This window comes from Plutella xylostella, chromosome 6 (assembly GCF_932276165.1).
Source record: "Plutella xylostella chromosome 6, ilPluXylo3.1, whole genome shotgun sequence".
Taxonomy (NCBI): Eukaryota; Metazoa; Arthropoda; class Insecta; order Lepidoptera; family Plutellidae; genus Plutella; species Plutella xylostella.
Genome location: NC_063986.1, coordinates 4,517,942 through 4,634,854, shown reverse-complemented (window position 1 = coordinate 4,634,854; position 116,913 = coordinate 4,517,942). Strand labels below are relative to the sequence as shown.

General features: G+C 35.1%; 5 protein-coding genes and 1 long non-coding RNA gene across 7 annotated transcripts; 2 read left to right on the top strand and 4 right to left on the bottom strand.

Annotated features, from left to right (window-relative positions):
• The first annotated feature begins 32,086 nt into the window (after positions 1-32,086).
• LOC105386365 lies at positions 32,087-50,059 on the top strand. 2 transcript variants are annotated; one of them, XM_038119962.2, is made up of 5 exons: positions 32,087-32,359; positions 42,238-42,423; positions 43,783-44,003; positions 44,470-48,505; positions 48,745-50,059. In XM_038119962.2, the coding sequence occupies exons 2-5, from the start codon at positions 42,288-42,290 to the stop codon at positions 49,725-49,727; spliced, it is 5,376 nt and encodes a 1,791-aa protein (XP_037975890.2). In that variant the 5' UTR covers positions 32,087-32,359; positions 42,238-42,287; the 3' UTR covers positions 49,728-50,059. The 2 variants fall into 2 exon arrangements, with proteins under 2 accessions (XP_037975890.2, XP_037975889.2); XM_038119961.2 differs by lacking the exon at positions 32,087-32,359 and adding an exon at positions 40,629-40,751.
• Positions 50,060-50,105: 46 nt separating this feature from the next.
• LOC105391550 (vacuolar protein sorting-associated protein 72 homolog) lies at positions 50,106-53,695 on the bottom strand. Its single transcript, XM_038119963.2, has 8 exons — positions 53,382-53,695; positions 52,928-53,051; positions 52,684-52,819; positions 52,368-52,550; positions 52,001-52,180; positions 51,377-51,557; positions 50,872-51,045; positions 50,106-50,502 (listed from the first exon to the last, which is right to left on the bottom strand). The coding sequence occupies exons 1-8, from the start codon at positions 53,510-53,512 to the stop codon at positions 50,310-50,312; spliced, it is 1,302 nt and encodes a 433-aa protein (XP_037975891.2). The 5' UTR covers positions 53,513-53,695; the 3' UTR covers positions 50,106-50,309.
• A 561-nt stretch (positions 53,696-54,256) lies between these two features.
• Positions 54,257-61,699, top strand: LOC105391552 (trans-Golgi network integral membrane protein 2). The gene is made up of 4 exons (XM_011563041.3): positions 54,257-55,453; positions 55,791-55,949; positions 58,041-58,168; positions 61,164-61,699. Exons 1-4 carry the CDS (start codon positions 54,445-54,447, stop codon positions 61,299-61,301), a joined length of 1,434 nt encoding a protein of 477 aa, XP_011561343.3. The 5' UTR covers positions 54,257-54,444; the 3' UTR covers positions 61,302-61,699.
• A 12,518-nt stretch (positions 61,700-74,217) lies between these two features.
• Positions 74,218-75,941, bottom strand: LOC125488643. Its single transcript, XR_007266375.1, has 3 exons — positions 75,480-75,941; positions 75,151-75,391; positions 74,218-75,048 (listed from the first exon to the last, which is right to left on the bottom strand). It is a non-coding gene; the product is annotated as an uncharacterized LOC125488643 (long non-coding RNA).
• Positions 75,942-78,504: 2,563 nt separating this feature from the next.
• Positions 78,505-84,617, bottom strand: LOC125488665. The gene is made up of 7 exons (XM_048621817.1): positions 84,542-84,617; positions 80,578-84,070; positions 80,162-80,370; positions 79,223-79,834; positions 79,013-79,125; positions 78,684-78,917; positions 78,505-78,592 (listed from the first exon to the last, which is right to left on the bottom strand). Exons 2-7 carry the CDS (start codon positions 83,339-83,341, stop codon positions 78,505-78,507), a joined length of 4,020 nt encoding a protein of 1,339 aa, XP_048477774.1. The 5' UTR covers positions 83,342-84,070; positions 84,542-84,617.
• A 38-nt stretch (positions 84,618-84,655) lies between these two features.
• LOC125488544 lies at positions 84,656-89,182 on the bottom strand. Its single transcript, XM_048621676.1, has 3 exons — positions 88,979-89,182; positions 88,541-88,714; positions 84,656-88,069 (listed from the first exon to the last, which is right to left on the bottom strand). Coding segments are annotated over exons 1-3 (573 nt in total). The 5' UTR covers positions 88,981-89,182; the 3' UTR covers positions 84,656-87,672.
• Positions 89,183-116,913: the final 27,731 nt, after the last annotated feature.

Sequence of the window (116,913 nt, the reverse complement as noted above, 5' to 3'; positions counted from 1 at the left end):
ATATATTGCTCCCTTGCTCTGACAGTATAATATCAGAGCAAGAGATTAGTCCCCGAGTCGATTTTTCTTGATTGTTTTTTATTAGCAACATTTAACAATTGCATTTCATTCTTAGAAAGATTTTCTCATAATATATTATAGAAATTAGCAGTTATATGTAATATGAAACATTCAATCATTAACGTTCAATAATTAAAAATGTTATCAGCATAAAATATTTTGTCAATATTGCTTACGTTTTATAATAACATATATTGTGATTTGTGGATTACTGGGCAAAAATTACAATCAACTATAGAAGATAACTTATCTAAACACTCACTGATACAGTTCGTTGTTCGTTTTTTTTATTAGTACGTTATAACGGTTATATTTGGACAGCATAAATAATATATGAATTTCATTCACTATACTCTGTTCGCATGTGAACTGTCTAAAAATCTATAAGTAGCTCATTATGGTTTTTGAGTAAGTCCTTATACCATTTTCCAGAACCAATGATATGGGGGACGTTTTCATGACGTTTTGAGTTTGGCAGTTTTAGAGATGTCCGAGAGTAAAATTCTATCGACTTGTACCTATCGATATTTGTACGGGTCAATTTGTATGTGTCAGATTAAACACCGACATTGATGATCAGTTCATCTTGCAAACAATCTATCCGAGCCAAATAGTCACAGTCCTGTAATATAATTCTTTTTGTTCTATCAACCAAACTCAAATGAATTACAAACTCACGACATTCCGAGTTTAAAACAGCCTTTCTCGGCATTTTGACAAAAATAATAAACAAAATGACAAAAAAAGACCGTAATTTTCCATCAACAATCCTAACTAATATTATAAATGCGAAAGTAACTGTGTCTGTCTGTCTGTCTGTCTGTCTGTCTGTCTGTCTGTCTGTCTGTTACTCTTTCATGCCAAAACTACTGAACGGATTTGAATGAAATTTGGTATACATACGATCTAGACCTTGGGAAAGAACATAGGCTACTTTTTATCCCGGAATTCCCACGGGAAAACTTTTTAAGGCGAAGCGAAGCGCGCGGGAACAGCTAATAGGATAATAAAACCATAAATTAAACTTTACTCAAAATTATACGAAGGATATCGATGAACTACATGAAGGTAGATTATTTATAAAATATATTAAAATTGTTATTATTCTGAGAGGCAGCATGAGAGAGATATGCACTCTGATTAAAAACATCATAGTTTGTTTTAAAGCTGTTGATGAGAAAGTAAGTAAGAAATACTATATACCTACCTACTTACTATAATACAATGTAAAAAAATCTAATATTTTATCGATTTCACAACGTCGACTTTGACGTGTCCCGTCTCTAGTACGTTCCATTTTACCAAAGTGTGTACTCAAGAAATATATATTATCTGTGGTCGTTGTCAATAAAATGACAGATTTTGCAATAGTATTCATGCGTTAAATGGAAAATTTTAAAGTGTCACCCATATCATTGGTTCTGGAAAATGGTATAGGAAATTACGATACGGAAGTAAAAATGTAAAATTGCTTATCATCGTTCTAAGATAATTTATGACGTCACGGCTTAAAGAACGGAACTTGTTGAATCCAAGTGTTCTAAGCGTGAGTAGTTTTTTATGAATTAGTAAGAATTTGTATATGCCTTGTATTGCTTGAAAATGGCCCTTAGATTCTATTCTATTCTCTGTGGGGGTGTTAGTACCTGGCTCTCCTGAAGGGAACCTTTGCAGACATCCTTCTTTAATTCTTTTAATTCAAATGTCTTGGATGCTATAGATCGATAAGCAATAAGTATTAGGCTTGTAATTTTATTCGTCTATAAGTAAATAGATACATAATGTATGTGCCTAATAGCACATGTGTTAATGTGTGTAGTGTACCTACTACTGTGTACGTACATTAATATTGCATAGAACAATCCATTAGCCACTCTAATGGTGCTCCCACATTGCCGTTATAAAATGTTTGTAAACATTTTATAACACCAAGACATTTACTAACAAATGTTAACAATTGTTGCACTTTGTTAGAAACTGTTACATGTTATAAGTGCTCCTACATTGATGGAAAATGTTTAAACATTTTATAACATCTAGTATTGGCTCGCAGTTTGGTTTCGCCTTCTGAGGGCCGAGGACGTCTACACGAAAATGGAAGAAGATTTGCTCATTGGAATAGCTTTTATTTTTTGTTTAAAAAAAAAGAAAAAGCGCTCTTATTGGATGCGCCAAACGCTAAAAACTAGAGGAAAATATAGTGCCACAGACTATCTCAAGGATTTGGGTATTGACGGTTGCTTAAAAGATTTTATAAGAATGAACAGTTCCGAATTTGAATATCTACAAAATTTAATTGGGGCAAAAATAGGCAAACGAGACACTACATTTAGAAAATCTAGAAGAGAAAAAAGATAACACATGTTTTATTTTGTTATAATTTGTTTTGTATAAAATGTTTACTAACATTACTAAACATTTTCTAACATGAAAATTTATTGTGATTAAATGTTTGCTAACAAATGTTTACTAACGTTATTAAACATTTTCTAACGGCAATGTGGGAGCACCATAACCGAACAAAATATTCCACAGGCTCATATGATAACGATAAAGATCGTCCACAAAAATATTGACCAAAAGATATTCCCCAGCGCTTAACATTCTACTTAATACTGATCCTCTTTGGCCAATGAATAAAAAAGGTTTTCATTCATTATTCTAAGGATTAGTCCCCGCACAATTAGGCTGGCATTAGTAAATCGCAAAGGTCCCTGATCCCTTCTAATCCTAACTAAACTATCTTGTTCTTTACAATAGCTTTTACCGTATGGGATAGGGTGTTTATTTGATATCCTTTAGCATAATGTATAGCTTATGTATTTTAGGTTCATTTTGCAAATGTGAAAGATCTAAGTAAGTACTTATAATTATTATTATTGTTACCCAAATTATGCAGTTTTAAAAAAAAGTAACAATAGTTTACTAAAGAACGTTGAACGGCCTGTATGTAAGTGCCTATCTGGACCTATATACCTATACTTATATACCTATCCCGATACTTTCATTAATTTGTGTTGACACGCACCGTTTATCTTCGTATGACCTTACTTCGTAGGTTATATTGACTTACCTTTCATCCATTATCGTTTTAGGTGTTTGTAAATAGTGGCTTCAAGAAACAATAACATTAATGGTTAGGTACATTAAATTTGTTTATTAAGTGAAAGTTTGAACACAATGTTTCATAAAATAATTGTAATGTAATTTACAAACTACAAATGCATGCGAAAACATAATATTATTATTAAGTAAGTACCTATATAAGTTCCCTCTTATGTGGCACAAAGATATCCTATTACAGGGTGAGTCTTTCGTAGGTGCACATCCGAAAGCCACCTATTTCATATAGGTATATATACTTAAATAAAACAAAATTTGATCGGAATGAAGATCTCTGTGACATAGATCCAGATATGTATCTATGAAAGAAACAACCTGTATTTCTGAAGTCTCAAGTCAAGTTACTTATTTCTACTTTTCTATAATAGAAATAGTACTTACCTAGCTGTATTATGTATACTTGCTTGAAGTATCCCAAAAGTAGTTCTCGTCGAAACACAGGGTTGTAAATTAACGCAGCGGTCCACCCTCTTTGCCGCAACCTGCTAAGTGGGGTAGTGGTTAGAACACCCTTTATTTGTTTTCTGTCCCTGCTTGGTGGTAAAGAAAAGTGGATGTGACATTTTCTTATACATTTATTATGAACTTATAAAAAAACGTGTGCGGCCTAAAGACCTACCTTAAAAGTAAAGTTGAACTAACAATGAAGTTCTCCTACTGACACAATATTGTTTTTATCTATGGTCATGGTCAGCTTCATATTATTATTATGTTTGTATACAGGGTGTTGCAAAATTGGTATACTAAGCCGAAACCTACATGTGCAGCATGGTATATCTAAGCCCGAAACTGAAATCAGAATTTGGGAATTCGCGAAAAAATAATAATTCCATGGTAAAAAGTCACGTGACCAACAAAGTTTCTATGGTTTTTTTTTTCTAAAAAAAATTCTGATTTCAGTTTCGGGCTTAGATATACCATGCTGCACATGTAGGTTTCGGCTTAGTATACCCTTTTTTCAACACCCTGTATAAGCAAGTACATTTTTTTATCTATAGAACCAACAACCGGTCAATTCTTGAATACACAGTTTTTAAGTTCGGCAAGTTACAAAGGTGTACTTTTAGGTAAGGTTCGGTGGTATATCTAAGCCCGAAACTGAAATCTGAATTTGGAAATTCGCGAAAAAAAAATAATTCCATAGTAAAAAGTCACGTGACCAACAAAGTTTCTATGGATTATTTTTTTCGCGAATTTTCAAATTCTGATTTCAGTTTCAGTCTTAGATATACCATGCTGCACATGTAGGTTTCAGCTTAGTATACCCTTTTTTCAACACCCTGTATAAGCAAGTACATTTTTTTATCTATAGAACCAACAACCGGTCAATTCTTGAATACACAGTTTTTAAGTTCGGCAAGTTACAAAGGTGTACTTTTAGGTAAGCCTTAAGGCATCCTACGCAACAACACAACCGCATTCTTTGTACTTAGTTATAGAAATACATACATGTTCTTCCACTTCAACGGAATTGCCGAAGCCGTTTCTCATATAACTAACTACCTAAAAACGTATCTAGTAGCAAATGTAATATAATTGTCTTACCGTAATGGTGAGTAATGATGATAAAGTATGACCTTGATCAATTTATTCGGTCGGTCGTCGTCGGTATGAAGATATTGTTGTTAACGCCATCACGATGACTGTCATAATCTTTACTATGACTTGTGACTGGCAAAAAGTTGCCAAGTCTACCAACTATTTAGATATAATTATGACTGTATATCTTACAAAGTTTAGCTTGTATAGTAAGCTTCATAAGTATAGCTATAAGGTAGCTTCCATCTATCGGTATCGTACGTATCGGACTAAACGGATTGTCATTATAATTGTATGGTATAATTATAATTTTATTGTGTATGTTTCTGATGGTATTCAATTCAATATGAAAAAATAAAAATTACCTAGGTACTTACAGTACGATCCAAACAAGTAGATAGTCCGAAGTTCGTAGCTACACTCTTGTATCTTGTCAAAATAACTGTCAATCTTTGAAACAGGTAATTCATAAGTAGGTGTTATTTTGACACGATACTAAAGTGTTAAGTTTGCCTTTGATAAACAATACGAATTATTTAATATGACTGAGTATTTCAATAAATATATGTGGTTTATCCACACTACTCTTTCGTGCATGACTATGCATAACATTGTTATAAATAGTGGTTCTTAAGTAATTGGTGGTGTTAATGTCCAAGGCTAGCCGTGGGACGCCCTTCGACAGGTAACAAGAAGCCAAAACTAAGTTAATCGCATTTACCTATCCAAACGTAATATCTTACTTGACCAGGTTTAATCTTGTCACAGGTGTCTGAGGAAAGTTTACAACAGTAAGTAACAAGGTAATAGGTATTCGCAGATAAATAGGTAAGTAATTTTTATTTAAATAGACTTCAGAAAACATTAAAATAATCTTTATTTCGAAGAAACACGGCACGGTACTATACGCTAGTGTTTTGTAGACAAATCATTAAGTATGTTTGTTTTAGCTACTTAATAATTTTCTTATACAAAGGACCTATTACAATTTAAATTAAATTGCTTCCTTATAAATGCTTCTTTTGTTCAAAATTATAACGTGTGTCATTATCAACTTTAAAGTTAATTTCAGCACTACAGCGTGCTGTAAAAGTGGTATACCTACGAAATTGGGATCATTTGGTGTAGGCATTTTGTAAGTGTAAAAACTGCCACCTCTTAAGCGCGTTTTCGTTCAGCAGTTTCATTTCAGCACACACGACAATCACTATCACCTCTCCACACCCTTGTCTAGACGTAAACAAAAGAGGTGGTTAACATAGATTTTATCCGACCTTCTTTCATTGAATCCTCACACCATAGACACTTCAGCATACATTGAACGCTTGTTCGCGTGGTGTGCGTGAAGAGGCAATGTATCGATAACATCGTGTCAGTTTTGTGCCAGTCCTTTTGATGTCCCCCGTACCATGAGAATTTCGGAACTAACGATATTATCGCTAAAGAGAATTTTTCGATTCTCTAAAAAATAATGCAACTACAACTGTTGCCTTGGTTAATGTAAAATGAACAAAAGATCTGAAAAATAAAAGACAGCTTGTGTAGCTGCTAGACATTCAAATGAGTCACCGGTGAAAAGAGACTAGGATATGCCTTCCCCGCAGGATATTTTGTTATGCAGCATTCGATTTTTTTCATCACAAGGTGTCTTTTCTCTTACAACCAGCTACCCGCCGCCGCCGCGCCGAAGCCAGCGTATTTTGCAAATAAGGTACAACTTGTGTAGATTTAGCAACATTTTATCCAGAAATGCTTACTATTGCATACAAACAGGAGCTGCCTGCATAAATACACATGAGCGCAGAATTTCCGAGTCCCCAGAGCTCTGTGGGCGGCTGCATTTTTACCAACAAAGGCGGAACATTTATTTCGTATTATATTTTACCTTTTTGTAACATACACTTACACATTTTTCAGTATACTCGCTTTGCAGGTGTTTCTTTTTCTTTTCTTAACTACCAATATCGAAAACAATTTAATGTAAGGCTCTGTTTTGTTTACTCGGGAGCCAGGCTGGCTGAGCTGAAATAAAGGGGATATACCTATACAAAGGTTTCACTCGAGAGATACAGGAACTTCGCCCCTCTCAGAATAGAATAAAATAGAAGGCTCTGTTTGCGAGAATTATGGCTTTGTTCGAGCTTACTTTTTTTTTTTTTTTTATTTACAATAAAGACTTAAATACTAACAGTGTGACAAAAACCAGTTTAGGTTTTACCGCACACTGGCACTCACACGACATTTCTCATTAATAAAAACTATCTTAGGGTACTTACAGATAAAGCTTACATTCTAAATACACAGTGACATTATTGGTGTAGACACACTAGGTGGTTATTTTTATCGATTAATTATTTATGAAAAGGATTGTGAGAAGAAAAGAAAAGTGTTAGTTTATTTTTAATGTTGTTTATTGTTATTTCACTTTTTATATTTAAGGGTAGGTGGTTTATTAATGTAGGTATTTGGTATTGTAACATTTGTTTTCCATATAAGTTATTGTAATGGGGGACTTCTAGTTTGTTATTTAATGCACTTCGGGTCTGTTTTTGGCGATGGATTTTTTTCTGATAGGTAGTGTTAAAGAAATTTTCAATTAATAGGCTATATTGGACATGATAGTGTACGGGTATGACTTTACAGTGATAAAATAGTTCGTGGTAGTTATTTTTATACTTATTTTTAATTTTAGGTGGCACAATAGATTTGAGTATTCTTAATTGCAGTGCATATATAGGATCCAGATGTGATTTACACGTCCGACCGTACGAACTAAGCCCATAATGGATTGTGGTTTCGCCTAAGGCTTTGTATAGTTGGAGCAATGTTAGATATGGGATTTTTTGTTTTACGATTTTGATTTTATCCAAGATTGCCCTGAGTTTATCGCATATGTGGTTAATGTGGTCCGTCCATTTGAGTCTATCATCAAATATCAGCCCTAAGTATCTTTGTTTGCTTACTACTTCGACGGCTGGGCAACAACAATTTTGACTGTCCTTAGCGTGAAGACAGGTGTGATTGTGTACTAGTTTGGGGTTGGCAGTTATTCTGTTTTGGCTTGAACTTATATACATACACGTTGTCTTTTTGGCATTGAGGACAAGACCTGCATCATGAGACCATTTGGTTAGTAATGTAAAATCGCTTTGGAGATGTTTTAAAGCGGTGTTTATATCATTGCTTGCTGCAGTTAGGCATGTGTCATCGGCAAATTGATAAATCTCACAGTGTTTTATCAGACTGACCACATCGTTCACATACGTTATATAGTGCAAGGGGCCCAAAACTGATCCCTGTGCTGTGCCTTCAGATACCATTGTCTTTTTACTAAGGGAGTCACCAACTTTAACTGTGAAGGACCTTTCGTTAAGGTAGTCTTTGCACCATTCTCCTAGCGGTCCTCGAATGCCACAATCGTTTAGTTTTTCAATCAAGGTGTTGTGTTTCATGGTGTCGAATGCCTTACTATAATCAATAAAAGCTACTAAGATATGCTCTTTATTATTCAAATGTCCGTAAATGCTATCTGTGAATTTTGTTAGTAGTTGAGTTGTATTTTTGCCTGCCTGAAATCCGTATTGTTTGTCTGTTATTATGTTATGTTTTGTATAAAATGAATGAATTTGTTTAGATAATGCTTTTTCAACAATTTTGTTAATGGCATTGAGAATGGTAATTTGTCGGTAATTGTCATAGTTTTTGTGGCAACCTTTTTTATGAATTGGTTTGACTATACCCGTTTTAAGCTCTTGAGGATATTTTCCTTCTTTGACAGCCTTAGTTGCATTTTACATTACCTACGTACCTATTTACATTAAGTAGGTACCTATTACTTACAGGGTACGCAGAATTACAAATTCTTTCCCTTGGTAGATAATAGCCGCCGCTGCTTTATACAAGTATTATTGCTAGAGACGATTACTAGAATTATAATATAATGTAAGTAAGTATACTTACGAGTTTAATATAAAATGTTACAAGATAATGTAATACGGTATATAACACGAGCAGTAATATCAAAGAACACAGTAACAGATGTTGGCGATGCGCAAATTAAAAACGTTGCAGAAAAGTACTGAAATGCAACAACAGATTTTGTTAAGTATTATTCTTGACATGCAAACTTTACAATATTAATAATGGATTTAATGCTAAAAGCATTTTCAGCCAGTCAACCTATAGGAGGTTCAGAGAGTGATAATGATAAGTATACAAGGTGTTGCAAAAAGGGTATACTAAGCCGAAACCTACATGTGCAGCATGGTATATCTAAGCCCGAAACTGAAATCAGATTTTCAAAATTTGCGTTTTTTTTTAATTATTTTCCATAGAAACTTTGTTGGTCGCGTGACTTTTTAGTATAGGTACAGTTTAAAGCAAGTATGTATATGTATAGGTACCTACCTACAAGTAGAGATATTTCCCTAAGCCTATTTCGAAATGTAGTCCGAAGCAGCAGCTACTGCGGTGCACCTCCACGGCTGTATTTCACGCCGGTATTACGAAGGAAAGGGCGATAAAACCGTACGTATTTATCTCTGTTAAATATGTATTGTATCTTTCTTCAATGGAGGAGCATTTCAAAAAAACGATTTAAAATGTAATAGGTACATATATGTAGGGTTCTTATAGGTGTACCTATAAATAGTGGTAATGGTAACCGAAAGGGTGTGACCTGAACAGCTTTTGTACATTGCCCACCGCACTTCTGGATGGGCAAGCGAGGCCTCCTCCGCACCAACAAGGTCTTGTTTCCGGAGGAGCCCGATACACCTATCTACGTGAATGAAGATCTCACTAGGTACAATCGAGAGCTGCTTTGGAACACGAAGCAAAGCCTACGAGGGATATTCAAATATATATGGGTGAAGAAAGGGCGTATCCTGTGTAAAAAAGGTGATGATTCGAAAACGATGCACATCACTACCCGAGCAGACCTCGAAGCTCTCGCCAAACCCTGAGTACCTGCTTATGTTATATTTAATGTCAGTCTTACTTTTAGCGCATACCTAAATGTGTGACCTGTAACCACTCAAATTCAATGCACAAGACGATTATTTAAAGGAAAAATATACCAAAACCTATGAAAGTCCAAAACAATGGATAGATTGCTTATCTGATGACAAAATTATAAATGTCAACATTGCACATTTAAATGTGAGATCTCTCAAGAAAAACTTTAACGAGACAATAGCTCAACTAAGAGACGCCTTATCGTACCTAGACGTACTTATCTTCACCGAAATTAATTTAAAAGACGACATGGTATCGATGTATCAATTGCCGGGGTTCGAGATGTTCGCGTCATGCCGGGAGACCAGGAGAGGCGGTGGCATACTGATGTATGTCCAGAAGGAGCACGTGTTCCAGCGGGAGCCCACCTTCTTCACGTCGTGCGAGGCGCTGGGGGGCGCCGTGCAGGTGCGCGGGGCCCGCTTGCAGCTGCTGGCCGTATACCGGCCCCCTACGTCTGTGTTAGCCCAGTCTAAAGTGCCTGTGTTTGTGCGTGAGCTAGAAAGTGCAGTGAACTCGGTCCCGCGTGACCGTGACCTTGTGATCATCGGTGATATAAACATAAATACGCTTGTAAAACAAAATACCGACACAATGTTGTATGAAGACACTCTTAGCGATTGTGGACTCTTAAATACTATATTTGGAGTGACCCGAGAGGAAATTAGGGATTCTCGACTCATTGTATCATGTCTAGATCATATTTTGCTACGACAAAACAAATTGTTTAACTATAAATCAAACATTGTTAAGTGTGGTACCTCCGACCATCATCTTGTAAACATAGGCTTTTCTATAAATACAATTAAACATAAAGAAAAAAAGATAAAACAAATATTTGATAACTTTTCTATAAAGCAAGACTTAAAGAACATAGACTGGTCGGAGTTGGTAACATTTCAATGTCCTTTATTAATGTATGAAAAAATGTGTAAAATATTTGAAACTATTTATAATAAAAATGTAAGATCAATTAAAATTAGAAATAAAACAATAGATTCGTGTCCGTGGTTAACTAAAGATATAAAGAATTGTATCATTCATAAAGATAAATTGTATAAAGAATGGAGGAGTTGTCCAAATGATATGTCTAAAAGATTAGAATATACTAGATACAGGAATAGAACATTCAAATTAATAAATAAGTCAAAAAACCTCCATAGGAAAGAATTATTAAAACAATGTAAAGGTAACAGTAAAAAAATATGGGAGCATATAAATAATTGGTTAGGCCGTAATAAAAAATCGTTAGATGAGGTTATTATACAACATATGGGTACCCAGTTGGATATTCAGTCAATTTGCTCTAACTTTGCCCACACCTTTGCTACGGAGGTTGTGCAATTAAAATCAGAACATAATTGTAACACAGAGCTATTAAATAGACAAAATTATAATAAAACTGTAAACGCTTCCATACGATTCGCTAGGGTTACCACTTCTCAAGTAATAAAGATAATAGAACAACTTGATACCCATATGTCTCCTGGGTTTGACCAATTAAGGCTATCTGATTTAAAAGAAATAAAAACTGCTATCGGCCCTGTAATTGCGAGAATGATTAACCTTTTTGTAGAACAATCTAAGTACCACGACCACCTCAAAATCTCAATTATAAGACCTATTTATAAAAGTGGTAGCCATTGTGAAACAACAAACTATAGGCCTATTGCAATCTTGTCATGCATTAATAAGATAATTGAAAAAGACCTGATTGGACAGATCCATCGTTTCTTATCTAAACATGACGTCATCGCACATTCCCAATTTGGCTTTCAAAAAGGGAAAAGCACGTCCTCTTTGTTGTCCAGTTTTGCTAACGATATAAATAACTACTTAAATAACAAACAACATGTCGGTGTTATCTTCATAGACTTCAGGAAGGCATTTGATACGCTGAATCATGATGTCCTCCTGAAGTCTATGGAGTCCTGTGGAATTCGGGGCAGACTGAACTCTTGGTTTAGAGAATATTTATCACATAGGAAATTGACCGTAAAAGTGGATAACCATACGGGAGGGTGCGAGGATGTCAGCTATGGTGTGGCGACCGGGTCAGTGACCGGGCCCGCCTGCTATATTATGCACGTTAATAGTATGCCTAATGTAATAAAACATTGCAAGATATATATGTTTGCCGATGACACATGTCTTCTATATAATCATAAGGATGTGAATGTAATCCAACAATGTTTACAGGATGATTTTGACAACATAACAAGTTGGGCTCACGATAACGGCATCATACTCAATGTAAAAAAGACAAATGTAATGTGTATTTCTTCTACGCATAAAAAACAAGACACTAAAATATTTTTAAAAGGTCATAGCTACGAGTGTCTGCACATCAATTGTATGAACTGTAAATGTCCCTTGATTGCCCAGGTTGATGAATGTAGATATCTTGGTATTATTATAGATAATAAGTTTAACTTTAAAAAACACATTAGTAGTTTAACTGATAAATTAAGAATATTACTACGAAAATTTAATCAATTGAAATATTTTGTTCCGCGATCAATCCTGTATTGTTTATATTTCGCCTTGATAGACTCTTTGATATCTTATGGCATTGTTATATATGGTGGATCATTTAAAACATACATAAACAAAATAAAACAGCTTCAACTCCGCTTTATAAAACTTTTGGTAGATAAAAACATTAAAAGAAAGTTTAGAGATAATTATGAGGGACTATTTATGCATTGTAAAATATTACCAGTAGATAAAAAATACCATTTTGAATTAGCGAAAGAAGAGTATTGGTCAAACATGTATAAAACACAGTTTGTAGGAAAGATAAAGACCAGACAAGTAAGCAGGGCGAAGTTTTTTGTACCTAAAGTTAACAATGAGTATGGTAAACGAACAAAGCAATACATAATTCCAAAAATTTTTAACAAAATGAGTGACGCAACTAAAAGTGTAATACCATCTAAGTTTGTAATAATGAAAAAGCTGCTTAAAAGTCATTTTTTAAAACAGTTGTGAACCGTTATTATTACTAAACTATAATGTTTATTTTAACTTATATTGTATTCGCACAGTTTACTAAGTTTTAAATTAGATGTTAGATGTTATTTGTAGGCTTTGGTATAATGGCTAGTTATGTATAAATATTTTTTGTTCTAGAGTGTATCTTCCCCGAGAAACAGTACTGCTGTTTGGGGTATAATGTATGTTTTTATTGTATTATTTGATGAATAAACGTTTTTCAAACAAACTTCATTGATGGTACGTGAAGTTTAATTACCATTTAAAAAGAATGTCGACTACGGTACATTAATTACATACTTAATTTTTTTGAGAGCCTACTAAAAAACTCTTATCCATAGTCAACATCCAAGTGATTGCTACAATAAAACTATAGGCTTTTTTTGTTGAATTAACTATTATAGCTTTTCATAAACTTACAAGAACTACCAGCCCTAAACAACACTGATAAAAACACACACTGCTCCAGCTTATAGTTGTTACGAAAATAAAAACATTAAAAAAACACCGCGGGCAATACACCCGAAACACAACGAGCCGTGTTCCAAATCCAAAAACATGCGGCTTCATTAGTCCAGGACATGGAGGCTGTGCTATCATAAATTGGGGTTCCGTAAAAAATATGACCAATATAACCTTCGTACCTATCCACGCGGCCCGTGTAGATAATATGAAACCAAATTTTCCCCTTCAGTTGCAATGAAACAAAAGCCTTAGGGCTTGGTTGTTATGGAGAGATTATTATTGCCGTTTATACTCGGTAAAATATGCAAATACATATTTTTTATATATGTATATATATATAATATAATACGTACTTAACGTGTTCTAAATTAACTAAATAGTTTTTTTACAGGTCAACCTTTAAACTAATACATAGATAAGTACTATAATTATACGTACTTACAGACCTGCTATATACTCGTAGGTAATACATATATACCCTAACTTACAGCATACTAATCAGTAGCAGTAACTGTATTACAGTAGCGGTATGGCAAATTTACTGTAGAGACGACAGATATCACAAACTTTATCGCCCCCCAGAGAAATAAACTCAGGCTATGTCATATTCTCTACCCTCACAAGATGCAGATAGGAAAGCTAGCTATGTCAATTGGAAGGCAAATTCTGATTCATGAACATCGACGCAATTATACGTAACATAATTAAAAGTAAATACAAAAGACAATCTTAAAACGACTGTTCAACATTTCGATTGTAAAATATTCAATTTTCGAAATTATTTTGTTTTAAATTTTGTTTGTATCACCTTTGTAATTTCTGGTAACTTAATCGAGATTAAAGTTACTTATATAATTTAAGGATGACGACAAAATAGGTAATAGTATTAAAACAGTAATAATAATAGTAAAAGTGTAAAAAAACTGTGTAAAGTACGTAGTTTGCTTTCTTAACTTGGATTACAAAATTCATTGCGATCGAAACGAACCGCCATCATTATTTTACTTCCTTCCCCAATGAGACTGAGAATAGAAGCTACTCGTACGAAACATGATCCACGTACAAATCGCACAATCTAATTCTCCACTGTGGCACAGTCTTAAAGCGCCTAAAGGTGGGACGAAGGCAATTTGCAATAAATCTGATGCAAGATGGAAATCGTTCCTGAACGCTTTCAGGTCCAACTGGAATCCTCGTAGATTTGAAAACACTGAATTCTGTTTTCAGCCCCCGATTACCAGATCTATTGTCTTACTTATTTATCCGTATTTTAGGTTACACCGTTTTTCGTGGGCTCGGCGTTTATAGGTAAAACGATTGGAATTATACATTCGCTATCAATGAAAATGTTCCATTTACAAATTGTCGACACCAAATGACCCCAGTAGTTTATCTACCAATTATACCTACCTACCTACAAAAGTAAGCTATCCAATTGTTCTATTACGTTGGGAAATAAAAGAAAGTTACAAAGTCCTAAAAATAGAGGCTGGGTCAAAACATAAATCTAAATAACGATTGACACGTCTTCTTCAAGATATATTGTTATGGCTACCACTCTATGTTGAGAAATTTCATTGACTTATTTTGAAATTATCTTTTATCTTTATGGTGGCTGACGTAATTTATATTCTAAGACGACTGGATAGCGCAGTGGTTAGGGACTTGGACTGTGGCGAATATCCTGGGTTCGAAGAGAAGCCTGGACACTTATTTGTTTAACCGAAAAGTATTAAATTTCGGGTCTTATACCATTTTCCAGAACCAATGATATGGGTGACACTTTAAAGTTTTCCATTTAACGCATGAATACTATTGCAAAATCTGGCATTTTATTGACAACGGCCACAGATAATATATATTTCTTGAGTACACACTTTGGTAAAATGGAACGTACTAGAGACGGGACACATCAAAGTCGACGTTCTGAAATCGATAAGATATTACAATTTTTTACATTGTATTATAGTAAGTAGGCATATAGTATTTCTTACTTACTTTCTCATCAACCGCTTTAAAACAAACTATGATGTTTTTAATCAGAGTGCATATCTCTCTCATGCTGCCTCTCAGAGTAATAATAATTTTAATACATGTATTTGTAATAATCTACCTTCATGTAGTTCATCGATATCCTTCGTATAATTTGAGTAAAGTTTAATTTATGGTTTTATTATCCTATTGTTGTTGGAAAATTTCGGTCCGTTTTTTTGTCATTTTGTTTGTTATTTTGGTCAAAATGCCGAGAAAGGCTGTTTTAAACTCGGAATGTCGTGAGTTTGTAATTCATTTGAGTTTGGTTGATAGAACAAAAAGAATTATATTACAGGACTGTGACTATTTGGCTCGGATAGATTGATTGCAAGATGATGATCATCAATGTCGGTGTTTAATCTGACACATACAAATTGACCCGTACAAATATCGATAGGTACAAGTCGATAGAATTTTACTCTCTGACATCTCTAAAACTGCCAAACTCAAAACGTCATGAAAACGTCCCCCATATCATTGGTTCTGGAAAATGGTATAGGTGTTCAATGATGTATTGTGTGTGCTGTTTGTGCCATGTTATTGTAACTATGAAAAAGTGTGTTTCATGTTCATCCTTTAAAAAAAACGTATTGTCTTTGTCAAACCTTTTTTTCTTAAATGATTGTTTTAAATAATTCTGGAATATGTCACAGGGTGAAACTATTTTCCAAGAATGTGTAACTTGATAAAGTATTCGTCTGACTTCTACAACATTCACGAAGGGCTCGCAGGGCAACGCCCATTCAAAATGAACACTAATCCATCCTACGGAGGTATACTTGTAGCGTCAGCAAAACAATTGGTGCAAACCCCAGAATATTTAATCATAATATTAATATGAGAGAGTAAAGTGCAAACATAACCTTTTTTTCTGTTCACATTATTATGAAATTCACACGGTAAACTTAGCTTTTCAGCAAGTAATATCAGTGTTTTGTGCAAAAATATGTAAAAAAAACAATTCTATTCCCTGTTTTGTGTTAGTGCCTGCATCTGGCAGGTAACCGTTAACATATCGGTATCGTACGTATCGCATCAAACGGATTGTCATAAATGTATGGAGAAACGGCGTCGGCAACGAGTATGAAATATATGCACTTTTGTGAATCTCTATAAAAACAATACTAAATGCGATGCGTCCGTTGCGTAAGATGCTGAAAGATGGACGCTTACCTTAATGGAACTTTATCCCCTTAAAGTCTAAACTGCCTTGCTCAGTCTGAACTTGAGCCGTATCATATTGTATATTAAAGACTGTTGAATCAGTCCTTGATGTTGCTGTCCGTACACAAATTGAGTTCAATCATCGAAGGGCGTAGCAGCCTCTCTCTGACTGCACTGAAAGGTCGACATTGACTTTGCAGGTTGCTGAGTTGGCCAGTACTGTAGCGGAAAAGTTTTATTTTACAATATTATACTTACTCTTTATGTGCACCAAAAATATAAAAAGTATACTTGAATAAAAAAGGCAGCCTTATTGTTTAGCAATGTCTACCAGACAACCTTTCAACGAAAGAGAAAGTTTTAAAAATAGCAATAAATTATCGTACAGTTAAAGCACAGTTTTAACTTTCACAGCGTAACTAATAAAGTTGAAAATGTATGAATATGGAAACTTTTAGTTTTAGTTCGCAACTCTCCGGTGTGTCCTAAACCACAAACCGCGGGAGGAAACTGCTAACGTGCCAGTATATACATATAGTAAGATATGTTGTATGTATTTGTAAAAAAAAACATTATAACCCTTTACTTGGCAAAAAGGTGATAATAGTCCATTGGTTTTGGGCCTTAAGGTTCAAATGATGGTGACCATAATAATATTACCGACATCCGAAAAATAAAGATTTTTTTATAATTTTTATCAACTTGAAAGCATTCGCCCTCTACTCGAATTTTCCGATTTTTCACAGAAGTGTTAAGTTAGTTTACTCTGATAACATACCTTCTACTTCTTGTTACCGAATCAGTTACCAACAAAAGAAGACTAGAGCTTTTCGCTGTGGTGAAAGGGTTATCCAGTAAGTATATCCTAATCTGAATCAGCATAATCATCAGTTGAACTGATGAATATGGTGCATCAGACGTACAGGCATTTGCATAGCCATAGGCATATTAGGTGTGTTACAGTGCATAAGTCACTCGGAGGATTCTTCCCTTAGCTACATTATGTAGAAAATTATTAAGTAATGTTTAGAATATATATATTGTTATTATACCACATTAATTTAATCATGAAGTAAAAGATAATATGTCTTCAAACAGCACAGAACGATATCATGTTATATTACAAAGAAACATGTATAAAACAATGTCAAAATCCGTTTTTAAGGTTTAAGGTTTAAGGGCCCGTACAGGGTGACGTGCCGCGCCAATTTTGGGTTTTCAATGCTCTTCACACAGCACACGCAGTGACACGCACACATGTAAGTTTGCACAGTGGTTCGATAAACTTTTACTCGCCAACTTTATTGACAATTATGTTCAAGTACATTTTGGGTGATTTTAGGGTAAGTAAGTATAATTCTTACTTACACTGGTAGGCACCAGGAAAGAGTAGAAATTAATAGGGGTGCCACTTTACTCTATACTCGGAACCCGATTAGCTTTCTCAAACAAATGTGGTATTACAAGTATTAAAGTGTAGATAATAAGTTTCGGGCATCCTCCAGCCAACTGAACCCCGACGACAAAGCAAAGTAAATACATAGTGTCGCAAAAGGGCTATACTAAGCCAAAAGGGGATGACTCAAGGAGTCATTCTGGACAACTTTTGTTCTACGAGATTTGCAAATTCGCGAAAAAAAATATTCGTTTTCCATGGTAAAAAGACACAGTCATGTCCAACAAAGTTTCTATTTTGATGTATGAGGTATTGTTAGAAGCGTATTGATGGCGCGATGGTTATAGGCTATGTGACGGGGTTCCGCTCATCTCGCATAATCTTTATTGACCAAAACTCATTTCGCATAACTCGTATGGTCTAAACTTTTTTGGCCGAACCATCACTTTGCCTAGACATATGTGGCATAAGGCTCGTTTCGTCTAAAACTCTTTAGGCACAATCTTTAAACACCTAAGTTTCGTTTGCTCAAATTTTTGTTCGTCTATACCTATGTATAATCTTGTTTCTCGTAATGTTATCTTAATAAATAATACATTAAGTATAAATTGTGGTATTTTTCTCCTACATCCCGAAAATCACGATATTGTATGATCAAAAAATCGAAAGTTAACGACCAATATAATTATTACAAACCCCATGAGATCGAAACCTAAAAATAGGTGCGACGACGAGCAAAGCGAGGAGGAGCGTGTAAGGTGCACATGTTCATCAAAACTAAAGCGGAGCGCAGCGAAGCGGAGCGGAGCGTTTTCCAAACAGCGGAAACAATACAAGGCAACAGTTTGCGCTATGTAGGAGCTCCGTCAAAGTTAAAGCCAAACGAATATTATTACTTTGTATAAACCTAATAAACCTATGCCATAGCATTATTAGGCTATTCAAGATTTGGCCATACCATTATTAGGCTAAACAATGTTATGCGAAATAACTTTTTACTAAACGAGATTTATGCCATACGATTTTCGGCGTAACGAGACTTTGACCAAACGTTACTATGCAATACGAGATTAGGCAAATAAATCTTATGCCAAAAATGGTGAACCCTCTGCTGGTCCCCGCCTACGATACTTTCCATTAACATTGGGACTTGTCAAGAAAACTCAACAGGGGTTTCCATACTAAAGTGAACAGGACTGAAAACCATCACACTTTTTACCTTTAAATTGCGCTAATTTTGTTAGTTTTTCTGTTGAATTTTGTCCACCTTTTCTGATTGTTTTGGCCATATCTTGGTGATACCTAAATCGATTTGATATTAAAATATCTCATTTGAAAGCTTATAAGTTGACAATGTTTTTAAGCTGAAGTGCACAAAAAATTGTTGTGTGATATTCTTTTTTAATTTAACTTATTTCTTTTTAGGTTTTGAATATTTTTAAAAAATGTTTATCTATTTTGAGGTATTGTGTCTAATTTAAGTCAAATAATGCACATTTGATTATTTTAATAAGTTTATTAAGATGTTACTAATTCAAAACAAACAAAAAAGTATTGAAATATGGCTAGTTTTTTTTATTTTCGGTTTTAAACATGAAATTTTGGCAAAAATTCAAAAAATCTTTAAATATTAAATATCTTAGAAATGGTTAAGTTTCGGATAATGCATTATAGGGTATAATCGACTTTAAATGCCTTCCTCTATCACCTCCTGAAAGGATCAGGTCTACTTACCAATAACCCTGTATACCGCTTTTTCAATACCTTTAAGTACATTTTTTGGTAGCAGCATAATATTTTTACTTAATTTTAGGGTTTCGAACGTCAAAAGAAAAAAAGCAACCGTTATAGGATCTCTTTGTTGTCCGTCTGTCTGACTGACTGTCTGTCACCGCCCTTTTTCTCAGAAACGGGTAAAGATATCAAGCTGATATTTCGCTTAGATGGGGAGTACCCCAAAAAAATATTATGGTACTCCCTGTCCCACACAAGTAAATTGGGGCTTATATTTTTTCCAGTTATTTTGATGTGTATCCTTTTTTTTCTTTGTTGTTTTTTTTTTTATTATTATTATTATTTATTATTACAACTTTATTTATTTATTGTTTTGTATAAGTATGTGTTTCTTTTCTTTAAATCTGTATTTTTTTTGTTGTTGCTGTCTATGTGTCGAATAAATGTATCTTTATCTTCAAATCACGCCATCTATCGTTTGTTTTTTTTGTGGCTACTGTCTATAGAAGAAATTCCGTCATTGACAATTTTACGTTACGAATTTATTTTTATTTATATTATTTTTATTTTAATTTTTACATTTTCGTGGAAAACCAACAGCATTTTGTTAATAAATAATTATTACTTATGAACACATAAAAACTTGATGCCATTAACAGAATGAACTTAGTAAACCCAGTAAACCTAACACATCCAGAGGAAAAATAAAATCTCTTTCTCTCTTTCTGAAAAACATACTTAATAGCCTAAACTCGATGCTTTTAGCTATTAACATCTTTGAAATAAAATTGAGCCACCACCGTGTTACTGCCCTCATCAGATCCTCACGAGACCATACCTCAACCAGCACCAAGAGACTGTATTTTTGATCCCTAACCTAATGTTCGTGCGTATTGTCATCACTTAGATCCATTCGCTATATTCCTGCTCCTCATCAGACCTTTACGAGACTGTAATGTCACGAGAATATTGCACACTATCTAATTTAATTTAATGTATTGAATATACTGGAAGAATTATGCTTCCTCAATTTCAAATCAAATTATGTTGGTGTCATAAAAGTTGAAAAAGTGCAATGACAACCAATGTGCAGTGATTTTGTATCTGTACACGATAAGATCGCGAGCTGTCAGTGCTGCCTAAACCGACGTGACCCTTCTTTGGAGGCCAGCGGCCAACTGAGTCAAACGTCACTTGTGTTTATGATTTTATAACACAGAAAGCCGCCATAGATATTTGTATGAAGATTTGAGGGAAAAAAATTGCTCAAGTTTGGGATTAATTTACACAAAATAAGTGTGTGTTTATTAAAAAACAAGGTATTTAGCGCCTAGTCCAAGCCTTTAACTTTATAATATGATAAAAATCATATGAAAATTCTTAATAATTACGACAAAGTTGTTACAATACGGGAGTGTGATTTTCTGGTTTTTCGTCATATTCTGAATTTTATTTACAGTTATCCATAATCATTTACTTGAATTCGAATCATTCAGCACCTAGCTAGACTCTTCGGCTACCTGTGTGATTTTTTTCAAGGTTGTAGAGCATCGTTTACTACATAATTCTATGACAATGCCAACCCTCGATTACCCCTTGCAGACCCTTAAGGTACTTTATTTCTCATAAGAACATTATAAAAAACATTCACTCAAAATGAGAACTTAAAATTCTAAATACTTATTATTACTTACAGTCCAACTACAAAGTCGTGAAAACGGAAGTGGATCCTAACTAATCGTTTAAGATCGTATTTAATCGATCTGTTATAGGTATTTATTAAAGGACTATCTGTTAAAATCCATAATCAATCCATATTTTATTTTTAAAATGTATGTAAAAGTAAGTAAATAACTGATGATCCTAAAAAGTCTTAGCAAAATCGCACTCTTTGATATCAGGACTTTATAGTTTGACTGTAGTAAATTATACTTATTACTAAAAAACGCGACCAATGGATTCCCCACAGGCTGACGGAATCATGCCGATATACAATGCAACTTCAGATAATTAAAACATCGTAATAATCTATTCAAAGTAATGAAACCACAAATTTTGGTATGTAGGTAGGTACTATCTACTATTTATAGTTAAGCTAAAACTAGTAGTATATAAGTACTTATAAACATTTGTTAGTATACAATAATATAAAAAGGTAGAATTTTAAAAGTTGTTATAATAGGCCAATGGTTGTGGGTAGTTTGTTTTAAAACTACTTATTTTGCTCGTTAAATACTTCGTCTTAAGGGCTATTATTAAGTAAGCAAAGATCCGACTGCTGGCTAAGTTCGTGAAGTATATTTGTGATCTGCTCCGTGTAGTTATTTTTTAAGGCACATTTTAGGATAGTATATGTTGGGATACGAGATAATTTTTATTTGGCTGATTATGATGATGAAGATGATTAAAAATACGTATTGTTGTTTTTACTAACCTCCCAAACAGCCACTCGCTGGCATCATTTAGATCTAAATGAAAATCTAAATTTTAATTAAGATAATAAAGATGGCGGCGTCTGAAACTGGCCGGTCCTGTGATGCAGAGTTCATGAGTAAAAAGTCTAAAACGCAACGGGTAATGTAGTGCCATAGCTACAAGAGTTAGCACTAAAAAGTCTAGATCTACGAGTATATAGCGTGTCTCAGGTGTATAGAAAAGTTATACACAGATAAACACCTGAACGGCATTAGAAAGTCATAATCGACAACTAAAAGATTCCTTCAACAGCAGGTACTTCGAGTACCTACCTATTTAAGGCAAAACTTCAAAATTTTCATAGTAAAAGGCAATCATACAGGTATATTTTTTAATTTTGTGATTTTAAAGAGATAGACAAACAGTTTAGAAATGTGAACATTGGACAATTCCTAGTATTGTTTGTAACATAAATAAGTCAGTATATATTTACATGAAAACCAAAAAAACACATAACGGCCTATTGGTCTGGTTTTCCACTAATAAGACAACGACGACAATAACGATACCTACCTATTTCACTACACCATGTTTTTTCAAATTCCAATACACCACCGCCAGTATCGTATTTTCCTGGCACTCGCAAAAAATTGTGCCATTCCAAAACCGTTAGGTTGCAACGCCTTCCGAATTCAAACTTTTCGGTTGGGAAACTCATTTCGCGTGATCAGTTGCTTTACTTTTTTCCTGTTGGTGGTTATACTGCTAGTTGGTAATGGTTATGCCTGTTTTGAATAATCGATACAGAGAAATACGAGGTATTTTAGGTATACAAAAATACTTAAGTGTTGTTCTTATTTTTTTTGTTTTATTAGAGGTGACCCGCGTGCTTCGCTCTACCTTGAAGTGTTCCCGTGGAAATCCCGGATTAAAATGTAGTCTATATGTGTATTTGAATAACATTATACCAATGAATGAATAAAGTACCTAATCTTCTAACCGAACTTATTTAAAATAAGAGGTCGTTGTGAGAAGTGGGATGTTATTTGGCGAGACTTATTCACAGACACTCCATCTTGTTGGTATACTTTTAAGCCTATACTTAAGTGTTCATTCAGATTGTCAGCTTTTCCTGCATATAAAATTTTAGAGTCCAGCTAGAGACTGAGATAAAAAAATCTTGTACCTACTTGTGTACAAGTTTTCAGCAATAATGCGCTAATAAAACGCGGCTGGTCCCAACAGGGAAACGTAAGGTAAAAAGAAAAACAGCGGAAAACCGGGTCTTACAACGGGTTCATTAAAATAATAAAATAGGCAAGTGTTGTTCCCGTGCCGTACAACGGGGCCCTGGGGGGTCACTCTAGATTAAGGTGGTTATATTGCAAAATCCAGTTATTCGATTCTACTTATGAAAAACGTAAACTATTGTCAAACTTATTATTATTCTTATAAAAGGTCCCCCGCGCAAATACTCCAATTAAGAGCCTTAACAAAAAAAATATGGAAAGCACAGCTGTTCCATTCAAAAGGGGCCTGCGCGGGAATTCACAGCCAGTTGCAACCCTAAGGTAATGTCATAGTACTGTTTAACGAAACCGCGTATATACCAATACTAAGTTTTTCGTAAGCTGGAGCGACCTTGCTTCGAGAAAGCATTTTCTTTTAAACAACGTAGTCGTGAGTGTGTGTATATTAGTGTATAATATGGCTTTTATGAACCTACTGAAACGTAATTAAATTTAACTTTATAAAAATGACTTTGTAGTCACCACGAATATTATATTTTGCAACGGATGTTAAAATGACAGAAAAAAGAGTGGACTTTTTTTTCAAAGTCCCTACGCGGAGGCGTTATTAAAATAAATAACCCTCTCACCTTCCTTGTCTATGGCATACAATATGAGAGGGACGGAGACTAGGGATCACATTTAAAAAGTAAAAAGACGTGCAACAAACGATGTAGAGTGAAAAATGGTTTAATCAAGCGAGCTTCAGCGAGGCTGCGAGGTTCTTTTTATTTTCTAGTCCCGTAATGAGAACCTGTACCTCTCACCTTTAGTTCTAATTTCCTACTCTGTCTGCATACTGATAATGAGTTTAGAAATAGGATGAGCAAGGATTTTAGTTTTCAACCCACTTTATTGTGTACTACCTAAAACTACTTTGTACTCGTAGCTACCAAAGTTTTGACGACGCTGTACTGTAGCGGTTATATAGAGACCCTGACTTCTATGCCGAACGTCTCGGGTCTGATTTAGGGCATGCAATACCGCAATACCGGTATCACGTAATACCGGGATCCCTTGTGTTCCTGTACCTATACTATGAAAGCACACTTGTTCCCAACGTTAAATGCAGTTTTCAGCCATTGGATATCCACTGTTGTCCATATGTCCATGTGTAAACGGCACCGGATGTAAAAAAAAAAAAATTTTTTTTTACTCTAATATACGTAATTATCGTCGAATCTTTCACAAAATACAGAACTTGATTGCTTTTTCTTGTTCTATTTTGACATTTACGACTTTAATCCCAATATATGCAATTTATTACGAGAAAATCTAATACCGGTATTAATACCGGGATCCCGGTATTGAGTTGTAAAACCGGATCTCAATACCGGTATTGAAAATGATTCGGGTATTGCATGCCCTAGTCTGATTCCCGGCTGTGGCAGATATTTGTTTAAAGACAGATATTTTTTCTCGGGTATGCGTAACTATGTATGTATCTGTGTAGATATAACAGCTGTCCGATACCCATATTACAGGTTCTTACTTTTTGCTTCTCCAAGGTCTTAGGCTGACCAAAATATCGATCGATATTGCTAAATACGGACAGCCTGTATATACAGGGTGTTGCAAAAAGGGTATACTAAGCCGAAACCTACATGTGCAGCATGGTATATCTAAGCCCAAATCTGAAATCAGAATTTGGAAATTCGCGAAAAAAAAAAAACTTTTCCCATAGTAAAAAGTCACGTGACCAACAAAGTTTTTATGGAAAATGAAAATTTTTTTTAGCGAATTTTCAAATTCTGATTTCAGTTTCAGGCTTAGATATACCATGCTGCACATGTAGCTTTCGGCTTAGTATACCCTTTTTGCAACACCCTGTATTTTCACGTTTATAGCACATTCTGCAAATAGGATGATCTATTTTCCTGGTTGTTTATTTTTAAACATAATCATGTCACTCGTACGGCCTCTAAGTGCAGGGAAATGCAGTGATTCCTCGTACGTTGTGGAGATAACCCAATTAGCACTGTCGTGGAAATATATGCATAGAAGAGTTAATTCAAATATTTTTTCAATACCTAAATGCGAATTATTAACTACAACAAAATGTTTAAAAAGTAAGTACTTCTCCCACTTTTAGTGATACTTTTTTTATTTTTTACAGTATGTATTAATTTAGTACTTAAATAAACGATAAATCAACAACTATACCCAGAATGAGGGATTTGATTGTTAAAGTATCTATACAATACAAAATATTCGAACAACAAAAGGCTACATAACTTAAATTCCTCCATAGCAAAAACTTGAAAAATTACAGCAAAAACTTAACCACATTAATTTCATTACATTTTTTGCTTACAGATACTGATCTTACTTTTGCGTCTAATGGAGCGATGCCATAGAACAGTATTAGCATGATTACAACAAAAAACATCAACACTTGGTAATTCCTCCACGTGTTGTTTTCTCGTTGCTTCCAGCGCCTGACAATTAAAAATATTGAATTGCAGATACGGCGTTTTCACTCTTGCTTATCGGCGCATTCGCGATCAAAGATTTTTTTTACTACTTTTATGGCACGATTGACTGTTGTTCAGTTCATGTCGTCATTGGAGGTATCATCAGCTAATAATCCACCCAAAGAGGGCCACAGTAATATTAATATCATTTTTATTTTGTTTTGGTCATCCCACCACCATCAGGGTGGTCACTCTATACAGGGTGTTGCAAAATTGGTATACTTAGCCGAAAACTACATGTGCAGCATGGTATATCTAAGCCCGAAACTAAAATCAGAATTTGGAAATTCGCGAAAAAAAAATTAAATTTCCATAGTAAAAGTCACGTGACCAACAAAGTTTCTATGGAAAATAAAATAAAAAATTTCGCGAATTTTCAAATTCTGATTTCAGTTTCAGGCTTAGATATACCATGCTGCAATTGTAGGTTTCGGCTTAGTATACCCTTTTTGCAACACCCTGTATATACCTATGACGAAAAAATTAGTTTCGGAGCGCTGCTGCGCGAGCCACGACTCTATCTCGTTGTATTAAACGTGCCAATTGCACGACAGCTCTCGTACGTTCTTTTTTGTCAGTATAGAGTAACCCTCCTGCTTTTTAAGGTTTTTCCGTCCTCAGCAGTCAATCACTATAAGGGCCACTTGCATCAACATCTTAAATTTAGTGTTAAATCTCGATTTATGCCATAAATATATATGGACTGACGTTTCTTAAATCGAGATTTGACACTTAATCTAGATTTAAGATGTTGGTACTTAGGTACTAGCCGGGCTAAAAGTACAGAAAATAACCTTAGGTTACCTATGTAACGTTTTAATGGTAGTTGTTGACGAAATAACTAAATTTAAACGGGAATAAAAATATCTAGGTATTTAATCAGTTTTATGCCATAAACCGTTAATAGATTTCATGTTTGTAAGTATTTTACAAATTAAGTTTATGTGCGTGTGGATTTCAATGTTCTTGAAAGCCAATCTAGATTAATTGTTAATATTAAATGGAGCATGCAGCAGCAGAAGACATGCTTAAACGGGTTTATTAGTGTCTGATGAACCATTCATTATCTTAACTTACTCCTTTGACTTTTTTTTAAAGTAGCCAAGTGCTAGTCGGACTAGACCATGTAGCATTGCGTAGAAAATATAGTTTTAACGTATATTTATAGTTTTTAGGGTAAGTCATTAATTTAAATACAATTCTCCAGTATTATAATTTGTCGTTGAAATTTAGTCTTGCACGTTTTTTGTATAGACAGAGAGGGACAGGTTTTACTATCAAATCTAATCATATTCTTGATTGAAAATTTGAAATCAAGTGTAAATAGAAACTTAGTACATAATTAATGTTAATTTAATTATTAATAACAAACAATGATGAAATTCTTGTAAATACATAATTATATTACAGTAGTTACTAACATAGCTCATGGACAGATCAAGGTTCTATGACGTTGTAAGTACCTAAATAACATCAGATTAAATAGAAAAGGGTATCGAAGTTGGTATGAGGAAACCTGCATCGAATCGCCGGACGGACAGATACCTAGATAATGCTAATTACATAGCGAGAACATCTTCATTATTGCTCGTATCGTAACACCCTGCAGGTGTGGCCTTGTGCATAGGCTTAACGCGGAGTAAACATACATTATTTTAAAGGAAGAAAGAAAAAAACATATTTAATTGACACAGAAAGCAATATTGATACATTCATTAGGAGAGTAACGAAAATAAAATAATAAAAGTTTCCACTCAGCTAATGCAGCAATCGAAAAGCTTTAAATCATGAGATCATTTCTAACGTAAAATCTCCTATTCATATCTTACATACACTCCTAGTGATGGAACGTAGAAAAAAAAATTGTATGGTTGACCGCAGTTTCAATGGTTAAGTAATGTAATTTTATTACCTTTGCCTTCCTAAGCTTAGACCATTTCCCACCACGCTGGTCCACTGCGGTTTGGTGGGTTCACATATCTAGATGTGCTAAATCTAGATTTGTAGGTTTCCTCACGATGTTTTCCTTCACCGTAAGAGCGATGGTATACATTGTGCTTAAATTCAAAGAACTCATTGGTACATGTCAGCGCCAAATTGGTTATGCATTTTGTTTGTTGTCAAACAAGTAGAAAAACACGCGATATTCATACCTATTCTTGGTAATAATAGCCTTAGCTCTTACATAACATTATAGGAAGGTAAAGCAGCGAAACCATACTTTATAAGCATTTCTACAAATTACGGTAACCTTTAATCATGTAAGAAGGTACTTACCTAGTAGTTTGAAAAATAATCAAACTAATTTCTTTGCATGGTTTTATAGTGTAATAGGAGCGGTGCCGGTGGTAGCTCAGTCGGGTAAGCGCCCACTTCTCATGCAAGAGATGCGGGTTCGAATCCCGGCGCTGACATGTACCAATGAGTTCTTTTAACTTAAGTACAATGTATACCATCGCTCTTACGGTGAAGGAAAACTGCATATCTAGATTTAGCACATCTAGATATGTGAACCCCCAACCCGCAGTGGACCAGCCTGGTGGGAAATGGTCCAAGCTTTGGAAGGTAGTTAAGACCTTGGGGATATGTACAAAAGTTCTACTCGAGAGAGCCAGGTGCAGGTACTTACACCCCCACAGAGAATAAAATAGAATAGTGTTATAGATTAACGATTAGCGTGTCTGTGTATATTCTGTCTGTGGTATAGCGTAGCTACTAAGCGACTGAACCGATTTTCGTTTTGTTTCGAACTAAATACACAAAGTACTACCTATAGACAGCTAGTTTTGGTTCACGAATTCTGATAGTATAATTATGTTTCATGTAAAACGGCTGTATCTATGTACCCACAGTTTTACTCGAAGGTCTGATGTCCTTAATTAGGTAAGTATGTTCCAAACACAATAATTATTTTACTTAAACTCAAACTTAATATATTACAAAAATAAAGCTCGATTGTAGCGAAAAGTTAAGCTAGACTAAAACATTACTAATAAGTACCAATAAAGGCGACTAAACGTGCTGTATAAAACCACGATTTTAAATAATTACAAACGCTTTGCGATTCCAGTGAACAATAAAAATTGAAAGCAGACTATAATAACTGTAATTAAAATATTTATTGTTTTCCATATTATTCAAATTAACTCGCGCTAATATGTCAGTGTGACTTGATACTGGTGCATTCTCATAAAGACCTGTCACATTGTTTTCAAAGACATTTTGATCTCAGGTCTTCGATTTTACATAGGTAGTTTGTTTTGTGTCTCCAACCCAGCTCAGAGTGTAGGTAATGACAGAAACCCTCGAGACTTGGATGAGGCTAAAATCCTGCAGTGCTGGACTGTGTTCTTTATAGTATTATCGTACTTAAATTCATTCGTCTTCCTATTCTAGTCATGTTACTCCCAAGTGGAGCTTACATAGAGCTACAGATATTCTTCTCCACACTTCCCTTTCTTAAGCCGTTTTCTTTACTTGGGTTCACGATAGACCCAGTTGTGCATAATTCAACAAGGGCTGATATTTCAGTAGTCAAATAAATGTTATCTGAGGAATAAAATTGTTGTTGTCACTGTTTTATACAAACATTCTAACGCGACAGCATAAGAATGTTTGTGTAAGCTATTTATTACTTAGATAACTTTTATCTGACCATTGAAAAATCAGCCCTAATTAAAAATTGAATCTTTGGCTGGGATTCGATTTAATAGTGCAACCACGACCCCTCAATGCAACGTATTATTCTAGAAAACCTACCAGCACGGGAGTGGCCCGAGCCATAACATGTGCTGAAAAACTCCTCTGCTCTCCACTTTTCCCGTCGGTCGTCAATTATCCAGTTATGGTCGATAATTGCGCCTAATCGGTCGTGACAGGAGCACGTCGGAGCTGCGCCTGCGCACGCGACGACGCAGGGAGATGCTAATTGGTGGAAAAATTGGCGCCAATTTTGTTGTTCTGAGTTAGCGAATTGACATTGACACACATTGCACACATAACCGTTTGGCGTTTTGAAGTTTTCATTTTTCATTCAAAGTTCTTTTAATTATTAACGTGAAATTTTGAAAATTTAATAATGAGGCGTTTTTTAACAACAAATAAAAACAATAACTCTTGGTAAACTACTCTAGTTTTACTAATTAGGAAAAAGTTCTACTGGCAACCTACCTAATAGTATTAATTCAAATGTGCAAAAAATATCTGATTAACTTAAATAAATTATTGACATGTTTTTCGCAAATCTTTAGCGTACTTACTTACCTATAGATATGATAGTATTCATTAGATTAGACAAAATACAAGAGCAAATTAAAATTAACAATTCCATATAAAAAAATCCACCACAGGTTTCGTCATTAAAATATAAAATTACATAATTTCATCCGCGACATGCTTCGTCCATTTACAAAATAAAGAAGTCAGCAAACATCCTTCGTCAAGTTAAATAATTAAAATAGCCCGCCCCAGGACGCACCCGACCCAAAGGTTCCCATGACGCTGGCAGCATTGCCACGCTGCACTGCGAGGGAGATCCTCTGCATCAAGTACGCCCCAGAGCGCTTGTCATGCCCCCGATCCCTAAGACGACGCCCTAACTCTTTTATGAATGCCCTGCCCTGTGTTCCCCAGACCCCAGTCGTCTCCAACGCTAGAGGAACGAATATGTATGAGGTCATGAGTGCGCGGTATTTAGCGCATTTCTGCCTTGCTGCTGCCTCCGCTGCGGCACCGGCCGTTGCTGCAGTGAAAGCTACGTGCGACTGCGCAAAAGTGCAGACACATGTTGCGTCCCACAACAGACATCGCCCTCTTTCCCACGGCACCAGCGTTAGCCCATCAGGACGCTTGCCATCGGTACGAGACAGGCCGGGTGGCTCAAGCACGCTTGGAATATTCGCAGAAGCAAGAGCCCTCCGAATTATGTCATTTATGGAGTGGTGACGCGAAAATCTGCCTGCACTTCTGACGCAGTACAACCCGTGATGCCCCTGTGCATCCACCCACGCGCCACACACGCAGCGATGCGGTTCGCATATATTGCAGCCCAAACGAAGCGCAACTGCCACGCGCAGGGAATCGTTGTCTAACAGTGTGCCTAGTTGGGGTGAAGGCAACGCATGAAGCCACAAACCAGATTCGTGCTCAGCAGCTGCCCGCAGTCGCGCGAGCTCTGATCCCACACTCTGGCCGATGAGCCCGTTAAGAGTAATCTTACAAATCGGCTCATCCCATGAGCGCTGACACTCCGGCTGCTGAGGCACATCGCTGGCAGGACATCGAGCCCCCCACAGATCCAAAGCCTCCTCCGCATAAGGGATCTTAAACTCGTCACCATTAACATTCAACATGCGAATGACGAGATCAATCACCCCGTACGAAGAGGCCAAGAAAGCGGGGAGCTCGGTGTCCTGCAACCGCCGTACGCCTAACCCGCCGTGCCTGATTGGGAGCGCCGCTTGATCCCACTTAGAAGGCGTCATCTACTTACCTATGTTCTATTTTTAAAGGAAAAATTATTAAGTATGTAGGTTAATTGATTAACTTAACACAGTTTAATTTTACATGTGACCTGATCCAAAATCTTAATAATAATATAATAATTATATTCAGTGTTACTGTTCAGGTGTATTTATTCAATTGTCTGTAACCATTCATAACTATAATTAACCTTAAAATTTTAATTCAAATTATACCTATATCAGGTACTGAGCACTCACACTCATAAAAACTAAGTAGGTATACTTACCCAAATATCTTACTTATATAAACATCTCAGGTTTTATGCAAGAAGATTATACACAGATTGAAATTTAATTCTGAACATTATCCGATCACCATTTCACTTCCAAATGCATTCAACTATTCACTCTTTATTATATTATGATAATACCTAAGTACCAACCTAACACTTTCAAAAATATTCGTTTCACACATGATTCAGCGAAATACGGTGCGTTAACTTTCTCTACTTACTTATATGACCTTTACAGATTTGGACTGTTTGGACCTCAAAGTAGGAACTGCAATCAGCTCTGCAATCTGCAGACGTATATGTATTTGTAAAGACAGATATCTATTGCGCTACAACTATACTAATATAATACGCAATCAAGAAAAAAACATAATCAATAAAATAAATAACTTGTTACTATTTCTTAAAAAAGGTGTTTACTTTTTATTACAGATTTCAAATATGCCACGTTTAAGCTTAGACAGACTTAGGGACATAATTAAGAGTCCTTACAATACATTCTACGTAACTATGCATGGAGCCATAGACTTACGAATGCGCCCTAGTAGAGCTTCCTCAGAATCTCCGCTCATAATTTCATTTTCTATGACGTCACACAGTTGTATAGCTTCTGTGACAAACACCATTTGAGTCGAACGATGCCGCCGGAGCGCCCGCGCTGTTCGCGCCTTTTTACCTTTCAAATTGTTCTTTTTTAATTCCTCGGAACAAAATCACTTTGTTTGCTGCCGAAGGAGTTTGAAGGTTTAATATTTCTTATCGATATTTGCAGCAGCTTGCGTTGCGTTCAACGCTGATAAGAGATTTGAGACTGTTGTAATTTTTTGTTTGTTTGTGTTGCATAGTTTTCGAAACAGTTATAAGTGATTGTTTGGAAATATGGACTGCGCCTAGTGTAAAGGTAAGTTTGGTTTATGCAATAATGGTGTTACTCTCTCTATCTACTTGTATCTTTATTGCCTTGTAAAGATAAATAAATCGATAATTTTAAAATAGGTTATAGTTAGTGGGTTTTTCTCGCGGGCATTTTCATATTGTTGACGGCTCTTGTTATCATCCGTCTGAAATATTAGTACGTTGGTAGGTAGGTACCTACTTAACACATACATACGAAGTTTACAGGGAAAATAAATATTCAGAGTCTTACCATCATTACTTAGACATGCTAGAGTCGTTCAAACGCCATATGAATCTAATATTTACTTACCTACTTTAAAATTCCGTATTGTTTTAGAGTTATATATGAGTGTTCTTTTACGATCCGAAATCACGTTTTTTTCCTCCACACATAGGTCATTGCATTACTTTCATTGATTACTTCCAAGTGCATACTGAAAAACCTACTACCGGTAACATATTTGAGCGACAGACGCGACCATGCGCACAATCCGATAAGATCAATTAGTTAACCGCACAATTTCACGCCATTCATATTTTTATAACTTCAACTCATGTACTTACTGTAACTCGGACACTAGACTTATTACCTTTACGTAAGAGTTCATTTCGGGTCCGTTACCGAAAAACAAAAGTGTTTTAAAATGGGTTTATGCACGAAACGTAGTGACGACAGAATGGTGTAGTGGTTAGTGACACCGACTGCTATGCGGAAGGTCCCGGGTTCGATCCCCGGCCGAAGCAGATATTTGTTTAAAGACAGTTTATACTCGGGTACCCGACCTCGACCCCCTGAGTCCCCCTATTTCGGTTAAATGCAAATCCCTATAAGTATTCCTACTGTACAGTGTGACATACACACAATAGTAATTACAAAGTATTTATAAAGGTTTGTATCATATATATTAAACTTATTGTAAATTGTAACATTAAACTTAACATTTAAACATAATAATTTAAAAAAGTTTTTGTTTACAAACGATATTGATGAGCATTGTGCCCGGAACTGACAGCTTCATACAAAAGAGTTCAACGAACTCACTCGGAATAATTGACGATCGGTATTTCTATAGAAATACATAGATGTAACTACTGAAGTTACTTATTCATCTACTTTATTGATTTCCTTGAGATAATCGTAATACGGGTAACTGTTATTGTACAATTGTACATACCTAGTCAATCTAAATTCCGCATTTCATTCTGAAATTCATCAGTTTTTGTTCAAAAACAATGCAACAAAAGTGTACTTAAATACGTAGAAAAAATACAATTTCATGTTGATCTGTTCAGGAATTCATTTAATTAAAGAGATGTTGATACCTATTGTAGCAATGTTACATAATTAAAATACTAGATCAGTGATATTCTATCTTATCTATCATTATTGATATCGATTGGAAATAATCAAGTTAGCATACGGTACTATGTACTATACCGGCCAAGTGTAACTAATCTGTAAATTATGAATAAATCAGTTGATTTATTGTTGATGAGAATGATTGTCAGTTTAAAAAACTCATACTGAATAATGATTTGCCTAGTCACTTAGGTACCCAACTATTCATATATTATGTACATACAGAAACAGCTATTATAATATTCCTATCATAATAACGTAACGCTTATAATTATAATGAAGGAGGTACGTAGACGTAAGGAGTAAAAAAATACATAATATACAAATCTATATCCATAGTTTATGTAAGTATTACTAACATAGTACATAGGTATAAATTGTCAAACTGAAGATCAACAGTAAAAAATAGTTTTTTTAATAGATACCTACAAATATACGGCTACGGTCTAAATACTATTAGTGGCAATAAGAAAAAAACATGCAAACTTAACGGCCATTCGGAAATAAAGTGAAGACGAGCGCAATTTTTAAAAAAGGAACAAAATTCTTACTTTCCATTTAATTAAGCACATGACCGATCATTAGGGTCAGATCAGATTGGCCAGAGAAAATCCTCTAGCGCCGTACCTCTTCAAAGTAGATAGACAGGAAAAAGTGTCAATATCTAATCTGCACTCACGTATTAGTGGAGATTATAAAAAAACTAGATAAACTTTTTTTAGTAAAAAAAAAGTCAACGGGGAACCTTCACTCACATTATTGATGGCACATTCCAACAGTATCATAGGTACCAAGGTGTGCAGGTTGGTCTATGTAAAGTATGTAATATCCCTATAGTTGCATAAGTTGGATTATGTACCTACCTAAAATGCTTATGATAAATAGTGATTTTTCTCATATTTTCTACTGCTTACAGGTCGAATAATTCATATTGTTTTTATTGCCAAAAGTGGATTAGAACAACAACGGTTACATAAACGAAGATGCTTAGCAGAATCATTACACGCTAAGTAAATAATAATTAATAGCTCAATTCGTTGAATCGTTGACTTAACTCGGTCATTCGTTCGTCCATTTGAAATGAAACGTCATTGTTTGTACAAAAAATTGTGTTCGAATTTTAAAATAGATAGTCGTTACACGCAACTTGACGCGACCAATGCATCCTCAATGAAGGATTACAAGATGAAAGTTTGTATATAAATCTAAACCCCTTTGCTTAAATATTATACACAACAAACAAACAACAAACGAGTATAAAATTCGGATAAGTGACAATGGACTGAATGAATGAAGTAGTTAAATAAATTTAATAACACGGTTGATGTGGAAACAACAGAAGTAAAATATTAAATTTTATTGGCTAAAATTGTAGATACTACTTAATAGCTTTTGTAAATTTAAAAAAGATGAAATTGTCGTGTCGTGGCCTTATGTTCTTTCTTTTCTTTTCTTTCTTTATTAGATTCGAAAAAGAGTACAAGTTAGTAAAACTAAGATATACAAGTTAGTAAAACTAAGATTATATATATGTTTGTTTACATGCAAGAATTTGCCAATTTATTATGTAAGGCTGAAATATCTCAATCTATATCTAGATAGCCGGATGCTATTATAAAGCTATCGTTAGTAGGTATCGTTACAAAGCCATTGGATTTATAATTCACCCACCAGTAGGTATAATTACACTGGAAGCTATAACTAACTTGGCCAAGATAGATTGTTATTGCTTAGCCGATAGATCTATGCTACATACCTACTCGTTGAATATTATGTAAGTAAATCAATCCTTCAGAAGGGTTACACACCCTTAAAAGTATAAAATAATGATAAAAAGTGTTGTAGTGAATTAATAATGAAGTCAACAGTTAAATTCTACACACAAATTGATATTTTATAAGTACTTAAATTGGGATTTTATTGCCACTTCCTTCAGCTAAAATCGAAAATGATATTATGAAATACTCAAACACGATGTTTATCATTTTTACGTAAGTACATTTACTGACAGACAATCACAAATACAGTGATAAGATCCAATACGCATTCTTGAATAACGCTCTCCTTACATAAACAATTCAAAATTGAACTCAATGCATAAAGGAAGAGACTTGATAACTCTTTGTTTAACGGACCAAAATTACTGACGTAATTTCACCAAGTTATGCTCTTAAAAGAGTGCTCAGAAGACTATTAAAAAAAACATGATGTTACACTTTCGTTTTAATAGCCAGAGAGGATTTCCATAAGCATTCATTAGTAATTTAAAAAATAATTGTACACAGTGCGGTATAATCTTTCATCAGATAATGACAAAGAATAAAGACGAATAGAAGTGTACCTTTTTTCATTGAACATAAAGGATTGCTTTGATATCAATAGACAGAAGAACTATGAGTTTATGAAAGGAAACCAAGAAAAGACAACTTAGCGTGGGAGGCCCTCATACTTCTCCAAGCCTTTGGTTGGATAGCCGGTAGTGTTTAGGTGGTAGAAAGCATAGGTACTTAGTTAAATCCTGGAATTGTTGCAGGGCTCCTTGGTTTTGGCCTTTATTATCCGATGATGATAAAGATATGCAAAATATTGCAAAAGTGGTAAGCTGAGAGCTGATGACTATAAAGAACTTATTTCCTCTTTTGAAATTCTTACAGTAACCACTTAACAAAGTTTGTATGAGGAACAAACATTTTTATATTTTTCAAACCATCAAAAGTTGTTCTGATTTACCAGTAGCTGTAATGCCAATACCTTCAAAATATGATTATCTAATGTACTTATTCTTTAGTAGTCGTGTTTTACTGTTTTACACACTGGAGTTTTGCACCAGCTAGGCATAGATGTTCGCCGGTCACTAGATTAGCCACCTCGTTTTATCTTTGACAGAGATATCTGATATTCATATGATATACCACATTCTAGTAATTTAATATCAGTGTTCTTTAGCTACGGCCGGCTACAGTGTATCGTTACATGTAAATAATACAAAAAAGTGTTTCGCATTGTAAAAAAAATATGTTTGTAAACAAAGTGTAGTAGGTACATTATCTACTATTAAAAAGTGTTAAGGTGTGAAAGACAATGTAAAAATTTCTGGAAAAAGTGTTTGTGTTACATTTGGTCGTTTTGACAGAAGTGCGTGATAATTTATGTTCATATTTATGTTAATATATGTTCATATATACCATCATCATCATCATCATCAGCCTATGTCAACCCACTGCAGGGTATAGGCCTCCTCCATGTTATGCCAAGCATACCATACCATATATAGCATACCATGCTCTAACATTCTAGATTTTAGTACTTACATACATTCTTGGAATTCATAAATACCTATAGGTAACTAAGGGGCAGTAGGTATGTAGCTACAGTAAGAAGTTTATTATTAAGTATATAAATCATTTTCTTTGCTCATTGTTCCTTAGTTGGGTACCTACATTAATTTATTTTACAGATAAAATTAACATGTAGGGATAATTCCAATTGTCAGGCAGATTTCCGCTGATCTCGATACGTTTAGCTCAATATATTCATAATATAATCATATAAGTTTATGTCTGCTATTATCGTAAGAAAAAATATCAGCTTATCGGTGACTTTATATGAATAAATCCTCAAGAGATCCACTCAGAGCCATAAATAAACGATATAAAGGAGTAAATAAAGGTAACCGACCTAACAAGTACAAGGTACAAGTCAGTACCTACAACAAATATTGACTGTTATGGTACGGTCCACTAAGTAGGTACACTACTGTTTTACCAGTCATATACCTCTCCAAGATAAAAAAAAGTACTCACAATCACAAAATACCTAAGTAGATCCGAGTACAAAATGTCTTTTCTCACCGGATTTCGAACCTAGGACTTTCCGTACAACATTTCTAAGTACTCTATAACTAACCGCTGTGCTAACCATAGTAACTCTATTACCTATTATATTATAAATAATCATAATTCCTTAATTTATTTTTACGACTACCTAACAACTTAATTTAGTCGCAGTCTAGTTAAGAATAATGTCTGCTAGCACATATTTTTAACTCAATTGCCTGATTTCTAGCATTTCTAGTTATAACACCGAGAGTGAGAGCATACTCTGAACTAGTGGTACTGTTTGACTTTGTTTAGGAATTAAGACTAAGTAGGTACATTGAAAATAGCCATATTGATATGATATTTGTGATTCACACGGTGGTCGTTTTGAATGTATTCTATGCAAAGGCTCGATGACACTTGACTAGTTTAGTAGGTGCTAGTCGGCCAGTTTAAAAGCAGTAGTTGGCACTTGGCAGTAATAATACAACATTAAGCCCCAGTTTCACCATACTCTGTTAGATCATAACAAGAGATTAGTTGTTGACTTTTGATACATCTGATAAGAAATTAATATATGTAGAAAATACGTATAATTGATGACATTACAGTGTAACAGGGGTGTTAATGATCTAACAGACTGTGGTGTAACTAGGCATAAATCTCTATTTAGGTAGGTAGGTACCTAGGCAAGGTACTCAAGGCAATTGAAAACGACAACATCGTGAGACATTCTTTTATAATTCTTAAAAACAATGGCACAGACAATACTTAAATTAAACTACTTACTTATAAAAAGTTAAAAAGACATACAAATTAATATATTTTTATGCAATTAAGTACTTAAGTGTTATCATGTTTTAATCCATCATTGAATTTCAAGTTACTGCCCTTGCTAATCCGAACATTGCTCCATTTCTCACACACAAACACAAATTAACAATGCAATTAATAAAATAAGTCCACGAATCCCATCCGTATCTCATTGCATTGTTTATTTTAACAATGGTATTAAAAATGTGATTTTAACGTGTTAATTATTTGTGTTGTATGTAGATAAGTACTAAGTGCTTAACAAGACTATACATTATCAAATGATACACTTAATTTATCCTCATCTATTCCGGGAACGCTCGTCAAATACCTGTTTGAATTTTAAATTCAATAAAATATTCATTCTTATTTAAGTGCTACTAACATAATTGTAGGTAACTGCCACATCGAGGCAGTGGATGAGTACGTCTATCTTGGACATAGTTTATCCTTTGGACAAAGTTCTCAGGTAAAGGAGATCGCTAGACGAATTCAGCTGGGATGGGCTGCCTTCAGTAAACTTGAAGACGTCCTTAAGTCCCAAATCCCTCAATGCCTGAAGACTAAGGTGTTCAATCAGTGTGTTCTGCCTATCCTCACTTACGGAGCCGAAACATGGACGCTCACTAAAGCCAACATGCACAAAATAAAAGTCGCACAAAGGGCTATGGAGCGCGCCATGCTCGGCATCTCTCTTGTGGATCGTGTGCCCAATGTCGAAATTCGACGTAAAACTCGTGTGGATGACGTGGGTAGCCGAATCACAAGATTAAAGTGGAGATGGGCAGGACACTTGGTTAGGAGGGACGACGGCAGGTGGACTGGGGCAGTCACAGAGTGGTGGCCAAGAACTGGCAAACGAGGAATAGGCAGACCGCCGGCCCGATGGTCCGATGACATTGTTAAGGTGGCCGGTAGACACTGGACTAGACTCGCACAGGACCGGAAGAGGTGGCGTGATAGGGAAGAGGCTTATACCCAGCAGTGGGCAGATACGGGCTGATAATGATGATGATGATGATTTAAGTGTGCAGAGAAATATAGAATACGACGGATAAACTGGTGCAACAATACCTAAGTTTGAATCACGCCAAAAAAGTTAAGTGGCTGACATAGCTCTTGCAGCTGAAAGCTGAAGTGGCCGGTTATGTCAGACGTATAAACTGTTGGCCATTGGGGTAGATGAGTAGAAAAACGTCGATACGGCTTGCGACCTATCACGTAAGTACAAATGTACAGCGAAAAGCGGGTGGCTCGCTCGCGAGTCACCTCTGAGCCTCTGACTACCCCTTCGGTGATTACAGTCGTCAGCATATTAAATTTAGTATGTATATGTAGGTACTTACCTGTAAGCATGAGCAGCCATGCAATAACTGTGGCGAATGATTGATTGTGTCGTCGCATGCTATTTATTATACAGAAGTCACACTGCATTAGTATTAACACTGACAACGATGTAGCTATTTGTTTCCATAATTCATCATTAGTTTCATTATACTTAAGCAAACTTAAATATGCATCGGCTTTTAAAACTCGTGACAAAATCTCACAACATAAATTGTTAACATATCTGTGGTATAGGTACCTACGCATTAATTTCAAGTACCTAAGATTATTAGAAGATTAATTAATTAATTATTGAAATTAATTTATGCGGCTAGCTGGCTTTCCATCATTTTTACCCTCTTCCCATAGTTTTGCATGCTGTAGCCTATGCATATTTCAGACACTTATCAGCAAATATGACTCAATTAATTTATTTTGATTCACTTCAGCGACATAGATAACGTTATCTGGTTTAATAAGGCATTTTAGAACCGACTGTTGTGTTTAAAGCGGTAAGATGGTAGCGATTATATTTTAATTGTGAGTATGGTGACTATTTGAGAGCTGCCTACAGCCTAATCCTATTCGTGGTCAGTGTAGCTGAATATATTTTCTTTTGTTTTAATTGGGGGCCCTTAGGTTCTAGGAAGGTAATTCTGCTCTAACATGGATCGCCACGATTAAGGAGAAAGAATCTTTTTTTGTCACACTAAATAAATTTACAGGAACGTAATTTTGATTTTTTTTTATTTAGTATACCTACCTTCCGATATGAAAATTATACTTAGTTCTCTAAGTAATCTGAAAAACACATAGGTACTTAGGTATTTACCTACCTTGAAAATTTTTTTAGGTCCCGGTTTAACAACACGCTAAAAACACTAAATTATAACGACCAAATGTAACCTTTTACTTTACGAAACACACGTGTGTTTTATTTTTTTTATATTTCCTAGTAGCATTTGTGATGTAAACTAAACTATTGTGTGAACCAAATAAAAAGATGTCGGATACGTCTACCGACATCAGAGAATTGTACGAGAAAGATGTCCTATCGAGGCACTACCCAAGACATATTGGTTCGTATGCTTTTAATTTTCATACTTTATATAATTCTAGATATACATACTGTATCTACTTAGAAATTAGGGAGGTGCAAACCTGACTGCTCTCACATTGACCATGCGACCCGAGACAACACAGGGCAGGGGGGGGGGGTCAGTCTCTACATCGTCGAACGAGTGCTTAATAGAGCTCTACCTAGTTGTATTGTTGTACTTGTTGCATGCCGTTTGCGTGAAAATTCTTCGTTCGTTTGTCAATTTAGAGAGAGACCCCTCAGGTTCCTTCGCCCCAGACGTACTAGTATCTAAATAATATGGATTCGTAGACACGTCTGAAAAGTTCCACGAACTAATCAAGTTCAAAATGAATGAAGAAAAACTTCGAACTACAAATGTTTTCATGGATGGAGCAATTTTTCATCGAGCACTAATTTGTTTTAGGTATACTGATGAGTTATTGTGCTTCAATCATAGCGCATCACCGTAAATATTCCCTTCCCACGATAGTAGGTATTTATTTAAGACAATGGTTCATAGTTTTTCACGGTCATGTTAAATAAAGTACCTATTTAAAAGATTCGGGTATTAAAAATACTTGCATAGCTGTATTACACTCCCGGGCATTGAAAAAGTTCCACTCACAAAATGCCGACACCAAACGACCCCAATTTTTTCAAAGATTTAATTTAAAATTGTAACAAAATATTAGCGTGTTTAGTTATAATGTCCTGATGCTCTGTTAAATGTACTTCAATGTTGCAGAAGACGTCATTAAGCTAGCCTTTTCCGTTTAGAAGTAATTAGGTGTTTTTCTCAGTGGAAAGTTTTCATTGCCCGTGAGTGTATGTTATGATAGGTAGATAATGACTTTTAGGTAATCGCTTTAAGTATATAAATTATAATCATAATAGTGTATTTAAACAAAAGGTACAACAACAAGCATCAACTGAGGGACATAGGCTGCTGTCAAGCCTATATCCAGATATACCTATAAGTTACTAAACTATCCATCCTCATCTTTAAATCTATAGTTCTAAATGTCCTTGCCCCTGGATGAGGAAAACCTCTTACAAATTAATTACCGCATGATCATAGATCAGAGGGCTCAACAATAACGTCTTACCAACATTATTATCAGCCCTATGCACAATTATAAAATAACGAATGATTAATACAACTCAAACATTCCGTGAATCAACGTATTCATTTGGTCCTATTTTACACTGCATGTTTTTATCAAATTTTTCATGTAGATACCTAGTAGGTAAGCTTAACGCATAGGCTACTTTTCATCCCGGAATTCCCACAGGACAACGTTGTAAGGCGATACGAAGCTCGTGTGAAAATATACCTACTAGAGATTACTTTTTTACTACTAGTACTACAAAACTAAATAGAAAATAAATAGTACTCTACTAGTAGTACTATTTATTTTCCATGTTTGTGAAACTGTTTATGTTTGTATGCACAACCTGTATATTTTTATCTTATCTTGTTCCAGGGCTATTTTCTATCCCCGAGTACCCAGAGGGCGAGGGGGCAGGGAGAGGCATGTGGTCGGCTGCCGTCCACGCCATCCTCAATACCCTTCGCTACCTGGCGCCGGCCACTCTACTCACGTTGTTCTGGGGAGAACAGAGCCTGCTGTTCAGGATACTGAGGCATATCGACTCAGCTGTACGGTCATGTAAGTGCCTAGTTTGAGGTAATCTTTCAACTTCAAACGCCTTCTTTTTGATGAGTAAATCACTGCAGTAAATAATTAGTTTGCCCATTTGTAAAAATCTTTGGATGGAACTTTTAAAATATGTGGTGTGTGTGTAACTTATATTATCTATATTATGCGATAATATTTTTGTACCCTGTATAAATACATAATAAAATACAAAAACATATATACCTACCTACAAGGATATCATAGCCAATATAGAATACTAGAATCTACATAAGTTAGCGACAGCGCTTACGACCGAAAGTGGTGAATTAGCTGTTTGATATACTTAATATACACACACACGCACACACACGCACTCACGCCTTGTACTAATGTACTCCCTTGCGGGGTAGGCAGAGGTGCAATGCTGCACCCACTTTTCGCCAGAGTGTTATGTTAGTCCCAATGTAATAGGGGGCGGACCTATTGCCATTTTACGGGCACATCCAAGACCCGAGAACAAATATCTGTATTTAAATAAATATCTGCCCCAGCCGGGAATCGAACCCAGGACCATCGGCTTAGTAGTCAGGGTCACTAACCACTACGCCATTCGGTCGTCACTAATATACGTATACTATATTATATATCTATTATTATAATGCTACTACCAAACCATAGAGAATGTAGTTTAATTATTCAGGCGATCTGATAAAGAAATCAAATAATCTGACTAATTAACCGAGTTCCGTGGATTATGCGGGCTTATATTTTAAGCTAGCTAAATCTGGATGTTAGTAAAAGTATATTTGCAAAGTAAATATTTTGGGTACATAAATAAAACTACCTATGATCTAAGTACCAGTACGAAATGATAAAAATCACAAATATGAGATCATGTTATGTTTGTCCAGATCATACCTAGACGGTGCGCTAAAAAGATAAGATTATGTGCTAAGTTACATGCGTTATCGGAAAACACCTAAGTAGGTACTTCTGGCCTGTAAAATAGAAAATCGTAAAAGTGTGTTATTACTTCACACTCAACTTCCATTTTTAAAAAACCTTAGGTATTAGCATATCCATAATCTATATTGTACTCGAAGCATACCCTATGCTTCAAATGCTTGAGTAAAATCAGTTCAACATCTTATATCCAATCAAAATAATAATAATTTAGTGTTATAATTCACCATTGCCGTTGTCTTACAGTCCTGTAGTAGTTAAATAGGAACATTTTGGCTCACCACAACACCCTACTTCGTCATCAGCAGCCGGCAATCATCTACTTGCGGGCATGAATTGACTGATGACCCCATAATACGCGACTGCCGTGACCCTCATCACAAAAATCCCTTTACCACAACTCACACCTCCTTTCCCCGCTTCCAGTGGCATACTCGAGCGACGAGCAAAAGGCGTCCGTTCTGAAATGGCTGGCGGAGTCGGGGGCAGTTCGTGTGGAACACCTGGACACAGTGTGGCGCCACGGGTGGATCCTCTGTGGCGTGTTAGACGCAGCGGTACCGGGCGCCTGCGCCGGTCACCCGCCCAACAGACTCAGCTTGAAGCATGCGCAGACGATCGCTGATCATTACCTTGGCGTTGATCCGGTGAGTTTTTTAGCTGACTGAACCTTTGTCTGCCTGTTTTAAAGGTTTAATGGTACCCGCGCGAGTTATATCTTTAGTTTACTTCAGTAGTTCAGGTTCCAATTTGACCTTGGATAATTTTTTTTTAAGTGGTCTATAAAAGTACTGTAATTTTCCACCCATCCCATTTCAATGCATTACCTCCCAAACCGGCTAGGACAACTTAGATTTGATGAATGATAAAGAAGAACAATCAAGTAAGCGTGGAAATGTGACTACCTTCAGTGAAACAAATGCAGATCGAACGACATCGTCCGCCATTCATCACGCAAGGCTACAGTCGCAGCCGAGACTAATTATAATTTGCACCAAAGATGATTTTAATCATAAAGCCACGAGACATAAACGTGACTCTTAGCTAACAATTGGATCTGATTATCTTATATGTCCGCGACACGCACAATAATATCACTGTTTAATTTTCCAGGTGTTTACGAATGAAGAGTTGGAAGCGAGCAATTGTCTGAGTAAACATCAAGAATGGAAGTTGGCTCAATATCTGGACAGGATACGGGAGGCTTTGGGGAAACTTCCCCCTCCTGTATCCAAGCCGAATTCTCAAAGTACATCTCCTACAGAAACCCATCAGTTTACGTTCGACTACGCGGCTCGGGGCTCCGGTCTCACGGCCGCACAAGTCAACAGCAAAATGTACTTCAAGGTCTATCCAACTGCCCAACAGTCCTTGGAACCGGGAGAGATCACAATCTTGATAAGAGGACCAAAAGACACGTACGGTATGGCAGTAGCTCCTCCTGTTTTGGGAAGAGCGCAAATGATCAGGCAGAAGCTTCTTAATCTTCAGACGAAAGCAAACCTTACCAAGAACGTGCTGCCTATAACACACGGGGCTGCCTATCTCAGGTCCTATGGGCGTAACGATATGAAAAAGACCTACCATATTCCTAAGACCAAGTACGATATAGAGGTCGAAATTGAAACGAGAGATGATAGTATAAAAGTCGGCTATACAGTTAGCCATGAGGGAAAGTACGAAATTTCAATAGTAAGTAGAGGACTTAGTATTGTGGGTTCACCATTCCACGTGACAGCTTCACATAATATATTGGGCATTTTAGAGAGAGAAAGCTTCTGTCTCGAAGATGGTGAAGAAATAGATATAGTTGATGTTAAAACGGACAGAAAAGCGGTTCTAAGAATTGTTGACTTTGTAACCGAAAAAATGTTATTAAAAGAAGATGGAGTATTGGAAAGAATATCTGATGATGATGCTAACTTATTGATGGCGACCAAAGACAATGAAAAGAAAATACAAAAATCTGATTTGAGTAATAAGTCCGAGACAAAGACATATTTTGCAAGAAACATGAGGTTTATAAAAATCGTTTCAAAAATAATATCTATGAACAAAGTTTGCGTGGCATTTAAAGCCGTTAAAAAGATGTCACAAACAAATATTGATGGAAATGATGAAGGACTTGTCATACGACCGCATAGTCGATGTGGCATTCCAGATGTAGTCAACTCTACATTTAACGAGTCTTATTTGACTTTTTCTAAACATGATGCTTATGATCATGAGGCCAACTTGCCATCCTCGTCGAATGTGAAGAACAATATTAAACTATTCACAGATATATCAAAACAAACTCACGAAAAACCTTCATTGCGGAACAATAAGTCAGGGTCCCTTGACTCATCGTTTAATGAAGGGGCGATTGCCTATACCGAGAAAACTTCACCAAATAATCCTTTTATGCAACATCTGTATGAACAAAGTTATATTACAGAACAGGTAATTGGTTCACAGTTTATGGAAGAAGAAAGCGATCAGCCTTTTGCTGAAATCGATGATTTAAATGATATACCAATACAAATTATAATAGACGAAGACAACGAGTCCATATCTCCATGTACAAACCCATTTATGGAACAAGATATGATTGAACGGCCAAAAACACCCGTACTTAAAATAATAACTGGTGAAGTTACAGACAGAGCTGATGATTTATACGTAGATCCAAGAATTTATAAATTACAAGAAGAAATATTTCAAAATAATGAATTCATTAATCCACTATTTGTTCATCAACACTCGCAGTCACCAGAATCGCCTGATGATGAAAATATAGAAGCCCGTCCATTAGCAGCCGATTTCAAAATTGGTGCACCTGTCTCTTTACCACCAATCATAAGGGCTGCTTCCCCTAAGCATATGGATTCTCTACTGATAACATCAGACAGTACTGATTTTTATACATTTGAAAACAATAATGAAACTGACAAACCTGAAGAAATATCACCTTCGGTTTTTTCTACGCCCGTACATAACAAAGTGGATTTAAATGCAGCTATATCGTCCACATTCCATAGTTTAGAATCGATCAAAGAAATAAATGAAGACATTGTATTAGCAGATAACGAAAACAATTTTAATCAATGCGAAATTGAAGTGTATAATTATAAAATGGATATAGAAACACCTAAGAGAGACATGTGGGACTCTGCATATGTAAGTATCGACGAAAATATGACTTCACCAGATAATAACAATAATGATAATGAAACATCTAGTAAATCAAAGTTTTCTCTTAGTGATGGTGCTTCATTAAAACGGGACGAATTACTAAATATGGGACCAGCAGAATTTGAATTATGGACAACATGTGTTGAGCTTACCACCGATGCACCAAAAGTAAATGAAGATTTGAAAGCTTTAAAATTTGAAAGCAAAAGGCCAATATTCACTCCAATAATAGAAGAAAGTGACGGGACCGTCTCAGTAACTGGAAAGCATCAACTTAAAACTAGTGACTCTACTGATCCAGTAACGGTGGCATTTGCTGAACTCAATGATATTTTTCAAGAATATACGTCAAATTCAGAGCAAAGTTCTCTTACAATAACCTATGATGACAAAATCGGACAGAGTTCGGAACTAGAATATCCGATAGATGATAAAGATATAAGGGTCGACTCAGCATCTGATTGTACGGCAGATGTGATAAGACCAGCGAATAATAATAAAGAAGGAGCGATTTCTGAGGTTCAGACAAATGTCACTGAATCTGGTTCAGCAAGTCATAGCCTTCCACAAGAATCCGACCATGAACATTGTGAAAGTACTGTGATTCAAATAAAAACCCAAACTGAATTTGGAGAAACCATACAGGCAAACCTTGTTTTAGAAAAAAAGAAATACTGGGATGAGAAGATTCGCCAGATTGAAGAAATTAAAGCAGAAGAACCGAAGCGCAAGCGTCTGATATCTAAAAATCTACGTCACAATGATTCTTTATCCAAACGCAGAGGGAAACAAATGGTGAAACAATTTTTGGTTTCAAACGAAACTAAACTGATTACTAGCAGACATTTGAATGATGAACAAAAATTCAAACAAAGTTTTGAGGAACAACAAGCGGACCCTAAACTGGTAGAAAAGTGGAAGAATTTTTGGAATGAGAAACTTGAAGCTGAAAGGGATGTCAACCAAGGTAATTTTGTCACCAATGTGTCTAGACTAACTGACTACAGTAGCGAATCCCCATCACCAACACCTCCTGAACGCAGCGAAACTGAGATAGAAATCGCTGATCATAATAAAAATAAAAAAGATAGTGGAAATAAAACACCGATACTGCCAGTAAAACAAGAACTGCCAGAAGAAGTTTTTAAGGCTTTTGAAACGAGTCCCAAGCGATTTTTTGGTACATCGAGAAAACAAATATTGAACAAAATTGATTCTTTTTTAGGAAAGGAAGGCACCGCAAAAGATACTTTGAATAAGGAAAGCGGTGCTCATCTAGAGAAAGGTATCGTTTCCAGTCGCATATCTTTATTTCATACTATATCAAATGTCGAAGATTTGCCACGGAAAAAGAGTATTAGTCATTCAATGCATAACATTTCTGATAGTCCTAAGTTGCAAAATCAAATGTCCATATCATTAACCGAAACTTCAGTTACACACATAAGCGAAACAGGATTACTGCCTGTTCAGCCATGTTTTTCTGATGAAGAGCTGAGTATCATACAATCATCCCCGACAAAAGATGACAATGTATTAAAGAAAAAGAGGTTTAGAATAAAAAACGACTCTTTCAACAAAAGTTTCGACGAAACGTCATCTGTGGCTAACCAAGTTTTACAGCTTACTCCGCAAAACAAACCAGAATCTGAAGTTCTAAAAACAGTCATAGATATAACTAAACAGTCTGGAAAGCAAGAAAGATTCCATAATATACATACACTGCGTAAATCATCTGTGAGTAAATCAGAGATGGATCTATTCAGCAGGAGTAAGTCAAATGTTTCAGCTGAAGCCGAGGACTTTGATAGACATAAGTCATATGAAGAGTTGCCGAAGATAAATGTAAAAAATTATATCAGTATGTATGAAACAGTCTCAGAAAGTGTCAAAGCTGAAACAAGGCAAATCAAGAAGTTATTAAGAACGAGATCAATAGGATCGGGACGTATTGGAAATAAGAGTATGAAATCAGGTAAGGGTTTTATTATTTAATTATTTAATGCAAAAATATAAAAATAAGCGTACAAAGGGACTTGCTAAAAGCATTTTCTGCCAGTCAACCCACAGGAGGTACAGGATTAAATGAGATAAGGTGTACATTATTTTTAAACCTAACGTTGTCTTGCATTGTTTTTTTAGTGATATAAAAGCCTATTATCCTTAGAATAATGATTATGGTAAATTAAACATGTTACTTATGTATATTTTCAGGAGATGAAAATACTTTTAGCGTCGCCCTAAAAATGGAAGACTCTATCGATGATTTAAAAAAAGAAGAAACTAATTCAAATTGTAAAACTCCGAAACCACCACCCAGGCGTAAACGTTGGCTGAACAAATCCATGGACAGTCAAGATATAGGCATCAGTATGGATTCGTTAGATGGTATAAAAGATGAAACTGTCAGTGAACCTAGTCAAAATCTGCGTATAAACAAAAACAAAACGTTAGTTACTTTATCAGACATTGAGTTGGAAATAATAAGTAACAGTCCAGATCCTGTCGAATCATCACCCGAAAGAGAGACCCATCCTACTGATTACAAATCAAGATTCAAACTGGCTAAGCAGTATTTTCAATCGTTAGAGGAACTTCGTGTAGAGCCTGTATCGAAAGCTTCTAAGAAAATTAATGAGTGTGAAGAACTGCTTTTGGAGCGATCAAACGAATCTCTTGTAAGCGAAGGTTCAAAAAACAAGTCTCCGAAGAGGGGAATCAAGAAATCGTACTCCATGCCTTCTTCAGAAATTTCAAAGATATGGAAGCAAATGCAAAAAAGTGAAGATGAAGCGAAATTAGTAAAAATATCGGAGAAATTTCATGTTGATGATCTATTCAACGACGTGGTGGAAGGGAAACTAAGCAGAAAGGGCAGTTTGCGAGGAATTCCACATAAGAAGGCAGTTCTAGAAGCTTTTAGATCTATGGAAAATGTTACGGATGCAGCTTTGAGTTCATATGAAATATCTATGTCGCAGCTAAGCGAGTTCGCAAAAGAAAATCGAATTAAGAATGCACAGACGTATTTAAGTGAATATCCTTACTTGCCAACGACAGATCCATTGAAATATCATTCAAGATTGGACACAAAAGCATCGGGGCTCATTTGCATGAAAGAACTACTGAATGAGAAGCCAAGACGCAATAGTGTTCCCGACATAAGACTTAATCCAAAGTTTACTGTCGAATTGTAGATGATAAGATAAAATTAAGTCAGTGTTTTGTAGTTGAAAGCTAGCGTTAAACTTGCAGTATTTTAGTACCTTTTAGTTTTTACTCAATAGAAATGATATATTAGATCGTGAAATAATTTAATGAAATGAGTAATGAGTATTTTGCTTTTAGATAGTTATGTAATACTTATCTATTTTTTACATTCCATCATAATTTATTTTAATTCACGTTTTCATTCACTATTTTATAATAGGCTAAGTAAATGTACAATATGTACAGATTATGAATCTTTCTAAACTATTGTAATAAAAATACCTATTTATTTTAAATAAAGTTTAAAAATAGCTTTGAATATTATTTCTTATTTAGTGTGACTTCATAAAGCAAAGAACAGTTTGTTATTATAAAAAACTTATATTTCAAAATTCATTTTCGAATTCAATACATAGCTATTTCTTAAGAATGAGATCTACAATAATCTAATCTAAATCCTCGTCACATAAAAGGTCACGCACGAACATAGATTCTTAAAACAGATCATCGTCCATTGGTAATCTTTTATCTCTGTTTCAACTACAACATATTTATCTAATCTGTGTTTCCTACTTGATACTAATCTGGACATATCTGGAGCGTTTGTCTGCCAGCCTCCACTTCAGCCACTCTGCCATCTGTGGGTCGGTTCTATCTCCTTTCGCCTCTAGTTGTTGGTAGTATGCTTCCCTTATGATGCGGAATGCGTCGACGCACGAATAGGGCAGCTTCGTCACTGGATCTATGTAGCGGGCTGGCCTCCTGAAAGTATGGATAAATAATAATGGTTATTATTTGAATAGGTAAGGGTAAAATGCGAGTGCATAACGTCATGCTATGGCCTTGAGCCTGACGCCCTGAGCTATTTATATGGGATTCATATAGTGGCTAGCGACACGACACGTCCATAATCCAGTAATGACGGTTGTGACATGTCCACTGATAATAGTAACTTACTATTTAGGCACTTTTCCTGGTATCGCAATGGGATGAATCTAAATCTAGGTCCTAGATGAAAGAAAATACTATAAAAGTAGCATAAAATAGCCATGGGTTATAGATCTAATGGCTAATAGGTATAAAAAACAACTGCCAGGACAAGAATAATATTGCCAAAATCAAAATACTGACTTGGTAACTGCGCAGAGCTGTAATCTCTTCCGCTTCGGCTGTGCTTGTTTAAAAGAGGCATTAAACGCTTTGTCTTTGATGTCATTTTTGAATGATATCAGGGTCCTCTCGTAGAATGCATCACTGGTCGTAGTATATTCTTGCCTTTTCTTCGGTTTCTTTTCATCTTTTTTTCTGCAAGTAAAAATAAACTTTAGGTATTATGTGTCCCACAGATGTCATTACATTAACTTTATCATCATCAGCCCGCAATCGTCTACTGCTTATTACGTCGCAGCGAAAGAGTCTAATCTTGAAGGGCTATTCTTTAAATCGACGAACGAAGGGACGAGAATTGTCACTCATACGACGAGAAAGAGTCGAGGTTAGGTTAGGTTAGATTGCTGCAAATTTTCTTTCCCGAAGAAGCCATTGAGACCATTCTAGTCCGTTCGTTCGTCAATTTAGAGAATGACCCACCTGTACACCTAACAATATGAACATTGTACGTAATATTGCAACTTACAACTTCCTAATATCGTCCACTTGTATCTCTTCATCAACACCTATCACGTCTATTGGGTCCATGTTCACAGTTTTCAGTTCATCCTCCAAATCTCCGTCTTCTTCAGGTTTCATTTCGGTCATTGGTACATCCTCATTACTGACATTGTTTTGAGGAGTTTCCTCGGGAGGTGCTAGTAACTCTGTTATGGAAATGGATGGTAATATTTCATTATAATTATATACTGTCTGCATTCATTAATACTTGGCGCAAAAGTTTAAACAATCTTTATAAATGTGACTTTAAAAATATTATTAAATATTAATAAACTACAGCTAAAGATACTTAGATAGGTTTATTTGATAGAGAAACTGTGGTTTTGGTTAACAGAGTTTTGGTTAGTAGTTATTTTCGGCAACACAACTAGATAAACTATGCTGAGTTTGTATACTCAATACTCAAGACACATAGCTAGTCCCCAATTGTCTTAACAACCGTGTATGCGGGTTGTCATGCTAACTCGCTCTTATCTTATTACTATCCATACTTCTAAGTGTGAGACCTATATATGACTGCGACGACGCAACACACCAATGGGGCCTCGCCCTTACTCCTACTAATAGTATTCAAGGGTGTTATACAAACCTTCCTCATTTTTTATTAAATCACTAAGACTTGTGTCCTCCGGCAGAATTTCACTTTGACTCCTAGAAAGTTTGGTCTCATCAGGAACTGCGAATGAGTGGTACCGTATGATTGGGCCAGATATTCCCTTCTTGGTTGGACGGGATTTCTTCTTCTCCAGTTCAATTTGTTGGAATAATTCTGTAAATAGATTATTTAACATTAATTTAGAATATTTAGATGAATAAAGTACATATAATAAGTTTCCCCACTGGAAATAGTTCTGACCCTAATGGTAACCGCACCTTACATACGTCCATACATCTAGGCCTACCGACCAGTTTGACTCCCTATGATATAAGATATAAATTGAATAAAATGTAATTACCTAAGCTTTTTAGATTCTCTTGTTCAGTAATGACAGCTTCAGCAAGCAACTCTTCTTGTGTAAGTGCTCTCTCTTCAGTTTTTTTTGGATTCTTTTTCTTCAACTCCGATCTAATTTTAATTCTTTGCAATGTTTCTGCGGACTTCACTGCTGTGCTTTGTCTGATGGACTTGCGACCTGAAACTAAAATAATATTTGTTAATGACACAGTTTAGGAGCCATTTTTACAAAAGTTAATTCAATGGTAGAGCAACACACACAAATGCTTGTGTGGCATCACTAAGGTGCAGGTATCCTATGAGGGGAAAAAACTTACCATTAGAAAGATCAATGGATTTATCATTGCTATCTGTGCTATTTTCATCAAAAACCTTTTCTCTTGGTTTTTTAACAACTTCCTTTTTTGGTTTATCAGCGGATGGGGCTGTCTTCTTTTTAACTCGATTTGGATCCTAGAACATATTTAGTTTTACAAAATAAATACCTAATACCCTTTTCAAATCAGTTTATACTACCTGATTCAAAAAAATAAAAAATACTTAAGTTTTAAAAATACATACTTTATAAACTTTGGTTCCTGACTTTCTTTTAGCTTTTTCATCAACTTCCTGGTCTGACGCAGGTTCATCATCTTCATCAATATCAAAGTCGGAGTCTACAACATCATCCACTTCTTTTTCTTCACTGAAAAGTACCAATGATTTTTTTTAAATTAATTTTATATGTTATTAGATATCTAGAGTATGTTACACTGTTCTTGGCTAGGCCGTCTAGGTAGGCCATATCTGTAATAGTAATATACGGATGGTGTGGCGCACTCTCGTGAAGGCCCTCTGTACCACTGGGGTACCTAAGGACGACAACAACAACAACTATTACATACAATACATCCCCTAACCCCACATACAATCTGAATGATCCAATTTAAACGATGTAACCGGTATCCAAACTCAATCCGTGCAAGTCCGCAGCACAACACTACCAAGAGTTATTGAACAATTCACTGAAACTCACACATAGTCCACGTCCTCAGCCATCTCCTCGAAGCCTCCATAGGTTGTTTTATAGAAATCATCTTCCTCCTCTTCATCTAACAGCTTCGACATGCGATTCCCCGCGTTCACCCGTCTTTCCCGGCCCGACATGGCTAGGGTTGGGTTAGCAATCCTTTCAGCTCAGAGACACCGAATCTAGTAACTGTGAAATACTTTTTTCTTCTAGAATAATAAACATAAACTGTAAACGTTAAGTTATAAATAATCAAACAGTAGTAAGCACGAAAAACAAAGTCGAACCAAATCCGCTCGCTTCGCTTCGCTCGGTCGTCTCGTGTCAAAATTGACATTCATTCAGTGTCTTTGTTAACTAGTCTGTGAAGGCGTGCGTTTTAAAAGCACGAACCGTATAGACTACTATAGACCGTAAACCCTTATAACATTGGGCTAAGGTACTATTCATTTATTTACGAGAATCTAAATAACAAACACAAAACTTATAACTAGATAAAATTAAATATGTACTACTATAACTAACTAAATTATGAAACTAAATACCTAGGTAAATTATATAAACAGACTAAGATTGGATTTTGTCTGTTTAAGTCATGTTATTTGATGAAACGCTCTATAAAATTTGGAATTTCATAGCTTAAGCTCAATGGACTCACGTCACATACCTACCGGGCACATGGATGCACGATGCACAGACGGTATGCGGCCTTAATGTGGCATTTGCTGCACATCTCCTGCACATTGATGCAGTATCACCGTCATCTTATGTCGGACTCATATACTCTAAGGTCGGACTACATAATTTATCTGATCGCCCACTAGCCACAATAGTAAGTTCCAAACGGATACCGAGCTTGTTGATCTTTTGACATGTCAAATCAATCGTCACAGAGTAAATAAAAAAACGTCATTTTCATCCAACCCAACAAAATGAACAAAATTTTCGTAATTCGTTTTGTGAAGTGAAGAGAATTTACTGTTATATTTTGTGTGGCTTTCGTGCAGCAATACATAAACATTGAAGCATAGTTTTGTTCCAACTTTTTGTGGGGGCCGATATTGCAAACATGATTCGTTATTCAATTTTATTGTTAGTGATCAACACATACGGCCGAGGTCTAGGAAATCCTGTTGATACTTTGAATGGTCACTTGGAGAGCTTGGCAAATACCTGTGCGAGTCCATTACTGGCTAAAGGAATCAAGGAGCAACAGGCGAATTGTAAAGTTTTTATTGGAGAACCGATTGAGAAACGGGTTCAATGTCTCCTGTTTTACGACATCAACAAACAGCTGTGCGCAGCAGTGACTTCCTCTAAACTTACCGTTACTGACGACAGCTACAAAGCCCAGATGAGCCAAACGTTAGATGTTACTACACTCTGTAACACAGCCAAGACTTGGGAATTAAAGAACTACTCAGAAATCCCAGAATATCACCCAGAAATCCTAAAAAATCAAGCTGCATGTTTAAGGGTATGTAGTGGGCAGGACCTTTTGAGTGTAGATGCCAACTTCTACTGTAAATATTTTAACTGGGGCTATGAATTATTGAAGACCCCTCCAATAGCAACTTCAGGTGTAGATCTCAGTGGTAGTACAACTATTCATGTTGTAAATAACAGCACTAAGGTTGAAACTCCTGCTAAGCCCACTGATGCTCAACAAGTTAGCAAAGGTGATGAAGCCCAAGATGCACCAATTCTTGCAGCAGAGAATCCACCACCATCAGCTGATTCAGTGAAAACTGTCTCAGAACCTGGAACTCGTGAAGATGCTAAACTCACAGAGGTTACAGCAAAGCCGCCTATTGTTACCAGTATTAAAGATAAGACAAAGGAAGATAAAGTTGAAGTAGTTGCTCCTAAAACCGAAGCAGTAGAGAAACCGGTAGTAGTTGCTGAAACAGTTGAAGACAATAAATTAGTGCCTGTTGAAGAGGAACCCCCTAAGAAGGAGGATGAGGCTAAGAAGCCCAGTGGCTTGGCTGATGCCGCAGCCCCCGTTGTTGAGGACACTAAACCCAAAGCAGCTGCACCAGCTAATGAGGAATCTCTTGACGATGCAGATGATGTTGGTAAGTGTTGGTGTTAATATTATGCATGATGACAAGCCTAGGTGTACACTGTTTTCTACCTTCACTATCACTGTGGAAAGGCATTGGATTTTAGTTTACTAAAAGTCTAATTGTAATTTTTACTGCTATCCCTATTACTTTTATTTATAATAATGTGATTGCAATTTTTATCAGTTCATCTGAGATTAAATTTCTTTATGTATCTCCTGTTTAGGCAGATTTTAAGGTAGTGTAATAGAATGAACATCAAATAAGGGCTCAATTATTGTGCCCTTGGATCGGGTGAACAAACTGTACTTACAATATTGAAATAAATAATATTACTATGCTTTTTCAGATTCTGAAGAGGGAAAGGAAAGTCTTCTAGACCTCAATGGTGATGATGGAGATGATCCAGATGTCGGTGATTTTGCCCAGAAACCGTACGAAGGCAAACTCACTCACAAGAAAACTATCACGGCTATATCTTCTGCAAATTCTGATGCAGCTGAAAGAGGTTTGTACTTTTTATCATTCTTTTGACTATGAATATGAAACCTTAGGTTTACATCAGAAAATTACCAGAGGCACATTTATACATGCTTTGCATGCACTTTCCTGGTAGAAACACAGCCTATGAGACCATATCTAGGGAGAGTGAGAGAATTGTCACTATATTGAGGCCACTGTTCCCCGTTTCAATTTTTATAGAGTGTCTCCAAAGTTAATGCAGTGGCGGTTTGTACAGAAATGCAAAATATAGTCACAATCCATCAAGAGCTAGTATTAACCAATAGAATGAAAAACGAAATACTTTTAAAATAATTGATGATGATAATAATTATTTAAATGTATGTATAATTCCTCAAAATCTGCTATGCTTCAACATAATACATTATAGATGGCCTTTAAATAAATACCTACAACCTTTTTCTTTTGAATTCTCTATTCATGTTGAGAATGACCTTGTGTATCACTATTTACACACATGTGAATAAGACATTGCAATAACATTAAATGATTTTCTTACCTCTTGTAATGATTTTATTATCAATGTTTTTTAACAAAAAAAGTAACGTTGTGAAAGTTTTAATTACTCTACAGAATATGTAAACTTAACACAGTTTATCTTAAACAAATTGTATTTTCAAAGTATAAAAGAACATGTATGAAGACTATGAAATGAAGTAGTTTAGGTACCCATATACCTTCTTCTTCAGATTCATCATCATCAGCACCTCTCTATCAGCGCTTATTATGAGTACCTACTAGTGGAGGTTAATATAACATATAGCTAAAAAACATAGCAAGTGATTTGCTCGCAACGAATAGCATTCGCTTTATGAACGCGCAAATGCTGCTATAATTATAACGCGACGCGCCCTCGCGATCTTAGCTCGCAAAATTGGACAGCGTCTGCCCGCGGCCGTTGCCACGACGCTACTGCTAGAAATAGCGGAGCCTCGCGGCTCCGCTATTTCTCGCAGCCGCGAGACGTGGCGCGCGATAACCGCGCAGGCGATATTCACTTGCTTTGTAGCGTCTCGCTCTCTCAACGGTGCAACGTCGCGCGACTCGCGTGTGAGAGAGCGAGACGCTGCGAAGCTGCAAGCTTCACTACGCAATAGCGCTCCGCTATCTGCTGAAATTAGCTCCGCAGTCGCGATTTGGCAACGGCCACGGGTGGCCGCTATGCTAATTGTGCCTCGCGCAACGTTACGAATTACGATCGCGTTGTTTGTTTTGTTGCATTTGCGTGCTGTAAATAAATATTTGTAAATATACCTACATAATAATAAATAGTTTAAATAGTAACGTATTAAAATAGGTATAGTGTTTATTTAGGTTTAGTGTAAAATTTAAAATAAATAGTGTTTGTGTAAGTGTAAATAGGTACTTTCTAACGGACAATTTGGTTCTGAGAACAATTTCGTATTTTAAATGTTTTGTGATTGAACTTTGACTGGACAATTTACCTATCTTTATTTTACGTGTGTTTTCGTAAGTGGATGAAACTTTGAAAGGATATTACTTTGTGGTTTTAAAGTGTTTTGTGTAAATAGTTATTGCAATTAAAGAACGTTTGACAATAATTCATAAAAATGAAGAGAAACAGTGATGTGCCATTATGTAAACAGTGATGTGCCATTATAGACAGTCCTAAGCCTGTAAAGTATGAAGGAAAGTTCATTGGTTTTTTCATAATTTTTTTTTTTTCATAAAAATTTTTTTTTCATAAATTTTTTTTTTTTGCTCTTCAATATCGTTATAACGTAGCGGATTAAATAACCTGCTATAAATGTGTAACATAGCGTCTGTAGCGTGTTATCAAAATGTAGCCGTTTTTCCCACCACTAGTACCTACTTACGCCAACTGTTTCATTCCTCCACCACTCTTTAAACACATTCCCTGTTATACACATAATAATAATAACTAATGTATGTCACATACATGCTTAATGTCTTACTGCTCCCTGTACCTCCTGTAGGTGCAAAATGCTTTTAGCATTAAGTCCTCCTGATAGAACGATTGTACGTAATTACTTTTGTAACTATACCGTGCAATAAAATAGTAAATAAATAAATGAAGAAATTATTATATTTTCAGAAATGTTCCAAAGCATGGACGCGTACGCTGACGGAGATGACAACTTCTTCCCGTTCTTCCTGACGTGCATCATCGTCGTGGTCGTGCTCTACGTGCTGTACCACAACAAGAACAAAGTCACTAAAGTGGTAAGTACAGTCATATTTAAGTATTGATCAATGGTCAACAAGTTTAAGTTGGGTACCGTCAGGGAAATCAATCGGTCCCGATTTTAGAGTAACTCTACGATCGAGCGTATGTGTTTGTACTGAACATTGACATAGATCATTGGCTGATCCCAAAGATACTAAGGCCTTGTTCCACAATGTCTGGTTAGTAGCTACCTGTGAGATAAAATACATGCTGTCACTGTCAAAAAAATAATAACAGAAAGTGACAGCATGTATTTTATCTCACAGGTAGCCACTAACCAGACATTGTGGAACAGGGGCTAACACCCGGTTTCAGAATAGAGTATTTAAGAAAATCTCAGTAGAGATTTGCTCAATGGTTGAGTAGATACTTAGGTTTTCTATGTTTCACAAGTCGAACATAGTTTTTATCAAACCGTACTTAGCTAAGTATTTAATCAAGGTGCCTCTAAGCACGACTTTACGTTTCATTATATGTACAAAAAACCGGTTTTAATCGATAAAACTATTGTATAGGATTTTTGTTAAAAAATATTGACGAATTTAATTTCAAACACGTGAAATTATTAAAAGAATTATCTATTTATAATATATTAGGCCATAATGTTATAAATTCAGATATTTCTTTTAATTTCGAATCACCAGGATAGACAACGGAACGCATTTCAAAATCCAATCTGTGAAATTCGAAATGTCATTGTCATTTCATTGTCAATCAATCAAATCTATTGTCATTTCATAAATATTCATCTTCAAAACCAAATATAATCTTGTGTATTTTACCATAGTTATCCATTAAACTAAAGGATTCTAACCAAATATTAAAATGGAAAGGAAGATAATAATTAGTTAGTTCAGTGACTGGACCCAGTGAGTACCCAAGTAGAGCACTGACTTGGTAGCCCCGTGTGAATGCTGGAATAAATAACGAAAACTGCCTTCCCTCAACTCGGATCTGTGTGGGACTCCAACATGCTCAAGCGTTGCGTAAAAACCCCTCTTCAACTCCGTGGTCAAGTCGCTTCTGCTGTTCGATTGTGACTAAGGGATCGATTAACCAACTACATATCGAGTAAGAAGTCGCATGGCGAATTGGAGATTGATCGGCCACACTATCAGAAGGGACGCACCACCGCAGACGCGGTCGCCTCGTGCACACATGGCGGCGTACAGTCGACGGCGAGCTGCGAGCGCAAGGCCTGAGCTGGAAGGAGGTCAGAGTGGTTGCTGAGGACCGGACGGCGTGGCGCACTCTCGTGAAGACCCTCTGTACCACCAGGGTACCTTAGAACAACAACAACAACAAATCAAACCCGTAGCATTATTTTGATTTCTAAGTAATTATTGTGATTTTTGTTGTTTCCCGATAAAAAATATTACTAATTAAAGAATATAAAAGTTTCAACAAATATTTTTATTTATAGCCATGAAATCTAATATAAGTCCTTACATTCATAAATATTTAATATGTCTCCACCAGTGCTGTTCTTACATGGTTCTTACAGCATATTCTTCTTGTTTTCAAAACTTTGCAGTTCTTGAGGCAAAGGCTGCACAGCATATGGTTCCTCTTCTATTTCATTGTCCAGAACCACAAGTATAATCGTCTAGTTCTAGAGCCATGTTGTGCAACATCTCATAATGACCTTGTAAACCTTCTGCAATTTGAGTTGCATTCCATAATGTAGATATGGGAATCTTCTCTTTAGCACCACAAAGCATCACTCAATGGTGTTTCTTGTTGGGTTCTGGGCTCTATTAAATGCTTCTTGTGACGGTATGGCTGCATTTATGAATGGTGTTATAAGATTAGATTAACGAAGTATCGTCACTGGACATTGTACAGCAAACAAAACTCTTGTATTATACTTGATATTTCACAATAATCACGAGTAAAAATATTTGATTAAGGTTTAAGTAGTCGAAATTGGTTACTTAAATTTGACAGACTCAACTTTGAGCAAGTACGGTTTGAGCGCTGTCAAACGCGTTGTGAAACGCATTTTTGTCGCTAAGCATGAAGTTAAGCATGCCAACTGTCAAATTTGAGATTTCTCAAGCTCTGTTGCTCAAACCAAACTCAATCATAAGAAATCTCAATTCAGAAACAGAAATTTAATAAGTATGAACTTAAGTAGGCTTTGAGAACGACTCAACCTCAAATACTCAGTTGCGAAACCGAGGGTAAGTGTACTAAGAAAAGATACTGAATGGGTCGAAGTATCTAGACCTTAGTTCTGACTCTACTACAGTCAATATAATACCTACTTTTAAAAACAAACTATACCTACATTTTGAATAAACGCTTAAATAAGTAATATATTTCAGAATTAATGAAAAACGATGCATAGGTAGATATTATGTATTTTCATTATCACATCACACAATTGTTACAATAAGTTTAGTATCGCTATAATTCCTTATCTAAGTCACGAGTTATTTATTGAAGTATTTTATTACCGAGCTGTTAATTTCTGTGGTAAATCAGTAATTTTCTAGAAATATAATGATATTTATGTATGTCTTGGTTGAAGCGACTATATAAGGCTAAAATTAAACCATACATATACTCACTGCACGCAATTTCTCTGTATACACCTTATGTACCTTTTCAAAGGTCACATGGTACTTAATAAGGTTGACCATGCGTCACGATGGCTAAAGCATAAAATAGGCACAAAAACTCTGACCTTGACATGTTCACATAGGAATACAATATTATCTAAAAGATATTGCCCACAGCTTTTAAGCCGGTTAAATTTTCTCATAAATTAAGCATGTAATCATACTAATTACCTATATACATCTAAATCACTGTATCTGTTGTAGGTACATTTGTTCCAATGTTTATGTACTTATAAAAAAAAACGTTGTGTAGTTTTAAATATCTAAGCCGCACGACATAATAAACACATACAGACAGACGTGCTAAGTGACTTTACAGACAACAGATTATTACACAGTAACAAACTTAACATTTCTCTATTTCCAGGTCCTAGGTCTGATAGTGGAAGGCCGGCAGCCGGGGCGCCGCCGGAACAGCCGCGGCCACGCCTACCGCCGCCTGGACACTCTGGAGCAGGCCATGAGCTCCAACACCGCCACCGCTCCCAGCAGAATCATATACTAAACATACACCATTATATACTTAGCGTCAATTCACACGTACCACAACCACACCACGTCGCAGCGACATAATGTGGTCAAGCTGTGGTTACATGTGAATAGTGTGGCAGCGGCTATTTGCAGTTGCGTTATGGCAGCGACAAAATGTCGATGTGGTTGTGTTGTCGCTGTCGTTGCGATGCCTGCCTTAAGCTCAAAATTAATTGTACATAGTGCAGGTTTCTGGAGACGGCTGAGTGCAGTCTTTTGTGTAAAGATGACTGGTTGTCACTCGAATAAGAGGTGAAAATTGATTGTGTTTGGTACGGGGCAAGTATTAAGTTGGTTAACTTTTAAGGGGGCTATGAAAGATATTCGATTGGTATTGCCACTCTATTTTATGAGTTAAATTAACCAGAAATTAAAAGAAAATGTTGTAGGGTAACGTAACGTACCTTGGGACGCTTGTACCTCGGGACATTGATTGTATTTTAAAAACCGGCTAAATAAACACATTAAAATTCTACCCTAGGTATAGTATTTTACTCGCTTGGCAAAACTAGTGAGTCTCGTGATCATACCAGCATCGAGTGTGTGTTGAAGACAATATGAAGTTTTTTGGAGTCAAAAGTAGCTTTTGTATAGTTTTTTGTGTTGCTTTATCTCATTGAGGCATGCTCAAAATAAAGACATGGATGTCACGTATAACTTTTCAGTTATTTAATTTTATGACATGGCAATTATCTGAAAGATTCCTATTAATTAAAAATAAAGATATTTAAATTTTGGTTAAATATTGCTTTTTTGTACCTTGGGACACGGTTAAATTTGTACCTTGGGACACTGTTTCCTATGGCTTTGTACTATGGAAAATGCAAACATCTAAATAACGCCTTATATCTCTGTTCTTATTAGTGCCAGAGTGAAACTAGACAGAAGAGAGATGCAGTAAATCAATAAGAACAGAGATATAAGGGGTTATTTAGAAGTTTGCATTTTCCATAGTACAAAGCTATAGGAAACAGTGTCCCAAGGTACAAACGTGTAACGTACCTTGGGTCAAAACAAGCCTTTTTACTTTTATCTTAATTTAATAAAATCTGGCCACACATAAGCTTTAGCACAAATACTAGTGATAATAGATTATATATCCTACCGAATAAAGAAAATTTCACATCAATATCTTAGTTGTACGCTGCGATAGCTTCATTCAAAGTTGGGGTAGTCGAAAATGTCCCTAGGTACGTTACGTTACCTGGATGGCGGATGATTTCAAATTCTTGCTTGAATAAAAAAGTTATACTTAAGTTCAACAAGTTCAAATAAAAATAAAATATTACAGGGTTTTTACAATGCAGCTTCAGTAAAGATTCCTGTAAATCATTTCTATTAAAAAACAAGTTAGGTACAATAAATAATACTATATTGAATCTAAAAATCATTGTTAGGATAGAAATATAAACTTTTCACTTTCCTAATTTTGATAAAGGTAACTGGCCAATAAATACCGGTACAAAAATTGAATACGTATAAAATTATGGATAAAAAAACTTAAATTATCAGGAAATAAGCTTGTCATGGTAAATCATATTCATAACAATAGGTATTACTCGTAGTACATAAGTACCATGAATTCGATTTTAAATCCTGCTATTAAATTTAGTTTATTTGCTCTAATTTACATTATTTATTACGAATATAGCCGTAAATCTTCAAGTAATAATAACATTAGCCATGTTATAACTCTAGCCTAAACGAGCGATTTCAAGTCGCTTTATAATCGCTCGACAACTTTTTCAGTTCATCAGATGATGAAATTTTTCATTTGAACACCCAGATTTTTGCACTTTTAAAAAGGAGAGGGAATGAATTTTAACTGTTAGCTGAACTAGCTATGCCCCGTATGTATGTTCGTCATCAAATTGAGTACAATATTAGTAAGTAATCTAATTTAATATAATAATTATTTATTTACTTACATTATTTTAGATGAAACTGTGGTGTTAGATGGGATAAAACGTTTCATGGGAATAATGTGACCACTGAGATCTCTGACTAACATTTCAAGAAGTATTTTTATGGAAATTATCTGTTGTATCTATTCCAAATTGTGGAAAAAGTACATTATAATTATGTTTTGTTAGTATTCATATTTAAAAAAACGTTTGTTAATGTATATTCCAACAAAAAAATACGTGCAAGTAGTATGTAATTACACCTAAAATAAAATGTGGCTTTCTTTCTTGCTGCACAGATCTTCAATTTCGAGGCATGATTATCTTGGTCTTGGACTATCAAACTATAGTGTGATAACTTACGTTTCACCCAAATTCAAATACTTATAAACTGTTGATTGGTATAAAGGTAAACTCGGTAAAAAGATCAAGAATCATGATCAAAGGTTATTATGTAATGATCCTTCCTAAACATAAACCGATGCTTTAGTCTACCGTGTACCTGTGCTTTCTCATCGAAACGCTATTCGCTTTGAAATTTTGCTCTGTCTCATTTATTTCCTAAATGAAGAAAAGAGACTATTGTTTCAAATTGACGTCACAGGCGCAGTAGCTATTCAGAAAAGCGTCTCAGGTACGACGATTGATAGGAATACATCATACTTTATACACCTACATCGCATGTACTAGTATATACTACTACTGCATGATCACTAGTAGAAAATGATATTTGTACTAAGTCTACTTATTCCGTCTCCTAGTCTGTTTATACTTTTGTAATATTGAAGAAGTATAAAACTGTAAAAAAATTCGAATTATAATTAAAAATAAATTAATTTTAGGCTTTTACTTTTTTAAATTGTTTTGTTCATGCTAGTAGGTATAAATTATGTAAGTACCCTATTTTTTTATTTATCATTCATCTGCAGTACGAATATTGCAATAAATTATCATATATACCTTAAATTATCATCTATACCTCTGTCATGTCAAGCAGTACTATAAATGTTCCTTTGAAATCATTTTAATGTTGGGTTGTGAATCTAGCACGCAATATTTAATACAATTTTCTATCTATTAAATCATAGTCTGATTATTATATCAGACTTAGGGTGCTTTTCCACCAGAGATGTGGTACCTATGCTACGTTGCTATGGATGTAAGATACCCAACAATCATATTCATTGTTCCACATTGCATAGCACTGGTGAGAATATATTTCTTTCACATCATCGCAGCATAGCCAGGTGCAGATCACATCTCTGGTGGAACAGCACCCTTATTTCTAAAGTATGCCTTGTAAAGTATTTTTTATGTGTATATAATTTGGTTCGGTACTTTTTTTCTTAATATTATAGTCATACTTTGGCTTCTTATACTTAAACTTGTAATGACCTTAAAAGGCCAGTAGATGAGCGGTTTTTATTTTAACTGTGAATACCTACGATAGAATGAAGTTATGAATAAATATTAAGTAAGTACATACAAATTAAAGTATTGTTTTAATCAATCATACATGACAATGCACTTATTATGTATTATTGCCTGCATACCTACATAGCTTTAGGGCTGACCTGTAGTTAGAAAAACTAAAATGCACTTTTATTTGGTATAGGTATAGCTAGATCAGACAGATAACTGTTCTGGGTAAAGTGTAGGCACTTATTTCCCAAATTTATGACGTGAACATGAACTAAGTCTGTGTTCTGTAACATGTAGGTCCTTACTTGTATGTAAGTTGCTATTTGTAAATACCTAGCTTATCTCATGTTATGGTAAGCTCGTACGCGCTATGCCTAGCTCAGCCGATCACGACTTACATAGACAGCCACACTGACATTATTAATCCTTACATAAATCTAGTTTAATCCAATACCATTTGGGGAAGAGATGATAGGCAAAACACAGTATTATCATCATCAGCCAATAATCATCAACTGCTGTGGAACTACTTTCCTTAGGAATCTCCTAAGGGATACTAAATTTATGTAGGTACGTAAAGGTAAATTGTACTTTATGTGCACCCCTGGGGCATTTGTTCCAGACCCTGCTATGGTAGGTAGATACGGACATATCACAGTCTGCGAACTAAGTACAAAGACCCCGATAAATCGCCTTAGGCTTAATAATGCTCCGCTTAGGAACCAACTCAAGTAGATATTTATTGCAACTGGCACAGATCTGGGCTTAGTTTGGGAACATTTAGGGTACCTACTAGGTAGTAAATTTATATTAATTGTTAAAATATGTATACTTACATACTTACGTGCTCCTAAGTTATATTATATTGATGGGAAATGGTCGTTGTGGCGTAACGGATAAGGATTCCGTCTTCCTCACTGAGAGAGTCTGTGAATCCTGGCCTGTGCCAATGAATTCTTTTCAATTAGGTACTTACCATATTTTATTAAGAAGCGCATGATCACGACCCATCACGTCCCCACTGCTGGGGCACGGGTCTCCTTCCAATGAAGGAAGGGTTTTAGGCCTAGTCCACCACAACACAAGCAAGCTTGGGCTGAAAGAGTTGTCGGGGTGGGCAATAAAGAGTGAGAGAGAAGTGCATAGGTACTACCTATCTACAAATGAATAAAACGTTGATCTAGTTGAGGAAATCAACGTAAACAGGCTATAAAGGAGGTCATAAATTAGCTACCACTTAATCGGCTCGAGTACCAGTGTGGACTGGTATCACTCGCATTGTATAATGTAAGCTTCAAATTTGAGTCTTTCTACTCATGAAATAAAATCTTTCCAAGACTAAAGTACCTACCTTGTGCCTGCAACTGTGACAAGAATATTCATCTAAACACTTACCATTCCAGATTAACTCCAACTACCCTCGATTTAAGGACGGTGAAAAATCCGATTTGTTATAAGCTTGGTAAGTCCTCCACTGTATTACTCAGTAATAAAGCGTAGACCTAAAGCGTAATCAGGTCGTTTCAGTAACAAGGACGAGATTCGAATACTGAATTAGCTTTCACAGTGGAAAACATGGCTGGGAAACTGATTTACGAGCAAGTAAGTTTATTGGATATTTTCAGATTCAGTTTTATTGTTCAATAAATAAAAGTAGGTACTTATGTAAGTACTTAAGGGTCGGCAATAGGGAATCGAGGGTTGGCATTGTCATAGAATTATATAGTAAATGATGCTCTACAGCCTTGAAAAAAATCACACAGGTAGCCGAAGAGTCTAGCTAGGTGCTGAATCATTCGAATTTAAGTAAATGCTTATGGATAACTGTAAATTAATTTCAGAAAACCCGTAAATCACACTCCCGTATTGTAACAACTGTGTCGTAATTATCAAGAATTTTCATATGATTCTTATCAAATTATAATGATAAATGCTTGGACTAGGCGCTAAATACCTTGTTTTTAAATAAACACACACCTATTTTGTGTAAATTAATAACAAACTCGGGCAATTTTTTTCCCTCAAATCTTCATACAAATATCTATGGCGGCTTTCTGTGTTATAAAATCATAAACACAAGCGACGTTTGACTCAGTCGGCCGCTGGCCTCCAAAGAAGGGTCACGTCGGTTTAGGCAGCACTGACAGCTCGCGATCTTTTCGTGTACAGATACAAAATCACTGCACATTGGTTGTCATTGCACTTTTTCAACTTTTATGACACCAACATAATTTGATTTGAAATTGAGGAAGCATAATTCTTACACTATATTCAATACATTAAATTAAATTATATAGTGGGCAATGTTCTCGCGTGACATTACAGTCTCGTAAAGGTCCGATGAGGAGCAGGAATATAGCCAATGGATCTAAGTGATGACAATACGTAGGAACATTAGGTTAGGATTCATCAAAAACACAGTCTCATGGTGCTGGTTGAGGAATGGTCTCGTGAGGATCTGATGAGGGCAGTAACAAGGTGGTGACTGAATTTTATTTCAAAGATGTTAATAGCTAAAAGCATCGAGTTTGGCCTATTAAGTATGTTTTTCAGAGAGACAGAAAGATATTTTAGGTTTCCTCTGGATTAGTTAGGTTTACTGGGTTTACTAAATTCATTCGTAACGTAAAATTGATAATGACGGAATTTCTTCTATAGACAGTAGTGACTAAAAATAGCAATGATAGATGGCGTAATTTGCAGAAGTACCTATCTAGTCACCCTGTCACGGGGTGACTTCGGTTGGTAACTCAGAAAAAATACTATATGTTATTGCATCAATAATAAAAAAATCAAGAAAATATTCAAAGTTTCCATCCTCGCACACAAATCACAAACTCATGCCCTGTTCTAGGAGCAGGGTCTACCCTAGTGCATTTTCATGACCACTTTTCGGTTCTATCTTTTTTGGCCCAAGATTTATTTGCCTAATCTCGTATTGCATAGTAACGTTTGGTCAAAGTCTCGTTTCGCCGAAAATCGTATGGCATAAATCTCGATTAGTAAAAAGTTATTTCGCATTATCTTGTTTAGCCTAATAATGGTATGGCCAAATCTTGAATAGCCTAATAATAGGTTTATACAAAGTAATAATATTAGTAGTGTAATATTGGGCATTCTAGATCACTCTCAGTCGCTGCGCTCCTTCGCTCGCTTCGCTCGCCGTGATCTAGAATGCCCAATCGGTTTTCTTCGCGCCATCTGAAACGTCTGATCATCAAATCGTATAGGTTAACTTATTGGATTGTACCTACTGTTTAAATAACAACGCATGATAAATTGGATTTCATTCCATGGTGCACATTTGCATACAAGTGATCAAATTATGTGTAAAAATCACTGTCAAACATGAAATTCGTTAAACAACCTTATAATTTTCAGGTAGACAAAATATGTTTATCTTTAAATGATGTAGGTCAAATAAGGAGACATGGAAATTACTTACCTAACACGATTCGTTGTTTAATTTGCGGTCCATCAAATTGCGGGAAAACAAATCTTATGATAGGACTTCTTTTGCATGAAAAAGGAATTCATTATCATAATCTCTATATTTATTCAAAGACTTTATTTCAACCTAAGTACCAGTTCTTATTTAATGTTTTAAAATTAGTTACTGAAGTTAATGTGCATAAATATACTGAAAATAATGAGATTGATAGTCCCCGAGATGCTGAAATGGATTCCGTCATAGTGTTCGATGACGTTGCTTGTGAAAATCAGACTAATATACGCGATTACTTTTCTATGGGTAGACACAAAAGAATTGATTGTTTTTATTTAAATCAGACGTATAGTAAAATTCCCAAGCAACTGATTAGAGACAATGCTAATCTTATTATTTTATTTAGACAAGATGACGTAAATCTAAAGCACGTTTATGATGAACATGTTAATACCGATATGAATTGGTCGCAATTTAGAGAGATGTGTACTCAAATATGGAGTAAACCATATAATTATTTAGTAATAAATAAAGATTGCGACAAAAATCATGGTCGATACAGAATGAATTTTGATACATTTGTTTTGTTTGATTACATCCAACATAATATATAATAATAATTCACATATCAATAATCTTATTTAACATTTATTTATGGTGTTGAATACTAGTCTCCAATGGTAATAGTATAGCTATGGAAAAATCATTAAAAGAACAGATTGTTAAATCTGCAGAAGCTGTTAAGAAGAAAGTTAAATTCATAAAGGAGTTAAAATCAGAGAATGATAATATTATAGAATCTGTTTTTAAACCAATAACTTCACCTTTAAATAAAATTGCAAATAATACGGAAAGTTCTTTTATAAAAGATGACATTTATATCAAAAATGACATCGATATGGGAAATTCAAGATTTGATAAAAAGTATGATGACCAAACCACTAACGATTCAGATGATGATCGTAATAATGATGATGACTCAGAATCAGAATGCACTAAAAGTGATTTTTCAAATAATACCTTTCAATCAATCAGCTCCCCTCGGGAATCTTCGTCATGGTCAATGTCTTCAGAAATGTTTCAAGATATCCCATTTGGCATAAGAAAAGAACAAGGTAAATGTATGATGGGTTCTGTGAAAGTTTCCGTTTCTCCAGAAACAGTCACGCTATCAGGACAAGCATATAAAAGAACCGATGGTTTAAATGAACTTTTATTTAAAAAAGTACCTAACCTCAATCTAGTAACCGAAAATGATAAGAAAATATACAAAGTCATGCTGTTAGAGACTAACGCCCATCGTAGAGATTACAGCCCATCTAAACCTATAAAAAGCAATAAAGGTAAAAAATATTTACAAATAATCAAACCGCTATTTACACTACAAAAAAATATAGAGGCAAAGGGAGCGGGATTACATGAACCAATGTTGAAAAAAATGAAAAATAGTGTTACCAAATCAACAGATTTGGTATACTGGGATGACCCTAACGAATTAGTTGAAAGACTTAAATTGCTAATAGCATCGCAAGACGCTGGTAACACAGGAGTTAATAATGAAATTATAGCCATAATTGAAGAACTCCGTGAAACTGGGTATATAAATTAATATATCCCAAAAATGATATTAGATGGCAGAAAATATTTGATTGCGGTGGTTCTCAAAATGACAATAGATAAATTCGGGCATCATGTGCACAGACAGACTAAAACGATTGATACAAATATTTTTTTAATGAAATCTGAGGACGGTTCATTTGATATTCAATCATCGAAATTAATAGGACTAAGGACTCCTACATCTGAGGACGAAGCGGTAAATAAGCAGTATGTAGATGAAATATTTGAACGATATAACTCAAAACACGAAGAAATTCAATCAGAATTGCATAAAATTAAAATACTCTTAAAAGTTGTTATAAGTAAGATTCAACAATGATTAAAAAAACAATCGTGGATGAAATTCATAAAACAGCAAGAAAAAATTTTGATCGTCAACATGTTGTTTTAAAGGGAATTGATGATTTATGGCAAGGTGATTTAATTGATATACATAAATACTATAAAGTGAACAAAGGTTATAAATTTATTTTAGTCATTATTGATGCTTTTTCTAAGTTTGCGTGGGTGGTTGCATTGAAATCCAAAAATCAATTAGACGTAGCGAAAGCTTTTCAAAATATCCTTCAAAGTGGACGTGTACCTAAAAATTTACAAACTGATCTTGGAACGGAATTTTACAATTCAGTTTTTAAAAGACTTTGTGAATCTAACGGTATAAATCATTACTCAACATATTCAACAAAAAAGGCATCTATTGTTGAAAGATTAATAAGAACACTTAAAGGTAAACTTTATAAACATTTTAGTTACATCGGGAATTATAAGTGGGTTGGAAAACCAATAGAAACTGTTATTCATTCATACAATAATAATATTCATCGCATAACCAAATTTAAGCCATCGGAAGTTAATACTTCCAATGAAAGAGAAGTCATGGATAACATTTTGAAATCCAGAAAAAAAAGCTTAAAAAATGAAAATAAATTTAAACTTGGCGATAATGTTCGTATAAGTAAATACAAAAGTATATTTAACAAAGGTTACTTTCCCAATTGGTCTACCGAGATTTTTAAAGTTATAAAAGTTAATAATACCATGCCCGTTACATATTTGTTAGAAGATCAAAGACAAAATAAAGTGTTAGGATGTTTCTATGAACAAGAATTACAGAAAACTATGTATCCTGATATATACTTAGTTGAAAAAATTATAAAAAAATGTGGAAATAAATTATACGTAAAATGGTTAGGTCTTAGTGAAAAAGACAATTCATGGATTAATAAAAAAAAAATTGTTTAAACAATTACATCTATCATAAGCATACATATAAATTGAAACCAATAATACATTTTATTATTACTTATTTTGCTATGAAAGGAAGAGGTCTTGTTAATAATTTAATTAATAATTTACCATTTGAACTACATTTACCTGGTTATAATTATTGTGGTCCAGGAACCAGACTACAAGAGCGCCTTTTAAGAGGTGATCGCGGTATTAACGGGCTAGATGAGGCGTGCAAAAGTCATGATATAGCATACTCAAATTATTCCGATTTACAAAGTAGACACAACGCAGACTTAGAATTAATAAAAATGGCAAAAAGAAGAATGCAATCAAAACATGCAAGTAAAGGAGAGAAAATATCATCGTGGCTTGTAAAAAATATAATGAAAAGTAAGGTAAAAGCGGGTGCAGGTTTAAAAAAATTCAAGTCAGCAGTCGCGAAAATTGGTAGACATTTGAAAAAAATTAAACCAAAGAGCAATAAGGATGCAATAAAAATTGCATATCTAACAGCAAAAAAATTTATTTCGGGAGATAAGAAACTCTATTTACCTCGCTTAATACCAGTCCCTAAAACTGGAGGAATTCTACCACTTATACCAATTTTTGCTGGATTATCAGCACTTGGCGCAATTGCTGGTGGAGCTTCAGGTATAGCTAAAGCTGTTAACGATTATAAAGATTCAAAGAAAAAATTTATGGAATCTGAGCGACACAATAAAGTGATGGAAGCTATTGCCATTGGTAAGGGATTATACATTAAACCCTATTCGCATAAGAAAGGGAGTGGGTTATGTATACATTCTTCAAAAAACTAATAAAAGGGCTACCCAAGCGACCTTTAACTAATATAGATATAATTGAATTTACTCGTAATATACCTTATTTTAGAGGTGTTTTCATGAGAGATGAATTACCAAAAAAACCAAATAAATTTGAGTGTGCTATTGTTAACTTAGATAGCTCTCAAAACGAAGGAACTCATTGGGTAGCCTATGCTAAAATAGGTAATTACTGCGAATACTTTGACAGTTTCGGTAATCTGAAGCCTCCATTGGAGCTCACAAATTATTTAAATGGTTTGGATATTTACTATAACTATAATAGATATCAGTCATTTGAAACAACAAATTGCGGACATTTAAGTATAATGTTTTTAAAATATTTTTGGAAAAAGCATGCATATAAAAGAGAATAAATTGGCTGACAGTGTCATTTTCAATATGTCTTTCACTCTATCGGTAACAGGGTGTGAATCTATTCTGACAACTAATTACACACCACCTTTGCAACTAAACGCAGAATATGAATGTGGATTACTTTACTTTTCTACATTCAACTCTATACCAAATGTAGATCACAAAAATAATAAATTTTATATTGGAGATGAAGTTATTGAAATACCTGAAGGTTCATATGAACTTGAAGATATCAGCAATTTTTTGGAATCGCACGTAAAAGATACTTCATTTCAATTGGTATGCAATAATAATACTCTTAGCACAAAAATCTATTGTTCAAAAGATATTCACTTTGAAAAAGAGAATTCAATTGGTAATATCCTCGGTTTCGATAAAATAACACTCGAGGCATATAAACATCACGAGTCTCATTTACCTATAAGCATTTTACCAACAACCATCATAAGAGTCGAATGTGATATTGTTAGTGGTTCATATGTAAACGGTAAACCAAGTCACATACTTTATGAGTTTGCACCAAATGTCCCACCTGGTTTCAGAATAATTGAAATACCTAGAAATATAATTTATTTTCCTGTTAATCAAGGTTGTATTAACAGTGTAAACATAAAAATATTGGATTCAAATGATAATTTGGTAAATTTACGTAAAGAAGAAATTCAATTGTATTTGCATTTAAAGAAAAAATGATTAACTTCCATAAAACCAAACCAATTGTTCAAAAACAATCTAGTAGTAATTGTGGTGTTAAGAAGGTAAGATCTAAAAATAAAATAAAATTAACAAAAGAAAATATCAGATTTTTAAAATTAATAAAGCTGTTAAAATGAACATCTTAGACGTATCGGAGTCTTATGTTTTAGACAACAGTATTGAAAGTTATCAGATGCACTCGTATAAACCATATGTAACCAGTTTTAACCGGAATGATGAAATTCGAATACCGATTAACCAACAGGATTTGTATATTTTACCCTCGGCTAGCACACTTTACTTAGAAGGCACCGTTAATGTTTACAAGAAGGATACCAGTGAATTAATTGAGCCTGTTAAATTAACTAACAATGCATTACTCTTCCTATTTCAAGATATACGCTATGAACTCAATGGTGTTGAAATTGATAAGACTAAGAATGTTGGAATATCAACAACGATTAAATCCATTTTATCAATGAATAAAAATGAGTCTGAAATGTCAAAAGCTTGGGGTTGGGACATTAATGGGTCTAATGACATTAGTGTTAAAAGCTTTGCTGTTTCCATTCCACTCAATAAAATTCTAGGATTTGCAGAGGATTATAAAAAAATTATTATGAACTGTAAACATGAACTAATATTATTAAGAAGTAATACAAATTTAAATTCTTTGAAAGTTGGCGCTGAAGACTTTATCGACGATATCACTATTACCAATATTGTTTGGAGGGTTCCACATATCAAAGTATCAGACCGTGAAAGAATAAACCTTCTTAAGATTTTAGAGAAAGATAAAGCTATCAAATTGGTATTTCGAAATTGGGACATATATGAGTATCCTTTGCTTCCTAAAACTACTAAACACACTTGGTCAATAAAATCATCGTCACAAATTGAAAAACCTCGTTACGTAGTTATTGGTTTGCAAACAAACCGAAAAAACAATAAAAAAAAAGATGCTTCCAAGTTCGATCATTGCAATTTACGTAATGTTAAAGTATTCTTGAATTCAACATATTTTCCGTATGAAAATCTGAATGTATCCTTTGAAGAAGATAAGTATTCTTTATTATATGAAGAATATTCAAAGTTTCAACAGTCGTACTACGGCCATCGATCTGAACCCTTACTTAGTTTTCAAGAATTTAAGATTCACGCTCCTTTATTTGTAATTGATTGCTGTAGACAAAACGAAACATTAAAAAGTGGACCTGTTGACGTACGCATTGAATTGGAAAGTGAAAAAGAGCTACCTGATAATACATCTGCATATTGTTTCATACTAAATGATAGTATAATCGAATACAAACCACTTTCGAACATTGTAAAGAAAATATCATGAATAGTGATTGCCTTATTGTCGACATGCAAGGCTTTAAAGACTTGAGGAACCGATTCATTCTAAAGGAATTTGCTTTTGCAACTTCCGAACATACTCAGGTGTTTCTTTTGAAACCACCATTTACTTATAATGATTTGTATAGTGAAGAAAAAAAACAAGTTTCTTGGATTCAACGAAATCGAGGCATATATTGGAATGAAGGCTATATCGTATATGAAGAATTTAAAAAGTACATTAAACCTTTTTTAGAGAAACACCGGAACATTCTTGTTAAAGGATTAGAAAAGATTAGATGGATGGAGGAAATATGTAGTAATTGTAATATAATCGAACTAGGAGAAAAAGGGTGTCCAAATTTTACTACTTTATATAATTCATTTTTGAATAGTACTGTAAACTATAACTGTGCCTATCATAAAAAATATTGTGCTCTAAAAAATGTAATTTCTTTAAGGAAATGGTTTATAGAAAATAATATGATTGTTTTTTTTTAAAATGACTTTATACTATTTATTGTTTAACTAGATTTAAGGATTATGAAAAATAAAAGCAAAAATTATGTAATTTTGGTTTTTTATTTTATTAATTTTTAATAAGTTCATACACAAGTAAAGTACTTAGGTACCTAATATTTTATCATTTAAACATCAAGGTTAATTTCTTTCAATGCACAGTGCCATATGTAGTACAGTATGTGGTGCTCTAAATAAGTATGTAAGTAATTAAATATTTAGTTTATTATAACATAATCCCTAACAAAGCCAAAACATAATACAGATTTATTTACTATACGAACTTAATTTTAATAACATTTCAAATGCACAAAGGAATGTTCATTGTTCAACGACTATGTCCTGTACCTGAAAAAGGAAATACTAGATATTAATTTTTATACAGAATTTATAAGACACCTTAAAAATAAACAAAAGAAAGAATATTTACTATTGTAAATAGCTACTCACCTTATTTCACTCAAGATGCGTGCTGGTCAGCATTTTCTCCAAGTTTTGTTCCAATTTGATTTATTAATTTTACAGCAAACTCCAATATAGTATCGTAATCTTCATTTACCAAATATTGTGTTTTTATTACTGTTTTCACTTCAGCTATGTTTGATGTTTGTACAATTTTACATATTTCCATTTTCACTACATATTTAGGATTTCCAAGATTTTTGGTTGCAATATAATTCACTAGAGAAATCTGGAACAAAAACATAAATAAATTAAATAGGTATTAAGATATATGTAGAGAACATACTGTGTTACTGTAGTATAGATAACTGACTCACCTCATCTGAAGACATATTTTTCTGTTTGTTTTTCTACACAACCGCAAGGAAAGGAGAATATTAGCTTAATGATTATTTGGTCATGTAATGGAATGTGCATCACTAAGGAATTTATGTACACTGTTTCAATTGAAATATTACTAATGTGTGGGATTCTTAGAAATTACATTGACATCAGCAGATATCATGTTGAAACACTTTAATCTCAGCACAAAATTTATGTACGATTTAAATGTATTTTTTTATTAACTATCTACCTAATATTTTCTTATTCGTATATGTATAATAAGAAATATTCTTGATTTTTATCCTATTTTCCGTACGTTCCATACATCATCATGAACTCATGGTGTAAATTAAACACAATCATATTAAATATTAACTTTATTTATTATATTATAAGGTAAAAATAACTTTACCTTAGCTTTAACTTATACTACTTACTTATCTTATTGGTTAGTATTACATAGGTACCTACAATTGAAAACGTAAAAAGCATTTAGTGAAATAATCAATACACAGTGTCACAAGTTCCATTTCCACAAGAGATAAACTATCAGCATAATAATATAAAACACTAGAAATATTTTCTATCGGTATATAACATTTTTCAAAAATACATTCAATCTTCAAAATAAATTTATATGCTTTTATGCGTTCATAGTGTAACATCTTAAGTCTCGCGTCTACACAGTGCGCAAACAATTTTAAAGCATCTACCAGTAAAATTACAAATTCATCTGAACAACGTTTATCACAGTGTAGAAAAGTATAAAAGGGAAAATTAAAATACTGTTTATTGTTACATAGTTGTTTCTCTTTAATTGATTTATAAATTTTTTGCCACTCAGAATAACACATAAATAATGATTCATTTTCATTTCGAAACTGAAGTTGTGGATAAAAATCAGCGTCTTCTGACAGACAAGTGATGATAGTAATACTATTTGGATGAACATAATGTGATATCAATATACCAGTCATTCTCGATAATTCAAATAATGGAATAATGTCCCCTAGACAATGTTGATATTTTATCTTTTAGAATAAATTTTTTATCATCATCATGGGACAACACAATTTTTTTTACTTCTTGAGTAAAAATTTGATGCTTCAATGATTTAAAAAGTATTTGTTTTTTTCGCAATTGTATTTTACCAAGCAAAACATTATTATAATCATTTAGACATAAATCTTTTACCACGCATTTCTTAGCGCCTTTTGCTTTCTTTATTTCAGCGTCCTCAGTCTTAATACAATACAGTTTCGAACGTAATCCAACAAATTCTGAAAGGATTTTTCCTCCTAGTTCATCTTTAAATAATCCAGGAACTTTTTTATTTAACTGTGGTACATTGTAAGTATTATCAATTGAATAATTACTGGTGTCAAAATATTCTAGAAAATTATATTTTACATCTGAATAAAAGTCGTCCGTTTTAATCGAGTAAAGAAGACTATCTGTATCGGTATAACACAATCTTAGTCTTTCACCGTAAAATGGTTTCAAAATAGAATAATGAAAAGTGTATAAATGACTTTTAGATATTTCCAACACCGAAAACCCAATATAAATTGGTTTATCTAATATAACTCTCTCTGGTTTCATTTGAACAGCTACAAAATTTTCTGTAAATATAGTGCAATTTTTAAAATTAGGTCTTGATATTGATCTATCCGCGGTGTAGTTTTTTTTTGTTTTATTGCAGTTATCCGACCATTTAGTAACTAACTTGATGTCAATTCTTCTTTCGGTATCTTCTAAAGTCTTTCCGAAAATGCTATTGTTAAGGAGCTTAAATAAATCTTGTTCAAAAGAAGATTTAGCTTTTTGTCTAAGATTAGTATTTAGATCCATATAGTCCTTAAGATATGCCCCTTGTTTAAATTTATTATTATTATTATAAATTCTTTATTGCACATAAAAAAAACATTGTACAAAGGCGAACTTAATGCTAGTAGCATTCTCTACCAGTTAACCTTTGGTGATGTCGAGAAAGTGGTTGGTAGTGCGATAGGCTGAGGGAGAGAAGTTTATCTACTTAAAACAAGACACAGAGATATACTTACTTATACATAATAACTATACAAATTATATACCTACATATATAAATATATTCCTACATTATATTATAATATACCTAATACATACTAATAATAATAATACAAAATATACTAAACTAACTATAATTTAATATCATCGTCATCAAATAAAACATAAGTATTTAAAATCAATTTTGTTGATCGTTCTGCACTTGGAGGTAGTGCTGACGAACTTTGGCCTTAAAGATGTCTATAGATTTTGTCTGCCGTATATTTAGCGGTAAACTGTTCCACAAGCGAACCGCTGTCACAGTGAAAGAATCCGAATACCCTGCCGCATTATGCTCTGGGGTACGAAAGAGAAGATTTCGACTTGACCGTTGAGGACGGTCAGAGAAGTCGAAGAACGTGAAGCGTTCTGTTAAGTAGGATGGGGCACAAGGATTATAAACTATACTATGAATGAGGGATAAAATATGGGCATTCCTTCGGTGACGGATATTGAGCCACTTGAGTTTGTTTCGAAATTCGGAGACGTGATCATACTTACGCAGGCCAAAGATATAGCGAATGCACAAGTTGAGGAGACGCTCAAGTTTGTCAAGTAGCTCTTCTGTGAGGTCAGGATAGCACACATCTGCATAATCAATAATAGGAAGCAACAGGGAGTTGACTAACGTAACTTTGGTCGAGTATGGCAGGAAATTCTGTAGGCGCTTAAGCCCATGCATAGATGCATGGATCTTGCGGCTGATTTCAGACACTTGTAGCTCCCATGACAAAGTGCTCTTTATGTGGAGACCAAGATTTTTGACGCTAGCACAGTATGGTAAGCTAATCCCATCAAATATAACTGGCGGTAATGGTTCAGCAAGCCTTGCCAGGTGAAATCTGCCGCCTATAAACATGACTTGTGTTTTTGAGGGATTAACAAGGATACCGAATTGATCTGTCCAGGTTTTGACAGCTTCAAGATCAGCAGTCATCCTGTTGATAGCTTCAGGGACTTCATCGGGACCACATGTAACATAAAGTTGAAGGTCGTCGGCGTATAGGTGATAGGAGCTGAACTTAAGAACGGACACAAGAGTGTTAATGAAGACAGAGAAAAGGATAGGGGAAAGGACACCACCTTGCGGGACGCCGGCAGTGACATCACACCAGTCAGATTCAATGCCATCGGACCGGATGCGCTGTCGGCGACCACACAGATATGAGGTAAACCACTCGGCTACTGAACCTGATATGTTGAGGGAACGGAGTATGGACAGGAGGATATCGTGATCTACGCAGTTGAAAGCATTGCTGAAGTCAAGGAGTGTCAGGAGAGTTAATTGGCGATCGTCCACAGCCTTACGAAAGTCATCAGTTATTTTTATGAGAGCAGAGCAGGTGCTGTGGGATGGACGAAATCCCGACTGATAGGGGTTAAGGAGATTATTGTACGAGAGGAAATTCGAGAACTGTCGCATCACTACACGTTCAAGCACCTTGGAAAGAAATGGTAGGATAGATATAGGACGGTAGTGCTTAAACTCGACAGGAACAGGTATTTTGGGAACAGGAACCATGAAAGCCAGTTTCCAGAGGAGCGGAAACTTGCCTGAGGATAGGGAGAAGTTTATGATAAAGGTAATGGGATATAGGATGAATGAAAGAATTGGGAGCAACATGTCACGACCTATACCATCACTGCCTACCGCCTTGCTGGGGATGGAAAGTATAATCCTTTTGATGTCAAATTCAGTAACCGGAGCGAAGTAGAAGGGAGTAGAAGGTGGAATAGGAAGAGCTTGAATACTTCTGATGGTGAGAGCTTTGGTATGAGGATCAAGGATGTGGGGAGGGGATGAAAAGTGACGATTGAGACCGTCCTTGTCAACTGCCAGTGGTAGGTCTTTCCTACACTTTCCAAAACCCAGGGAGTGCAGAAATTGCCACAGGTTTTTTGACGAGCAGTTTTCGACTGACGCGTGGATATGACGACGCTTTGCATTGCGAATCATTTGATTGCATCGGTTACGCGCGTGTTTGAAGTTGTTCCAATTAGCCTCCGATGGATCCTTTTTATGTCTACGGCGCAGTGCGTCCCGATATGCCATCTGCTTGCGTATCGCAGCTGTCAGCCATGGGGCTGGGGGCCGCTTCATACGGACTGGGTGGAGAGGCGCATGACGATCAAGTAGGTCGGTGACGAGGCTGTTGAAGCACTTGACCATACCATCGATATTGTCAATGCGCTCTATTTGTGACCAGTCCGTGCTAGCAGCGTCATGAGCCAGTTTTTCGCAATCCATACTCGCAAAGCTACGCTGAAATATGATTTTAGGTTTAGGTTTAGGAATTTTCAGCTTATATGAGGCAAAGATTAGATCATGGTGAGAGAAGCCAGAGGCAGTGAACTGACCGTGGGAAGCAATCCGATCCTTGTTCGAAGTTAATATGTGATCTATGAGGGTGTGGGAGTTATTTACATGGTGAGTGGGATCTAACTTGGGAATATGGAGATTTAGAGAAGTAACTAAAGTGAGGAGCTTGCGGGTACGAATATTATCCTGCAGAAGGCAGGTGTTAAAATCACCCATTAGGATCGCATGTTCATAGTTTGGCAGATGTGTGTCTAGCAATTGTTCAAGTGCGTCAAAGTAGTCGGAGTTGGGAGGAGCGTAGACAACACCCAGCAGAAACTTAACCGTATTGAAGTTAAGTTCAAGCAGGATGAACTCCATGCCTTTACTGTACTTAGGGGGAGAAGTTTCCAGTATTCGGTATTTTATATCGGCACGGAGATAAATCGCGACCCCTCCACAACCCTTCTCCAGTCTATCATTTCTTATGAGGACATATCCTGGCAATGAGAAAGAGGTAGTTGGAAGTGAGGGTTTTAGAAAGGATTCCGACACTAAGCACGCATGAATACAATTGCTGGTGAAAGTGGAGAGAAGTTCAGAGTAATGCGAAGGAATGCTTTGAGCATTAATGTGGCAGAGATTCAGATTCTTAGGAAATGGTGAGAAAGTGTTGTGAAGAAGATCACTTAGGTGAATACAATCACTGCTAGATACATCTGAAAGCGTATCAATCGAGTCCAAAGAGTAGAACAAATCAGAGTTAATCGATAGATCCATAATAGGAAATTTAATTACTTTATGGATTTTTTTCAGTACTAAACCATGTTTAATACAATTTTTCAAGTGTATGTAATGAATCACGTAATGAAATTTATCATATAAATTTGGAATTAATTTTTTTGACACTGAACCCGGTGGTGCAAACTTTTGTGCACAAAAGGGCAAATCATTGTGAGAGTCATGGAGATAATCTGGATATTCTAAATCAACCTCCAAAATATATCCATATGCGGCATCATCTGCTATATCTAATATGTTCAATCCATCTATTTCAAATTTACTTAACATTTTGAATCCTGAGTGAGGTAAACTTTGGCACATTGCATATCCGTATAGGTTATTACAATCAAGGTAAACTAAAAAGTTTGATGGAAGTTTTGGGTCATAACTATGTTGATACTTATTATTAGCTTTAGCGTGTCTGGTTGTACACAAACACACACCACCACGAATACCACTTTGAAGCATCCTAATAATTTCTAAGTCATGGATGAGCTCCAAATTAACTCGTGTTTTTAAAAGCATAGCGTCAAAACTATAGCTTGGTGAAGTCAAATAAAAAGCCGGATCTAACTTATAATTTTTTATACATGTTGTGCGAAAATTTTCAAAAACGTCTGCTAATAACAACACGTCTGTCTTTACATATAAATCTGTATATTCTCCTAAATTATTTATATTAAATGTGCACCATATATTTTTTGCATGTTTATAGTCATCGATTGATAACGATGAATTGTTTAACTTATTGAAAAATAATTCTTGCGGTGGAAGTTTTGTCTCATCATAGGCTGACCACGTGGTCATATAATCGTAGGGATAGACACCTTTTCGTCTAAGAAGATTGAACTCGGATTTATTTTTACAAATTTGATTTAAATGCTTAAACTGTTCATCAGCTAAAGTGTTTGAAAGCTTGTCCAAACTAGAAGGCAAAAAGCTAAAGGAATCAACAAATCTCACAGCAATATTTTCTGAATCTGTCATTTGAAATATTTTAGTAAACGATATGTAGTTTTCCTTGTTTCTTGCTATAACCTTAATTTTACCTGGAATAGATCCCAAATGTCGTATAAACAAGTGGCTATCGTACCCAGACAGATTGTGAAAAAATACAGGAATAAATTTAGGGAGTTTGTAGCGCAAATTACAATACGAATGCGCTGCTCCTCTGTATTTACCTGTTAAGTGACAGTGATCCCTCACTCGGTCTTCTACTAACGGTTTCTCACATATACAGCATTGATGTGATGTATCAAAATTTAATTGATCCGTGTCAGTCATTACCAGTGCTATAGGTCTAGAGAGGACTTTATAAATTTCTGTTATATCATTTTGAAGAAAACTTATAAACATATCGACACAATCTTTACCGCGATAAAACATTAATTTATTGAAATTATTATCGTATGAACAAGTTATGTAATAAGAAAAAGCACTCGGTATATGCTTGTGAGTAATTTGTGTATGATTCGAATCTGGTATTGTTGAACACGGCTCCAACAAAGTTTCAAAATCAGCATAAATAACAAAAGGCATTTTTTGTAAGCGTTCGTAGTGCTTAAACTCGAGTATTGCGCCTTCAGTCGGCAGAACTGTCGCGACGCCTCCACAACTATGCAAGGTCAATCGTTCCTCGGAATCAAAACATATCAAACACTCATCGCAAAAGTAAACTTTTCCATGGTGTTTGGTTAATTGCGAACGTAAGAGTTTATTCAAATCTTTTATTAAACAATAATGTAACGTATTCTTATTTTCAAGCAATAAAAGATTTACGTGAACCGCTTGGCGGGCACTTGACTTGTATAGCGGGCCAACAACATTACATTTTTTTAACCCATAAACGTTGACACTAATTTTATTATTTTTTTCAAATAATTTTATGTCGGTAAAGCTGACTGGAAATGTCATTCCATGCGTATTTAGAACGGTACAAAAATGTGGATATGATTTTGTTCGGTTTGCGTTACATTTCGCCGGAAAAAGAGCTGCCATTATGCACCAAAGAAAACAAAAACTATCATTATTGTTCACATTGATGCAAGCTTTCTTACTTTTTATGCTTTTTGGTAGATCAATAAAGCCAGACGCACGAAGAGGAATATATTTATTAATATTTACCTCTAAATAAAGTGTATCAAGCAATGACCACCCACTATCGCGTTCCTGGAACTCGTCAACTTTTTTTAGAATTACGTCGCACATCTCATTGAATATAGTTTTGAAATCATAATTGCTGTGGATGCACCTATTTTCAGTGGCAAAAGACTTAACCTCGGAAGTATCATTTTTAGGTAGATAAAAATTTGCAAATAGTTCAAAGTTAATTTTAACACTTTGATGCGTAGCAAGAGCCGCATTCAATAGTCGCTGAACTTTACCAGCGATGACACGCAAAAACGGTGCCGGCATTACAGGGTGGCTTTCAGGAGCACACACCTGCGCTTGCGCACGCCCGGGGCGAGCTGCGGGCACGGGGGCGGGATGTTTGGTTCTGCGGGAATCGTACACTCGATACGAAGCAATTCGTGAACGAAATGCTGAATTAATTTTTTCTATACACTCCTCCGCTTCAACTCGGGTATTATTTTTATGAGCTATGCTTTTTAAGTGAGCTGAAAAGGCTTTACTTTTTACTAATTGTTCGCACACTGAGCAGAAAATATTTTTACTGGGGTTAACCATTGTTGAATAAGTAAATAATTAACACTTTACTTATTAAGTTATATTATATTTTATTATATATTTTCAGTAAGATAAAGTAGTTAAAAATAAGGTATTTGGTATACCGCTATAACCTAGTTAGGAGCCGGTTTCAGAAAGCCTAAATAAAGTTAATCATCGATAAAAAATATTAGGTATCTGTAAAATATGTAAGGTAAAATTTAATTAATATTTAAATTAAATAAATTAGCAACGAACAATATTTAATAATTTAAACATATTTTGTAGTTTTTATTTTTAAAGACGATTAACTTTAATTCGATTTTCTGAAACATATACTATCCAACTAAGATTTACTTCTTATTCGGATAGTATATTGGCTCCTGTGTAAATCGGGTCTTCGCAACCCGAATGAAATCAATTATGTTAGTCCATTCCGGACTATCATAATCGAATTGATACTTAAGACTGGTGTACGCTTTGGTCCACCGGTCCCGTGGGGATATGTTTTTAATATCGCGAACTTCGTAAACACGAAGTTCGCAGAACAGGCTTCCGTCTAATTTTGCGGTTCGCCGCAACGACCCATCCCCAACTTTTCGGGTTAAGCTGCTCTCCAGCTCTTGAATCGGGTTGTTCAGTGCCGCTGCAGCCTCCGCCTCGTCATCCGACCCACCGAACAGCGCCGCCACAGTTGCTTTGCGACGATTGTATGTCGCCAGGTCAATTTTTTGTTTGCCCTTATTGATTCTGTAAAGAATATAAAAGTAATATCATTACTTACAAGTCGTCAATTAGTGTATACAATAATAATATACTAAGTACCTACTTAGGTACTTAGGCACTTTGGAATGTGTCTGTTACTCCATCACGCTAAACAATTGATCGGGTTCAGACAAAATTTGCACGAACGTGTTAACGCTCATAACAAAAGTGATACATAATGTAATATAACAGAACGTTAATAAGTTTATCGGGATATGTACGGAAAACTTTTTATAGCTTGGGGACAACAGCTAGTATGTAAATCCTACTAGTACAGTGTGGCCTCGCTGAATTATTTATTTTGGACGTTGTACTGTTTTTAATTCATGTGTCGTAAGAATTAAATTTGACAGTGTCAATCCCATTTAGGGTGGCACCAAACAAATAAATAAGAATATGATTAGGTACTACTTTTACTGTTTATTATTTAGTAGAACAATTATTGTTCGTACTTACGCTGCTCTACTTTCGGAAGCGGATTCGGAAGCTTTAGTCTTCCGCTTCCTTGAGCCGGATGGAGTTGGGGCGGGAGTAGAACAAATCAGAGTTAATCGATAGATCCATAATAGGAAATTTAATTACTTTATGGATTTTTTTCAGTACTAAACCATGTTTAATACAATTTTTCAAGTGTATGTAATGAATCACGTAATGAAATTTATCATATAAATTTGGAATTAATTTTTTTGACACTGAACCCGGTGGTGCAAACTTTTGTGCACAAAAGGGCAAATCATTGTGAGAGTCATGGAGATAATCTGGATATTCTAAATCAACCTCCAAAATATATCCATATGCGGCATCATCTGCTATATCTAATATGTTCAATCCATCTATTTCAAATTTACTTAACATTTTGAATCCTGAGTGAGGTAAACTTTGGCACATTGCATATCCGTATAGGTTATTACAATCAAGGTAAACTAAAAAGTTTGATGGAAGTTTTGGGTCATAACTATGTTGATACTTATTATTAGCTTTAGCGTGTCTGGTTGTACACAAACACACACCACCACGAATACCACTTTGAAGCATCCTAATAATTTCTAAGTCATGGATGAGCTCCAAATTAACTCGTGTTTTTAAAAGCATAGCGTCAAAACTATAGCTTGGTGAAGTCAAATAAAAAGCCGGATCTAACTTATAATTTTTTATACATGTTGTGCGAAAATTTTCAAAAACGTCTGCTAATAACAACACGTCTGTCTTTACATATAAATCTGTATATTCTCCTAAATTATTTATATTAAATGTGCACCATATATTTTTTGCATGTTTATAGTCATCGATTGATAACGATGAATTGTTTAACTTATTGAAAAATAATTCTTGCGGTGGAAGTTTTGTCTCATCATAGGCTGACCACGTGGTCATATAATCGTAGGGATAGACACCTTTTCGTCTAAGAAGATTGAACTCGGATTTATTTTTACAAATTTGATTTAAATGCTTAAACTGTTCATCAGCTAAAGTGTTTGAAAGCTTGTCCAAACTAGAAGGCAAAAAGCTAAAGGAATCAACAAATCTCACAGCAATATTTTCTGAATCTGTCATTTGAAATATTTTAGTAAACGATATGTAGTTTTCCTTGTTTCTTGCTATAACCTTAATTTTACCTGGAATAGATCCCAAATGTCGTATAAACAAGTGGCTATCGTACCCAGACAGATTGTGAAAAAATACAGGAATAAATTTAGGGAGTTTGTAGCGCAAATTACAATACGAATGCGCTGCTCCTCTGTATTTACCTGTTAAGTGACAGTGATCCCTCACTCGGTCTTCTACTAACGGTTTCTCACATATACAGCATTGATGTGATGTATCAAAATTTAATTGATCCGTGTCAGTCATTACCAGTGCTATAGGTCTAGAGAGGACTTTATAAATTTCTGTTATATCATTTTGAAGAAAACTTATAAACATATCGACACAATCTTTACCGCGATAAAACATTAATTTATTGAAATTATTATCGTATGAACAAGTTATGTAATAAGAAAAAGCACTCGGTATATGCTTGTGAGTAATTTGTGTATGATTCGAATCTGGTATTGTTGAACACGGCTCCAACAAAGTTTCAAAATCAGCATAAATAACAAAAGGCATTTTTTGTAAGCGTTCGTAGTGCTTAAACTCGAGTATTGCGCCTTCAGTCGGCAGAACTGTCGCGACGCCTCCACAACTATGCAAGGTCAATCGTTCCTCGGAATCAAAACATATCAAACACTCATCGCAAAAGTAAACTTTTCCATGGTGTTTGGTTAATTGCGAACGTAAGAGTTTATTCAAATCTTTTATTAAACAATAATGTAACGTATTCTTATTTTCAAGCAATAAAAGATTTACGTGAACCGCTTGGCGGGCACTTGACTTGTATAGCGGGCCAACAACATTACATTTTTTTAACCCATAAACGTTGACACTAATTTTATTATTTTTTTCAAATAATTTTATGTCGGTAAAGCTGACTGGAAATGTCATTCCATGCGTATTTAGAACGGTACAAAAATGTGGATATGATTTTGTTCGGTTTGCGTTACATTTCGCCGGAAAAAGAGCTGCCATTATGCACCAAAGAAAACAAAAACTATCATTATTGTTCACATTGATGCAAGCTTTCTTACTTTTTATGCTTTTTGGTAGATCAATAAAGCCAGACGCACGAAGAGGAATATATTTATTAATATTTACCTCTAAATAAAGTGTATCAAGCAATGACCACCCACTATCGCGTTCCTGGAACTCGTCAACTTTTTTTAGAATTACGTCGCACATCTCATTGAATATAGTTTTGAAATCATAATTGCTGTGGATGCACCTATTTTCAGTGGCAAAAGACTTAACCTCGGAAGTATCATTTTTAGGTAGATAAAAATTTGCAAATAGTTCAAAGTTAATTTTAACACTTTGATGCGTAGCAAGAGCCGCATTCAATAGTCGCTGAACTTTACCAGCGATGACACGCAAAAACGGTGCCGGCATTACAGGGTGGCTTTCAGGAGCACACACCTGCGCTTGCGCACGCCCGGGGCGAGCTGCGGGCACGGGGGCGGGATGTTTGGTTCTGCGGGAATCGTACACTCGATACGAAGCAATTCGTGAACGAAATGCTGAATTAATTTTTTCTATACACTCCTCCGCTTCAACTCGGGTATTATTTTTATGAGCTATGCTTTTTAAGTGAGCTGAAAAGGCTTTACTTTTTACTAATTGTTCGCACACTGAGCAGAAAATATTTTTACTGGGGTTAACCATTGTTGAATAAGTAAATAATTAACACTTTACTTATTAAGTTATATTATATTTTATTATATATTTTCAGTAAGATAAAGTAGTTAAAAATAAGGTATTTGGTATACCGCTATAACCTAGTTAGGAGCCGGTTTCAGAAAGCCTAAATAAAGTTAATCATCGATAAAAAATATTAGGTATCTGTAAAATATGTAAGGTAAAATTTAATTAATATTTAAATTAAATAAATTAGCAACGAACAATATTTAATAATTTAAACATATTTTGTAGTTTTTATTTTTAAAGACGATTAACTTTAATTCGATTTTCTGAAACATATACTATCCAACTAAGATTTACTTCTTATTCGGATAGTATATTGGCTCCTGTGTAAATCGGGTCTTCGCAACCCGAATGAAATCAATTATGTTAGTCCATTCCGGACTATCATAATCGAATTGATACTTAAGACTGGTGTACGCTTTGGTCCACCGGTCCCGTGGGGATATGTTTTTAATATCGCGAACTTCGTAAACACGAAGTTCGCAGAACAGGCTTCCGTCTAATTTTGCGGTTCGCCGCAACGACCCATCCCCAACTTTTCGGGTTAAGCTGCTCTCCAGCTCTTGAATCGGGTTGTTCAGTGCCGCTGCAGCCTCCGCCTCGTCATCCGACCCACCGAACAGCGCCGCCACAGTTGCTTTGCGACGATTGTATGTCGCCAGGTCAATTTTTTGTTTGCCCTTATTGATTCTGTAAAGAATATAAAAGTAATATCATTACTTACAAGTCGTCAATTAGTGTATACAATAATAATATACTAAGTACCTACTTAGGTACTTAGGCACTTTGGAATGTGTCTGTTACTCCATCACGCTAAACAATTGATCGGGTTCAGACAAAATTTGCACGAACGTGTTAACGCTCATAACAAAAGTGATACATAATGTAATATAACAGAACGTTAATAAGTTTATCGGGATATGTACGGAAAACTTTTTATAGCTTGGGGACAACAGCTAGTATGTAAATCCTACTAGTACAGTGTGGCCTCGCTGAATTATTTATTTTGGACGTTGTACTGTTTTTAATTCATGTGTCGTAAGAATTAAATTTGACAGTGTCAATCCCATTTAGGGTGGCACCAAACAAATAAATAAGAATATGATTAGGTACTACTTTTACTGTTTATTATTTAGTAGAACAATTATTGTTCGTACTTACGCTGCTCTACTTTCGGAAGCGGATTCGGAAGCTTTAGTCTTCCGCTTCCTTGAGCCGGATGGAGTTGGGGCGGGAGCAGTAGACGTGCTCGGCGCGGCGCTCAGCGCTGCAGGCTTCACGGGACGACGCCGTGGCAGTTCTTCCTCGGAAGAATAAAATCCCTCACCGTCAGACCTGCAATAAAGAAGAGACATCGTATTTACATTCAATCAAATCTTGAGTACTTATTGGTAGATCATAATAATAGGCTAACCACGTTAAAACCCGAAATTCAACTCTAAAAGTCTCAAAAACTTTTGAACTTCTTGACTTGAATAAAAATAAACGTACTAAAATTTGTTGACCGATGTGACAGACAGACAGCGGTTTCAAACACATATCACCCACTTTTTGCGTCAATGGTAAAAATCAGAGATTATGAAAATATAACTTACGTACATTTTTTCTCGTAACTGGTAGGTAATGGAGAGGGAAGACGTCGAGCACCGATCACTGTGCACTTCGCTGATGAAATATAATTTTTCTTTTGATTTCCGTCAAATTTAAATCAATCGATCGATATGATTATTTTCACTCACACAAAGAAAAGTTGATCATGTATACTGCAAGTTAGCATTTTACCAAAATTATGGGAAATGAAATGATGACTCTAATTAAGTTTCTTTTAAATTGTAATACGATATTTAGTCAACACTAGTAGTTCATTTGGATTTGCTTGTGATTGGATATAATTAATTTTATAAAATAATCATGTTTGTAATAAAAATGATGTACTTACCTATTTCTGATTATGTGCCAGTACAGTGTATTTGACCTATGGTAGCATAACGGATTAGCTCTATGCCTCTCATTCTAGAGGTTGTGGTTCGAATCCGGGCACACGCCCGAACCAAATTCAATCTTTTCAATGAATGAATTTAAGTTCACTGATAAAAAGTGGTACTACGGTGAAGGAAAACATCGTGAGGACACCTGCACAATGCAGTGCACATGTAGATCCTAGAGATGTGTACTCTAAGTACATTGTACACATTCTAAAACTGCGATACTGCTCGCGACCTATCATTTGAGTATACAAATGTACGGCTCTGAGTAACATGCATAATAGTTTATTTGAGATAAAACGAGGTATCTACTACTAGTATGATTTATCTCTTCTGAAATTGTACGATTCAAATTGCTGCATAAAAAACTTAGTTGTATTTCCGAAACAAGATTGTAATTCTGACCAGAATAGCACATCAACAAAATGCAAGCACTACATTATATTGCAATGCAGGGCAATGTTCCAGTCAGTGCGCTACTATGTGAAGCTATTATTATCATAATCCAGTTTATCTCTGTGTTAAAATACTTTTTACATTGATACAAAACTACTAGATGTATTTTTTATTTAGTCTAGGTAGTGAAATGGGTACCTTTCTCGTGAAGGTACATACTTTTCTCCCTGTTCCTAAAGTTTTGCTATGATTAGTTTAATATATACATTCAAATAAAAATAAATAGCTTCTATACTGTTCAAATTAAGAATTAATGTAGAAATCTTTAATTTATATTTAAAAAATACAGGTTTATTGCATTGTTTTCATTTACCTTTAGAATAAAAAAATACTTACATAATATATTATCAATTAGCTTGCTATTTGACATCATACTATGACATATTGACATGTATGTAGGTTTTGTGTGTATCGTATTTTAAAGTAGATTATAAATATATTATAACAAAGTTTATCTTTTAGTGGAGCGAGTTCACTACAACCACCCACGAATACCACAGTGAAGTTGTAAATTAACATATGACCGCGATCCGCGACACGTCATGTGGTGACTCCCGAGGTCTGGCTTAGTTTGATAGTCTAAACACCTCCCGAAAATCCCGAGGTCAGGCTTAGTTTGATAGTCTAAGCACCTCCCAAAAATCCCGAGGTCAGGCTTAGTTTGATAGTCTAAGCACCTCCCGAAACTCCTGAGGTCTGGCTTAGTTTGATAGTCTAAGCACCTCCCGAAACTCCTGAGGTCTGGCTTAGTTTGATAGTCTAAGCACCTCCCGAAAATCCCGAGGTCAGGCTTAGTTTGATAGTCTAAGCACCTCCCGAAACTCCTGAGGTCTGGCTTAGTTTGATAGTCTAAGCACCTCCCGAAAATCCTGAGGTCTGGTTTAGTTTGACAATCTAAACACCTCCCGAAAATCCCGAGGTCTGGCTTAGTTTGATAGTCTAAGCACCTCCCGAAACTCCTGAGGTCTGGCTTAGTTTGATAGTCTAAACACCTCCCAAAAATCCCGAGGTCTGGCTTAGTTTGATAGTCTAAGCACCTCCCGAAACTCCTGAGGTCTGGCTTAGTTTGATAGTCTAAGCACCTCCCGAAAATCCTGAGGTCTGGTTTAGTTTGACAGTCTAAACACCTCCCGAAAATCCTGAGGTCTGGTTTAGTTTGATAGTCTAAGCACCTCCCAAATATCGGTAGGGGGTTTTTAGCCGGTAAGAGTCCGGCACTACCTGGGGTCTTCACTTCCCAGGTGTCCATGATGGATTTTCCCCCTACCTAAAAAAAATAAAAAAAAAAAATGTGTGTTATGTGATGTGTGTTGCGGCGTGAATAAAAATTTATATCGGTGAGTAATTTTGGTATATTTTTAATACTAGCATCATCATGGTGCCCTATAACCATATATTTGCTGTTGGAAATAAGGCAGTAATGTTACCCAGTGTATTTAGTTATGTTAAATACAGAATGCTTGTTTATTAGTGGTCACCCCGTTGGCAGGTGAATGTACATAGGTCATACTTGTATAACTTTAATTATGGGAACCAACTCTGAAATCAGGAAAAATAAAAGAGCTGTTTCATAGTAAAGTTAAATACATATTCAAAGTAATGTAAAGTTAAAAGCACCCTGTATATGAATAAGATCATTTAGTAAGTCAACGGAAGAGACAATTATTAGATATCGAACGTAAAACCGATTGGGCTACTAATATTACACTACTAATATTTGTTTGGCTTTAACTTTGACGGAGCGTCTCTCTATAGCGCAAACTGGTGCCTTGTATTGTTTCCGCTGTTTGGAAAACTTTGGTTTTGATGAACATGTGCACCTAACACGCTCCTCCTCGCTTTGCTCGTCGTCGCACCTATCTTTAGGTTTCGATCTCATGGGGTTTGTAATAATTATTGTATGTGTATTATAAATGTATGTTGTATTGCTCGTTAACTTTCGATTTTTTAATCAATCAATATCGTGATTTTCGGGATATATGAGAAAAAATACCACAATTTGTACATTTACTACATACTTAATATATTATTTATTAAGATAACATTAGGAGAAACAAGATTATACATAGGTATAGACGAACATACTCGTACATTTGAGCAAACGAAACTTAGGTGTTTAAAGATTGTGCCTAAAGAGTTTTAGACGAAACGAGCCTTATGCCACATAATTCTTGGCAAAGTGATGGTTCGGCCAAAAAAGTTTAGACCATACAAATTATGCGAAATGAGTTTTGGTCAATAATGCGAGATGAGGGGAACCGCCACTTTTCACTTGTGTCCCACCGGTTTCGGTGCTCAGCGGAATAGCACCATTAACCATTATTATTCTGAGATATCATCACTTCTTATTCTGAGTTACCCAACATAAAAACACGCCATCTATTGAAATCATTTTTTAATTAGGATTTGTCTATGGTGTGGTCCCCAAATTTAAGGGTAAAAGCAAAATTATTATATTTTAACCTTTTTTTATTATATTAAAAGACCAATTCAACGATACCCTACCTACACCATCAAAATAACCGGAAAAAATATCAGCCCCAATTTACTTGTATGGGAGAGGGAGTACCCCAATATTTTTTTGGGGTACTCCCCATATCTATGCGAAATATCAGCTTGATATCTTTACCCGTTTCTGAGAAAAAGGGCGGTGACAGACAGTCAGTCAGACAGACGGACAACAAAGAGATCTTATAACGGTTGCTTTTTTTCCTTTTGAGGTACGAAACCCTAAAAATAAGAAAAAATATTATTCTGCTACCAAAAAATATACTTACAAACATACAATCAAAAAATATTAACCACCTCCTTCGGCAGTCGGGTAAAAACAAGTGAGACAGGGGGTCATTCTGAACTTTTGTTCTACGAGTTTTAAAAATTAACAAAAAAAAAACCTTTTTCATAGAAACTTTGATGACACCTGACTTTTTACCATGGAAAACGAATATTTTTTTTCGCGAATTCGCAAAACTCGTAGAACAAAAGTTGTTCAGAATGACCCCTTGAGTTGAGTCATCCCCTTTCGGCTTAGTATACCCTTAGTATCTACACTTTAATACCTGTAGTTACCTTTCTACAAGTAAGTAAATACTACATTTGTTTAGAAAGCTAATCGGGTTCCGAGTATGGAGAAAAGTGGCACCCCTATTAATTTCTACTCTTTCCTGGTGCTTACCAGTGTAATTAAAAATTATACTTACCCTCAAATCACTACTTGAAAATAATTGTCAATAAAGTTGGCGAGTAAAAGTTTATGACCCACTGTGCAAACTTACATGTGTGCGTGTCACTGCGTGTGCTGTGTGAAGAGCATTGAAAACCCAAATGACAATGGGCAGATTGGGACCACCCTCCAATAGCATTAAGACTAACATCGTTGGATAGGTCTTGTCAATAGGAATAACTTTTGCTATGACAGCTTTGTTGTCACAGTTGTCCGTTCAGAGATATATGACTTATAAGTTCCGATACTCGTCAGTTCATCTTACTGCTATTGGAGGCTGGACCACCCTCCAATAGCAGTAAGACTAACGTCGTTGGATAGGTCTTGTCAATAGGAATAAGTTTTGCTTTGACAGCTTTGTTGTCACAGTTGTCCGTTCAGAGATATATGACTTATAAGTTCCGATATTCGTCAGTTCATCTTACTGCTATTGGAGGCTCCGTCATCTCTCCACTCCTAAAAAGAGGATGGGCAACAATATATGGGAGCTGGGACCACCCTCCAATAGCAGTAAGATGAACTGACGAGTATCGGAACTTATAAGTCATATATCTCTGAACGGACAACTGTGACAACAAAGCTGTCAAAGCAAAAGTTATTCCTATTGACAAGACCTATCCAACGACGTTAGTCTTACTGCTATTGGAGGGTGGTCCCAGCTCCCATATATTGTTGCCCATCCTCTTTTGGCGGGGCACGTCACCCTGTACGGGCCCTTAAGACATGTAGGTAAATAATTATACGTAAATTAATGCCTGTAAGACGTATTAGGTAGAAGACTGCTTTTTATAGCTACCCTGTTGTAATTTTGTAAACTTTATTGTTTTGTTCAAACTTTATTCAAGGTGGCGATGGCGTAATGTATAAGATGTCGGTTCTCAATCGAATTGCTGTGGCTTCCTGACATGTAAGTACCTATATGCTTACCAAACAAGTATTTAGAAATAAGGAATTTAATTAAAAGTAATTACTACATAAGTACAATTATTTTATTAATTTTTCAAAGCCAATTTTACCCATCTCGTACAAGTAAGTTAACAGTAAGTTAGTACCTATAGTTTTTGAACATTTGTAGTATTTTATTAAAACACAGATACTCTATAAATAAACAGTTAAGTAATATGCCCTTCGCCGTAAAATTTAAGCTAACGTTATAAAGGTGTCTAGCTCGGAACGTGGAAAATACCTCACAGTGAGCTTAATTTGCATAGCACATTATGTTGTGTAAAGGGAGGCTCGATAAGATCATTTTCACCTCAGTAAACAAACATACTTACTTTACTGAATAATGAAAATTTTCCTTTTTATTGAAATTAGGTACTTACACAAATAACAAACAAAGGTTAAACTTTTTCAAGTAAAATTCAAGATGTCTCGTAGGAAACTAAATATAAATTACTTAAGTAGGTACCTACTGAAAAGTTTGTAGATACTTACAGTAGTTAGGTACATAAGTGAAGTTTTTTTTGCTAGAAATGGGTACTTATATGAATATTGGTAAGTCAGTAGGTATATATTTTTTCAAATACAAATAACATAAAGAGGCTTATTTAATTACGTCGCTTCATAAAGTGTCAAACAGGGTTATAAATAAACGATGCCCGCTGTTTGAGAAGATCGTAAAAATAACATATTTAGTGTAAGGAAAAGAACATTAAATCATTTTATGATGATGGTTCTTTCATTACATTTTTCGTTACATAGAGGTACAGGGATAACCTAGAGAACAGATTGAGTAGATCGAACGCAAAGCAAGTTTTTTCGAAACTCTTAAAGTTTTTCAGAGTTATGCTTTTTACTAACTCCTTTCGGCTTACCTTCTTTGACTTGTGGTATCCCAACTTTTACTACGGGACCCTCAAGGCATTGTTCTGGGTATTTGGGTAAGTAATTAATACTATATACCATATTTTTTCGGCTTCTGCTGATTTATTAAGGTTGCCTTTGACGTCAGTCTTATGATCGAATGGTGGGGATCCGGGTGTTAGGGAAGTCGATAATGTTAGATGTTATAAATAAACAAAAACAAATTTACAGGTATCATAATTCTTGAATTTATGATTAAGTTCACCGCCACTTCCATTTTCTTTTATTGTTGTGTAAGTACTTGCAAATAAAGAATATTGTAGGTATCTATCAGGTATCATACCACCATCGAACATTTTAGCAATCGACTATATTTAAGCAGCCCCCGAATGTCAGAATACAAACAGTATTAGTAGGATTATAGATAGATAGATAGATAGAATATTCTTTATTTGTACACAAAAATAGAATATTATACAAAGCTTAAATATAAACACATAGGTACAAAAAAGGCGGTCTTATCACTAAAAGCGATTATATGTAGGTACTTATAGGCGTTCACACTCTAGTTACATTTTTCAGCATGACCACGACTACCTGTCTGTATAAAACTTCCCTCCATTTTATTATATTTTACTTAGATCTATATTTTCTAGGAAATGTTCGACATCTAGGAATTTTGGTCGGTATATACCATTCCTGTATTTCATATATTTCCTGTAACATATAAATAAACACAAACAATCAAATATTTTATTTCCCTCCACCGCACTGGACGCCCCCGTCAAAGTCCACAATCATTGGAAATAGCTTTTCAAGTTTCTGTAAACAACAGGATGAAAACGCAGAAAGATGTGGACAGAAGTAGGTAAAGGGTTTACTTCTTTATAATTTATGATGTTTTATTGTTTGTTGTTATACTAAGTAGGTATAAAAGGGCTAGTACGAAGCGCATTTAAGACGTAGCAAGAGTTTTCCATCGCGCTCACTCACATCGCGAGGCTCAAGAGCAAGCGCGACGGAGAACTTTTTTAATAGCGCCCCGTGCTACAGGGCCAGGTTCCCTTGATTGTCATGCAATAGATAAGTTTAATACTACCTACAATATTTAACAAAAACTAAGTTATTCGTAAGCTAGAGTGACCCCGACAGAAACGAACATCCCCGTAGAGAGCATAAAAATAATAGTAGGTATACCGTCAACCGGTATGACAAAGCTAGCTTGTAAAGCCAACTAAAAAGTATATTTTTACTTTATTTGAGGAAGAAGTATGAACTGAACTGGCAGGCACTATCTTATTGGTCACTAGCCAACTTTTTACCGTGCCAGACACAATGCTTGTCAACTAGATACCTACATGCTTTTGTACATTTGTTCCGATCATAATTTAATACATTTTCATCATAGAGCAACGCGGCTGCATTTGTAGCTACAATTTTATTTATCATAATTACATAATAAATACATACGGGTCAAAAATATTTTCTGCAGCGTATTCGTGTAAGGCCAAGTTCGTTTGACGGAGCGTCGTATTCGCCCGGGGATTCTTCGCACCCCCCGCTCCAGAGGTGGCTCGGCTACGAAGCTCAAGTGGAACTGGGCCGGCCACGTCTACCGCATGCACCCGGACCGGTGGGCCAAGATAGCGACCGAGTGGGTGCCGGGCGACGGGCGCCGGCGGAGAGGCAGGCCGAGACGGAGATGGCGGGACGACCTGGATAAGTTTGATAATAACTGGGCTGAGAGTGCACAGGATCGAAGGGTGTGGAAGGAAAAAGGGGAGGCCTTTGCCCAGCAGTGGGAAACAAAATAGGCTAATTAAAAAAAAAAAAAAAATCGTGTAAGGCCGGAATCTGCCCGATTTCACCATTGAAGAATATGGCTAGAATAAGTTGACGTATGACGTTGAATTTTGAAATACTGATTTCATTTTCTGGCTTAGATGAAATAACATGCTGCACATGTAGGTTTCGGCTTAGTACCTTTTACCTTACCTTCGTTGTTCTTATACCCTTTTGGAAACACCCTGTAGATACTTACATAATTAAGTATATGTGTTTATGTATTTCCATATTATATTCCTGATGCCTGTAAGGGATGGTGATAATATTGTGAAACTTTTTGAGTATCTTTCCAGTGTTACTTCTAAATGAGTGTTCAATAGATTAATTTCTATTCTGAGAGATTATATTAGGTTTTTATGTTTACTTCATTGGTTCCAGATTAAAACTGGAGACAAAACAGCCCCAAGGTGTTGTTTATCAGTTCAAATGCATTGTAAATAAAATAAATAAAATGTATCTGTGATTCCTTTAGTGTCTGTTATTCATGCTAATTACAATTTTAGAACCTAGGTAGGGAGCGGGGGGCTACCTGCCTGCTAATACTTAGTAGTAGATACCTAAAATCTAAGTACTAATTATAAGGAGGCAGGTTCTGAAAATTGGAATTACATTGACGGACCGACTTATTTAGAAGTTCCGCATCTTTAAGTTTTTCATGCGTAGGTACTAGGTAAATAAAAATAAGATTTACTTATAAAACTTATCTTACCTTATCTTAAAATTGTATTCGTGTTTATAAATATTTTTAACATTTGAATATCCAGACATGTAAATTAACGCTTTCAGCGGCGCTAAACTTTATTGATGAACATTTTACAAATCTTGATTTAGTTTCTGCGAAGAACTAAATTGTAAAGTTTTACGATAAAGTTAAAGCGTAAAGTACTGAATTTAAATAATAATCTTAGGATTTTCAGAATTGTGAAAAGGAAAATATAGCAACAGGTTCTGTTGTGTCCTGTTTGGTTTGATAGTGCATTGACATTTTACTGTTCGGTCACTCGATAAAACTGCTGGTCGTTGAACGCGGGATTAGGAGTACTAGGAGGATCAACGAAGTGTGAGTCCTCTCATCATAAACATTGGACTCTCCCGCAGAACCACAGAAGTTTTCAATAATTAAAAAAAACTTTATGCTTGAATTTTTTTTTTAAATATTATAATACTGAATGTGAATAGTTAGTTTAACTTTATTTTAAGATCACAGAATTTAGTTTATTGAAATACTGAGTTAAAGTTTTTCTCGTTGCTTTGTAACTATTGTTTGAACGGCTGAACGTTTGCAGAAAGCAAATAAAATACTTTTGCAGGGAAAACTATCCGGGACAAAAAGACCACGAGTGCTGTAGACGTAAAGCCCCTGAAGCGAAAAGCCACAAAAAGTGCTAAAAATATGCATTTTTTTAAATGAAACCATTTTTTTTTTAATTGTTGCAAAACTTAAACCAAAAAAACTGACTTCATAATAGGTACGTAAGTATATTACATTACATTTTATGAATAAAATAAGTTTCATTGTGTACCTACCTATTACATATCTACCTATACATACATATTTATTTTGTTTTTAAGATTATAATTTCGGACTGTATCTTATTGTAGGAATACAGGGTGTCCCAAAAGTCAACGATATGCCTTTGAGGGCTGATAGACCAGCTCATGAGTAGCCAGAATATCATAATATGACCTCACTAAAAATTCGATAGTTTTCGAGATATTGACACTTTTATAAATTTGGTGAAAATCGACACCTTGGATCAGTTTTTTGCGTGCCGCCGGTACAAAATTCCATATTGTTAGTATTTTTTTGGTATTGCATCACCCTGTATAGCCCTGCTATTAATCACAGTCAAAAAAAAATATCGTGTAACGCTGTATGTTTAAAAAAAACACGGTTCTCAAAGTCATACCAGTTAATCATATTTTTTATGAGCAAATTTGACCCTACACACTGTAAAAAAAATATACGACGCAATGCTGAAAAGTAGGTGTCGATTTTCACCAAATTGATAAAAGTGTCAATATATTGAAAACTATCGAATTTTTACTGAGATCATATTATGATATTCTGGCTACTCATGAGCTGATCTATCAGACCTCCAAGGCATATCGGTGACTTTTGGGACACCCTGTATTTTCATTGGAATGTAAAATATAGATGTTTAGATAAGCGCTTTTAAATTGTTCGGTATTTTTTCCACGACAACAAGTACTGAGTATTGATATATTATATTTTTTCCATAAAATACAAACTGTTGCATGACTGAAGTACATCCATTTCAAATAAAATTCGACGAAATGTCAAGCACGAATGCTTATTACAAAGATAACTATCTTGATGAACAAAAACACATTAAAGTACCTACATTTACATAACATGTGTGAAATTAACAAAATCAATGTATGTTTCATAATTCACAAGTACCCATGCTCTTTTACAAAGTTCACAGTGTTTTCAGTTATAAATTGGATAAATAAATCTTTATAATCCTTACGTGAAATAACCCTGTATTTGTTTTGTCTAAACTGTACAAATAATAGTCGATCGAAGCCTGTCTGCGGTTGGAGTGGGATTTTCACTGATATTGCGATATGAACGTTGAATGTAGCTATTCTAACTTTATTAAATACGACATTTCGCAGATAAATTGTGGTCAGGGTCAGGTATATTGTGTAAATCAAGTTAAGCATTATTAGTTATCCAGAAATAAATGTTCCCTATGGACGAAAAAAAAGCTATTTTCATCCCGCATTTCAGGTAACACTTACCTAACTTGAGCACGAGTGATGAAAAATAACTTTTTTATACATACCTCAATAGTTGAGTGAAATTGTGTTTACTAAGCAAGGCAAAATAGCTAGCCCCACAGGGATGATTTCTGGATAAAGCTATGTTTACATTTGCGTCAAACCTGTCTCTTTCAGCGAATATGCAAATTCAGGTCAGGCGCCCGCATCCGCCACTGTGTCAACTCACCTTTATAAAATAAACACAACGTAGTTAGCCTTGTTTACCACAAACACAACCCATTAGCAAAAAAAATACGGATCGTAAATCATATGCTCACAAAAAAATAAGCAAATGTTTAGTAACTTTCCCCAAGAAAAGTACTGTTAAATATTAATTATTTTTATTTTTCCCAGACCGACATCGTAGAGTATAATAACTAATCTTTTGACGTATGGAACGTGAAAACCTAAAAGATGATGGCAAAATAAGTATGTCGATGTCAAAATTTATTAATTTATGAAATTATGATACGACCTCTGCGATCTACCTACATGTTATCGGATCTCACACCCTTATTACGTGACATGTAAAGTAACGTTCGAACAGTTTTGATTCAGCACGCGAAGTGTGAGTTTTTACACCGTTCGAGGAAAGGTGAGTAAACGCAATTTTTATGCTACAGAAGAGTCCTTCCTAGCTTTACACGCGCTGCACTAGCTCCGCCACAAGGAACATGTAGTTATATAAATAGTTAATAATAGCAGGAACTGTTATTTTTATGTTGGTGCGGTGCAAAGGAATCTGAAGAAATATGGCACCAACTTCAAAAAAGAACAGTTCCTGCTATTATTAATTATTTCTTACTTTTTAGTAATTTTTGAAGTCGGTTTTTTATTTTTTTAAATTATTATTTTATTTTATTGTTTTTAGTTTATTTGAAATTATAAATTGTCACTCAAAAGTAAGATGAAAATGATACCATTTCGTTCTACTAGTCAATACGAATCATTCAAGCCTAAGCACGAGGTAGTTGCTATATACCGTTGAGGAGTTCCCTTCACTGACTTCCGTTTCCATCATCAGATCAGGTCAAGGTCACCATCATATTTTTTAATTATAAGAACTATATTCACGTTCTAAATTTCATTAGAATCGGTTAATAGGTGCCCAAAATGGAAATTCATACCCTGTTTTAACCCTTTGCCGGTGGCTTTGGGGGTGAAACAAAATTCTGAAAAAAATGGGACCACCTGGGAGCTCAACCTAATACATCAAAAAAAAGAATTTTCAAAATCGGTCCATAAACGGCGGAGTAATCGGTGAACATACATAAAAAATATATATAAAAAAAGATCCCGACGAATTGAGAACCTCCTTTTTGAAGTAGGTTAAAGACCCAAGAAGGTAGCCTCTAATAAGAAAGTGACGCAATTTAGGTAGGTATATCTATAGGCTATCTCCATTAGGCTCTAAACTATAAACATATTGGCATATACCTACCTCTACATCTATATATTATACAGTCTATGTACCTAACAGTAACGCAAACTTCCTTCACCGCTATAACATTTACACATCGCTTACCCATCTTGGAGATATAGTATTATTTTTTATAATGCGTCAATTCAGCGACATTTTCACTGCTCGATCGGTTAAGGAAAACCGACACTAGGCCCTCTGATTCAGTAGGCCTTTGCTTTGATTAGCAGTCACGTAATCGAGTACGTGACTCGCCATTTAGTGAGTTCCCGAATAACAAATTGTTTCTAGACTGTCTCATTGTGCCCCCCACTGGGGGAGGATTAGGCCAGTCGAACATCGAGCGCAAATGCGAAAGCGACTGTAGATGTAGACTGAATTCAGCGATAGGGCTATTCCGATCTGTAACCTTCTTCTTTCTTTATTCTGTCTTTCTTTCTAACCCTTGAAAATTCACCCTAGGAAACGTATGTCCGAGAGGAAATTGAAAGGTAAAAAAATATATTTTATTAGGCAGTGTAATTTTTTGAATACTTCCATGTTTCCCAGACGCACCCTAGGTTTAGCTGATGTCTAGAACTGTAACAGACGGCGACTTAGCTTTGGCTACGAATACCTATTATTATGTTGAAGGTACTTGAATTAGGTATTCATCATAGAACTAACTAGAAATACAACATCATTCGCATTCCAGCATCTTATTCCCAAAATTGAACTTTAATTTTATTCCGGGAAGGCGCACAAACTTGTCAGTATAACATCATTCAAAATTACTTCTATTCTAGAACTAGTGAGAATAAGTTAGTTGATCTATTTTGAAAGCAGACTTTAGAAATGAGATAAGGTTGTCTGCTAAAACACATACGTATTTTAAGTTAACAAGGCCTTCAATTTCACGTGAGACCAAAGATCGATTAAGAAAAATTTCCTTTTAGTGCTATACGAGTACCCAAATCAAGAAACTGCATTTTCTTACTTCTTCATAATAAACTACAGCTAAAACAAATAGTTTCATTGCGATAGTAACAATTTTTGCTAGTAAGTAGGTACCTACATGCTTATTTTAAATTTATAATAAATATTAAGATAAATAAAAAGATTAATATAATAAAATTATAGGTAGGTACATATTTAACATGCACTCACAAATCCCAAATATGGTTAAATACTTTTATACATATAAACAATAATGTTTGGGATTAAAAAAATAAATAAACAATGTACAATAAAACATCGACAGTGTTTTCGAGACGACTCACATTTTCTATAGTAAATAATCACTTCGACTTTACATTGTATTGTGACCTCTCCCTTTGTGATCAAATTGTCCGCATCCGCCGACCGGTATACATATGTAGTATACTGTATACTATACTTGGGTAGGGTTACTGTTGAATTTACATTACAAAAACGCTAATTTATAAAAAAAAATACATGACTGAACTTAATTTTATTTTTCAATATTAGTAAATATTTTAGCCTAGAACGTCAAAAACATACGTAGGTGGTCTGAAAAGTTTCCGACCTCAACGTGAAGATGGCAGCACACATCAATTAAAGTCAGGGCAAGGACTTTGTATTATATAATACAAAGTCCTTGAGTCAGGGAATGTAACTGTGCATCTTTTGACAGCAACACTTCAAAGTTTCAGCCATTTTTGACGCGTGGTTTTAATTTTACAGTCGTTTGAGTGAGTCGATGTGAGCATTTCTGTGAAAATTTACAATATCGAGTATCGAGCTGTCTTAAAATATTGGTTTTTGAAAGGGAATACCCCTACGAAAATCAAAGATGAGTTAGATTCTGTGTACGGGGACTCTTCACCGTAATTTACCACTGTAAAATTTTGGGCAGCCGAATTTAAACGTGGCCGTAAGAGCTTCGGAGATGATGAACGTTCGGAACGTCCAAAAACTGTAACTACTGACGATAACATCGCTAAAGTTCTTCAAATGGTGTTAGACGACCGCCGAATTAGAGTGAGAGAGATAGCAGAGGCAATGAAAATGTCCAGAAAACGTGTTTATCACATATTAAATCAAGATTTAGGCATGAGAAGGCTGTCCGCGCGTTGGCTGCCGCGTTTGCTAACATCAGACCAACGACGTGTTCGAATGAATATTTCCAATGCTCTGTTGGCGCAGTTTAGGCGCAATAAATCCGTGTTTTGGCGCCGCCTAATTACTGTTTTACAGGCTATGTAGAAGAATAAAAATAAATTTTAAGAAAAAAAATCTTGTATCTATGTTAGGTCGGAAACTTTTCAGACCACCCACGTATGTTTTTATACTAAAGTAGAAATCTGACTCCTTATTGCAAACTAATTTGACAACGATTTTCGGATTCATATTGTAATGAATTTTACACTAATTATTTCATAAACGTAAATGTTACTTCGTTTTGACTTCGCGATAGAGCACTGAACCGGATATGAAAGAAGATAGATAGATAGAAATAACAAATTACTATTTATTTGTATACCATAATGAATAAATACAATTTACTAACTGGCTAAGTAGCCTAATTATTATACCAACCATAATAAGTACCAACAAAAGATTAAGTAGATATATATAAACTAATCTCACACACTCTATTAGCACAGAGTGTTAAAATAAAATTCAACAGTAGTTCATCAGCTTGTTTCAGAACATTCACACTAATAAATTAACTGTTTTGTTCGTCGAAAAGTCTAAGTGAGAGGTCAATGAATTATAGTAAGTGCATTTGATAGGGTATTTAGGGGATCTTGACCTTTATACTGTATTGAAATAGGGTTTCAATGGCCTGTCGTTTGCATGATATTTGCACTTTAGGTGTTATTATTAGTTTTCTGAGCTGAAAATCGACAACTCTGCTCCGTTGATGTAGGTAGGTACTACTTATCTACTTTTTTTACATACATGTAACTTTGTAATATATCACTGCCCACTTATTGTTTATTTTCCTTTATTTTCCGGTTGGTTACTAATTTATAGGGGTCGCTATAAAATTTTTCAAAAAACATATTGTGTAAGTTTGGCAGAACAAGTTTATACTTATCTACAGTTTTAGGTAACAATAAGAAGTACACATACGAGCAATGAAAACGTTCCAGTGATATATTATACAGGGTGTTGCAAAAAGGTTGCAACACCCTGTATAATATATCTGAATTTTGAAATTCTGATTTCAGTTTCGGGCTTAGATATACCATGCTGCAAATGATGGTTTCGGCTTAGTATACCCTTTTTGTCACACCCTGTATAGAATGGCAATGGTGGTACTTTTTCATTGCTCGTGAATTCGTGAGTGTAGGTATTAATTTGCATTAAACGATTATTGATCAAGATCAAGTTGAATAGATTTACAATTCTATGACGGACATAAAAAAAAAACTTTACAGCTAATAAAATCTATAACTTTTGAATCAAAGGCTTTATGGGCACTGAATACTAATTTGCTACGCTTCTTACTGCCTTCGTCGGCATTTATTAACGTCTTGTTCGTATTTTTAGAAACACATCCAATTTAAATATCAGATATCGTATTGCAGTGGGTTTATAAATATAATTTTTTCATATTTCATTCATAATTATGATTTTTACTAAGTATACATTGGCACAAGCCCTAACTTATCTATTTACCCTTAGTTAAAGTTGTAAATTCATTACAGTTACATAGATATAATAAAATAACCTGACAATGACAATTGCTTAATAATATAAAGTAGCTATCCATAGAATATAAGGATCCCTATAAATTTACATACGGTGGCCTGCGCCTAAAAGTAATCAGGCGAATTGGAAACAGTAATGCCATCTAGTAACCAGCTTGTAAATATAAGTTACGGGGCGGTGGCGGTAATAATAACTGATAGCATATTTCGAGAACGCTATCATGGTCGGTGATAGTCCCGAGTAGTTAAGCATTCATGAATTGATGCGGCGGCATGAGGTCCCTGTGTTCAAGTCCTCCACTAAATAGTAAAACTATTGGTTTTTATTTTTAAATGCCTTTTAACATTCTTGATATCAGTAGTAAGCACCGATAAGTAATATTTAGAAGCCAAAGCGATTTATAAAACGTTGAGTGGAACGCAAGTGTTGTATTGTCTCAAAGAACTTTGGGAGTCATGATCACATATACTTAATATATTATATAGTTCTACCCTCAATCTTATGAGAACAACTCAATAAATAAAAAGAAGCAAGTTTTAGTTAGTCGTCCGCTACATTGCACCACTACTACTAACTATTGTTGATTATTGATCCCATCAATAATCAACAATTTTAATTTAGTTTTTTAAATACTAACAAACCCTTAATCGAATTAAAAAATTAAAAAAAGAAAGTAAAGGAAACTTCTATCATATGATCTTTAAGTCACAAAAAACAATAACAGGATGCGAAGTAAGTATCAACAAATTCGTAATAACTCATGCGGCACCGCCGCGCCACGCCTTAACAACTACGCCATAGTCACTATGACGAAATTGTAAGAAATTAACTACCTAATATACAATTATACACAGTAGTAAAAACAGCGAATACAAACAATATCGTACTGCTCAAACACTCTTACTTATAGAACAACAACATGCACTTATCAAAACACACGTCCAATACGTTGTAGTTACAAGGTTTTTACTAGATGGCATCACTGTGCGGACCGTGCCTGCATACTTTTAGGCGCAGGCCACTGTACATAAATGGCAAAAGTTAGCGCCAGATATCTAACTGGAATTAGATGATAGCAATCTCTCTCCTACTAATGTATGCATAGTTGAGTGGCTGGCAGTATATTCAGAGAACGAACGCTAGAACTGTTGGCCTATTCCATGGGAGAAAATAATAAAGCTAATTAATAGTCTCATGAGTAATGCAAAAGATCTAGTGAGAAAAACACCAAATTACTCCTAAACGGGAAAGGCTAGCTTAATGAATCCGTCTGTATTATACTGCATTTAACAGTGCAACAGAATATTATAACCAAAAACGTTAATACTGTGTTCAAATTTTTATATAATTTAGTTAAAAAAATTGGCTATTAATTGAGAGGCATTTTGTAATTGGATCTTTTTCATCTCTAGTAATCAACTCGTTACATAATTGTTTCTCGAAGAACAAACCTCTATCTCGAATATATGTAGGTATATGCAGCATCAAATTACACTGGAGTACCAACATAATGTGTAGAGTTGCGAATGACATGAATTACGAACAAACTGTGACAAGGCGGAAGCAATCTCGTGCTCGCATAAGTCGACTCAAGTTCAACGTAAAATGAGACAAGGCATTTAAGGTGGAAAGTTTTCTCCCACTATGATCGAGCAAAACTGAACTCTATTGCGTCGCACCAACACCAGAGCCGCGATCACAGGATTCGATACTATTTTTGAAACTACACACACCTATGCAAAAAGAACAGTATCGTCAACTGTCACTGTCAACATGTAAGGCAAAGTTGTTAGTTCCAAAAGTGATATTTTTTCTTTCCATAGTTTCCATAGTTTGTGTAGTTTCGAAAATAGTATCAATCCTGTGATCGCGGCTCTGCTCTAGCACCACAAATCAAAGCCATTTTCGCTTGTCACTTTTTCAATTAAAATTCCATGGAAGTCTCGGGAAATAACTGGAGATTTCCACTCCGAAAATTATTATAGGCGAGGATTTGTTTTGGGCGAAAACAATCGCGGATCGTCAAATTAACATAAACAGCCTATTAGAATTCACCACGATATTCAGTTTTGCTTCGCCTGAGTTATGGAACTTAAGCCCTTTAAACGTATTTCGTATTGCCATTTTTTCCTAGAATCATAATTTAAAATGTTTTACTGTTGGATAATCGCTTTTAAATGTTACCTTAAACTTAGGCTATTCTAATATTTTTCATATTAAAATTAAAAGCGGTTTATCTATGCATCATTTTTAAAGAAAGTCTATTTTAGTTTATCATAAGATGATCTACCTACAGGCAGACAGCCCTTGAATTCTGTCTGGTGCAGCCTGGTCCGTGGGTGTTTAATAAATAGACGCTCAGGCGAGTGTAACCGCTCGCTGCTGTAGTGTTGACTCCGCCGCGATACCGCCTGGACGTCCTGAGCTCCTGGTACTTTTCGGTGTGAGACACTCGATTTATTTATGCTTTTTTGTGAAAAACATTGAAAATTAATCTAGTGGATTTGTTCAGAACTTAGAAGAATTGATATAAAAATTGTCAAAACTTTTGAAAGTGAAAATTAATGTGAAATCCAAAGTTTTAAGCGGTAAAGTCTTATTAGGCAGTTTGAACTTGTAATTGTTTTTGTTATTTTGTTGTAATTGTGTTTTTGAAAGGGTTCAAATGTTTGTTTGCTACCACTTTTGTTTTTAACGCTTTAACACAACATAAGAAAGGTTTATTTAGGAATTCCAACAAACTTTTTATTTTTGTTGTTTTTATTTGATTAACAGATCTAATTATGTCTTCTCACTACCTAATGCAAATATCTCGTAAACGTTTAAGGTATAAACTAAGTAAAAGCATGACAGATCTTTGAGTTTTGTTTAATTAAACTTAGCGCAAAGCGTTTCTTAAGCTAAATAAGGAAGTTTCTTCAAGTACGGTAATGAGAGATGAGTAGTATTTAATCCGATGTGAAATTATTGTGCGTGGACCTAATATTTTTGTTCTCGGCAGTCAGTGACTGACGCCAATCTGACTACCCAATATTTTAACTACGGTGATAATCCTTTACACTATCTACCTATAGAGTTTGTCATCCAGATAAAAAGAAAAAGATGAGCATAATATTAATGTGATGATTGATTGATGCGTTCATAAAAATGTATCCTTCCCTTTAGAACAAAGCAACGCACCAATGGGGCCTCATCCTTATGAAGAATTATGCCCAATAAGAAGCGTCTGTTGTTAACGTTTTGTAGGCCGCTGCTGGTGATTGGCAAAATTTTACTGGTGTAGCTTTTTACAGTTCACACGTGCTGCCACAATTTTCAAACATTGCACTCGCCTGTAGAAATAAAAAATCTAAAACCTGACTAGGTAGGCTAGCCCTTTTAGTTTTTACAGCGTTATTTGTTAGTAGTCGGATGTTGGTTTTTGTGTTGTCCCAATAATTTTAGGCTGTCCGAAATGTTGATACACTATGATACTCGTAAAGTCCCGGGTTCATGTTTAGTTGACAGTTGGCAGAGACTGTGTTTTACAGGGTGTTGCAAAAAGCGTATATTAAGCTGAAACCTACGTGTGTACCATGTTATATATAAAAAACACTGTATACTGTAATACAGATACAATAATTATTACGTTACCAGCTGTTCCCGCGAGCTTCACTTCGCCTTAAAATATTTTTCCCGGGGGAATACTGCGATAAAATGCCTATGTGTTAATCCAGGGCCAAAATTATTGAGTATTGAGACCGCGCTATAGTTATGTGTACTTAGAAAAATATATCAAAAAACGTATTTTGAATTTAAGACCAGTCGGAGTAATTGGTCTTTCCTTTACAATATTGCATTCAATCAATACCTACATATCTCTTTCAATTTGTATTTACATATAATTGATCATAGCATTCATTTATCATCCGAAAATTAAATGTCTTTCCCAACAAATGTAGTAAATGATTTCATGATTAAAGTTCACAGGTTTTGTTAATAACTACTTTTTGGATATTTATTCAACAAGGAATTATAAAATATTGATATAATATAAAACAAGTAGTTTGAAATTCATATTTATTTGCATTCAAGCGTTAATCGTAATTTTTAATTACAAACTATTGAGCTTACCGGTCCCCGTAATTAGTGTTTATTTAGCAGAATCACTTGTGTACGTGATTTTCTGTAGCTTTTATATGTACAATACTAGATGTTCCCGCGAGCTTCGTTTCGCCTTAAAAAGTTTTCCCGTGGGAATTCTGGGATAAAAATAGCCTATGTTCTTTCCCAGGGTCTAGACCGTATGTATACCAAATTTCATTCAAATCCATTCAGTAGTTTTGGCGTGAAAGAGTAACAGACAGACAGACAGACACAGTTACTTTCGCATTTATGATATTAGTTAGGATTAGTTAGGATTATTTTATATTCTCTACATACAGGAGTATATGAGTTTTAAATGTTCTTTGAGAGCTCTACGAAGAAAGCACAAGACAGACACGTAGCTTCTAGATTCAAATTGCAGCTTACCTTTTGTAAACTGTAACACGAATTTATATGCAGACACTGATATCGATTCTGAAGGCAGAAATTCTAAATTTAGAGCTGTCAAAACCTTAATTTCTTTGTTTAAAATTCGACTCTATGATTGTTTCCGTAAATGTCATTTTATGCTAGCAAATTTTTTAGTTTGACAGCGTTAAAATTAGAATTTCTGCCTTCAGAATCGACATCACTATATACATATCATATACGTGTACATAAGTAGTTTGGATGAAGTCATAGAGTGCTTAAGACTGTGAGCTCTCAATTTAAATTAACTTGTGTACTCTTGAAGTACGAAGAAGTCACCTTTAAGTACGGCTTCGGGGTTGGCAGTCGTGGATAAGCTATTCACGATAGAACTTTGTATGGAAGTTAGTATACTTGCCTTACAATTATAAATTAGTCATATAAATATATATTTATCACGAAAGATCGTGTTCCAGACATTAACTAAATCGTCTGTCGTACAAGGCCCATGATGATGATGATGATGATGATATAATTATGTAGGTACGTCTTGCATAGAAGGGTAGTTTTCTGTATTTACATAATAATGTACTTGGTCTTGTTTTTCTAAGAGCTGTTGAATCTGAGTTCTGCTAACTTATACCTACAATTATTTTATCTGTACCTACTTAATTTAAACTACCCTAACCATCTCATGACGAGTTGCTCAAAGGAATAAAATTTATAAGATCACCTTTATATATCTATGTTTTATAATTTCTGTCCGTGGTAGCACCCATGTAGAAAATGCATAGTTTTAAAACCCAATTCTTTAAGAAACTGATATGAGTACTAAAAAAATCAGTGTGACTTTAGCAGCCTAAAGTTAGCAGCAAAATTATATACAGGATGGAAAAACAAATGAGCCCTGTCGGGGAAGCACCTTAAATCGATAGAAAAATAGCATATAATGCTGAAAGTAAAAAGGTCTTTATTTTTTTAAAGAAATTAGGTATGTAAAATTAAAGTTCAGTTAGACGTAAAATTTAAATATGTTTTACGTGTTCTTTGGTACGAATCTCCCAATCTGTTTTATGTTCCGTTTGAACATAATAAGACCAAAGGTTATAAATAAAGCGCTAATAACTTCCAAAAATTGCAAAATTGTTCGACCGTGACGCGGCGACGCGCTGAGCCAAATTTTCCACATATTTTGAGCAGTTTTTATGAAGGTCGTTTTAGCTACTTGTTTTGTGTTCTGAATCTGTACCTAATACTTTCACCATCAACTGGGTCAGTTAAATCACTATTAAATATAGATCAACGAAGACAGGCGAAGGTGATAATTTAGAAACAATTAGGTACCGTGACAGGTTGTAAATGGCTGACTTACAAATGAACCTGGCTTAATATATTATACCTATACAGGGTGTTGCAAAAAGGGTATACTAAGCCGAAACCTACATGTGCAGCATGTTATATCTAAGCCCGAAACTAAAATCAGAATTTAAAAATTCCTGAAAAAAATATTAATTTTCCATAGAAACTTTGTTGGTCACGTGACTTTTTACTATGGAAAATGTTTTTTTTTTAGCGAATTTCCAAATTCTGATTTCAGTTTCGGTCTTAGATTTACCATGCTGCACATGTAGGTTTCGGCTTAGTATACCTATTTTGCAACACCCTGTATATTCAAAATTCATCAACGGTCTTTATAGAGGTAATATTATTTACCCTCTCTTTATAATATTTAGTCATAATGAAAACACGAACATCAATGTTATACGAGCCTACAAAATAAGAGAGTCTGTTAACATAAAAATAATATTTAATTACTTATATCTACCGACATAGCTGTCAAAATATGCAAGCTGAAGTGGCAGTGGGCTGGTCATATCTGCCGAAGAACCGATAACCGTTGGGGTAGACGAGTTCTCGAGTGGAGACCACGAACAGGCAAACGCAGCGTGGGACGCCCTCCTGCCCGCTGGACTGACGACCTTAGGCGGGTGGCGGGTAGTGGTTGGATGAGGAAGTCCGAGGACCGAGTGTTGTCCGAGAGGCCCATGTCCAGCAGTGGATGATTATTGGCTGATGATGATGACTTATATCAAATTTGGTTTTGAAAATTGAAATATTTTCGGTGTAACGTTTGATTTGGACCTACTTACTAGTTTTTTTATATTTACATATTTAATACTTTATACTAGCCAAACAAAGTACTACGAATATTCGTAGCGCTACGATTTTTGTGCTACGCTCTTCGTAGGCATTGTTTGCTACGAACATTTTAATTCCTATTATATTTCTTTGCGGCATTAATTATGGAACAAGTAAGGTTTTGTTAATAATTATTTAAATTTAATTGTATTGTGTATTCTCGCATTTATGTTTGATTTGAATTTCGAAATAATGTAATAATAAGCTACACATTACACGTAAGTAATGTCTCTATCCTTTGGAATGAAATGTTATTTCTAACACTTGTCTTGTCTCTCTAGATAATAGTTTACTTCTGTTCTAGTAGTACTAAGTTTCTGTTTGGCCGCAACTAGTACTTACAATTATATTAACTTGCTCTCGCAGAGTAATATTGACTTAGTTTAATGTAAAAAAAGCAAACACCCTGTTAGCGCACATTTTATGGAAACCATTTACAGTAAATAGGGAATATAAAAAAAAAAACATTAAAAAACTTATCGACATTGTAAGTTTTCAAAGTCGAAAAAAGTTCAGCAATTTTGTTTGTTTTCAATAGTTAATAAATTACAATAAAAAAACCGGGTAACTTGGCAACAGCCCATAAAATCTGAAGTTTGGACTTGAACCAAAGTGCAGAGGCGGAAATTCTTACGATAAAATATTCAGTCTAGCTCGTCTCCTATGATATGTTTGATGAGCGAATGGTGTAGTGGTTAACTGCTATGCCGTAGGTCCCGGGTTCGATCCCCGGCCGGGGAACGTATTTGCCTAAAGGTTTGTGCCCGGGTGTTAAGTAATTGTGTATAATATGTAGGTAGCTGCGTAGATATATCAGCTATCTCTTAGACTCTGCCTAGCTTGGGGTCAGATGTGAAATACCTATGAATATACATAATATAAGGGCAAGTTTGCTTCTGAATGAGAGCTTCTCTTTAACTAGAAAAAAATATTGAAATTACTTAGAATGTTATCATCACTCAAACATGGTCTACTGCTGGACATAGGCCTCCCCCAATATACACATGAATATGCTATTTTATGATTGTTCAGTAGTTCCTTAATTCAATAACTATTATAGGTTAACTTAAGGACTAATTCGCAAAGATTTACTTGAGCTTTCTGTAAAAATAATCGGAACTCGCCCTAAAAGAAATAGAGCTTCAACCTTTTGACCTTGGCGTCAATAAAATCCCACTTCTTCTTTATGTGTGCTATAAAATGAAGCATTAATGGTCGTACCGTTTATGTCACCTTAAAAAGTTGGAGTAAACAGGTTTCACTAACGCAGTTATAAACCACTAAGTAATAGTGAGAAAAAAATCTTGAGCAGTAACTTTTGTCTTGAAAATTTTTTTTTCAAGTATTTTGAGGTTTTTGTCAAACTAAGGCTAAACTTTTCATTGGTCAGATAAACGTTATCTGAGGAGTAATTCTGATGCTGTCGCATCTGAATATTTAAAATTTTCTGATATCAGAATGTATCATAATCATATCACTTTATAAAAATATGTACCTAATTTATACCATCGTCGATCTTTTAGACGTTATACACTCGCGGGCAATTAAAAAGTCCAGTGAGAAAAACACCCAATTACTTCTTAACGTTAAAAACTAACCTTATGGCGCCATTTTCAATACTTTTGTACATTTTACGGTGCATCAGAATATTAACAACTAAAAACGTAAACATATCGTTCAAATATCCGATTAATTATTTTAAAAAATTGAGATCATTTGGTGTCTGCATGTCGAAAGTGGAACTGTTTGTGTACGTGAGTGTAGTTATAACGAAAATTCAATCAACCGAGTTCGGAGTCACCTTTACAGAACCGTTCAACCAAATTGTGTTTTTCTGTAAAGCCATTCCAACGATATGGTAATGTCGCAATTATCCTAAGTACTGCCAAATTGTAATCGTTACAACAATGAATACACTTAACACGGTAAGTACAGCCTACTTCAGTCAGGGATTCAATTAAATAGATGCTGCCTTAATGGGTCTTGGAAAATTTACCGTTGTTTTAGCTAAGATATTACAAGCACTTTACGTGGAGTTACTGAATATTGAACCATTTATGGTGTGATGTGCACACTATACAGGGTGGTATTTTTCCGTTGTATTATGCCACACTCAATAGGATCCATTCTTCTGATATGGCAAAAAATTACAATCTGTTTTGTATTAACGAAAAATACGTAAGTACCCAACCAAATTGTATCCGGGACCAGCTGTTTTTGTTCGTTTTTTAGGGTTCCGTAGCCAAAATGGAAAAAACGGAACCCTTATAGTTTCGTCATGTCCGTCTGTCCGTCTGTCCGTCTGTCACAGCCGATTTACTCGGAAACTATAAGTACTACAGTGATGAAATTTGATGGGAATATGTGTTGTATGAACCGCTACAAAAATATGACACTAAATAGTAAAAAAAAGAATTGGGGGTGGGGCCCCCCATACATGTAACTGAGGGATGAAATTTTTTTTTTCGATGTACATACCCGTGTGGGGTATCAATGGAAAGGTCTTTTAAAATGATATAAAGTTTTCTAAAAATCATTTTTCTTAAAGTGAACGGTTTTTGAGATATCAGCTCTCAAAGTCGTAAAAAGTATGTCCCCCCCCTCTATTTTTATAACTACGGGGTATAAAATTCTAAAAAAAATAGAGGTGATGCATGCTAATTAACTCTTTCAACGATTTTTGGTTTGATCAAAGTATCTCTTATAGTTTTTGAGATAGGTTGATTTAACTGTAATTTTGCTGCTACGGAACCCTTTGTGCGCGAGCCCGACTCGCACTTGGCCGGTTTTTTGTTTTGTATTGTCCGTACAATTAAATTAATTTTGTATTATATAATATGGCACAGTAGCTGATATAAGTTTTAAATATATACCTACAATTCGTAACAATATAGGTACCTATAGTTAAGTATTATGAATATTATAATCTATCCTACAGAAAAACCAATCTAGTTAAGTACTTTTAAAACTGAAACATAATCTTTAAAGCGAAACAGAGCAAGTTGCTAGCAAAACAATTGATTACTGTTGAAACGGTAACAGAATGCGAGCTTTGAAGCTGTCGGGAGCAAATAATATCGGTTTCAGTTCTACCAATAATTTATCTGGACTCATCGTTTCCACTGCTTCTTAATCACGTTCGACGGAAACATTTGATAATATTTTTTTTTATATTCTGACAGTTAATTTAATAAATAAATAAATTAAATGCAATATACCTACACTTGCGCCTCTAGCGAGCAATGCAAAAGGTACTTCAGTAGGCAAATAAAGCGGTTGAGAATTTCATAGAACAACGTAACAACATCCATAATACACTCACGGGCAATGAAAAAGTTCCACTCACAAAATGCCGACACCAATGACCCCAATTTTTTCAAAAAAAATACTTAAAATTAAAACAAAATCTTACCTTTTTTAGTTGGTTATATCCTTATGCTTTGTTAAATGTGCTCCAATGTTGCAGCAGGCATAATTAAGCTAGCTTTTTCCGTTTAGAAGTAATTTGGTGTTTTTCTCAGTGGAATATTTTCATTGCCCGTGAGTGTATTATTATGATTGCCACATCCACAAACTAAACAAAAAATCTAAATACCTACGTAATATAAAATAGTCAATAGAACATGATTTTAAATGTTTTATGTTTACTTTACGACTAATTAGATAATCTAATCATACAGGACTTCTAGTTAGAATTGCCAGTATTAAAAAATACCGGCTTTAGCTAAAAATAAATGTTTTTTACTGCTCAGATTGAGTATTTTAACATGGACCTTGTCAGTATTTTAGTACAGTCATTAAATGAATGTCTATAAAAGCCTTTGCAAGAATCGTGGTAAAATGTTCTATGGTTGTAAAAATAGTTAGGTACTATATTTTTACAAAGTTTCAAAAGGAAGATAGAAATTGGATGCAGAAATGGATCCATGAAAGAATGCATATTAAGTTTATATTCATGTACATACAAGATGGTTATAATTGAATATTGTTATGAATTGATGCAAGTTAATCACATATTTTTTTCAAGTATGGCTGGAATTCGAACCCGAAACATAGATCCGGGGGACATTGTGGCAAAGTTTCCGATTGCATCCCTACACAGCTGGATGTGCCCTGCAGCCTGAAGGCTCTAGGCGAAGTTGCTTCTGTCTAGGCAATAGTCCACCCGAGGTACATGTATCTGCTGCACAACTTCGATTGCTTCCTTACAAACGGTCGTGTCCGAAACAAAGTTTAGACCATACACATAATTGATAAGTATATAGCAATATAGGTAGTTGCCCTATATATACTTCGCATGCCATGCATACTCATGCTTAAGCTATCCAGGTTGTTAATTTATTTATATTAATTCGAATAATGCTGAAAGCGGCTCTGAAAACAAAGAAAGTAGATGAGATAATTAGCACGCTTAGTTTCAATATGAATCGCGATATGTACGATCGCCTGCGCCTAAAAGTATACAGGCGGAGTTTTTAAAATAGCGATCTCAAGGTCACATGCTGCTCAAGCTCATCCACATAAACACCACTGCTATACATATCACACCCAACACGTCCCCGGATTTATTACAGACTAGCTGTTCCCGCGCGCTTCGCTTCGCCTTAAAACGTTTTCCCGTGGGAATTCCGGGATAAAAAGTAGCCTTTGTTCTTTCCCAGGGTCTAGACCGTATGTGTACCAAATTTCATTCAAATCCTTTCTGTAGTTTTGGCGTAAAAGAGTAACAGACAGAAAGACAGACACAGTTACTTTCGCATTTAAAATAATAGTTAGGATGTAGCTGGTCCCTTCATCATCAGGGATCGCTATTTTAAAAACTCTGCCTGTATAATTTTAGGCGCAGGCGACCGTACCTACCTATGCAAATTTTAATCTATGCTTAAGGCATAGCGTTCTTGCGTGTCTAATTATCTAGTACGGATTTTACTGCATATTAGTACCTACCGAAAGCGATTAATTAAACATGACATTTATAACTTTATAAGTTCTTAAGGAATTAGTCACGTTAATTGCAGTTTACGTAGCGAAGCTAAATACTCATTTCCTTAAGTTGTAAACCTTTATTTTACGGTGTTTCTAAAATACGATAACATAGCTAAGCAGAAGCTTTTTAATTAAATTCCGTGATAGGTACAGATAATAGATGTAAAGATGTATTAAAAATGTGTGTGTGTGTTTTTGTTTTTGTTTTAGATGGAGTGATAGAGAAAGTTATTTGACAGAGGCCTATCCTCCCATGACTGGTCAGCAATGGGCTAACAGCTAAGGTTAACAAAGAATTTGAGAACTTTCATTTCATGCTCTCGGCTCGAACAAATTGCAAATTTTCACCCTGTTTTTGTCGCGTAATTTTCCATGGTACAAAGTAGGTACCAACTGATGGAACAAGGCAGATGTAAATAAAAGAGATTGAAACAAATTGATCAATTGATTGAATGAAAATTGGGCTGTGTCCCTCTTAATTTATACGGAACAATAAAGGAAGTTTAGGTATGGTTATTTACACACTTGAGTGTGTAAATAACGAAAAAACGGAAGGCGGGCTTATAAGTTTTTATAGTAAAGCGAATCTTTGGCTTAAAAAGGTTTGATTAAAGATGATTCAATCGAATATTTATATTTCCACACTCATCAAATCTAAGTTTCTCGTCGA

Excerpts from the sequence above, each read along its gene's own strand:
- LOC105386365 (XM_038119961.2), top strand. The coding sequence starts at position 40,676 with ATGTCGGATACGTCTACCGACATCAGAGAATTGTACGAGAAAGATGTC. Across the intron at positions 44,004-44,469 it reads ATTACCTTGGCGTTGATCCG|GTGTTTACGAATGAAGAGTT; the intron begins GTGAGTTTTTTA and ends TTAATTTTCCAG. Across the intron at positions 48,506-48,744 it reads AAATAAGAGTATGAAATCAG|GAGATGAAAATACTTTTAGC; the intron begins GTAAGGGTTTTA and ends GTATATTTTCAG.
- LOC125488665 (XM_048621817.1), bottom strand. The coding sequence starts at position 83,341 with ATGGTTAACCCCAGTAAAAATATTTTCTGCTCAGTGTGCGAACAATTA. Across the intron at positions 78,918-79,012 it reads TCCTACCATTTCTTTCCAAG|CACCTGCTCTGCTCTCATAA; the intron begins GTGCTTGAACGT and ends TCCATCCCACAG. Across the intron at positions 78,593-78,683 it reads GATGGCATTGAATCTGACTG|TTCAGCTCCTATCACCTATA; the intron begins GTGTGATGTCAC and ends TCCGTTCTTAAG.
- LOC125488544 (XM_048621676.1), bottom strand. Across the intron at positions 88,070-88,540 it reads GCTTCCGAAAGTAGAGCAGC|AATCAATAAGGGCAAACAAA; the intron begins GTAAGTACGAAC and ends TATTCTTTACAG.
- LOC105391550 (XM_038119963.2), bottom strand. The coding sequence starts at position 53,512 with ATGTCGGGCCGGGAAAGACGGGTGAACGCGGGGAATCGCATGTCGAAG. Across the intron at positions 52,551-52,683 it reads ATCCATTGATCTTTCTAATG|TTTCAGGTCGCAAGTCCATC; the intron begins GTAAGTTTTTTC and ends ATATTATTTTAG. Across the intron at positions 52,181-52,367 it reads AGAGAATCTAAAAAGCTTAG|AATTATTCCAACAAATTGAA; the intron begins GTAATTACATTT and ends ATCTATTTACAG.
- LOC105391552 (XM_011563041.3), top strand. The coding sequence starts at position 54,445 with ATGATTCGTTATTCAATTTTATTGTTAGTGATCAACACATACGGCCGA. Across the intron at positions 55,950-58,040 it reads TTCTGATGCAGCTGAAAGAG|AAATGTTCCAAAGCATGGAC; the intron begins GTTTGTACTTTT and ends TTATATTTTCAG. Across the intron at positions 58,169-61,163 it reads AGAACAAAGTCACTAAAGTG|GTCCTAGGTCTGATAGTGGA; the intron begins GTAAGTACAGTC and ends CTCTATTTCCAG.